This window comes from Somniosus microcephalus, chromosome 1, assembly GCF_052327205.1.
Source record: "Somniosus microcephalus isolate GS21.2 chromosome 1, FLI_Smic_1.0, whole genome shotgun sequence".
Classification (NCBI taxonomy): domain Eukaryota; kingdom Metazoa; phylum Chordata; class Chondrichthyes; order Squaliformes; family Somniosidae; genus Somniosus; species Somniosus microcephalus.
Window position 1 is genome coordinate 144186378 of NC_140987.1, and position 144179 is coordinate 144330556.

General features: G+C 44.0%; 1 protein-coding gene across 1 annotated transcript; it reads left to right on the plus strand.

Annotated features, from left to right (window-relative positions):
- Positions 1-17981: 17981 nt before the first annotated feature.
- Positions 17982-95314, plus strand: aldh7a1 (aldehyde dehydrogenase 7 family, member A1). Its single transcript, XM_085986472.1, has 18 exons — positions 17982-18247; positions 28879-28932; positions 29045-29110; positions 31844-31924; positions 63677-63800; positions 65274-65406; positions 69339-69383; positions 71127-71204; positions 72926-73023; positions 73171-73212; positions 83872-83966; positions 84150-84234; positions 85720-85826; positions 86753-86869; positions 88864-88961; positions 90612-90685; positions 92076-92151; positions 94951-95314. Exons 1-18 carry the CDS (start codon positions 18059-18061, stop codon positions 95003-95005), a joined length of 1617 nt encoding a protein of 538 aa, XP_085842598.1. The 5' UTR covers positions 17982-18058; the 3' UTR covers positions 95006-95314.
- The last annotated feature ends 48865 nt before the right edge of the window (positions 95315-144179 follow it).

Here is a 144179-nt window from a genome sequence, read left to right on the forward strand (position 1 = left end):
CGGGGCCTTCCACGACCGGTGGGCGCCGCGGGGACTGGAGTGCATAATAGGTCCAAATGACCAAATTTTAATTTAATTTCGGATTGAGTTTTTAAAAGTTACTGTTTTTTTTAGTTATATTTGTTTTTTGATTTGATTTGATTTAACACAAGAGGGGAGTGCATCATCACCCCCGGTAACCAAAACTTAATTTAATTTGTTAAGTTTCATTTGATGTATTTTTGTTAACTTACGATTTTTGTTTATTGATCGCACCAAAAGAGCTCAACCCAAAGGGATATTGGCTCAAGGAAATCCCTTCACAAATAGCTGTAGGAAACAGATTGGGCCTTTTTTGATGGACCAATAAGTGTGACACTGGATTGCCCAGGGTCACCAAACAAGAATCATCATGACAAGTGCCCCTTTTAGGGCACCACCAATATAAAATGGTCCCAGCAAACTAAAAGATGCCAAAATAAGCATCAAGTCCCACCAAAAACAAAGGGATACGTTCCCAACTAAATCAAAGTGTTATTATCATAGAGTCATAGAGTTATACAGCACAGAAAGAGACCCTTCGGCCCGTCGTGTCCACGCCGGCCATCAAGCCCTGTCTATTCTAATCCCATTTTCCAGCGCTTGGTCCGTAGCCTTGTATGCTATGGTGTTTCAAGTGCTCATCTAAATGATTCTTGACTGTTCTGAGGGTTCCTGCCTCTACCACCCTTTCAGGCAGTGAGTTCCAGTTTCCAACCACCCTCTGGGTGAAAAAGTTTTCCCTCAAATCCCCTCTAAACCTCCTGCCCCTTATCTTGAAACCATGCCCCCTGGTTATTGACCCCTCTACTAAGGGGAAAAGTTCCTTTCTATCTACCCTATCTATGCCCCTCATAATTTTGTACACCTCAATCAGGTCCCCCCTCAGCCTTCTCTGCTCTAAGGAAAACAACCCCAGCCTGTCCAGTCTCTCTTCATAGCTGAAGCGCTCTAGCCCAGGTAACATCCTGGTGAATCTCCTCTGCACCCTCTCCAATGCAATCACATCCCTCCCATAGGGCGGCAACCAGAACTGCACACAGTATTCCGGCTGTGGCCTAACTAGCGTTTTGTACAGCTCCATCATAACCTCCCTGCTCTTATATTCTATGCCTCGGCTAATGAAGGCAAGTATCCCATATGCCTTTTTAACCACCTTAACTACCTGCCCTGCTGCCTTCAGGGATCTATGAACATGCACACCAAGGTCCCTCTGATCCTCTGTCCTTCCTAGGGTCCTACCAATCATTGTGTATTCCCTTGCTTTGTTAGTCCTCCCAAAATGCATCACCTCACACTTCTCAGGGTTAAATTCCATTTGCCACTGTTCTGCCCATTTAACCAATCCGTCTATATCGTCCTGTAGCCTGAGGCTTCCCTCCTCGCTATTTACTACTCCACCAATTTTCGTGTCATCTGCGAACTTACTGATCATACCTCCTACATTCATATCTAAATCATTAATGTACACTACAAACAGCAAAGGACCCAGCACCAACCCCTGCGGTACACCACTGGACACAGGCTTCCAGTCACAAAAACAACCTTCGACCATCACCCTCTGCCTCCTGCCACTAAGCCAATTTTGGATCCAATGTGCCAAATTGCCCTGGATCCCATGGGCTCTTACCTTCTTGACCAGTCTCCCATGTGGGACTTTGTCAAAAGCCTTACTGAAGTCCATGTAGACTACATCAACTGCACTACCCTCATCCACACACCTGGTCACCCCCTCGAAAAATTGAATCAAATTGGTCAGACATGATCTCCCCCTGACAAAGCCAAGACATGATCTCCCCCTGACAAAGCCATATTGACTATCCCTGATTAATCCCTGCCTCTCCAAGTGGAGACTAATTCTGACCCTCAGAGTTTTTTTCCAATAATTTCCCTACCACTGATATTAGGCTCACCGGCCTGTAATTCCCTGGTTTATCCCTACTACCCTTCTTGAACAATGGTACTACGTTAGCTGTTCTCCAGTCCTCTGGCACCTCCCCTGTGGCCAGAGAGGTTCTGAAAATTTGTGTCAGAGCCCCTACAATCTCCTCCCTTGCCTCACACAGCAGCCTGGGATACATCCCGTCTGGGCCTGGGGATTATCCACTTTTAAGCCCGCTAAAACCGCTAGTACCTCCTCCCTCTCAATGCTAATTTGTTCAAGTATATCACAATTCCCCTGCCTGATTGCGAGGTCAGCAGAGAGTGCTGTGAGTTTGGGTAAGTGTGAGAGTTCTTTAATTGTTATTTCTCTTTAAATCATTCTTGATAAGATTACTTAAGCAGTTTAAGTAAAGGGGAAAAGTTAAGTATTTGGGATTCTGTTGGTTTAAGAAGAGTAAAACAAGGTTACACTGCAGTAGGAGTAAATTGGCACAGCAGGCAGTGAAAACCAGTTTTCTAACCAATCAGCAGGGGTGACTCATTTGGCTGTAAACTGTGGCGGAGCCACCAAGAGACACTGAACAATCTATAATCATTCCTTTAACCACTCTGTAGTGCAGTTGTGGACTGCACCTTTAAGCTGTGTGTAGGTTCTTGTATTTCCACGTGATGACGTCATGACGCCGATCACGTGACCCCCAGTTGGCGCGGAAAACGTGATGACGTCGGTTTCCAGTATTTAAGGGCAGTCTGAGAAAGGCTGGGGACCTGGACAGACCTGCTGACCTCTCCTCTTGTAGTTATCAGTTAAAGTATTTTGTTTATTAAAGTTTAATTATTTCGTTTCCTTGCGTTGGACTTCGTTATTTGGATAGGAACTTCCGTTCCTACATTGGTGACCTCGAGCTCGTTGGACAACTTTCTTCAAGATATTCATAATGAACACGAACGCCGTTGCCCTTAAATTGCCGCAGTTCTGGGAACAGCAACCAGAAGCATGGTTTTTCCAAGCAGAAGCTCAGTTTGCTATCCGGGACATTACAGCGGATTCAACCCGTTATTATTACGTGGTTTCCGCTCTGGACAGCGCCACGGCTTCACGGGTCGTCAGCATCCTGGGGAATCCACCGGCAGAGGGCAAGTATTCAGCTTTAAAAGATCGTTTACTACAAGTGTATGGTCTAACTAAGTCAGAGCATGCACGTAAGCTTATCGCAATGCCGGGTCTTGGGGACTCAAAACCATCAGAATTGATGAGCCAAATGCTCACGCTTTTGGGTTCAGAGCCCCAATGTTTTTTATTTCGAGAGCTTTTCCTCTGTCAGCTACCCGAGCCAGTTCAGGCAGCCTTGGCCAGTTCTACGATTACGGACTGTGCCGAGCTGGCTGCGGAGGCAGATAAGTCTTTTATTATGGTCATACAGCAGAGTTGCGCAGCTACGAGGCGTCTTTCCCCTACACGAGCAAAGTCCAGCCCTCCTCCATCAGGCTTGTGTATGTACCACGCCCGTTTTGGCGCCAAGGCTCGACGCTGCCGTCCACCCTGCAGTTGGGTTGAAAAAAAGTCTCCAGCAGACTCACAAACTTCGAAGAAGACAGGGGCTGACAAAAACACCCAGTTCACCATGGCAGTCGGTTCAGCAGGAAAACTCCTCTATATTACTGATTCCGGAACAGGGCGACGATTCTTGTGTGATACTGGTTCTCAGTGCAGTATTTTGCCAGTCTCAAAGCTGGATCTACAATCCGGTGGTCACGGCCCTTCCCTTGAGGCAGCCAATGGTGCGGCCATTCGCACGTTTGGTAAACGGACAGTTAATTTAACTCTTGGAGGTCAACGTTTTGTATGGGAATTTATAACGGCTAAAGTATCACAGGCCATCCTAGGGGCTGATTTTTTTTGTGCCTATGGTTTTCTGGTCGACGTTCAACATTGTCGACTCATTAATGCGTCTACCTTCCATGCGGTGCCTTGTCACCGCAGTACTGCTGTCTCCTGGTCGGTTGCCTGTGCGGTTCCATCGCAGGAAGGGTTTAGGCGCCTACTTGGCGAATTCCCGGGGCTCACCAGGCCTACATTCTCGGCAGCAGTTGCGAAGCACGGTGTGGTGCATTATATTACCACAACGGGATCGCCTGTTTACGCCCGGGCACGAAGATTGGAACCCGGAAAGCTTATAGCCGCAAAGGCAGAGTTTCGGATTATGGAGCGCCTTGGGATTGTCCGACGCTCCGACAGTCCTTGGTCTTCCCCATTACACATTGTACCCAAACCAGGTGGCGGATGGAGGCCTTGTGGGGATTACAGACGCCTTAATGAAGCCACTATGCTGGATAGGTATCCAATACCGCATATACAGGATTTTTCGGCTCATTTGGCCGGCAAAACAATATTTTCCAAAGTAGATCTCGTCCGTGGATATCATCAAGTTCCTGTGTACCCTCAAGACATCCCCAAAACGGCGGTCATCACACCGTTTGGCCTTTTTGAGTTCCTTCGCATGCCGTTTGGGTTGAAAAATGCAGCTCAGGCTTTTCAGCGACTTATGGACTCTGTTACGGGACCTTCCTTTCATTTTCATTTACTTGGATGATATTCTCATTGCTAGTAAAGATAAGGAAGAGCATATGGCTCATTTACGTACACTCTTTGCCCGTCTCAGCCAACATGGCCTCATTATAAATCTAGCCAAATGCCAGTTTGGGTTAACCAGCATTGACTTTCTAGGGCATAGGATCACCTCAGAAGGCGCCGTCCCACTGGCCACTAGGGTGGAGGCAGTTAAGGCATTCCCGCGGCCGCATATACTTAAATCTCTTCAGGAGTTCCTGGGGATGGTGAATTTTTATCACCGTTTTGTCCCCAAGGCAGCCCAATTAATGCAGCCGCTGTACGAAGCACTCAAAGGGAAGTCGGGTAAAGATGTTATCATTTGGACACCACAGATGGACCAAGCATTCCTGGACACCAAGGCGGCATTGGCAGATGCAACTATGCTTGCACACCCACTCCCGGGCGCGACCATCGCCCTTACTACCGACGCCTCCGATTACGCCATCGGGGCAGTGCAGGAACAATGGGTTGCCGGGACTTGGCAGCCATTGGCCTTTTTTAGCCGCCAACTGCGTATAAATGAGCAAAAATATAGCACTTTTGATAGGGAGTTGCTGGCCTTGTTTTTGGCCATCCGGCATTTTCGTTTTCTTCTAGAAGGGCGCCCGTTTACTGCATTTGTGGACCATAAACCGCTCACTTTTGCAATGGCCAAAACGGCGGAGCCGTGGTCAGCCCAGCAACAGCGCCACCTTACATTTATATCGGAATTTACAACGGATTTGCGACATGTGTCTGGCAAAGATAATCTTGTGGCTGATTGCCTGTCGCGTGCCCCAGTCCAGACAATTCACCTGGGAATCGATTACGTCGGGTTGGCAAAAGAACAGCTGGCGGATCCTGAAGTTCAGGCGTATTGGACCATGCCTTCTAGCTTGCAGGTAGCTGATGTTATGTTCCAATCAGCAGGAACCATGCTTTTGTGTGACATATCCATGGGAGTGCCCCGGCCCATTGTGTCAGTCGAATGGCGTAAGAAGATTTTTCAGATTATACATGGCTTATCACACCTGGGGATGCGAGCTTCACAACGACTTATGTCCCGTAAGTTTGTTTGGAAGGGAATGCATTTAGACGTTCGGGACTGGACAAACAATTGCGTGGACTGTCAAAAATCAAAGGTTCATCGTCACGTGAAGGCTCCAATGGCCATCTTTCCAGTGCCTGAATGCCGGTTCGACCATGTACATGTGGACTTAGTGGGCCCCCTCCCCATTTCGCCGGGTTTTATGCATCTCCTGACAATAGTGGACCGTACTACCAGGTGGCCAGAGGCGATTCCCTTGGTTGCTACTACCACAGCGGACGTATCCAGGGCATTTATTTCGTCATGGGTGGCCCGGTTTGGAGTGCCATCTGATATCTCCTCTGACCGTGGTCCACAATTTACGTCAGCGTTGTGGAATGCAGTTGCACAGGGCTTGGGTACCAAGCTGCATCGTACCACCGCTTACCATCCGCAAGCAAATGGCTTATGTGAAAGATTTCATCGGTCTTTAAAGGCGTCCCTCCGTGCCAGCTTGCGTGGTTCCAACTGGGTGGATAGACTCCCTTGGGTGATGCTAGGCCTCCGTACAGCCCCCAAAGATGACCTCCAGGCTTCATCGGCTGAGTTAGTCTACGGTCAAGCGCTTCGAGTACCAGGGGATTTTCTCCCTCCACATATAGAATCATGGTCGCCTGCTCAGCAGCTTCTTCAGCATCAAGAGGTGGCAAAGAATTTCCTGCCTATTCCAACTTCGCATCACAATCTACAGAAGCCTCATGTTCCGGCAGAACTCATGAGTTCCGATTATGTTTTTATTCGGCAGGATGCTCATAGAGATACACTCAGACCACCTTATGATGGACCGTTTCGTGTTATTGCAGCGGGAGAGAAATATTTTACGGTCGAAATGGGAGGTAAATCGGATACTATCTCCATCGACCGACTTAAACCAGCCCATCTGGATCGGAGTGAACCGGTGGTTGTTGCTCAGCCACCTCGCCGTGGACGACCACCATTGGCTACTAGACCAATTATGCAGCAGTCTACTATTAAATTGCCTGCTTCGGTTTCATCCTCGTCTACACCTTCTGCTACGGTTTCCTCCACCCCAGATGTACCGCTTCAGTTGGCTCATCTTCTAACGATCCAGCGTCTGAAGTTCGTAGTCGTTCGGGCAGAATAATTAAACCTCCTGCACGTTTGATGCTGTCTGTTAAAGAGAATTCTGGGGGGGCGCCTGTGGCGGAGCCACCAAGAGACACTGAACAATCTATAATCATTCCTTTAACCACTCTGTAGTGCAGTTGTGGACTGCACCTTTAAGCTGTGTGTAGGTTCTTGTATTTCCACGTGATGACGTCATGACGCCGATCACGTGACCCCCAGTTGGCGCGGAAAACGTGATGACGTCATGACGTCGGTTTCCAGTATTTAAGGGCAGTCTGAGAAAGGCTGGGGACCTGGACAGACCTGCTGACCTCTGCTCTTGTAGTTATCAGTTAAAGTATTTTGTTTATTAAAGTTTAATTATTTCGTTTCCTTGCGTTGGACTTCGTTATTTGGATAGGAACTTCCGTTCCTACATTTAAACAAACAAACAGTATAAAAAAGACCATTGCTAGTGCGAGCAAGCACTGAGTGCGAGGTCAGCAGAGAGTGCTGTGAGTTTGGGTAAGTGTGTGTTAGGGTAAGTGGGGTGTTAGGTGCTCTTTTCAAACTTTAACTCTGTGGGTTGCAGTTAATAAGGCCTTTCTGGTGCAGAGTGACTGTTGGTGAACCATTTAACTGGTGTAATTAGAGGGATTGATTTAATTTAAATCCAATAAATTAAAGGGGATACTAGCATCTATAATCGGGCAGAGGGTGTCCATAACTAACAATAAAAAATTTAATTAATTACATAGAATGGAGCAGGTGATGTGTTACTGTTGCGAGATGTGGGAGCCGGTGAACCCCATTGAGGCTCACGGTGATTACATCTGTGACAAGTGTCTGCTGCTACAGGAACTCCAGCTCCGTGTTGATGAGCTGGAGTCTGAGCTTCTGACACTGCGACACATCAGGGAGGGGGAGAAGTTCCTGGACTCTGTGTTTCAGGAGATGGTCACACCTATGAAGTTAATTAATTCAGATGTAGCCCATGGCCAGGGACAGGACGGTGTGACTACGAGTGAGGCAGGTACGGGGATCCAGGAGGTAGTGTTGGAGCAGCCACAGCCCTTGCTCTTGTCCAACAGGTTCGAGGTTCTTACGCCCTGTGGGGACAGGAGCAGGGACTGCAGGGAGGATGAGCAACCTGGCCACAGCACCATGGAACAGGGGGCCATTCAAGAGTGGGGAGTAAATAGAAATGTTGTAGTGGTAGGGGATAGTATTATTAGGGGGATAGATAGAGTTCTCTGCAGCCGAGAGCGAGAGTCCCGTAGGCTGTGTTGCCTACCCGGTGCCAGGGTTAAGGACATCTCCTCTGGGCTGGAAAGAAACTTGCAGTGGGAGGGGGTGGATCCAGTTGTCGTGGTCCATGTTGGTACAAACAACATAGATAGGACTAGGAAGACGGTTCTGTTAAAGGAGTATGAGCAGCTAGGGGTCAAATTAAAAGACAGAACCTCAAGGGTAATAATCTCTGGATTATTACCTGAGCCACGAGCGAATTTGGCTGGGACAAATAAAATTAGAGAGTTAAATGCGTGGCTCAAAGACTGGTGTGGGAGAAATGGGTTTTGCTTCCTGGGACACTGGCACCAGTACTGGGGCAGGAGGGAGCTGTTCCATTGGGACGGGCTTCACTTGGCCAGTGCTGGGGCTAGAGTCCTGGCGGATCATATAACTAGGGCTGTAGAGAGGGCTTTAAACTAACTAGTGGGGGGGAGGTTCCTAGAGAGCAAATAATAAAAATGACAACAGAGAAGGTCATAGACTTAGGTAGCAGTGGGGAAATTAAAAACCAGAGCATGTCAGGAAGGGGCAGAAGGTATGGAGTAAAAGGTAAAGTAATAAAAAGAGCAAAAGCAGGAACTAAGTGTCACAAAACATATTTGAAAGTTCTCTATCTGAATGCACGTAGCATTCGTAACAAAATAGACGAGTTAATGGCACAAATAACTACATATGGGTATGATCTTGTGGCCATTACAGAAACATGGCTGCAGGGTGACAATGCCTGGGAATTAAACATACCAGGTTATTTAACCATCAGGAAGGACAGGCAGGAAGGAAGGGGAGGTGGGGTGGCTATGTTAATAAAGGAAGGAATCACTGTAATACAGAGAAATGATATTGGGTCAAAAGATCAGGATAATGAAACAGTTTGGGTGGAGATAAGGAATAATAAGGGGAAAAAAATACTAGTGGGCGTAGTCTATAGGCCTCCGAACAGTTGCAACTCTGTTGGATGGAGTATCAATCAGGAAATAGTTGAGGCTTGTAATAAGGGAACATCTATAATTATGGGGGATTTTAACTATCATATTAATTGGACAAATCAAATTGGGCAGGGCTGCCTTGAGGATGAGTTCATTGAGTGTATTAGGGATGGGTTTCTTGAGCAGTATGTAACTGAACCGACCAGGGGGCAAGCAACCTTAGATCTGGTCCTGTGTAACGAGACAGGATTAATTAAAAATGTCCTAGTAAAGGATCCCCTTGGAATGAGTGACCATAACATGGTTGAATTCCATATTCAATTAGAGGGTGAGAAGGTTGGATCTCAAACAAGCGTGCTAAGCTTGAATAAAGGAGACTATGAAGGTATGAGAGCAGAATTGAGTAGAGTGGATTGGGAAAATAGATTAAAGGGTAAGACGATACATGATCAGTGGTGTACATTTAAGGAGTTATTTTACAACTTCCAAAAAAACTATATTCCATTGAGAAGAAAAGGGTGTAAAAGAAAAGACAGCCATCCGTGGCTAAGTAAAGAAATTAAGGATAATATTCGACTAAAAACAAGGGCATATAAGGTAGCCAAATCTAGTGGGAGGATAGAGGATTGGGAAAACTTTAAAAGACAGCAAAAAATAACAAAAAGATTAATTAAGAAAGGGAAGATAGATTATGAAAGTAAATTAGCAAAAAATATAAAAACAGATAGTAAGAGTTTTTATAGTTATATAAAAAGAAAAAGGGTGGCTAAAGTAAATGTTGGTCCCTTAGAGGATGAGACCGGGAAATTAATGGTGGGAAATATGGAGATGGCAAAAACACTGAATGTTTGTATCAGTCTTTACACTAGAGGACACTAAGAATATCCCAACACTGGACAAACAGGGGGCTATAGGGGGGGGAGGAGCTAAACACGATCAAAATCACTAAGGAAGTGGTACTCGGTAAAATAATGGGACTCAAGGTGGATAAATCACCTGGACCTGATGGCTTACATCCTAGGGTCTTGAGGGAAGTGGCGGTAGGGATTGTGGATGCATTGGTAATAATTTTCCAAAACGCCCTGGACTCGGCAAAGGTCCCGGCAGACTGGAAAACTGCTAATGTAACACCCTTATTTAAAAAGGGCAGTAGACAGAAGGCTATGAAGGGGAAGTCATGTTTGACAAATTTGCTGGAGTTCTTTGAGGAAGTAACATATAGGGTGGATAAAGGGGAACCAGTGGACGTAGTGTATTTAGACTTCCAAAAGGTATTTGACAAGGTGCCACACAAAAGATTATTGCTTAAGATAAAAAATCACGGGATTGGGGGTAATATTCTGGCATGGATAGAGGATTGGCAGAGAGTTGGGATAAATGGTTCATTCTCAGACTGGCAATCAGTAACTAGTGGTGATCCGCAGGGGTCAGTGCTGGGTCCCCAACTCTTTACAATCTATATTAATGATTTGGAGGAGGGGACCGAGTGTAACATATCAAAGTTTGCAGATGATACTAAGATGGGGGGGAAAGTAGTGAGTGAGGAGGACATAAAAAACCTGCAAGGGGACATAGACAGGCTAAGTAAGTGGGCAGAGATTTGGCAGATGGAATACAATACTGGAAAGTGTGAGGTTATGCACTTTGGCAGGAAAAATCGTAGAGCAAGTTATTATCTTAATGGCAAGAAACTGGAAAGTACTGAAGTACAAAGGGATCTGGGGGTCCTGGTGCACGAAACACAAAAGGTTAGTATGCAGGTGCAGCAAGTGGTTAAGAAGGCCAATGGAATGTTGGCTTTCATTGCTAGGGGGATAGAATATAAAAATAGGGAGGTATTGCTTCAGTTGTACAAGGTATTGGTGAGACCGCACCTGGAATACTGCATACAGTTTTGGTGTCCATACTTAAGAAAAGACATACTTGCTCTCGAGTCAGTACAAAGAAGGTTCATTCGGTTAATCCCGGGGATGAGGGGATGGACATATGAGGAGAGGTTGAGTAGATTGGGACTCTACTCATTGGAGTTCAGAAGAATGAGAGGCGACCTTATTGAAACATATAAGATTGTGAAGGGGTTGGATCGGGTGGATGCGGGGAGGATGTTCCCGATGATGGGTGAAACTAGAACTAGGGGGCATAGTCTTAGAATAAGGGGCTGCTCTTTCAAAACTGAGATGAGGAGGAACTACTTCACTCAGAGGGTGGTAGGTCCATGGAATATGCTGCCCCAAAAAGCTGTAGAAGCTGCATCATTACATAAATTTAAAACAGAAATAGACAGTTTCCTAGAAGTAAAGGCAATTAAGGGTTACGGGGAGCGGGCAGGAATTTGGACATGAGTCTAGGTTCAGATCGGACATGGCCCTGTGGGTAGCGGAGCGGGCCCAGGGGCCGTGTAGCCTGATCCTGCTCCTATTTTGTGTGTCTAATTCTGTTAGATTCAGGAGATGGTTCTGTGATAGTAGATTGGCGGTTAGGATCAGATCAGCCATGATCTTATTGAATGGCGCAGCAGGCTCGAGGGGCCGATTGGCGTACTCCTGCTCCTATTTCTTATGTTCTTATGACCTTGGTCGTACTTCTTCAAGAACTGTAGCTTTCCGATCCATGCATCTGGATTCTCAATCCTGACAACATCATCCCTTGTCAATGGTTTTAGAGTTTTGGATGACTTGTCATAGTATGATTTCTGTTTCAGCTTTAACAGTTGAAGTCTCTGTCTTAGTTCCTTACTTTGCTGTTCTTTTGCACAGCAGGGTAGCGTGGTGCGCAACTTGCGACCCATTAGTAGTTCAGCAGGTGAAGAACCACAGTCTAAAGGTGAGGCTCGGTAGCTCAGCAGGGCGAGATAAGGATCAGACTTGCTTTCTGTCGCTTTCTTCAGTAGCTGCTTGAGAACTTGAACACCTATCTCTGCCTTACCATTCGACTGAGTGTACAGAGGACTGGATGTGATGTGCTGAAAGTCATACTGTGCTGCAAACTGTTGCCACTCCTTACAGTTGAAGCACGGACCATTGTCGCTAATGGCAATCCTGGGAATTCCATGTCTAGCGAAGATGGATTTCACATGCATTATGACACTGCTTGCTGTGGTGCTTGAGAGCAGCGCCATCTCAGGATAGTTAGAATAGTAGTCAATCACTATTAGATATTCTTTACCATTCAAATGAAAGAGGTCCATACCAACCTTTTGCCATGGTGCTGTTGGTAAGTCAGCTACTCTCATTGGTTCCTTTGCTTGTTTGTTTTGGTGTTTCTGACATGTCTCACATTTGCCTATCATGTTCTCAATGTCCTTATTTATGCCAGGCCAATAAACAGTGTCTCTTGCTCTCCTTTTGCATTTTTCAATTCCGAGGTGTCCCTCATGAATCCTTTTGAGCATGTCTTGACGTAGAGCCTGTGGAATGACTATTCTGTTCTGTTTTAGTAATAGTCCACTTGCGACACTCAATTCTGACCTTATGTGAAAGTATTTTGGACAGGAACCTTTTGGCCAACCATGATGAATGTTCTCTATTACTGTTTGTAACACTGTATCTTTTACTGTTTCTTCTGCTATTTGCTTTGATTTTGTGTCTGACACGGGCAGCGCAGCAGTGACCATACTCACATGAACATCCACGTCTTCTTCAGTAGAGCTCACATGACTCATTGTGGGTGCTCGGGATAGTGCATCTGCTAACACTGTATTTGCCTGGTGTGTAGATCAGTTCAAAGTCTGCACGGTGGCATAGTGCTTAGCACTGTTGCCTCACAGCGCCAGGGACCCGGGTTCAAATCCAGCCTCGGGTGACTGTGTGGAGTTTGCACATTCTCCCCGTGTTTGCGTGGGTTTCCTCCCACAGTCCAAAGATGTGCGGGTTAGGTTGATTGGCCATGATAAAAATTGGCCCTTAGTGTTAGGGGGGATTAAATACGTGGGGTTACGGGGATAGGGCTTGGGTGGGATGGCTGTCGGTGTAGGGACCGGGTGCTAGGGTTTGGATGATCAGCCATGATCTCGTTGAATGGCGGAGCAGGCTCGAAGGGCCGAATGGCCTACTCCTGCTCCTATCTTCTATGTTTCTATGTCGTTGAATCTTTGGAGACATCTCATTCAGATTTTTTTTTATGATGGCAACCAGTGGGCTGTGGTCTGTCTCAACTGTGAAGGTGGGAAGTCCATATATGTAGCCATGGAACTTTTCTAATCCAACTACCAAGCCTAGACATTCCTTTTCAATCTGGGCGTATCGACACTCAGTATCAGTCATAGACCTGGAGGCATAGGTAACAGGCTTCCAATCTTCACCCTCTGCTTGTAGCAAGACCGCGCCTAGGCCATCCTTTGATGCATCCGTTGACACTTTGATTCTCTTTGTTGGGTCAAAGAAGGTGAGTACAGGTGTGGTTGTCAGCACTGTTTTGAGATTCATCCACTCTTGTTCATGTCTTTCTGTCCATGCAAACTCATTTGTTTTATGTAACAGGTCTCGCAGACAGGTTGTCTTGGCTGACAAGTTAGGAATGAACTTTCCAATGAAGTTTATCATCCCCATGATGCGTAGCACTCCTTTTTTGTCAGTGGGTCGGGGCATTTTGAGTATGGCGTTTACATTTTCCATATCTGGCTCTATTCCTTTACCAGATAGATTATCTCCTAGGAAAGTGACTTCCTGGACGCCAAACTGACACTTGGCTTTGTTGAGCTTCAGTCCATTCTGGCGTATGCTCTGTAGCACTTTAGTCAGTCTCTCATTGTGTTCTTTCAGTGTGGAGCCCCAGATGATGATGTCATCAACATAGACCTGAACTCCTTCCAGACCTTCAATTATGTGTTCCATCGCTCTATGAAAGATTTCAGATGCAGATATTATCCCGAAAGGCATTCTGAGGAAACAATACCTGCCAAATGGTGTGTTGAAGGTACAGTATTTGGTGCTCTTTTCATCCAGTTTTAGTTGCCAAAATCCTTGTGAGGCATCGAGCTTTGTAAAGTATCTGGCACCTGACATTTCACTGGTGATTTCTTCTCGCTTGGGAATCTGGTAGTGTTCACGTTTTATGTTTGCATTTAAATCCTTTGGATCCATGCATATTCTTAGATCATTGTTCTTTTTCTTTACACATACCATGGAGCTAACCCAGTCTGTTGGCTCTTCGACTTTCTTGATGACTCCTAGTGTGGTCATTCTGTCCAGTTCATTCTTGAGCCAGTCACGCAGGGGTGCTGGAACTCTTCGTGGAGCATGTACCACTGGCTGAGCATCCTCCTTTAGCTGGATCTTGTAAGTGAATGGTAGAACTCCAAATCCTTTGAGCACATCCTGGAAATTATTTACTACAGAATCCACTGAGTCATCTGGTCTGTTTATGGCACAGTTTATACGGTATACTCTCTTGACCAGTTCTAAGTCCTCACAAGCTTTGTCACCCAGTAGTGAATCAAGTCCTTCAGCCACAACAGAAAACATGAGATGATGCACTTTGTCTTTGACTGTCACTTTAAGTCTGCATACACCTAAGCTATCTATTTTCTGTCCATTATAGTCCTTCAGTAGTACTGACTTTTTCTGTAGTTTGGGCTTTTCTTTCATGTTTTTAATGTCACTCATACTGATTAAGTTTGCTTTTGCCCCAGTGTCCAGTTTCAACCTAACTAATGCTCCATTTATCTGCAGTGGGATCATCCATTTGTCCTCTTTTACTGCATTAATTTTATGTTCAGCATTGTCCATATCTGAGGGCTGCACATTTTCTGTATCATAGAAACATAGAAGATAGGAGCAGGAGTAGGCCATTCGGCCCTTCGAGCCTGCTCCGCCATTCAATGAGATCATGGCTGATCATCCAAATTCAGTACCCTGTCCCTGCCTTCTCCCCATATCCCTTGATCCCTTTAGCCTTAAGAAATATATCCAACTCCTTTTTGAATATATTTAATGAACTGGCCTCCACTGCCCTCTGTGGCAGAGAGTTCCACAGGTTCACCACTCTCTGGGTGAAGAAATTCCTCCTCATTTCAGTCCTAAATGGCTTACCCCTTATCCTTAGACTATGACCCCTGGTTCTGGACTCCCCGGCCATCATAAACATCCTTCCTGCATCTAGTCTGTCCAGGCCTGACAGAATTTTATAGGTTTCGATGAGATCCCCTCTCAATCTTCTAAACTCCAGTGAGTATAAGCCCAATCGACACAATCTCTCCTCATACGTCATTCCTGCCATCCCAGGTATCAGCCTGGTGAATCTTCGCTGTACTCCTTCCATGGCAAGAACGTCCTTCCTCAGGTAAGGTGACCAAAACTGCACACAATACTCAAGGTGCGGTCTCACCAAGGCCCTGTACAGCTGCAGCAAGACATCCTTGTTCCTGTACTCGAACCCTCTTGCTACGAAGGACAACATACCATTTGCCTTCTTAACCGCCTGCTGCACCTGCATGCTTACCTTCAGCGACTGGTGCACAAGAACACCCAGGTCTCTTTGCACTTCCTCTTCTCCCAATCTATTGCCATTCAAATAATAATCTGCCTTCCTGTTTTTGCCGCCAAAGTGGTTAACCTCACATTTATCCACATTATAGTGCATTTGCCATGTTTCTGCCCAATCACCCAATCTGTCCAAATCGTACTGGAGTTTCTCGACATCCTCCTCACAGCTTACCCTCCCACCCAGCTTTGTGTCGTCTGCAAATTTCGAGATATTACATCCAATTCCCTCGTCCAGATTATTAATATATATTGTGAACAGCTGGGGTCCTAGGACCGATCCTTGCGGTACCCCACTAGTCACTGCCTGCCACTCGGAAAACGACCCGTTTATTTCAACTTTTTGACATTGTCACATGACACCATTCATACAAAAAATGTCTCACTTAAATCAGTGTCCTCAATCATATTGACTTGTTGCCCTTTCTTTGTTGTTACTTTTGAAAAGCATTGTTTGGCAAAGTGATTCTTTCCATGACATTTTGTGCACATTTTTCCAAACGCTGGGCATTGTCTTAACTGGTGTTTGTAAGCACAGCGTTTACAATTAAAATTTCCTTCCTCCGATTGCTTTTCATTTCTGTTCTGCCCACGTTTCTTCCCCTTGTAGGACACAGCACCGACAGCAGCACTTACTACAATCGCATCATTATTGATTTCACTGAAAGTCTTCGCGTGCTGTCGAGCTAGCTCACTGGCTTGGCATATTTTCACAGCATTTTCCAATGTCAGTTCGGTTTCTCTCAACAGACGTTCCCTGACCTTTTTATCATGAATACCAAACACAATTTGGTCACGAATCATGGATGCTTTCAGCTCAGAGAAATTACATGTCTGTGCTTTCAGTTTCAGATCAGTCACAAAGCTATCAAAAGTCTCATTTTGCTGCTGTGTCCTTGTACAGAACACATACCTCTCATAGGTTTCATTCTTTTTGGGAGAACAATGTGTATCAAATTTCTTTAGCACATCGTCTAATTTGTTTCTGTTCTCCTCTGGATTAAATACAAATGTATTAAATACCTCTATCGCCTGTGGGCCTGCAACCGTGAGCAGCAACGCTATTTTCCTTGCGTCTGGCTTCGTACTGAACCCGATGGCAGCAATGTAGAGTTCGAATTGTTGTTTGAAAATCCGGCAATTGTAGTCGACATTTCCCGTGAGATTCAAAAACTCCGGTGGCTTCAAATTCTCCATGTCGCGTTTCACAATTTTGAGCAGATCTTCACCAATCCTGGTACCATGTTATGTTCATTAATAACTAGACATTCTTATTATGAACAGCTAGCTTCTAGCTAGTCATTTATTCAGTACACGTTCTCTAGGTACAGCATCTGTAGAGATTCAGCATGTGTACTTCTGTGTGCAGGCTTCCATCTTGACTACTGCCTTGTGGGTAGCCTAATGCATCGTGGGTAGTGTAGTCTTAAACACATACAACTAAATATACAGCTGTACGGCTCCATCTAGTGTAGCACTCTAGAATGACATGTTATTGATCATTACACAAACTGCTTTAATTTCCACAACAAAGTCAACAATATAATTTCTGTTCAGTTCAATGGATTATATTATTTTGTATGAAGAATACATTCTGCTGTAAAATGTACCAAATGAAGTAATAAAAATAAAAATTTCAATGAGAGATCTTATCCCACTAGCTGTTCTATATTTGGTGAGATAATGTTATAGTGCAGCCTTGTGGAGGAGCAGGCTGACTCGGACAGCAACTTTTGGATTTCTGTGTTTACCTGTGCTTGTGCGGGCTCTGGAAGTTGCCGTCTGATTTACTCCATAATAGCGGTGAGTGCTGATAGTCGCGTCGTTATTCTCAACGCAAAATCTGGTCCAATATATGAAAGGTACTGCAAATTGGAAGATAACATTTCCACCCTACATATTATATCAATGCTTCATAACAAATCAAGAAGCTACTGTAGTTATGAAAGCAAACAAGGTGAGGTTGGAACAGATCTGGCAGGTGCTTTTTTTTTTGCAAAACTCTGAAATTAGCAAGTACTTCGACCTCCGTAATATCGCCCATCTCCTCCCCCGATTTTCTTTGTCCCATCATTGGCAGCCGTGCTTTCAGCTGTCTATGCCCTAAGCTCTGGAATGCCCTCCATAAACCTCTCCGCCTTTCTACCTCTCTCTCCTCCTTTAATACGATGCTTAAAACCTACTTCTTTGTCCAAGCTTTTGGCTACCTGTCCTAATATATACTTAATGTGGCTCTGTGTAAACTTTTGACTGATAACGCTCCTGTGAAGCGCCTTGGAACGTTTTACTACGTTAAAGTAGCTATATACATGCAAGTTGTTGTAGTAGTGTGGCAAAGAACAAAAGTAAACCTGGATAATAAAAATTAGTATAAAACTGTTTGGTCAGAGAGCAACTTAATACGGTGCTTAGTTTTGATCAATAAGACATAAGGGGAACATTTTCAAACAAACTGACTATGAATAAACATTTTTCCAGTACTGAGGGCCGGGGCAGCGCAGTTCGTGTGCTGCTGCTCTATTTTCAGGGCAGAGTAGTCACTCTCTTCCAATAGAAGTTGGCTGTTCTGCAGCGCGCTTCCTGTTCCTTGCATCATGTCTTTCCCTGTGTGTGGGCAGCACCCGCTCCCACCAATCACATTAACAGGCGCAGGCTTTCGGCTCCACGGATTGTGCTCGATTTTTTTTGACTTGTATTTCTCTGCGATATCATGCAGCAAGTGACGTTCTCCCTCGCGAGGCCTTTGCTCAGAGGAAGGCAGGCTTTCTGCATTTGGAGATCATCCGCAGCCATGTCCACCTTCCTCATTCAACAGCCCAATTACGGTTGGCTTAAAGAGCTGGGACTGAAGGAAGACAATAACGGCGTTTTCAACGGGAGCTGGGGTGGGAGAGGAGAGGTAAGGAGAGCAGCGAGACAGCAGTCTGCGGCATATGGCACTAGTCGCGCGCGAGGTGTGGCTATTATTAGTCTGGGACTGGGATTGCCGACACCGACTAATTCTGGCCTAGCCTGTTGCTGGCCAACGCAAGCAGGACTTTAAAAATTCCTTGCTCTCCTGTTACGAAGTAGATTTTGGGAACAACATTCCTTGATAATTGTAATGTGATTGATATTTTAACCTCTCCAAAAGCAGGTATAAATATGTGGCGTCCCAGGTTCAGTTCGGTCAATTATTATATGCGTTTGACGTAACTTTTGTGGCTAAAAAGACTATTAAACTAGAGTCATTGAATGGTGTGTGTGTAATATTGGCGTTGCTGTTAAATTTGAATAAGCTCAAGTATCAGTTTGCGCGAATGATCTGGAGTTTTAGTCATTGGGCACTAGCTATAGGAATTCTAACACCAAGGAGGTTATTTGGCCTGTTATGCCCGGTCAGGTTGCCAACTCTGGTTGGATACAATTCTGGAGGTTTCATCTTGTGACCTCTAACCCTCCAAGCCTTTTTCCCCAATCCATAATATTTTTATAACTAATAAATGAAACTGGAAACAAATTTAATACTCTTATGATTTTTCTCCTGCGATGCTCTCGGCAATGCCCAGGAAATTAATCTTTAATTCCTTGAGACTCCAAAACAATCCTGGAGGTTTGGCAACCCTAATGTGTGCTAGTGCTACCTAATCGAGAACCTTTTCATGTATCCTTTTATATTCCCTTTCAAATATTTATCCAAAATCATTTTAAATGATAGTCTTTGCCCCAATAACAGCTTGTACCAGTTTCCCTTCTGAGTCAGAATGTTGTTGGTTCAAGCCCCACCAGGATTTGGTCATCTAGCATGACATGAGTACTGAGGGAGTACTGCATTGTGGGAGGTGTCTTTTAGATCAGATGTTAAGCAAATGTAAAAAGAGTAGTCCTACTCTATAGGTAGATTCTATACTACTGTTTAGAGAAGAGAAGGCATTTCCCCATTGCCAACATTCCTTCTCTTAAATATCATCAAAAGTAGATCATCTGGTTCAAAAACAAAAATGCTGGAAAAACACAGCAGGTGAGTCAGTATCTGTGCAGAGAACAGTCAAGTTGAGGCTTTCATGCTGATCTTTCTTCAGAACTATTATCTATATCATTGGTTGTTTGTGGGACTTTGATGTGTACAAGTCAGCTGTTCCACACTAAGTTCCACTTGTCCATATTCCCTGTTCATGCTGATCTATATTGGCTCCTGGTCTGTTTTGCTTATGTCTCTGAAGCACTTTGGGATACATAAGAAATAGGAGCAGGAGTAGGCCATTCGGTCCTTCAAGCCTACTCTGCCATTCAATGAGATCATGGCTGATCTTCTGCCTCAACTCCATTCACTGGCCCTATTGTTATATCCCTTGATGCCCTTACTAGTCAGAAATCTATCGACTTCTGTTTTGAATATACCCAATGACTGAGCCTCCACAGCCCTCTGGGGTAGAGAATTCCAAAGATTCACCACCCTCCTGAGAAGAAATTTCTTCTCATCTCAGTCCTGAATGGCCTACCCTTTATCTTGAGGCTGTGGCCCCTGGTTCTAGACTCCTCAGCCAAGGGAAACATTCTCCCAGCATCCATCCTATCAAGCCCTGTAATAATTTTGTATGCTTCAATGAGATCCCCTCTCATTCTTTTGAATTCAAGAGAATACAGACCTAGTTTACTCAATCTCTTCTCATACGACAGTCCCGCCATCCCAGGAATCAATTTCGTGAACCGTCGTTGCACTCCCTCTATGGCAAGTATATCCTTCCTTAGGTAAGGAGACCAAAATTGTACACAGTACTTCAGGTGTGGTCTCACCAAGACCCTATATAATTGGAGTAAGTCTTCTTTACTCCTGTACTCAAATCCTCTTGTAATGAAGGCCAGCATACCATTTGCCTTCCTAATGGCTTGCTGCACCTGCACATTCACTTCCAGTGACTTATGTACAAGGACACCCAGGGCCCTTTGAGCATCTGCCTTTCTGTTTTTTCTACCAAAGTGGATAACTTCACATTTATCCACATCATATTCCATCTGCCATGTTCTCACCCAGTCATTGAGCCTGTTGAGATCCCCCTGAAGCCTCTTCACATCATCTTTGCAACTGACACTGCCACATAGCTTTGTATCAAAAGCAAATTTGGAAATGTTAAATTTAATCCCCTCATCCAAATCATTGATATAGATTGTGAATAGCTGGGGCCCAAGCACCGGCCCTTGTGGTACCCCACTAGTCACAGCCTGCCATCATCAAAAAGACCTGTTTATCCCTACTTTGTTTTCTGTCTGTTAACCAATTCTCAATCCATGCTAGTATATTACCGCCAATTCCATGTGACCTAATTTTGTTCACCAACCTCTTGTGTGGGACCTTATCGAAGGCCTTCTGAAAATCCAGATACACCACATCTATTGGTTCCCCTTTGTCTACTCCACTAGTTACATCCTCAAAGAACTCCAATAGGTTTGTCAAACAGGATTTCCCTTTTATAAATCCATGTTGACTCTGCCCAACCTTACTATTCGTTTCTAAGTGCCCAGTTATTGCATCCTTTATAATAGATTCCATCATTTTCCCAACTACTGATGTGAGGCTAACAGGTCTGTAGTTCCCCGTTTTCTCTCTCCCTCCTTTTCTTAAATAGTGGGGTTACATTTGGTATCCTCCAATCTGCAGGAACCATTCCAGAATCTATAGAATTTTGGAAGATGACAACCAATATAGGTAAAAACCGGGATGAGGTCCTAAAAGCTGAATATAGGGAGATAGGAGGTAAATTTTAAAAATAGGACCTCAAAGGTAGTAATCTCAGGATTGCTACCAGTGCCACGTGCTAGTCAGAGTAGAAATAGAAGGATATTTCAGATGAATACATGGCTAGAGGAATGGTGCAAGGGGAGAGATTCAAATTCCTGGGACATTCGAACCGGTTCTGGAGGACGTGGGACCAGTACAAACTGGACGGTTTGCACCTGCGCAGGACCGGGACCGATGTCCTAGGGGGAGTGTTTGCTAGTGCTGTTGGGGAGGGTTTAAACTAAAATGACGGGGTTGGGAACCTGTGCAGGGAGACAGAGGAAACAGAAGCAAGGATAGAAACAAAAGACAGGAAGGAGAAAAGCAAATGTGGCAGTCAGAGAAATCAAGGGTTTAAATCAAACATGGCCACAGTAAATAATAATTCTAAGAGTGTTAAAAAAACAAGCCTGAAGGCTTTGTGTCTTAAAGTGAGGAGCATTCGTAATAAGGTGGATGAATTAGCTGTGCAAATAAATGTAAATGGATATGATATAATTGGGATTACGGAGACATGGCTCCAGGGTGACCAAGGCTGGGAATTCAACATCCAGGGGTATTCAATATTCAGGAAAGACAGGCAAAAAGGAAAAGGAGGTGGGGTAGCATTGCTGGTTAAAGAGGAGATTAACACAATAGTAAGGAAGGATATTAGCTCTAATGACGTGGAATCTGTATGGGTAGAACTGAGAAATACCACGGGACAGAAAACGTTAGTGGGAGTTGTATACAGACCCCCAAACAGTAATGCTGAGGTTGGGGATGGCATTAAATGGGAAATTAGAGATCCGTGCAATAAGGGCACTGCAGTTATCATGGGTGACTTTAATCTACATATAGATTGGGCTAACCAAATTAGTAGCAATACTGTGGAAGAGTAATTCCTGGAGTGTATACAGAATGGTTTCCTGGACCAATATGTCGAGGAACCAACTAGAGATCAGGCCATCTTAGACCGGGTATTATGTAATGAGAAAGGATTAATTAGCAATCTTGTTGTGTGAGGCTCCTTGGGGCGGAGCCATCATAATATGATAGAAATCTTCATTAAGATGGAGAGTGAAGTAGTTGATTCAGAGACTAGGGTCCTGAATTTAAATAAAGGAAACTACGATGGTATCAGGCGTGAGTTGGCTAAGATGGATTGGGGAACATTACTTAAAGGGTTGACGGTGGATAGGCAATGGCAAACTTTTAAAAATCGCATGGATGAACTACAGCATTTGTTCATCCCTGTTTGGCATAAAAATAAAACAAAAAAGGTGACTCAACCGTGGCTAACAAGGAAAATTAGGGATAGCATAAGATCCAAGGAGAGGACATATAAATTGGGCAGAAAAAGCAGCAAACCTGAGGATTGGGAGCAGTTTAGTATTCAGCAACGGAGGACAAAGGGATTAATTAAGAAGGGGGAAAATAGATTATGAGAGTAAGCTTGCAAGGAACATAAAAACTGACTGTAAAGGCTTCTATAGATATGTGAAGAGAAAAAGATTGGTGAAGTCAAGCGTAGATCCCTTGCAGTCAGAAGCAGGGGAATTTATAATGGGGGACAAAGAAATGGCAGACCAATTAAATACAAACTTTGGTTCTGTCTTCACAAAGGAGGACACAAATAACCTCCCAGAGATGTCGAGGAACATAGGGTCTAATGAGAGGGAGGAATTGAATGAAATCAGTATTTGTAGGGAAATGGTGTTCGGGAAATTGATGGGATTGAAGGCCGATAAATCGCCAGGGCCTGATAATCTACATCCTAGGTTACTTAAGGAAGTGGCCCTAGAAATAGTAGATGCATTGCTGGTCACCGTCCAAAATTCTTTATAGACTCTGGAACAGTTCCCATGGATTGGAGGGTAGCTAATGTAACCCCACTACTCAAAAAAGGTGGTAGAGAGAAAACGGGGAATTATAGACCGGTAAGCCTGACATCGGTAGTGGGGAAAATGCTAGAGTCCATTATAAAAGATATAATAGCAGAGCACTTGGGAAAACAGTGACTGGATCGGACAAAGTCAACGTGGATTTACAAAAGGTAAATCGTGCTTGACTAATCTACTGGAATTTTTTGAGGATGTAACTGGTAGAATAGGTAAGGGAGAACCAGTGGATGTGGTGTATTTGGACTTTCAGAAGGCTTTCGATAAGGTCCTGCATAAGAGATTAGTGTGTAAAGTTAAAGCACATGGGATTGGGGGTAAGGTACTGTCTTGGATAGAGAACTGTTTGGCAGACAGGAAGCAAAGAGTTCGAATAAATGGGTCTTTTTCCAAGTTGCAGGCAGTGACTAGTGGGGTACCGCAGGGATCGGTGCTAGGACCCTAGCTATTCACAATATATATTAATGATCTAGACAAGGGAACTAGATGTAATATCTCCAAGTTTGCAGGCGACACAAAGCTGGGTGGGCGTGTGTGCTGTGAGGAGGATGCCGAGAAACTCCAGTATGATTTGGACAGGTTGGGTGATTGGGCAGATGCAGTATAATGTGGATAAATGCGAGGTTATCCACTTTGGTGTCAAACAGGAAGGCAGATTATTATCTGAACGGCAATAGATTGGGAGAAGCGGAAGTGCAACGAGACCTGGGTGTCCTTGTGCACCAGTCGCTGAACGTAAGCATGCAGGTGCAGCAGGAGGTTAAGAAGACAAATGGTATGTTGGCCTTCATAGCGAGAGGATTCGGGAACAGGAGCAAGGATGTCTTGCTGCAATTGTACAGGGCCTTGGTGAGACCACACCTTGAGTATTGTGTGCAGTTTTGGTCACCTTATCTGAGGAAGGATGTTCTTGCCATGGAGGGAGTGCAGCGAAGATTCACCAGACTGATACCTGGGATGGCAAGAATGACATATGAGAAGAAATTGGGTCAATTGGGCTTATATTCGCTGGAGTTTAGAAGAATGAGAGGGGATCTCATTGAAACTTATAAAATTCTAACAGGACTAGACAGGCTAGATGCAGGAAGGATGTTCCCGATGGCGGGGGAGTTCAGAATCAGGGGTCACAGTCTAAAGATAAGGTGTAAGCCATTTAGGACAGAGATGAGGAGGAATTTCTTCACCCAGAGAGTGGTGAACCTGTGGAATTCTCTACTGCAAAAGGCAGTTGAGGCCAATTCATTAAATATACTCAAGAAGGTGTTGGATATATTTCTTAAGGCTAAAAGCATCAAGGGATATGGGGAGAAAGCAAGGACAAGGTACTGAATTGGGATGACCAGCCATGATCTCATTGAATGGCGGAGCAGGCTCGAGGGGCCAAATGGCCTACTCCTGCTCCTATCTTTTATATGTTTCTATGTTTCAATGTGTCCACTATCCCAATGGCCACCTCTTTCAAAACCCTAGGATGTAGGTCATCCAGTCCTTGGGATTTATCGACTTAATTTTGCTAGTACTATTTTTTTTTACTAATTTCTTTAAGTTCCTCATTCTTGCCACACCCTTGGTTTTCTCCTATTTCTGGGAGGTTTTGTGTGTCTTCCTCTGTGAAGACAGAAACGAAGTATTTATTTAATTTCTCTGCCATTTCCTCATTCCCCATTATAAATTCTCCCATCTCTGACTAAAGGACCTACACTTACCTTCGCCAGTCTTTTCCTTTTTACCTACCTATAGAAGCTTTTACAATCTGTTTTTATATTTTTCGCTAGTTTGTGCTCATATTCCATTTTCCCTTTTGTTATCAATTTCTTGGTCCCCCTTTGCTGATTTCTAAAAAATCCCAATTCTCAGGCTGACTGCTTTTTCTGGCAACTTTATAGGCTTCCTCCTTTGACTTAATACTAGCTTTAATTTCTTTTGTTAGCCATGGTTGGATCACTTTTCCTTTTGGTTTTTTATACACTAGAGGAATATATGTTTGTTACAAATTATGCATTATTTCCTTGAGTGTTAGCCATTGTATGTCCACCCTCCTACCTTTTAGTGTAGTCTCCCAACCATGGCCAACTTGTCCCTCATACCCTTGTAGTTTCCTCTGTTTAGATTGAAGACCTTAGTTTCAGATTGGACTACATCACGCTCAAACTTAATGTAAAATTCAATCATATTATGGTCACTTGTCCCTAAAGGTCCCTTCACCACAAGATTATTGATTAGCCCTTTCTCATTACACAGTACCAGATCCAGAATAGCCTGCTCCCTGGTTGGTTCCTCCACATACAGGAAACTTTGTGTTATCCGGAGGCGAACCGTCCGGCAACTCGAGCCACCGGCAAAAATCAGGAGCCGTTTTTTATTCTTTTCGTTTCTTTTCTTTGCTTCAAGCTCTGCAACGTCTGTAGCTAAGCAACAGCTTCAGCTAGATACGCTACAGCGATGCTTGCTGACTGTTTAGAGGCTGTTGCTAAGCAACAGGGTTTATGAAAATCTCCGTATGTTTCAACATTAGCTCTGGAATGTACGGCAGTTTTGAGGGAACGGCAGCAGCTCAGTCCCGTCGGTGCCGGATAGCACAAAGTTTCCTGTACTGATCCAGGAAACCATCTCGCATGCATTCCAAGAATTTGTCCTCCACACCATTAGTGGTAATTTGATTTGCCCAGTCAATATGTAGATTAAAGTCCCCCATGATTACTGTATTGCCCTTTTTACATGCACTTCTAATCTCTTGATTGATACTGTGCCCTACACACAACTCCCATCAATGTTTTGTGCCCTTTGCTGTTTCCTAGCTCCACCCAAACTGATTCCAGTTTTACATCACGATCTGCCAAGCCAAGATCTTTTATCTCTACCGTACCGATCTCATCCCTTATTAACAGCGCTATGCCACCTCCTTTTCCTTTTTGTCTGTCCTTCCTAAATATTGAGTATATTTCTAGGTTAAAGAGCTAAATAATTGTGTTATTATAAAAGATCAAGAAGACATAGACAGGATAGTGGTTTGGGTAGAAAGATTAATGATGCAATTTAATGTGGATAAATGTGAAGTTTGGGAGGGAAAAACAAGGAATGTGATTATACATTCAGCGGAAAGACACTGAAGGGAGTGGATTAACAGGGGTATGATTACATAATTCCTTGAAAGTGTGAGTGCAGTTAAATAAAGCCATTAAAAAAAGTCAACAGCTTTTTTGGTTTTATGAATAGGAACATAGAATAGACCAGTAAAGAAGTAATAAATTTGTACATAACACTGGCTAGGCCACAGTTAAAAGTACTGTATATAGTTTTTAGTGCTGCTTTCCTAGAAAGCACATTAAAGTAAGTGTACAGTGTAGATTCACCAGATGATGTCAGGACTGGGAAACTATAGTTGAGATTCGAGTGTACTGGGATTATTTCCACTTAGCAGAAAAGGCCAAGTGGAGATATTTTAATTGAGGTTTTTAAAATTATGAAGGGCTTTGATAGTGTTAATAGGAAAAGGGACTCCTCTGGTTGGGGAGTTGGTGTCAAGGGGTCTGATCGATTTTAAATCGATCACGGAGAGTGAGGAGAAATGTCATCGTTTAAGGGAACATTGTATAAATATTTGAAGCAGAGGGAGATACAGGGCTATCGGGAGAGAGCAGGGCAGTGGGATTAGTTTTGGATTGCTCTAACAAATAGCTGGTGCAGATATGATAGTCTGAATAAATTGCTCTACCTTTGGCGGACGTGCCTTCTGCTGCCTAGGCCCTAAGCTCTGGAATTCCCTCTCGCCCTCTCTACCTCTCTTTCCTCCATCAAGACGCTCCTTAAAACCTACCTCTTTGACCAAGCACCTGCCCTAATATCTCCTGATGTGGCTCGGTGTCAAATTTTGTTTGATAACACTTCTGTGAAGCGCCTTGGAATGTTTTACTACGTTAAAGGTACTATAGAAATGCACCTTGTTGTTGAATAGTTTCTTTCTGTAAATGTCTATCTGCACCTCTAGTTTGCTCTCATCCTCCATTCTGTTGAGGATCTTACCACCTAGGATGTACTTTTCACTACTCTCTTTTCCAGTATGTGTTATTTCATATTTCTCAGTATCTGCCACCTCTCTGCACACTGTTGAGCTGTGGCCTTCAGTCTCCTGTATTCATAATTTCATATAAGTAAATTTACATATAATTCCGCTTGTACACATGTCCAAATTAATTATGTATGTAACTGGAAAACAAAGTAGGTTCCAGCCTTAGATGCCTGTGACACTATTAGTCATAGCTCTCCAATCTGAAAAACATATATTTATCCCTACTCTTTATTTTCTGTTGTCTACCCACGTGGCTACATTTCCTACTACAGTATACCATGTACCTTAATGTATGTCACAAGTTTCTTTTGTTGCAATTTATCAAATGCCTTTTGAAATCCATACATATAGCATCCACTGTATTCTCTCTACGCACACATTTGATTTCCTGAAAAAAATCACTTCAATTAGTCTAGCACCACTTACCTTTTTATAAATCCACGTGACTGACTGTCCCTGATCAGCTCTTGCCTCTCCAAGTGTTCACTAATTAAATCCATTATTATGGACTCCAGAAGTCTGCTCACAACTGAGGTAAGATGAACTGGCCTTGCATCATTTCCTGACATCCCTTTCCTCTTTCTTGAACTGGGTTATAACCTTTGTCATCCTCAATTCCTGGAGCCAAAGATTGTTGGAAGATGTTTTATTTATTAGGTAATGGTCACTATTATCCAAAGTGTTGTTCTACCTTCAAGTTGCAAGCTTGCTTCTGCTTTATTACTTGGAAATCAATTGAGCGCTACATCCTTACTTGTTGATCATGCAATAGACTGATGAAGGAAACCATCTTGAATGCAATTTAAGAACCACTCTCGTATTGATCACAAACTTTTGTCCCAGTCTGCCTTTATAATAGTTAAAGTCCCCCATTTTTTACAACACTATTACTGCAAACCTCTCAATATTGCCTACAAATCTCATCTTCAGTTTCTTTCCCACTATTTGGTCATCTGCAGTTCCAGTATGGTAATAGATCCCTGATGATTTCTTAATTAACCCAGATACTGTCTGAGCCCCACTATCGATAAGAATGTTAATTCGAGTTGCAAAACAATAGTTGAATCATGGACTTGTGTAAACTTTTTGAAAGGGCAAAAACTGTGTGCTTCCCTCTCCAACCAAAAATGTAGACTAAAAGCTGCATTGTCATCCCAATGTGTTTACCAAATTCAAAGGCTTGGTAAACTGTGCAGAATAAGGGAAACAGCAAGATGACATAGGTTACAGGAGTGGACAGATGTGTTGCAAATGCAATTCAGTGTAGATAAATGTGAAGTATAACTTTGGCATCCTTTCTCCCCTTCATTCAATTTTGTTCTCCCTTCTTCCGGTATGGTTCTTGGGCACTAAAGACAATTATTCATGTATAAGGCGAGACACATGAGTGTCTGCAGACTATCTAACCATAGGGGGGGGAAATTTAATTCTTTCCCCACACTATCTAATCTATCACCAACATCTTTTCCATCCATCCGTCCATTTAGGCGTGATCCACCACTCTATCCATCTATGCATGTTCCATCCAAGGATTCTACATCTGCTTGTCGATGTACACGCTCTCCCTCCATCTACATATTCTCTATCCTCCACCTGGTCTTGCTGCCTGAAACACTCTCCCTAAATCTTTCTGTCTTCCTACCTCTTTCAGCTCTTTCAAAAGCCTCCTCAAAACCTAGGCCCTAACTTATTGCTTAGCATCGATTTCTCTGAAGTTCCTTGGAATTATTACTACATTAACGGTGCTCTCGAATTACACGTTATTGACTATCAAAGACTGTATTGATAAGTAATCAAACTATTTTGTTCTGCTTTATCTGTAGGTTGTCACTTCCTATTGCCCTACAAACAATGAACCAATAGCCAGAGTAAGACAGGTAAATCATTTTTTTAATATTCAGACTTGATGATGCTATTAAGTTATTGACATTGTGTTGGACATCAGTGACTTGAATTTGTTTTTGGCTTTTTAACTTTGATATATTCTAGGCCAATTTGGAGGACTATGAAGAAACGGTACAAAAAGCGAAGGAAGCATGGGAAATATGGGCTGATGTAAGTGTCCTAAACTTTTACTTCCAAAAATGTTTAATAAATAGAAGTAGAAAGTAGTGCCTGTGACTTCCTATTTCTATTTTTGTCTTCATACGCTTACAACCTTTGGCTGACCTTCATCCGCACCACTATTATCAGAGTCCCCCTCTGCCCCACTGTCAACATCCCAGGAATCATTATTGACCAGAAGCTTAGTTGGGCGACCTCCAGCTTTGACTTCTATAACTTCTTCCTTGATAGAATCCTGAGCTCCATCCTACATACATTCCCAATTTGTCCAAAACTCAGCTGCCTCCACTCTATTAGGCCCTGTTTGAGTATCATCTTGACCTCACCAACTTGCTGTCATCTCTCCATCCTCTACATGTTAAATTTGAAATCCCTGTCTTTGTTTCAAATCCCTCCATGGTCTCATCCCACCCTATCGCTGTAACCTTATCCTGCTCTTTGGTTTTCCAGTTCTGGCCTCCTGTGCAATCCCACTTTTTGCTCCACCATTTTCTGGCAGAGCTGTCAGTCACCTCAGCCCTACTTTCTAGAACTCTCACTTTAAGCCCCTCTACCATTCTATTTCTCTCTTCACCACCTTCTTAAAACCTAAAAAGTTTAGACCATGTTATCAGCTACCCCTCCTGACGTTCCCACCTTGGCTGGTTGTTTATTTTTTTCCCCTCTAAAGCACAGTGGAACTTTCTCTACATGAAAGGTGCTATACAAGTGCAATTTGTTGTTGTAACATTCTAATTTGAAAACTGCCTGAAACTAATGACCTAAAACTTGAGAGATTAGTTCATTGGATGTTGTTTATTTCAAACAACAAACCTGTATTTCTGGATTGTTGGAACATGTCCCTTTTAAATATATACAAAAGTTTGTCAGTTTATAAAATGAGAGCCAGACATGCTCTCAATGTTTGAATACATAATACTATTGCTCATTTTGTGCTAGTTACTTTTTAAAGGCATTTTTAAGGTAGATTACAGGCTGATTTTGGGTTTCCTTCCAGAGATGCCCCAGACACTGAATTGCTTGTATGTTAATCTAGCCTGTTCCCAGGCTGTGCCAATAGTGCATAATTATTTTCCATTTCCCCATCACCAACCATTCTTAAGCCTATTTGTGTGACATTGCCAATTAGTGCAGAATTACAGGTAGTTTTGTGCTTTCAATCCAAAGCCCACTAAGAAGTGGATTGAGACTGCCGAAATTAATTTCATATGAAACTCTTGCAGCCAACTGGCAGAAGTGGCTTTAACCCCAGTTTGCAGAGGTCTAAGGGCAGTATCTAATAGTCAGTACCTGACTTGGACATATATTGTCGTTCTTTCATCATCACTGGGTCAAAATCCTGGAACTCCCTCCCTAACAGCACTGAGAGTGTACCTTCACCACATGGATTGAAGCGGTTCAAGAAGACAGCTCAGCACCACCTTCTCAAGGGCAACTAGGGGTGGGCAATAAATGCTGGCCTTGCCGCCACCGCCCACATCCTGTGAATGAATGGATGAATGAATAAGTAAAAAAATAAGGGGTGGGAGGAATGAATTTGAGTTCTGCAGGATGAAGAAAGGAAAATGGAACAGATTTTTAAATCCAATATCCGCATTAAAACCCTCCTGACAAGATATGGCATGGGCTAGGTGCGAGTTAAAGTTCCCTTAACAGTGTGTCTTAAAGGAGAAGGATATATTATAGGTACTTTTTTGTACAAAGCACTTTACCCCCATCTCTTTCATTTAAAAAAAAAACTTTTGAGTGACATTTTTGGCCACTTGGAGCGCCTCCATTTTAGGAATCTGCTAATGAATTAACTATTTGGGTGAGGCTAGAATGGCTTCATTGATTTTCATGAGAGCCAGCCTGGAGGCTGATCAGAGAAACCCAAACCTGGAAAAATGACTGCCAATTTCTTTGGTGCCTCAAATTGCCCATCAGAATTGAACAGCTCTTTTAACCCTAACTGTATCTACCTCCTATCAGCCAACCTTGTGGCCTTTTAAGTGAGATTGCCAATTTAATGCTGAATCATACTGATGAGGAACTGGATTGAGATGGCCAAGATTATTTCAGAGGCCATTGCAGGGAAGACTTCAATCCTGTCATTCTGGTTGTGATTTAGACTTGGGTTCCAGAATATGTGACCTAACATATTTGTGTTAGATATCTTCTGAAGGTAGCCCCTGGGTACAAGACTCTTTACAAAGGACAGCGTTCTAAATCATTGCATTACCCTGCTAGTCCCAATATTGTTTTTAATAGTTTAGTTCCTGATGAAATCAACTCTATTTTTCCAAATAGAAATTTGATTGTGTCAGGGCTACATTGTTTGATGTCGATACATTTTAAGTACATCAGCAATAAAAATGGCGGGGGTGGGGTGCTGGGGGGGCGGCGGGAAACTGGCCTTAATCTGTTTGGGTTGGTCCAAGCAAGGATTTCACAACCACAATCAAACACTTTGTTTAAATATATTTTTGATTAGCAGTCTGAAGGTCACTGGAAAAATACCAGACACCAAGCTGATATTTGAAGTTATTCTGGCTACAAAATCTGTCCTAATTCCATCTGTTCTATTGCACGTCGTGAATGTTTTAACTACTGTTTTGTTACAAAGTCTTTAAATGATCTTTTAAACCTTCAACTTATTCAGTGAACAATTTCTCTTTTTAATATTTGAAATACAAGCCCAAAAGACAGAAAATGAAATAAAATTCATGTTTTTATCTTGTCCAGATTCCAGCACCAAAACGAGGAGAAATAGTGAGACAAATTGGAGATGCTTTAAGAAAGAAACTTAATGTCCTGGGCAACCTGGTATGTGTCATTTGCTGGAGATTTTCATGTTTGCTGTTGATGGAGACCATAAGTTGTGTGTATTATTTTTCACCACCTCATTTGGTTTTATTTATTAGTAACCTTGATAGCTATGTCATTTATGTAAAAGTCTTGTATCTAGCAAATAGTTTGCTGCCACAATTTGGTGTTACTCTCAGCATCACACTGTGTAACTAATTTCTGCATCATACTTGAATTTGATTCGCTGAAATTCTGTATTCATAAAACAACAAAATCATAACCGAAGAGGTAGGAACCTACCAATCACCATGCAGCAAGCAAAACAGAAAACTATCAATCAAAATTTCACAAACTTCCAATCAAAGTAATCAGTCACCAAACAGTTGGCAATAGAGAGAAGCAGAAGGTGAACCAATAGAGTTGTTCTAAATACTTTGAGAATCTTTTCAGCTGCCATCTTGATTTCTATACTAAACTGAGAAATTACTGCTGGAAAATAAGTTTCACATATTAAAGATACAAAAAAAATTACAAAATGTGAAAGAAAATGATTAAACTTGTATGTACAATAGCATCCTCTATTGTGTCTAATAGCATTTTCAGTCAGAAGTCTCTAGCAAGATAAAGGTTTGAGTTAAAAGATTGGTCCACCACTGTCTATGTCAACTGAGGAGACTCGGAGGTAGCAGGCTGGAACTCTCGGCATGACCTGTGCCTATAGTTTTATTTGATAGCAAAGCAGACCATTCATAAAGGATGCCAGGCCTTCTGTTTAAGGCTTATTCCCTTGTCAGTCCCGTGTGTTGATGAAAAATGACTGCGGATAAAACCCCATTTTTAGGAGCCGTGAAAGTTTTAAAACAAAACAAGTGTAGATCACCATATTCAAGGTAATGTTTATTTGGCTATTCTGGATCTGGTACTGTGTAATGAGAAAGGGCTAATCAATAATCTTGTGGTAAAGGGGCCTTAAGGGACAAGTGACCATAATATGATTGAATTTTACATTAAGTTTGAGAGTGATGTAGTCCAATCTGAAACTAAGGCATTCAATCTAAACAGAGGAAACTACAAGGGTATGAGGGACAAGTTGGCCATGGTCGATTGGGAGACTACACTAAAAGGTATGAAGGTGGACATACAATGGCTAACATTCAAGGAAATAATGCATAATTTGCAACAAACATCGTCTAAGGCATAAAAACCCAAAAGGAAAAGTGATCCAACCATGGCTAACAAAAGCTAGTGTTAAGTCAAAGGAGGAAGCTTATAAAGTTGCCAGAAAAAGCGGTCAGCCTGAGGATTGGGATCTTTTTACAAATCGGCAAAGGGGGACAAAGAAATTGATAAAGAAAGGGAAAATGGAATATGAGCATAAATTAGCAAAAAATATAAAAACAGATTGTAAAGGTTTCTATAGGTATGTGAAAAGGAAAAGACTGGCGAAGGTAAATTTAGGTCCTTTACAGTCGGAGACGGGAGAATTTATAATGGGGAATGAGGAAATGGCAGAGAAATTAAATAAATATTTTGTTTCTGTCTTCACGGAGGAAGATACAAAAACCTCCCTGAAATATGTGAAAACCAAGGGTGTGGCGAGAATGAGGAACTTAGTTTTTTTAACTAAATAGTTTTTTTTAACTAATAATAATTTCTATTATTAGTTTAAAAAAAACAGTACTAGCAAAATTAATGGGACTAAAAGTCGATAAATCCCAAGGACTGGGTGACCTACATCCTAGGGTTTTGAAAGAGTTGGCCATTGGGATAGTGGACGCATTGCATTGGTTGTCATCTTCCAAAATTCTATAGATTCTGGAACGGTTTCTGCAGATTGGAGGATAGCAAATGTAACCCTGCTATTTAAGAAAGGAGGGGGAGAGAGAAAACGGGGAACTACAGACCTGTTAGCCTCACATCAGTAGTTGGGAAAATGCTAGAATCCATTATAAAGGATGCAATAACTGGGCACTTAGAAACTAATAGTAAGATTGGGCAGAGTCGACATGGATTTATGAAAGGGAAATCCTGTTTGACAAACCTATTTGAGTTCTTTGAGGATGTAACGAGTGGCGTAGACAAAGGGGAACTGGTAGATGTGCTGTATTTGGATTTTCAGAAGGCCTTTGATAAGGTCCCACACAAGAGGTTGGTGAACAAAATTAGGGCACATGGAATTGAGGTAATATACTAGCATGGATTGAGAATTGGTTAACAGACAGAAAACAAAGAGTAGGGATAAACGGGCCCTTTTTCAGGATGGCAGGTTGTGACTAGTGGGGTATCGCCAGGATCGGTGCTTGGGCCCCAGCTATTCACAATCTATATAAATGATTTGGATGAGGGGACTAAATGTAACATTTCCAAATTTGCAGATGACAAAGCTAGGTGGCAGTGTCAGTTGCGAAGAGGATGTGAAGAGGCTTCAAGGGGATCACGACAGGCTCAGTGAGTGGGCGAGAACATGGCAGATGGAATATAATGTGGATAAATGTGAAGTTATTCACTTTGGTAGAAAAAACAGAAAGGCAGAGTATTTCCTAAATGGTGAAAGATTGGGGAATGCAGATGCTCAAAGGGCCCTGGGTGTCCTTGTACATGAGTCACTGAAAGTGAATGTGCAGGTCCAGCAAGCCATTAGGAAGGCAGATGGTATGCTGGCCTTTATTACAAGAGGATTTGAGTACAGGAGTAAAGAAGTCTCACTCCAATTATATAGGGCCCTGGTGAGACCACGCCTGGAGAGCTGTGTACAATTTTGGTCTCCTTACCTAAGGAAGGATATACTTGCCATAGAGGGAGTGCAACAAAGGTTCACGAGGTTGATTCCTGGGATGGCAGGAATGTCGTATGAGAAGAGATTGAGTAAACTAGGCCTGTATTCTCTTGAATTCAGAAGAATGAGAGGGGATCTCATTGAAGCATACAAAATTATTACAGGGCTTCATAGGGTGGATGTTGGGAGAATGTTTCCCTTGGCTGGGGAGTCTAGAACCAGGGGCCACGGCCTCAGGATAAATGGTAGGCCATTCAGGACTGAGATGCGAAGAAATTTCTTCACACAGAGGGTGGTGAATCTTTGGAATTCCCTACCCCAGAGGGCTGTGGAGCTCAGTCATTGGGTATATTCAAAACAGAAGTTGATAGATATCTGACTAGTAAGGGCATCAAGAGATATGGCGATGGGGCCGGTGAATGGAGTTGAAGCAGAAGATCAGCCATGATCTCATTGAATGGCGGAGCAGGCTCGAATGGCCTACTCCTGCTCCTATTTCTTATGCTATGTTTAGCAAATACAGCATATTACATGTATGGCAAATAAAATTTTGCATTTTGAATTCAGCATTGTTTAATCTTAATATTTTGCAATGCATTCTAAATGCTTAACCCAGAACTGAAGACATAGAAACATAGAAGATAGGAGCAGGACTAGGCCATTCGGCCCCTCGAGCCTGCTCTGCCATTCAATGCGATCATGGCTGATCATCCAAGTTCAGTACCTGGTCCCTGCTTTCTCCCCATACCCCTTGATCCCTTCAGTCTTAAGAAATATATCCAACTCCTTCTTGAATATATTTAATGAATTGGCCTCTACTGCCTTCTGTGGTAGAGAATTCCACAGGTTCATCACTCTCTGGGTGAAGAAATGCCTCCTAATTTCTGTCCTAAAAGGCCTACCCCTTATCCTTAGACTGTGACCCCTGGTTCTGGATTCCCTGACCATCGGGAGCATCCTGCCTGCATCTAGTCTGTCCAGTCCTGCCAGAATTTTGTAAGTTTCAATGAGATCCCCTCTCATTCTTCTAAACACTAGCGAGTACAAGCCCAATCGTCCCAATCTCTCCTCATATGTAATTCCTGCCATCCCAGGTATCAGCCTGGTGAATCTTCGCTGAATCCCTTCCATGGCAAGAACATCCTTCCTCAGATAAGGCGACCAAAACTGCACACAATACCCAAGATGTGGTCTCACCAAGGCCCTGTACAACTGCAGCAAGACATCCTTGTTCCTGTACTGAAACCCTCTCGCTATGAAGGCCAACATACCATTTGCCTTCTTAACCACCTGCATGCTTACCTTCAGCGACTGGTGCACAAGGACACCCAGGTCTCGTTGCACTTCCCCTTCCCCCAATATATTGCCATTCAGATAATTGCCTTCCTGTTTTTGACACCAAATTGGATAACCTCGCATTTATCCACGTTATATTGCATCTGCCATGCTTCTGCCCAATCACCCAACCTGTCCAAATCATCCTGTAGTTTCTCGGCATCCTCCTCACAGCACACACGCCCACCCAGCTTTGTGTCGTCTGCAAATTTGGAGATATTACATCTAGTTCCCTTGTCTAGATCATTAATATATATTGTGAATAGCTGGGGTCCAAGGACCAATCCCTGCGGTACCCCACTAGTCACTGCCTGCCACTCGGAAAAAGACCTGTTTATTCCAACTCTTTGCTTTCTATCTGCCAACCAGTTCTCTATCCAAGTCAATACCTTGGCCCCAATCCCATGTGCCTTAACTTTACACACTAATCTCTTATGTGGGACCTTATCGAAAGCCTTCTGAAAGTCCAAATACACCACATCCACTGGTTCTCCCTTATCTATTTTATTAGTTACATCCTCAAAAAATTCCAGTAGATTAGTCAAGCACGATTTACCTTTTGTAAATCCATGTTGACTTTGTCCGATCCTGTCACTGTTTTCCAAGTGCTCTGCTATTACATCTTTTATAATGGACTCTAGCATTTTCAATATCCAGAATAGCAAACAAATATAAACATCAGAAGTTCTGGAAGGACTGTACCAATATTCAAATTTAAAGGGGGTGGGGGTACGGGGGGGTGTGGTGGTGGTTCTGAATAAAAGTCTTGAATTGAAACATGCTTGTTAAGTAGAGCCTTTTAGTAACGCGTAGTAGTGTTCGAGCTACTAGGGTAAAATTTCCTTGGGGATCTCCTGCCGTAACAGAGAATCGTGGAAGCCCTGAAAAAACGGCGTAAATGGCTGTTCATACCATTTCTCTGTGGTTTCCACTGAAGTTATGACAGACGATCAGGAGAATCCAGTTGCCTTTATTAAAGGTACAAATTAGTTTAGTTTAAATTTCTTAAGTTTTATGTATACTTTGGCCCTCGGTAGAAAAACCCATCAACTTAAACAGATGAGCTGTAAAGGTAAAGAGCTGCTCCTGCATGTTACACAAAAAGATTTATTTACTTAACTGTGGTATGTGATGGGAACAAATTTATCTATCTGCAGTGGATAAGGAAAACTCTTTAACAGGAACCAATCATTGTTTGTGAGCTCATTTCTTACAATCTTTTTCTAAATCCTTGCAGTGGAGATATGAGCCCCATCCCAACTTTCATCTGCCACCCTGTAACAGCATAACCTCTGATTCCCTGTGAGCGGTGCCATTAGAATATATATGTATGTCTTGCCAGTCCATTGCAACCCAAACATCATACTTTTAAATCATAGACGCAAAATGGCTTTCTTTATAAAAAAAAAAAAAAAAATCAATCATTGAGATGGAGCTTGAAATTTGCAAGCCGTTAAAACTACCGTCTGACTCCAGTAGTTTATAAGTAGGTATACAATTACTAAGATAAGACAGACTATCAACTATATGTAATACCCACTGGAAATGTTATGTACGCTAAGTATGGTTATCAATCTTTAACTTAGACACTATCATTGTTATAAATCCCTGGGTTAAAGTTGCCCATGTGAAGGTACGGCAAGAACTTTTAAGGACACAATGTGACTAAGAGCAGACTTTCCATAATTCTGCACCAGTATCAACTGTTGCAGACGGTGAGGCTGCGCAGTCTCCAGGCAGAAACCCCAGGAGGAAGGGGTGGAGTCGGGTTTTTCGAGCGGGAAACGCGAGCGACTGGAAGAAAAGAGGGCAGGAGCTCTGAAAAGAGGGCTCAGGAGGCAAATGGCTGCCGCATCCCGTCCCGGGCTTCCAAACTCGGCCGCTGCCCTTCGTATTAGTAGCTCTGCATCCAGAACTCAAAGTGGGATTCAGTGATCGTGAAGAGAATTCAACGAAGGGGTTCGGAGTCGTAAGTCTTGCAGACATTATACATACCATGAGCTCCAACTTAAGCGCGCCAACGAAAGAGTGCACTCGAATTTGGACACCGGGACAGATTCTCCTTTGAATCCATGTAAATGGAGAATGTATGTTTATTATGTCTAGATTCATTCTAATGTATGCAAATGTCTAATTTAGTTCATTGACCTGTAATCTTCCTATACTGTCTGACGTGAAAACTATAAAGTAAGATAAATTAGAATTAAGCCATAGTAGTAGTGATCTCCTTACTGGACTATAGAATACTGTCTACAACAGAGACCACATCTCACATATCTAGAGAACCGTGAAGGGGTTACATTTTGGGGGCTCGTCCGGGATCGTGGTCTATTTATGTCAGTAAACTAACAGTATTGAATGCTCATTGCTAAGAGAGTGGTTTGTGGTTTCTACTGGGCTGTTTGAGCATAAAAGATGGATGTTATTGAGGTTGAAGCTTGGTGCAAACAGAAGCAGATAGCTACTACCCATGCCATTGTGCTGAATGGTGTTGCTAACGATGACCCTGATGATGTCTTGCTAAGGGCTCTGAATTGTGTCAAAGCCTTTGGAAAGGTTAGGATAGTTGAGCGCTGCTTGGATACAGCTACCAAGAAGCAGTTTGTGTTGATCCAGACATCAGAGAACCTGAGAGGTCATGGTTTACCTGAGGCAGTTGGGCTTTCTGAAGAGGCTGGTCCCTGGCCAGTTCAGTTTGTCCCTATTACTACTAAGGAAGAAGAAGGGTTTCAGACCAAGTTGTTGTCATTCTTGAGACAAGAAGGAAAGACTGTTGCTGATGTCAAAGGTCTGATAGGTCCTTCGGCCCTGGATATGAACACTCAGTTGGTCAGTGCCATTAGTTCTCTGGTGGATAAATGCACCAATCTGCCCTTCGAGGCTCAGGGATACCGTAAGTTCCGTATGTTCTCAGGAGTGAGACCAACTCCCAGTGGGGAAGAGGAGTACGACGCCTGGGCTGAGCAGACCCTGCCTCTGCTAGAGGAATGGCAGTGCAGTGACAATGTGAATCACAGAATCACAGAAACCCCACAGTGCAGATAAAGGCCATTTCGGCCCATCGAGCCTGCACCGACACATATCCCACCCGATCCCCGTAACCCCTACACCAACACATATCCCACCCTATCCCCGTAACCCCACGTATTTAATCCCCCTAACACTAAGGGTCAATTTTATCATAGCCAATCAACCTAACCCGCACATCTTTGGACTGTGGGAGGAAACCGGAGCACCCGGAGGAAACCCACGCAAACACGGGGAGAATGTGCAAACTCCACACAGACAGTCGCCCGAGGCCGGATTCGAACCCGGGTCCATGGTGCTGTGAGGCAACAGTGCTAACCACTATGCCACCGCAGAGAATAGTAGAAAGCCTTAAGGGTCCTGCTGCTGACATTGTAAGATTCTTAAAGGCGCAGAACACCTCTGCTACTTCCTTTGACTACATGCAGGCTCTAGAAACTGCCTTTGGAACTACTGAAACCATTTCAGATTTGATGGTCAGATTCAGAAGCACATTCCAGTGTGAGGGAGAGAAGCTGTCCAGTTATCTGCTGAGAATAGACAAACTGCTGCATTGTATGTTACGGAAAAGAGGGATTGAGTTGCCTGAAATGAATCGGTTCTGCATTGAACAGGTTGTGCGAGGTGCATTGCTCGAAGACGTGACTGCTCTTCGCATACGCATGACCCATAAGTTGCGAGATCCACCTACCTTCACTGAGCTGCTAAGGGAAGTTAGAGAGGAGGAGGATATGCTTCAGGCCCGGAATGTAGCAAAGAGTGCTGTGATGCCCAAGCTTGTGACTCCTGTTACAGTTCCTACTCCTAAGGGTGATGTCAACCCTGAGATGGAACAGCTGAAGAAGGAAATAAATGTCATGAGAGCCAAGATGGCATATTTTCGGTCTAAGCCCAACACAGAAAGGGATGACGCAGGGTGCAAAAGGTTGAACACCCTGCGAAGTCTAACAGCAAAATGAATGATTCCTCTAAATGATATCCCCATGAAGGAGATAGACCTGGAGTCTTTTGTTATAACTGTGGAAAGGATGGACATTTCAAGCGAGAATGTAGAGGTGAGGAAAATCTAAAAAAAGTAAATGACCGTCTCATAAAACTTACCAAGAAGTCGGGAAACTACAAAGGGGCACAGTAACGGAACGGCCTGCTGTCCCTGTAGTTAAGACACGTTCCGCTAAGTGCAATAATAGACGAGGGGATATGAAAGACATCATACCTGAAGGTTTAGTAGGGCCGAGTTCTGCTGTATCAATACAGATTGAAGGCATTTATACTAAAGCTATCCTCGACACGGGTTCTCAGGTTACCATACTGTACAGATCCTTCTATGACCGATACCTGACGCATTTGCCGTTAACCCCAATCAGTCTTCTGCAGATCTGGGGCCTTAGTCCTGCTGATTACCCATATGATGGCTATTTGTCGCTGAGGTTGGAGTTCTTGGCAGCTGATGTAGGGACCACTGAGACCATTGATGCACTTGTGTTGGTTTGCCCTGACCCCATGGTGAAAGGTGAGGTTTCCATACTGGTTGGCAGTAATACACCCATAGTGAGACGACTCCTGACAAGCTGCAAAGAGCAGGGAGGTGAAAACTTCTTGAGCACCAGACACATTCACCCTGTTTTCAAAAAGGCTTTTGAGAAACTGCCTGAACTTTCTTCCGACGTAGATGATAGCAAAAGAGGAACTGTGTGGTACGTTCGAGCCAAACCTATCACCCTGCGTCCTGGAGGAGTGGCTAGAATCCCTGGGATACCAAAATTCCCTGGAACGCCAGGTACTGAAGCCATTCTGATAGAGTCACCTGATGATCCTGCAGAAGAGTCACTGTTTCCAAATGAGCTTCTGGTGAGACCAGAGTTGCAGACCCCGACAGCTGTGATGTCGAGGAGAGTTACAGTGACCGTGAGGAATATGTCAGGCAAAAGAATCACATTGAGGAAAGGAATGCCGATTGTGCATCTGTTTCCTGTAAATGTACTGTCGTCACATGTGAAGGAAGAGTCCAAAGTTAACTCAACCGGAGATCTGACACCCTCCTCCTTCAACTTTGGAGATTCATTCATTCCTAAAGAATGGAAGGACCGATTAGCCAGGAAGATGATGGAGCGGAGAGGAGTTTTCTCTACTCATGAGTTTGATGTTGGTTGTAGTAAGAGTACTCGCCATTCTATCAGAATTACCGAGGATAAACCCTTTCGGGAGAGGTCTCGACGGCTGGCACCAGCTGACGCAGTTAAAAGAAGCTGAGATCATTACCGAGTCCAGGAGTCCTTATGCATCTCCTCCTATAGTGGTGGTGAGGAAAAAGAACGGAAAGATTCGGATGCGTGTGGACTTTAGGACGCTTAACAGACGTACTATTCCCGACCAATACACCGTTCCAAGAATTGAGGATGCACTGGCTTGTCTTAATGGAAGCAAGTGGTTCAGTGTGTTGGATCTCAGAAGTGGATACTACCAAATACCGATGAGTGAATCGGACAAAGAAAAGACAGCCTTTATATGTCCAGTTGGGTTCTACCAATTTGAAAGGATGCCACAGGGAGTTTCAGGCGCTCCAGCAACTTTTCAAAGAATAATGGAACAAACAGTTGGGGACATGAACTTGCTCGAAGTATTGGTGTACTTGGATGATATCATTGTGTTTGGGGCAACCCTTGAAGAACACGAAGTTCGGTTGCTGAAAGTGCTTGGGCGCCTGGAGGATGAAGGTCTCAAGCTATCATTGGACAAGTGTCAGTTTTGCCAAACATCCGTGTCCTATGTGGGGCATATTGTATCACAGGATGGAGTAGCCACAGATCCATCCAAGATCGAAGCTGTTACCACATGGCCCAAACCGAACACAGTGACTGCCTTGCGGTCATTTCTTGGGTTCTGCGGATATTACAGGCGCTTTGTGCAGGATTACTCCAAAGTGACCCATCCTCTGAATCAGCTGCTGGCTGGTTACCTCCCACCAGCCGAGAGGAAGAAAAAGGTTAAAGGAGAAGAGAACAAGGACTACTTCAAACCCTCAGCCTTTTGGTGTTAGATGGGATGAGAAATGCGAAGAGGCCTTCCACACCTTAAAGCAAAGTCTTACTCAAGCCCCCGTGTTGGCTTTTGCAAACCCACAGCTGCCATATGTGCTACACGTGGATGCCAGTCAAGAAGGGTTGGGTGGTGTGTTGTATCAGGACCAAGGAGCAGGGCTGAGACCCGTAGCGTTCATCAGTCGCAGTCTTACACCATCAGAGCGTAACTACCCAGCTCATAAGCTAGAATTCTTGGCGTTGAAGTGGGGGGTGGTGGATAAGCTGCAGGATAATCTGTATGGAGCGAAGTTTGAAGTGAGGACAGACAATAATCCATTAACCTATGTGTTGACTTCGGCAAAACTTGATGCCACCGGCCACCACTGGCTTGCTGCACTATCTGCTTACGACTTTAGTCTCCGGTACAGACCTGGGAACCAGAACATTGACGCAGATGCTCTGTCTCGTCGCCCACACTACCAGAAACCAGAGTGGGAAGATGTTGCTTCAGCAGATGTGAAAGTAATGTGTCAGATGTCCGTGGTATCTGGACCAAAGAATTCATTTCATGCCCGAGAGATTGACCACTTGGGAGCGTCAATGCATGCTGTTCCCCAGGCATTTTGCAACCTTTCCAGTTTGGATGTTCAAAACTTACCCATGTTGTGTTCATCTGAAATATCCAAAGCACAACAGGAGGATCCCTGTATTCATGAGGTGTTTTCAGCTCTCCGTCTGGGTGATATTACACAGATCGACAAATCAAAACATCCTGACTGTCGTCTGCTCCTAAGAGAATGGGACCACTTGGAAATTAAAGAGGGAGTGTTGTGTAGAATCACTCACCCACCCACTAAACCATGTCATTCACAGTTGGTCCTGCCTGAAAAGTACAGGGAAATAGTGATGAAGTCTTTGCATGATGACGCAGGTCATCTGGGAGTAGATAAGACCTATGGGTTGGTCAAGGACAGATTCTATTGGCCGCGTATGAAGTCTGCGGTTGAGGAGTTCTGCAAGTCCTGTGCACGTTGTGTCCAGAGAAAGACTTTACCTAAAATGAGTTGCTCCTCTGTTTCACATGCAAAGTGATGGACCTCTAGACCTTGTCTGTATGGATTTTCTGTCCATTGAACCCGATTCCAGTAATACCGCAAATGTCTTGGTCATTACAGATCATTATACTCTCTACGCCCAAGCTTTTCCCACAAAGGATCAGAAAGCATCCACCGTTGCCAAAGTGTTGTGGGAGAAATACTTCATCCACTATGGACTGCCAAAGCGAATACACAGTGATCAAGGTAGAGACTTTGAAAGTAGACTTATACATGAGTTGTTGTCCATGCTCGGGATTGAGAAGTCAAGAACAACTCCATACCATCCTCGGGGAGATCCTCAACCTGAGCGGTTTAACCGTACTTTGTTAGACATGCTTGGAACGCTGGATTCAAAGCGAAAGAACAAGTGGAGTCGGCACATTGGACATCTTGTTCATTCTTATAATTGTACCCGAAATGACGCTACTGGTTTTTCACCGTACTACCTCATGTTTGGACGTGAAGCGAGGATGCCGGTGGATTTGTGTTTCGGAGTATCCAGTGATGGCACATCACAGAGAACTTACCTCAAGTATGTATCTGACATGAGAAAGGAATTGCAAGCTGCTTATGAACTTGCCGAGTCTGTTTCTGCCAAACAGAATAAAGGAAATAAGCAGAGGTATGACCAGAAGATCCGGTTTTCCCAACTCCTGTCTGGTGACCGAGTTCTCATACGGAACCTAGGACTTCAAGGGAAACACAAGTTAGCAGACCGCTGGGCTTCTACACCTTACATTGTTGAAAGTCAAATGTCACAACTACCTGTGTTTCGGCTAAAACCTGCAGGTGGGAATGGACCCATAAAAATACTGCACCGGAATCATATCCTGCCATTGGGACAGCAAGTGCGTCTGGATCCGCCAGCGGATAATGAGCCGACACCTAGTAGGAGAACCCTGCAGAGAAGAAGGAGGAAAAAAACAAGAAACCAGGAAAACTTTGTTCCAGAAGACAGAAAACCCATGACACAGTGTGTGGATCATGAGGAACCTGATGAGTCGGAAGATGAAGAATGGGATCTATGGTACGACCTCCCAGAAAGACGCATAAGACAGAATCTGGATGAATTGTCTGAACCATTTAGCTCAGACTTGGACATGGTCTGGGAAGAACCAGATGCTTCCGAGAAGGAGATAAAAGAGACTGAAAGGCATGATAACAAAGGAACCAACGCCTCCAACGTAGTTGAAGGAACTGAAGACCAGGTATCCGAAATAAGGAGCTCACAGCAAGTTAAGAAGGTTCCTGAAAGATTGACATACGGTACACTAGGAGTGCCAAGTGTAATGATGGCCCCTACGGTTCGATATGTTACCTCCCTTTATACATGGTTGGAAAGCATGCAACCACTTTTGTGTAAAGTTCATTAGTCATGGGGACATGCCTATATTTGGTAGGGGGGAGTGTAATACCCACTGGAAATGTTATGTACGCTAAGTATGGTTATCAATCTTTAACTTAGACACTGTATTATCATTGTTATAAATCCCTGGGTTAAAGTTGCCCATGTGAAGGTACGGCAAGAACTTTTAAGGACACAATGTGACTAAGAGCAGACTTTCCATAATTCTGCACCAGAATCAACTGTTGCAGACGGTGAGGCTGCGCAGTCTCCAGGCAGAAACCCCAGGAGGAAGGGGTGGAGTCGGGTTTTTCGAGCGGGAAACTCGAGCGACTGGAAGAAAAGAGGGCAGGAGCTCTGAAAAGAGGGCTCAGGAGGCAAATGGCTGCCGCATCCCGTCCCGGGCTTCCAAACTCGGCCGCCGCCCTTCGTATTAGTAGCTCTGCATCCAGAACTCAAAGTGGGATTCAGTGATCGTGAAGAGAATTCAACGAAGGGGTTCGGAGTCGTAAGTCTTGCAGACATTATACATACCCTGAGCTCCAACTTAAGCGTGCCAACGAAAGAGTGCACTCGAATTTGGACACCGGGACAGATTCTCCTTTGAATCCATGTAAATGGAGAATGTATGTTTATTATGTCTAGATTCATTCTAATGTATGCAAATGTCTAATTTAGGTCATTGACCCGTAATCATCTTATACTGTCTGACGTTAAAACTATTAAGAAAGATAATTAGAATTAAGCCATAGTAGTAGTGATCTCCTTACTGGACTATAGAATACTGTCTACAACAGAGACCACATCTCACATATATCTAGAGAACCATGAAGGGGTTACATATACATCTCAACAGTTCTTCAAATATCTTACTCGCCATGAGCACTATGGTAGAAAAGCTGTTTGGATCTGGTGGAGCTGATTAGACCCACTGATCATGTAACTACTTTGTTGCTATTGTGTGTCAGTATATATAACACTCTCATATACTCTTACTGCCTGAACAGCAGCTGCATGCGTAATGAGGGTTTTCTTATTAGTCACTAATTTCAACTACTTGCAATGGTAACCGAGTTTATTTTTCCTCTCTCCAATTTTCTGTCCATCCCTCCTCTCAAAGTGTTGATTCCTTGCTGTGGCTTTACTCCACAGATGCCTTGCCCACGTGGCCATTATTCATATGTGAGCCTTGAAAGTGCAGTAGATTGTCATTGAAACTGGGCCCCATCCTGTCCATATGTGTACTTCCAGAAAAAGGAACCATAGCCGTTCTATCTGTCCCACCCCAACAAAATAAACTTACTAAGCTGTTGGCAAAAGTTTTGTTTTATTACTGTATCAGTTTTATTTTTGTTTGGGCTGTTGTAAGCCTGGGAGACATACTGATACTTTCTGTGTGTAACACTGTTTCCTCTCTTCAGAAGATTTTGTCTAGCATTTTGAAATTTGATTATTGTGTTTTTGTCACTTGAACCCTTACTAATGAGAAGACACAGCTTACCCCCACAACTATTTGTGGTTCTCCCTTGGTGCTGCTTGCAGTAAGTCAGCGGACGCACTGTTTCATAAGGGCAAGAGCATTTTACTGTGGATATTATTCTGCTGTTACAGTGCATGGTGTGCATCTGGTGTATTCCTTTAAGGCCACAAGTTGTAATTGCTGTGTCTTCTCAACAACTTGTATTGATATCGTGCCTTTAACATCGTAACACTTCCCGAGGTGCTTCACACAATGGTAATCAGACAAAACAATGGAAACTGAGCCAAAGAAGGAGATATTCGCACTGGTGACCAAAAGCTTGGTCAACGAGGTAGGTTTTAAGGAGCATCTTAAAGGAGGAGAGAGAGGTGATGGGAGGGAATTCCAGAGCTTGGGGCCTAGATAGCTGAAGGCACGGCCACCAAAGGTGGGGTGAAGGAAGTCGGGGATGCACAAGAGGCCAGAATTGGAGAAAAGTAGGGCTGGAGGAGGTTAGAGATATGATGGGGTGAGGCCATGGAGTGATTTGATTACAAGGATGAGAATTTTAAATTTGAGATGTTGGTGGATTGGGAGCCGATGTAGGTCGGTGAACAAGGGTGAAAGGAACTTGGTGCAAGTTCAGATATGGCCAGCAAAGTTTTGGATGAGCATTAGTTTAAGGAGGGTGGAAGATGGGAGGCCAGCCAGGAGAATATTGGAGTAGTCTAGTCTGGAGATAACAAAAGCAAGCATGAGGGTTTCAGCATTAGGGTTCGGGTAAAATTTGCTGAGGCAGGGGAGGAGACAGGTGATATTATTGAAGTGGAAGAAGGAGGCCTTAATGAAAGGGGAAGATCTGGGGTTGGGAGCTCAGCTTGGGGTCAAATAGAACGCCGAAGTTGCAAACAATCTGGTTCAGCCTGAGACAGTGGGCAGGAAGGAGGATGAAATCGGTGGCTATGGAACGGAGTTCGTGGCAGAGGCCGGAGACTATTCTTGAGCTGCGTAATTAGAAGCTGATTAGCCAGTTGGATCCTCAGGTCAAACAGATTGGAAACCTTTTTTTTGTTGCTAGAGAACTTTATTGATTGGAAATGTCTTTTTTTTAAGATTGGATTTGTAACAAAATGTGATATCTGGTCAGACATACACTAGATGCAAAACATTTACTTAGAAATACCAAGTCTCATTGCATTGTTCACAGTAAGTTGGAGGATATGTTGCTTTATACAGTCAGGAACATTATTCTGTTTAAACTGTAGACATGTGTCCCTTTTTAAGACTACAAAATCTAATTGCTGTTAAGTAAACACTTAATTCATAGAGGTTAAAGAGGCTGTTGCTGGTGTTCAGTAAATGCTTGCTTGAGTTCATATAGATGTTAGCGAAGAGACTACAGACCCCCTTGCTCTGGTATTTTGTGTTCCTGTAGAGTTTCTTAATATGCTTTTCTTTGAAGTGTGATACAGAAAGTTGAGTATGACACTTGATGTGTAATAGGAAAGGTAGCTGGTTTATGTATATTCTCATGGAACCATTTAGAATTCCTACCTCGACTCACTGTATAATAAACATACTTTAAAACCAGCAGCTCAGGAATTTTGGAGTGAGTGTACAACTGGTTAGCAATAACTGTATTGTGGATGAGGCGTTAAACCGAAGCCCTGTCTGCCCTCAGATGTGTAGAATCATAGAATGGTTACAGCATGGAAGAAGGCCATTCGGCCCGTCAAGCCCATGCCATCTCTCGGCAAGAGCACCTCGGCTAGTCCCACTCATAGAAACATAGAACATAGAAATAAGAAGCAGGAGTAGGCCCTTCGAGCCTGCTCCGCCATTCAATATGATCATGGCTGATTCCCTAGCTCAATACCATATTCCCGCGCTCTCCCCATACCCCTTGACGCATTTTGCGTCTAGATATCTATCTATTTCCTCCTTAAATATATTCAATGACTTGGTCTCCACAGCCTTCTGTGGTAGAGATTTCCACAGGTTCACCACCCTCTGAGTGAAGAAATTTCTCCTCATCACAGTCTTAACTGTCCTACCCTGTATCCTGAGACTGTGACCCCCTCGTTCTAACCCCCCCCAGCCAGGGGAAACACCTCCCTGCATCCAGTCTGTCTAGCCCTGTCAGAATTTTATACTGTGGTGTATGTGCCTTTAAGAGCCCCTGTATACTGTAATGTCGGTAATGGCCACTCGGGCTATATAAGCCTGTATAGTGTCTTGTATCTGTTAGTTCACCTCCAGACTTTGTTCAGTAAACACCTGTGAAACCTACTCCTGCATTCCGTGTCTCCATTAGCACACGGATACAACAGTGGCGACGAATTGGAAACGGACTTGCCTGCAATTCGGCAGCACCTCAAGGAGATCGATTCCTCAGACAAAAGTCGAAGAAAAACAAGAAAGAAAAGGGAAAGGCTGTGGTTTCACCGGCTGGCCGAGCTGGTGGCAGGTACTGCAGTGGTCCTTCCTGGGCGGCGGGCTGGGGCTCCATCGGCTGGCTCTGCAGTGGAGCCGAGCAGCGAAGGCGGAGGTAAACAGAGACAGGGGGGGGGGGGGGAGCACTCTGGAGGCGGCCGGCGCTGCAAAGCAGGTCGGCGTTCGGACCAAGCAAAGGGAGGGAAAAGTCCCAGAGAGTCCGGCGGGAACGAGTCTCCACCTATTGGGGGAAAAAAAAACCTATGTAAATAAAAACCGCGGAGAACAGCATTGTCAGCAGCAGCAGCGGTGGGAAAGCGCGGGAAGCGCCATTTTTTTTTCTGCAGGGAAGAAAGGAAAGCGTGGGAGGCGCCATTTTTTTTTTCGGGATGCCTAAGGCTGGCAATAATGCTTTCAATAGCGATATGGAGGATTGGACCACATGTGGAAAGAGTGGAGGTATATTGCACAGCAAATGAAATAGAAGATGATAAAAAGGCATCAGTACTTCTAAATCTAATGGGCGCAAGGACATACGGGCTGTTACGAAACTTAATCACTCCAGCCAAACCAAAGGACAAGAATTTTAAGGAGATTGTTGATACCCTACAGGAACACTTAAACCCAACACTGCTGCTGATAGCGGAACGATTCAAATTCTTCAAGAGGAATCAGCACAAGAATGAAAGTAACACTGATTACCTCACCGAATTAAGGAAGCTGTCAAAGCACTGCCAATTCGGGGCAGGACTGGCAGATTCTCTTCGAGACAAATTCGTCTGCGGTCTCCTAAGTGAAGGAACACAGAAAAGGCTACTTTCTGAGAAAGATTTGACACTGGACAAGGCTTTCAGTATGGCTGTATCATACGAAGCAGCCGCAAGAGGAGCTGCAGAGATACAGCAAAAGCCACAGGACTTCGGCACCCATGAAATGACACAGGGTTTCGAGAGATGTTATCGCTGCGGCAGATCCACCCATGACCAGAGCGACTGCTGGTTCAAGGACAAAGCATGCAGGCAATGTGGAAAGATTGGACACAAAAAATCCACGAACAGGAAAAAAATCAATAAGGAAAAGTACAGAAAGGTACAAATGATGACGGACAGTAGCTCCGAAGACCAGAAGAGCGATAGCGACTCCGGAAACAAGAGACTAAGCTGTCTCAAATTACATAATGTAATTGCCAAAGAAGATTACCAGACCATTTGGGTTACCCTCACGATAGCGGGGTCCCCAGTTAAAATGGAGCTAGATACAGGATCAGCTCTGACCGTCATAAGTCGACGGGATTACGAGCGGCTATTTCCGCATATACCTTTGAAAGACACATCCATTATCTTGAAAACATATACGGGGCAGAAAGTATACCCCAAAGGGAAAATAAAGGTGCCTATTGTATACAGCGGCAAGGAAATACAGAAGTTGTATTTATACGTTCTGCAAGATGGTGGTCCACCGCTGTTGGGACGTGAATGGATCAGGAAGATACGTTTAGACTGGCACTCCAATCAGGCACGGACGGTGACCAGTAAGAAAAAAAAATGATGACGTCATACCTGAACGATTAAAAGACATCTTGGCTAACGCCAAAGAAGTGTTTCAACAGGAACTAGGAACCTTGAAAGGCGTCACCGTCTCAATAAAAGTGGAAGATGCGGCAGTTCCCAAGTTTTTTAAGGCAAGGCCGGTACCATACGCAATTCGTCCAGCAGTCGAGGCAGAGCTGGAGAATTTGGAAAAGGCAGGCGTATTATCCAAGATAGATTGGAGCGAGTGGGCAACACCCATCGTCCCGGTCATGAAGAAAACGTTGAATAATGATAAATCTGAAGAACAGAGAGAAATTCGCATCTGTGGGGACTTTAAGGTGACTGTAAACCCGGTCCTTCACACGGTACAGTATCCTCTTCCGAGGATAGAAGATATTTTCGCCTCACTATCCGGAGGGAAACGTTTCACCAAAATTGACTTGGCACAGGCATATCTACAGATGGAGGTTGAAGAGGCCTCTAAAACGTATCTCGCGATAAATACACACAAAGGCCTGTACCAGTACAATCGACTGGTTTTCAGAGTAGCATCAGCTCCAGCTATCTGGCAAAGAGCTATGGAGCAAGTCCTCCAAGGGATTCTGGGGACTCAATGCTACCTAGACGACATCCTTGTAACAGGAGAAAACGACAACGAGCACCTTGCCAATTTGGAGCAGGTGCTCACTAGACTGAGAGAACGGGGCCTACGAGCAAATCGCCCCAAGTGCGAATTTTTCCAGAAACAAATATCATATTGTGGCCACATAATTAACGAGGAAGGGTTGCATAAGTCACCTGAAAAAATTGAAAGTCATAAAAGCCCCAGCACCTGAAAATGTCTCACAATTAAGGTCGTTCCTGGGATTGATAAATTACTATCATAAATTTTTACTGAACTTGTCAACTCTTCTGCACCCTCTTAACGAACTGCTACAAACGGGAGTAATTTGGAAATGGAGCGAAGATTGTAAACGTGCCTTCCATAAATGCAAAGGCTTGATCACGTCCAAGGAAGTTTTGGCTCATTACAACCCATCACTGCCAATCAGACTGGCGTGCGATGCATCCCCTTACGGCATAGGAGCGGTATTATCGCATAGATTCCCTGATGGCTCGGGGCGGCCGATAGCTTTTGCGTCACGCTCATTGAACTCAACTGAGCGTAACTATGCTCAGATCGACAGGGAAGCACTTAGCCTGGTATGGGGAGTGAAGAAATTCAACCATTACCTACACGGACAAAAATTTACCTTGTTGACTGACCATCAACCCCTCGTCTTCATATTCAACCTGTAGGATTCGCAAAATCCAGGAAAATACAGCCTACATTTTAAAACCCCTGAAATGGCCACATTTTTAAGAGCACAAGATGGAGTCGGCAGATCACATGACTCATTTCAGAAGGACATACCACTGCAATACCTTAAAGAAACCTGAGTCACCACCGATTGGAAATTCCAGACTGACTGTAATTGATATGGTAATAAAGGTAGCAGCAGTAACGAAGTCAAAAACAAAGGATTTGCACTTGAAAAGGTCATGTTAATCGCCAGATAAACGTAAACCCATCACTGAAATCACAGAGCACAGACAAGACCCATTATCTGCATCAAACTCAGTGGGACATAGAAACATAGAAACATAGAGATAGGAACAGGAGTAGGCCATTCGGCCCTTCGAGCCTGCTCCGCCATTCAATGAGATCATGGCTGATCTTCGTCTGAGATCTTAGCTGATCTTACCAGTTCAGTACCCCGTCCCCGCCTTTTCTCCGTAACCCTTAATCCCCTTAGCCTTCAGAAATATATCCAATTCTCTCTTGAAAATATTTATTGAATTAGCCTTCACAGCCCTCTGTGGCAGGGAATTCCACAGGCTCACCACTCTTTGAGTGAAGAAATTCTTCCTCATCTCTGTTTTAAATGATTTGCCCGCTATTTTTAGACTGTGGCCCCTGGTTCTGTGCTCCCCGGCCATTGGAAACATTCTCTCTGAATTCAGCCTGTCCAGGCCTGCCATAATTTTATATGTTTCGATGAGATCCCCTCTCAATCTTCTAAACTCCAGTGAGTACAAGCCCAAACTATTTACACAGGACATAACCCATCAGTTTGGTTTCGGCCACGATTAAAGTCGTTAAACTAAAGTACCAGCTTTTGTCAAAGTAGCCGGCCCAAAACTTTGACAAAAGAAAACCCCTGATTTGGCGCCAAAGATAAGGGCAAGGAAACGGTATAACTGTTGGGGGGGAAAATCGACGGGCAGAAGGTACGATCGAAGGCAGAGAACAACGAGAGGTTAAGGTTAAGTTGAACGGTTCGAGTGGAGAGGTCCGATTAGGAGGTTCGATTACGGTGTAAGGAGTACGGAGGTTCTCCAAGTTCGAGCAGGAGAGCAGGTTCAGGAGCCCGTCCCAGAAGGAAGATCAATCGGGAATCCCGGAAGCTACAGGAGCACCAAGGTCGAGGACAGTTTTAAAACCCTGGTGAGCATAGAGGCCCAACTCCACCTAGTAGAGGGATACTTTAGAGACGGGAGGGTTTTAATATTAAGGGCTTTGTAATCGGGAGTGTTATTTATCCTTCGTTGTACCGCGCACTTTCCCCACCCCTGTTTTATTATACCGCAGCTAATGAATTGATGTATTTTAAGATAGTCAAAGTAATTCTTGTGTGTTAAATTTTAGTTCCCATTGGGAGGCGTGTTAATGATTTTGTCTGTTGTTTCTTTGTTCCCTGTGTTTTTTATTCTCCTTATAAATAAAGAAACCATTAATTTTAAAACTTATCTTGTCTCACCTGATCCATTTGTCTTCCGAGTCACAAGTTGGGCCAACACATCAAGGTAGTCTGGCAATAAGTCCAGTGTCTAGAATCGGTGAGGGGGGAGCGCTTCGAAACCGCTCACAAGCAGTGTGAAATCAAGAATCGATCTCGCACACCACAAGCTCGTTAAAAAGACCCCTTACAAACCCTAAAAAGGGTGTTCCCATTATGACAGCGCAAAGGCTACAGAGGTGGTCCCTTTTCCTAGGGGCACACCAATATGACATAGAATACAAAGGATCAAAACAGCATGGGAATGCTGACGGTTTATCGCGTCTACCGTTGCCAACGGTAGAAGAGGCACCTACAGTGGACATGTTCCACTCGACCATAGTGGAATGTCTACCAGTAACAAATTCTGCCATTGAAAAGGAAACGAGAAATGACCCGACTCTCTCTCGAGTCTACGATTTAACGGTGAAGGGATGGCCAGCACATGGCGAACCACTGTTGCCAGCATTCTCGCAAAGAAGAGAACAGCTGTCTGTGCCAAGGAACCTTGATGTGTGGATCCAGAGTGGTGATTCCACCCAAACTCCAGGATAAAGTGCTAAAGGAGCTTCACGAGGGGCATCTGGGTGGAGTAAAAATGAAGAACCTAGCCAGAGCTTTTGTGCGGTGGCCAGGTATCGATGGAGACATCGAAGAAATGACCAAGAGCTGCCTAGGATGCCAGAAGGTCCAAAACGCCCCACCACAAGCCCCTCTACATCCATGGGAGTGGCCCTCATCTCCATGGCAAAGGGTACATATCGACTTTGCTGGTCCATTTATGGACTCAATGTTCTTAATTGCGGTGGATGCACACTCCAAGTGGCTGGAGGTAATAAAGATGTCCTCCACCACCACGGAAAAAACCATCACAGTATTAAGGACCATATTCGCCAGGAATGGGCTGCCTGAACAGATCTGTTCTGATAATGGACCGCAATTTGTGTCCGAAGAATTCAGGAAGTTCTTAAAAAAAAAACAATGGGGTTAAGCACTACACGTCCGCCCCATACCATCCCGCCACCAATGGATTGGCTGAAAGGTTTGTCCAGACCTTCAAGAAGGCCATAAAGGCCATGGGTAATGAAGACATAAAACTTCAGCATAAGGTAGATAACTTCTTGTTTGCATACAGGAATGCAACACGTGGTTACAAACCAAACTCCCGCCATGATGTTCTTCAATAGAAGCCTAAGATGCCGGCTGGATTTGATCAAGCCAAACATCAGCAGGGACGTGGAGAACTGGCAATTTCAAGGCATGAATGAAAGGCCAATTAGAACCTTCCAGATAGGTCAACAAGTTTTGGCCCGGGACTACCGTACCGAGAAATGGCAGCCTGGAACTATTTGCACACGACTAGGACCGCTGATGTATACCGTGGACTTTGGAGAAAGCATAATAAGGCGCCATGCTGACCAGATCATAGTCATCCGAAAAGGGACAACCTACACCACAACTCTATACGCCTAATGATGAAGCAGAGATACCCATAGTATCTACCTCCGATCCGGTGATACTGGAACCAGATGAACCTGACACTGGCATTCAAGCCGAATCGACCTTGCCAAAAGAACCTACTGCAGCACCGAAAACTATTACACCACCGAGGCGTTATCCGGACCGAGTCAGGAAGCCTCCAGAGAGACTGACTTATAATTGATTTAACTGCAGCAAATGTGTAGATTATTGTTCTTGTAAACATGTTAATTAATGATTACTTAAAATATTATGTACTGGTTGTCTAAAAGGGGAGGAATTGTGGTGTATGTGCCTTTAAGAGCCCCTGTGTACTGTAATGGCCACTCGGGCTATATAAGCCTGTTATAGTGTCTTGTATCTGTTAGTTCACCTCCAGACTTTGTTCAGTAAACACCTGTGAAACCTACTCCTGCATTCCGTGTCTCCATTAACACACGGATACAACATATACGTTTCAATTAGATCCCCTCTCATTCTGCTAAACTCTAGTGAATACAGGCCTAGTCGACCCAATCTCTCGATCTCTCCTCATACGACAGTTCTGCCATCCCAGTAATCAGTCTGGTGAACCTTCGCTGGCTTCTCTCTATGGCAAGTATATCCTTTCTTGGGTAAGGAGACCAAAACTGCACACACTACTCCAGGTGTGGTCTTGCCAAGGCCCTGTATAACTGTAGTAAGACATCCTTGCTCCTGTACTCAAATCCTCTTGCAATGAAGGCCAACATGCCATTTGCCTTCCTAACTGTTTGCTGCACCTGCATGTTTGCTTTTAGTGACTGGTATACAAGGACACCCAGGTCCCTTTTGTACATCAACATTTCCCAATCTATCACCATTTAAATAATACTCTGCCTTTCTGCTTTTCCTACCGAAGTGGATAACTTCACATTTATCCATGTTATACTGTATCTGCCATGTATTTACCCACTCACTCAACTTGTCTAAATCGCCTTGAAGCCTCTTTGCATCCTCCTCACAACTCAATCCCACCTAGTTTTGTGTCATTCACAAACTTGGAAATATTACATTTGGTTCCCTCATCCAAATCATTGATATATATTGTGAATAGCTGGGGCTCAAGCACTGATCCCTGCGGTACCCCACTAGTCACTGCCTGCCACCCTGAAAAAGACCCATTTATTCCTACTCTCTTTCCTGTCTGTTAACCAATTTTCAATCCATGCCAGTATATTACCCCAATCCCATGTGATTTAATTTTGCACACTAGCCTCTTATGTGGGACTTTATCAAAGGCCTTTTGAAAATCCAAATACACCACATCCACTGTTCTCCCTTATCTAGTCTACCAGTTACATCCTCAAAAAACTCTAGTAGGTTTGTCAAACACAGTTTCTCTTTCATAAATCCATGTTGACTTTGTCTAATCCCATTGATAATTTCTGAGGGTCCAGTTATCACATCCTTTATAATAGACTCTAGCATTTTCCCTATTACTGATGTTAGGCTACCGGTCTGTGGTTCCCTGTTTTTTTTCTCTCCCTTTTTTCAATAGTGGGGTTACATTTGCCACCCTCCAATCTGCAGGAATTGTTCCATAATCTATAGAATTTTGGAAGATGACAACCAATGTATCCACTATTTCCATGGCTATCTCTTTTAGTACTCTGGGATGCAGATTATCACGCCCTGGGGATTTATCAGCTTTCAGTCCCATTAATTTCTCCAACACTTTTTTTTACTAATACTAATTTCTTTTAATTCCTCCTTCCCACTAGACTCTTGGTTCCTTAGTATTTCTGGGAAGTTCTTTGGTTCTGTTTTCACAGTAGAGGACACAAAGTATTTGTTTAATTGCTCTACCATTTTCTTGTTTCCCCATTATAATTTCTCCCATTTCTGACTGTAAGGGACCTATATTTGTCTTCACTAATCTTTTCCTTTTTACATATTTGTAGAAGCTTTTGTAGTCCACTTTTATGTTCCTTGCAAGTTTAGTCTCATACTCTGTGTTTCCCCTCTTAATCAATTTCTTGGTCCTTTTTTGCTGAATTCTAAACTGCTCCCAATCCTCAGGCTTGCTACTTTTTCTAGCAACTTTATATGACTCCTCTTTGGATCTAATACAGTCCTTAATTTCTTTTGTTAGCCATGGTTGGGCTGCTTTTCCTTTTGTGTTTTTGCACCAGAAAGGAATGTATAACTGTTGCAATTTATACATTCGTTCCTTAAATATTGGCCATTGCCTATCCACCACCATGCCTTTTTATGAAGCTCCCCAATTTATCATAGCCAACTCCCTCCTCACAGCTTCCTTTGTTTGATTTAGGACCCTAGTTTCGGATTGGACTTATTCACTTTCCATCTTAATGAAGAATTCTATCATGTTATGGTCACTCTTCCCCAAAGGACCCCGCACAACAAGATTATTAATTAACCCCTTCTCATTACACAATACCCAATATAAGATAGCCTTTTCCCTAGTTGGCTCCTCAACGTACTGGTCTAAAAAACCATCTCGTACACACTTCAGGAATTCATCCTCCACAGTATTATTGCTAATTTGGTTTGGCCCATCTATATGTAGATTAAAGTCACCCATGATTACTGTAGTACCCTTGTTACATGCATCTCTAATTTCCTGTTTGATGCCGTCCCCTACATTACCACTACTGTTTGAAGGCCTATAGACAACTCCCACCAATGTTTTCTGCCCCTTGGTTCTTCTTCGCTCCACCCAGACTGATTCTCCATCTTGATTTTCTAAGCCAATATCCTTTCTCACCAATGCTCTAATTTCATCCTTTATTAACAACGTCACCCCACCTCCTTTTCCTTTTTGCCTGTCCTTCCTAAATATCGAATATCCTTGGATATTCAGCTCCCAGCCTTGGTCACCCTGCAGCAATGTCTCCGTAATCGCAATTATATCGTATCCGTTTTCATCTATTTGCGCTGTTAATTCATCTACCTTATTACGAATGCTTTGTGCATTCAGATACAGTGCCTTTAGATTTGTCGTCTTAACATTTTTAGACATCTTAACATTTTTTTGTACTATGGCCCTATTTGTCTTAGCATTTTTTCTTATCTGGACCCTATTTGTTAGTGCACTCTTTTGTTTGTACGCTCTGTCCCTTCCTGACACAATCTAGTTACCCTGACCCCAATCACTTTCCTGCGCTGCTTCCTTGTCTTTTCTCTTTAGCATTCTAGATGTCTCTCCACTGGGACCTTCCCACCCCCCACCCCCCTTATTTAGTTTAAAGCCCTATCTACCTCCCTAGTTATTCAATTCGCTAGAACTTTAGTCCCAGCATGGTTCAGGTGTACTCCATCCCAACGGAACAGCTCTCTTTCCCCAGTACTGGTGCCGTCTCCCACGAATTGAACCCCACTTCTCCCACACCAATCTTTGAGCCATGCATTCATCTCCCTGATCCTATTGACCCTATGCCAATTTGCTCATGGCTCAGGTAATAATCCCCCGCCCTTTCCCCGTAGCCCTGCAATTTTTTTTCTTTTGGGTACTTATCTAATTCCCTTTTGAAAGCCGTGATTGAGTCTGCCTCCGCCACCCTTTCAGGCAGTGCATTCCAGATCCTAATCACTTGCTGTGTAAAAATGTTTTTTTCTTATGTCGCCATTGGTGCTTTTGCCAATCACCTTAAATCTGTGTCCTCTGGTTCTTGACCCCTCTGCCAGTGGGAACAGTTTTTCTTTATCTGCTCTGTCCAGATCCCTCATGATTTTGAACACCTCTATCAAATCTCCCCTCAATCTTCTCTACTCTAAGGAGAACAATCTCAGCTTCTCCAGTCTATCCAAGTAACTGAAGTCCCTCATCCCTGGAATCATTCTTGTAAATCTCTGATGATGTGGAATCTGTATGGGTAGAATTGAGAAATACTAAGGGGCAGAAAACGTTAGTGGGAGTGGTATATAGACCTCCAAACAGTAAGGCGGAGGTTGGGGATGGCATTAAAAGGGAAATTAAAGAAGCGTGCAATAAGGGCACAGCAGTCATCATGGGTGACTTTAATCTACATATAGATTGGGCTAACCAAATTAGTAACACTACTGTGGAGGAGGAATACCTGGGGTGTTTACGGGATGGTTTCCTGGACCAATATGTCAAGGAACCAATCAGAGATCAGGACATCTTAGACTGGGTATTATGTAACGAGAAAGGATTAATTAGCGATCTTGTTGTACGAGGCCCCTTGGGTCGGAGCGATCATAATATGATCGAATTCTTCATTAAGATGGAGAATGAAGTAGTTGACTCAGAGACTATTGTCCTCAATTTAAATAAAGGAAACTACGATGGCGTGAGGAGCGAGTTGGGTAGGATTGATTGGGGAATGTCACTCGAAGGGTTGACGGTGGATAGGCAATGGCAAACATTCAAAGACCGAATGGATGAACTACAGAATTTGTTCATCCCAGTTTGGCATCAAAATAAAACAAAAAAGGTGACTCAACCGTGGCTAACAAGGGAAATTAGGGATAGCATAAGATCCAAGGAGAGGACATATAAATTGGCCAGAAAAAGCAATAATCCTGAGGATTGGGAGCAGTTTAGGATTCAACAAAGGAGGACAAAGGGATTAATTAAGAAGGGGAAATAGAATATGAGAGTAAGCTTGCAGAGAACATAAAAACTGACTGTAAAAGCTTTTATAGATATGTGAAGAGAAAAAAGATTGATCATTACATAAATTAAAACAGAAATAGACAGTTTCCTAGAAGTAAAGGGAATTAAGGGTTACGGGGAGCGGGCAGGAATTTGGACATGAGTCTAGGTTCGGATCGGTCATGGCCCTGTGGGTAGCGGAGCGGGCCCAGGGGCCGTGTAGCCTGATCCTGCTCCTATTTCGTGTGTCTAATTCTGTTAGATTCAGGAGATGGTTCTGTGATAGTGGATTGGCAGTTGGGATCAGATCAGCCATGATCTTATTGAATGGCGGAGCAGGCTCGAAGGGCCGATTGGCCTACTCCTGCTCCTATTTCTTATGTTCTTATAAGTCAAGCGTAGGTCCCTTGCAGTCAGAATCAGGAGAATTCATAATGAGGAATAAAGAAGTGGCAGACCAACTAAATACATATTTTGGTTCTGCCTTCACAAAGGAGGACACAAATAACCTCCCAGAGATGCTGGGGGACATAGGGTCTGATGAAAGGGTGGAACTGAAAGAAATCAGTATTTGTAGGGAAATGGTGTTAGGAAAATTGATGGGGCTGAAGGCCGATAAGTCCCCAGGGCCTGATAATCTACGTCCTAGGGTACTTAAGGAAGTAGCCCTAGAAATAGTAGATGCATTGCTGGTCATCTTCCAGAACTCGATAGACTCTGGAACAGTACCCATGGATTGGAGGGTAGTTAATGTTACCCCACTATTCAAAAAAGGTGGTAGAGAAAAAGCGGGGAATTATAGACCGGTAAGCCTGACATCGGTAGTGGGGAAAATGCTAGAGTCCATTATAAAAGATGTACTAGCACAGCACTTGGAAAGCAGCGACAGGATCGGACAAAGTCAACATAGATTTACAAAAGGTAAATCATGCTTGACTAATCTACTGGAATTTTTTGAGGATGTAACTGGTAAAATAGATAAAGGAGAACCAGTGGATGTGATGTATTTGGACTTTCAGAAGGCTTTCGATAAGGTCCCGCATAAGAGATTAGCATGCAAAATTAAGGCACATGGGATTGGGGGCAAGGTATTGACTTGGAGAGAGAACTGGTTGGCGGATAGAAAGCAGAGAGTTGGAATAAACTGGTTGTTTTCCGAGTGGCAGGCAGTGACTAGTGGGGTACAGCAAGGATCGGTCCTCGGACCCCAGCTGTTCACAATATACATTAATGATCTGGACGAGGGAATTGGATGTAATATCTCTAAATTTGCAGATGACACAAAGCTGGGTGGGAGGGTATGCTGTGAGGAGGATGTCGTGAAACTCCAGTACGATTTGGACAGGTTGGGTGATTGAGCAGAAACATGGCAAATGCACTATAATGTGGATAAATGTGAGGTTATGCACTTTGGTGGCAAAAACAGGAAGGCAGATTATTATTTGAATGGCAATAGATTGGGAGAAGGGGAAGTGCAAAGAGACCTGGGTGTTCTTGTGCACCAGTCGCTGCAGGTGCAGCAGGTGGTTAAGAAGGCAAATGGTATGTTGGCCTTCGTAGCAAGAGGGCTCGAGTACAGGAACAAGGATGTCTTGCTGCAGTCGTACAGGGCCTTGGTGAGACCGCACCTTGAGTATTGTGTGCAGTTTTGGTCGCCTTATCTGAGGAAGGATGTTCTTGCCATGGAAGGAGTGCAGCGAAGATTCACCAGGCTGATACCTGGGATGGCAGGAATGACGTATGAGGAGAGATTGTGTCGATTGGGCTTATACTCACTGGAGTTTAGAAGATTGAGAGGGGATCTCATCGAAACCTATAAAATTCTGTCAGGCCTGGACAGACTAGATGCAGGAAGGATGTTTCCGATGGCTGGGGAGTCCAGAACCAGGGGTCATAGTCTAAGGATAAGGGGTAAGCCATTTAGGACTGAAATGAGGAGGAATTTCTTCACCCAGAGAGTGGTGAACCTGTGGAATTCTCTGCCACAGAGGGCGGTGGAGGCCAGTTCATTAAATATATTGAAGAAGGAGTCGGATATATTTCTTAAGGCTAAAGGGATCAAGGGATATGGGGAGAAGGCAGGGACAGGGTACTGAATTTGGATGATCAGCCATGATCTCATTGAATAGCGGAGCAGGCTCGAAGGGCCGAATGGCCTGCTCCTATCTTCTATGTTTCTATATAAATCTTTTCTGCACCCTCTCTAAGGCCTTCACATCCTTCCTAAAGTGCGGTGCCCAGAATTGGACACAATACCGAACCAATTGAGGCTGAACCAGTGTTTTATGTAGGCTCATCATAATTTTAATGCTTTTGTACTCTATACCTCTATTCATGAAGCCCAGGATCCCATAAACTTTATTAACTGCTTTCTCAACCTACTTGCCGCCTTCAACGATTTGTGCACATATACCCCTCGGTCTCTCTGTTCACGCACCCCCTTTAGGATTGTACCCTTCAGTTTATATTTCCTCTCCTCACTCTTTCTATTAAAATATATCACTTCACATTTTTCTGCGTTAAATTTCATCTGCCACGTGTCCGCCCATTCCACCAGCCTGTCTTATGTCTTCTTGAAGTCCATCACTATCTTCCTCACTGTTCACTATATACTTCCAAGCAAATTTTGAAATTGTGCCCTGAACACCCACATCCAAGTCATTAATATATATCAAGAAAAGCAGTGGTCCTAGAACTGACCCCTGGGGAACACCACTGTATACCTTCCTCCAGTCCGAAAAGTAACCGTTCACCAATATTCTCTGTTTCCTGTCACTTAGCCAATTTTGTATCCATGCAACCACTGTCCCTTTTATTCCATGGGCTTCAACTTTGCTGGCAAGCCTATTATGTGGCACTTTATCAAATGCCTTTTGGAAGTCCATATACACCACGTCAACCGCATTGCCCTCATCAACCCTTTGTTACCTCAGCAGAAAACGCGATCAAGTTGGTTAAACACAATTTGCCTTTAACGAATCCATGCTGGCTTTCCATAATTAATCCACACTTGTCCAAGTGACAATTTTAACCCTGATTATTGTTTCTAAAACTTCCCCACTACCGAGGTTAAACTGACTGGCCTATAGTTGCTGAGTTTATCTTTGCACTGTTTTTTGAACAAGGTGTAACATTTTCAATTCTCCAGTCTTCTGGTACCACCCCCGTTTCTAAAGAGGATTGGAAGATTATGGCCAGTACCTCTGCGATTTCTTCCTTCACTTCCCTCAGCGTCCTAGGATGCATCCCATCCGGTCCTGGTGACTTATCTACTTGAAGTACAGCCAGCCTTTCTAGTACCTCATCTTTATCAATTTTTACCCCATCCAGTATCTTCTCTACTTCCTCCTTCACTATGTCTATGGCGACACATGCAAAATACTCATTTAGTACCTCAGCCATACCCTCTGCCTCCATGTGTCCCTAATTGGCCCCATCCCTCCTCTTACTACCTGTTTAATATTTATATGCCTATAGAAAACTTTTGGATTACCTTTTTATGTTGGCTGCCATTCTATTCTCATACCCCCTCTTTGCCCCTCTTTTTCACTTCTCCTCTGAACTTTCTAAACTTAGCCTGATTCTCAGATGTATTCTCAACCTGATATCTGTCATACATGCTCTTTTTCTGCTTCATCTTACTCTGTATCTCTTTTGTCATCCAGGGAGCTCTGACTTTCGTTGCCCTACCTTTCCCCCTAATGGGAATGTACCTGAACTATTTCCTCTTTAAAGGCAGCCCATTGTTCCACTACAGTTTTGTCTGCCAATCTTTGATTCCAATTTACCCGGGCCAGATCTGTTCTCATCCTACTGAAATTGGCCTTCCTCCAATTAAGCATTTTACTCTAGATTGCTCCCTGTCCTTTTCCATAGCTAATCTAAACCTTATGATACTATGATCAGTGTTCCCTTGCTCCACTTGACCTACCTCATTCCTCAGAACCAGATACAGCAATGCCTCCTTCCTCGTTGGGCCGGAAACGCACTGATCAAGAATGTTCTCCTGAACACACTTCAGAAATTCTTCCCCCTCCCTGCCCTTTACACTATTACGATGCCAGTCTATATTAGGATGGTTGAAGTCCCCCATTATCACTACTCTATAGTTCTTGCATCTCTCTGTAATTTCTCTGTAAATTTGTTCCTCTTTTTTTCCCACTAGTTGGTGACCTATAAAAATACACCTAGTAGTGTAATGCCACCTCGATTATTTCTTAACTCTAGCCATATAGATTCTGTCCTTGACCCCTCCAGGACATCCTCTTTCTCCAGCACTGTAACATTCTCCTTAAACAATACTGCCACCCCACCTCCTATCTTTCCTTCCCTGTCTTTCCTGTTCACCCTATATCCAGGAATATTTAATACCCAAACCTGCCCTTTTTTTGAGTCAGGTCTCCATCATTGCCACAACATCATATTCCCATGCGCCTGCAGTTCACCAATCTTATTTACTATGCTTTGTGCGTTCACATACATACACTGCAAACCTATCTTAGACCATCCTGTGTTCTCTCTTAGTCTCACCCCACCTAATACCTTACTATTTCTTACTTTAGTGCTATCTGTCTCTCCAAATCCTTTATGCCCATTGTTTTAATTGCTAGTTGCCCTAATATTTTTCTATTAATGTCTAATATAACTTTCAACAAATTTTGGATGCTGGGGAATGAGGCCAGTGTAGAGCCTTATTCTGAAGTAGTCCTTTTGCATGGAGAATACACAGATGGAAACCCAATCAGTTAATATTTAGGCTTATTGCGGAATACGGATGTTGAGGCAGTCTAACTTTGAGATCCTAATAGTTTCTAATTCTGATTTTTTTTTTTGTTTACTTTTAAGCTTTCTTTGGAGATGGGGAAAATTTCTGTTGAAGGTGCAGGAGAGGTTCAGGAATATATAGATATCTGTGACTATGCAGTTGGACTGTCTCGAATGTTTGGAGGGCCTGTGCTACCATCTGAACGTAAGTGCAGTAATATATTCCGGCTCTTGATGCTGCTATGAATGCCTGTTGTATTGTTTTGCTTTTTTGAAGTTGGTAATTACAATTGTATAAAAGCTGCAGTTGAGATTACAGAGTAAGCTATTTACCCAAGAGAAACCAAAATAATCTCAGGCAAACAACAAAGACTTGAGCAATATCTGTTTCACCCCAGTTACATTTTTAAAGTTTCTATTTTATAGTAGACCGATATCCTGTGTGTTTGATGTCGGCAGACAAGAGTTTGATTTATTGCCAAAGGATGTCTTTCACTTTGCAATGATCTTGATTACTGGGTTATTGTGAAAGCTGTTTTCTACAGCCATTCCTGTTTCTGATTACTGTCCGAGGGTGCTAAACCTAAGCATCAGCATGGTTTTCAGCTAACAGTTGCAAAAAAATTTTTTACATGTAACTTCCTGCCTGGAAGGATGGCATGTAAAAAGTGGCAATATCTGCACAAATTGAAACAGCAAAATTATTTTTCAGTAGATTAATTAAGACTGCATTAATTGAAATGTTGGTGACCTATTGTAGCTTTTGTAACCATTCACAATCTGTAAATGTGCATTAATAAACATCCCACTGTTGCTATGATCAGTAATTCCTTCAAACAACAGTGTGAATACATCCACACTCAGACCATGCCAGGCACTAAATTGAACGATTTACTTACGTGTATGACTGTGGCCAACAGAAATGGAATTCCCACGCTGTAAGAAATTGGCTTAGGAGCTCTTGGATGAAACTTCCTTCAACATTAATTTGCTACTGCTAGAAGACACTGGTACGCCAGATACCTAGTAGTAGTAGTATTTCTTTTATATGGGTTTAGCTCTGTATTCTGCAGTCTCTACTTTAGTATTCTGGTTCTCTTAACATAAAAAAAATAGAATAGGAAAATATAGTAGGCTCAAAGCCTTTCCCCTTTTCAGAGATCAGTGCACTCTCTCATCCTATCCCTTATCTGTTCACTCTTCAGAAACACATTGATCCTTTAAAAACAACCTCAATCTTAGTTTAATCCAGCATTAAATTGGCAGTCTTGCGCAGCAGGTGAACAGTATGGAGTTGGTAGGGGAAGAGAAATTCATTGCAGTAGATTTGAACACTTGAAATGGAATGTACTCTATCAGACTGTGCTATATCTAATGTGACACTAGTAGATGCTGAAACTGTGTGTCAGAAACACTGACATCCCACACCTTGTGTACACAAACCTTTTTGTTTAACTCTGAGTAGATAAAGACTATGGGGTAGAATTTCCATGAGGTTTCTCCCGATCTCGCACCATAACTTCAGCGGAAGATCAGCAGAAACCCCAGAGAAATGACTTAAATGATGGGAAATCAGGACAACCTCCATGAAATTCTATACCCATACATTTATCATGTGGGGATTATGTGAAGAAATCAAGAATGTATTGACACTTGACTTCCATAAAATCTTTCCAAGGTCCTGGACATGCTCTAATTGAACAATGGAATCCACTCGGTCTAGTAGGAATCATCACTGCATTTAACTTTCCAGTGGCTGTTTATGGCTGGAATAATGCCCTTGCACTTGTCTGTGGAAACTGTTGCCTTTGGTGAGTTAATTTTGTAGAGAGGTGGTCTGAGCTGCATTCATCTTGCTTTTTACACTAATGCATTTGTCTTAATTATGAAAATGTATGTTTAGTTTGTGTAACTTGATTTAAGGAAGTTTGCTCGGGATAATATAGATCTATTGGTTAGATTCTTGACCTTTCCAGTGTAGCCAAAAGTGATGGGCTCATTGGCTGAAAGTTTTTTTTCCCCTCCACCTCTCCATTTTGCTGGCTTTAAGGGCTTTTGTGCAGTCCAGTTCTTACTGGGATAAAATTGAAGTCCACTGTAATGCCTGGTCTATGGAATGATAATTCACAAGATGGGAGGGGATTGGATGAAGTAATGGAAGCTTAACGCTGCAGCTGACCTGGAAATGCTTGATGCTGCTATTGAGTTCAAAAAGTCTGTATGTGTGTCGAGGGGGGCTGGGGGATTGAAGAGAATACATTCCCCAGTACTAACGTGCCTTTTAAAACATTTATTCTTGGGTTGTTTGCGATGCTGGCAAGGCCCATCCTTAGTTATTGTAGTGATTGCTTTTACAACCGAGTGACTTGCTAGTTCACTTCAGAGGGCACTTAAGATTCAGCCCTGGCGTGTGTGACTGGAGTCATTTGTAGGCGAGATCAGATAGAGATACCAGGCTCCCTTTCCTAAAGAACAACAATCCGGCTGCTTTCATAGTCATTTTTCTGCTACTAGCCTACAAATGACCAGATTTATTGAATTAAATTTTGCAACTGAATATAATAAATTTGGTAATTTGTGGGCTAACACTAGAAAATTGACATTTGCACGAACAGTCACTGGCAATTAGAGCTGAGCAGTAAATGCACTCTTGCCAGTGTTCCCATAGACGAGAGCATATTTTTTGGTCAGGCCACGTCATGTAATTTATGGAGTGAACAATGACTCTTGTATGATTTGCCTTGCACATGAGCATACCCATTCTCATTTCTAGCAAGGCACATTTCCATAGTTATTGTTAGTATGATTTTGCATGTTTATTAATACTGTTATCTTGCACATTTCATGTTTTATCCCCGAGCTATGGACCAAATCTACCACGTTTCCACCTGTTCCTCTTCATACTTGCAATCCAAATGCTCTGCTTTATCTTATTCCTGTCTCTTAGTCCACAAGATTATAAGATGTCTTCCTTACCAGACCTTGATGCCAGTCTCTTAAAACTGTACTTTGGTTTCAGCATTAGCTTTCAATTTCAATTTGGGCTCTTGATGTTGCGTGATTTCTTGTCACAACTGTAGAAATGTTACTCTTCCAACCCCAGTTCTAGTTGTTTACTTCATTCTGCTAATAGTGACACAACAGTTGTAACAAAATAAGAAACCAGAAAATGTTGATCACAAACTACTAAAACTGGGTTTTTAAAAGATTCTTGATTGGTATGTTTCCTGGACATGGATCTGCCATACACCTTTAGTTCCAAAACTGTAGTAAACATAGCTATCCCATAAATTTCTAAATTCTGCAAAGCAGTAATAGAATGGTTTTACAAGAACTAATTTGCAGGGTTATGCTGAAAAAGCTGGGGTGAGGTACTAAGGCCTAGAAATTCAGTTGTTTGCGCCAGCCGCTAGCGCCTTAGGAGGAGGAGATGTGGGGCGCTAGGTGGCTAGCAGCCGGGCGCAGTGCGATCTGCGCCTCTCCCCAACTTCAGTAAAGATTTAGCGGCGGCGCAAAGCCTTTGCGCGCGCTCAGCTGCGCGCGCAGATCCTGACGTCATTTCATCGTGCAACGCCCTTTGTGCGCCCCGAACCAGAAATTCAGTGGCGCCGCCCTTCTTTGCGCCTGGCGCCCCCAGCGACTGGTAGAGGGGAACGGTTCCCAGTCGGCGCGGGGGCGCTATTTAAAGGGGACTCCTCCTGCAGTATAAGTGGCAGCCATTTTGTGCCAATCCCTCTGTGTGAGAGACGGATATTTGGAGAGAGACAAAGGCAGAGAGCTTTCTGCTTTGACTCAGCGCTTGCACAGGTACTTGTGGCTTCAAGCCAGAGCTTTGCACTTGGATTTCACTTTCAGTGCCATAGCCTTGAGTCGCCACATATAATGGGGGCTGCAATGGGTGGAAACGTTGGCTTTCTGCACTGCATTCAAAGGGATCAGAGACGCCGTGAGAGAGTGCCAGTCATGGCCAGACGGAGATTGGCCAACAGGCGTCGGCACAGGAGGCCTTACCCACCCAGGGTATACCGCCAGCAGTTCTCATATCTGAACATGTCTGAGGAGCAGTGTGTTCGGAGGATGCGATTCAGAAGGGAGGTGGTCACTGAGATCTGCCATCTGCTTCGCAGAGATCTGCAGCCACAGCTGAGGAGCAGGACGTCTCTGTCAGTGGCAGTGAAGGTGATGGTGGTTCTCAACTTCGATGCCACTGGCTCCTTCCAATCCGCTACTGGGGACATTGCCAACATCTCCCAGTTCGCGGTACATTGCTGCATCCGCCAGGTGAACAATGCCCTTTTCAGAAGGAGACGTCAGTACATCTCCTTCCCCATGACCCTGGACAAGCAGCAAGAGTGTGCAATCGGCTTTGGAAGAATAGCGGGCTTCCCCATGGTTGAGGGCGTAGAACTGATGAACCAGCAATGGTCAGGCCTTGCTTCAGGGCTGCAGTGTGCAGGGCATGGCAGCCAAACAAGTCGACCCTTCCCCTTTAAGAGCTGACCGGCGCCAGCGTGTCTGCCTTCATTGAGCAACTCGCCGCACCCGTGCTGCGCCCGTCCTCGGTGTTAGCGCCCCGGATCGCCGGCTTAGCGCCTAATGATAGTCGTGCATCGCCTGCTTTAGCGCAGCAGCAACCTCTTGGGGCGATGCCACTGAATATCGGCGAAGGTGGCGCGAAGTTGCGCCGGGCGCAAACTTTAGCGGCCGCCCGGCTGTAGTGCTCCAAACGTGGCTATACTGAATTTCTAGGCCTAAATGTTTCAAAGAGCCAGTACAAACACAATGGGCTAAATGGCCTCCTCCTGTGTTGTAAGAATCTGATTCTAGCTGGATCACAGAATCACAGAAACCTCACAGTACAGATAGAGGCCATTTCGGCCCATCGAGCCTGCACCGACACATATCCCACCCGATCCCCGTAACCCCTACACCAACACATATCCCACCCGATCCCCGTAACCCCACGTATTTAATCCCCCTAACACTAAGGGTCAATTTTTATCATAGCCAATCAACCTAACCCGCACTTCTTTGGACTGTGGGAGGAAACCGGAGCACCCGGAGAAAACCCACGCAAACACGGGGAGAATGTGCAAACTCTCAATCTGCAATAACCACCTTTTCAAAGGTATAATCCTGCCTATAAATGGGGAAAAATGTCTTTGGGCAGGATCAGTGTTTAGTTTTATTTTGGCAATTGAAGTTTGTCATATATAATATATTCTGTAATGAAAAAAGGATGCAATGGGTTCAAAATTTGCAATGTCGACTGCAGTTAACTTTGAAAAGTAAACTCACAGCAGTCAGACTTGGCAACCTTTACCTTTTTTGAGTCAGCCTGTTGCTTAATTTCGGAATCAGCAATGCTGCCTGCAAAAAAAGACACTCAATTGTGTACCCCTGCCTATGCTCATGAAGGTAACCCAATGCTGAAATGATTTAAGCCTGAATGTTATAGGACTGCAATGTCCCTGCAGCAGTCACTGTGAAAATATTACAATGTTGCTGGAATTTCCAATGGTTCTTGAAATGAATAGCAGTCCAAATGTACTCTGATTTATGCTGTTCCTGTTTCCCCTATATCCCCGTAACACGGTGATAAAGCTGAGATTGAGAACTCAGCAGAGAAAGGTATTAAACAATTTTCTCTAGTTAACCATGGTTTGCACCATCCAAATTAGCAGCATTTCTTTGTGGTTATAAGTGCATTAGGAATTGTTATACATGTATTTTATGTTCACAGGAAAGGAGCTCCTACAACTCCTCTAACTAGTGTAGCAGTTACACAGTAAGTATTCTTTTTCTACTGACAATTAATGTTTTACTATTGTCAAATAAGAATAGGTTACTACTACCTGAACTGGTAGAATAGTTTAATATATAATAATGACCTTTATGTGGACTTGGCCCTTTTTATAAATTCTAGCTAAGGTTCTAAAGGTTAACAAAAATGAGAGTGCATGGAATTGGAGGCAACAGATTGACCTGGGTAGTGAATTGGTTAGGGGGTATCCTGCCTGCCAACACCTCTACCTACCTTTAGGTTTAGGCAGAGCCCGTCTGGTCTGTAAAGGTTCCCTCCATTCCAAAAGGTGTCCCACTGGTTGAGGGACTGAAACCCAGATTCCTTACACCAAAGCCTTAGCCACACATTGGCCTGCTTAATTACTGCCTGTCTCTTCACTAGCTTGTGGTACGGGTAGTATTTCAGAAAATACTACACTTTAGGTCCTTCTCTTAAGCCTCCTTCCTAATGCTCCAAATTCAGCATGAAGAATTTCTGGTCTACTTCTACATGTTATTCGTTCCCACATGGGTGACAACAATTGGTTCCTCACCTGCTCCCTTTAGCATTTTGTCAACCTGGGACATGGGATCCCCGACCCATCCACCCAGGAGGCAACATACCATTCGTTTCTCTGGGTCCAGTTTGCACAGAATTCTATCTGTAAACCGAATCATCGAATCAACTAATGCCACAACCTTTCTGCTACTTTCTCTTTTTTTCCTCCTTTCCTGATAGGCTACTGGATTGGGGACCCACCCTCCTCCTCCTCTAGGTACTGGGGTCTCCTCTTCTACTCTGACCACCAGTGTGGCCTTCTGTAACACCTCATCTATAAAAATGTCTCCCTCCCTAATATTTTGATGCGTAACCAATCGCTCACCTAAGGCTGACCACTTCAGCAGCCTTCATCTCTCAACTTCTACAATGTAGAGTATTCCATCCTTGTGCAGCTTTACATTTTTAAGCTTGTTTGAGTTTTAAAAAAAAGTTCAAGGAGAATTGAAAGGACAAAGACAAACCCTCTTCAATTAACTTTCTTGAATTCCCCTCTTCCCTTTTTTTGCTTTTGTCCCTCAGTTAACTTACTTAGCACCTCCTTCCCACTTTCACCCCATTCTTGTTTTAGAAACCTCACTCTGTTCCCAGCTCACTCTGCTGTGCTTTCGCAAGTATCTTTAAACACACATCTGTTTCAACTGGTCAGTCAGCCCCAACCACGCAGTGTCTAACTAACACCTGGCCACTGATCATCTTGTGTGTAAATCATTCAAGTTTAAAAATTAAGCTTAAATTGCAGTTTCAAAATTTAACTTAAATTGCAGTTTCAGTGAGTTTAAAAAAAAATGCACCATTTCTGCTCATCACTGAATTCCCATTCTGACCAAATTCCTGTTTTAGAAGTCCTCATTCTGTTCCCAGATCACTCCATTACTCGCTTTGCTGTGCTCTCTAATCCAGATTTATATAAGTGTGACTTTTTTTTAACTCCATCCTTCTATAAGAAGCATATTTAAGTATTTTGTGGTCAAGCACAACATGCTGTGTGTGTTTTTAAAGGCCTAGTCCTCATTTTTTTAAAATCCCCTAAATTGCAGAATGAAAATTCAATTTTTAGGGGTGCCCTTTATCCTGAAGTTATGGCTATTAAAATGCAGCCTTTTTCTACTGCCTTTAGCACTATCTAATTTTAAAATTGGAAGCATTTACAAACGTCAAGTTATAATTTCTTATTTCTCTATCCAGAATTGTTGCACAGGTTTTAGAAGATAACAAATTACCCGGAGCCATTTGTTCGCTAACATGTGGTGGTGCTGACATTGGGTAAGTGAAGAAAGTAATGACAACAGGCTAATGCTGCAGCTCATGGTCTTGAAATACATTAGGTTGCCATCTGGATGTGTGGGTATCCGTCATTGTTCTATTCACCAATGCAATAATACTTGAGTTAAAAAAAAATCATGTTTTTAAATATGTTTGTTGCAACTAGTCACAAATGTGCAAGTTTTTCAGTAAAAATAATGATGGAAGTTCTTACTAAAAATTGAGTTTTGCATGATGAACTCTTGCAGTAAAATGCCTTCTGTCCTTATAACCCTGAATGTCTGACTTAACATTAACTAATCTCATAAATTGACAGAAATGTGTGATTTTCCTCACAAAAGTCTGTCATCTATGAAGTAAAAGAATGATAAAATTAACCAGAAGATACCATTTTGAATGTAAAATTCGAACATATTCTGGGAGTGCATGCTCCTGGACCCCTAGCAATACCTATGCTGATATGTGCCACAGAGGAATTGCCATTTGGAAGGAGTGTGCACAATGTTAAATTTGCTGCCTACTACCCTGGTTACTTTGATCCACTTTGCATAGGTTTACTGCAGTACAATTTTGGTCAAATAGGGTTCACATAGTCTGCCTTCACTTTTTTTTTAATACTTGGAGTTAAGGAAGCTTTAGCACAACAACTCCCTCTTCTCCCCCAGCCCCCTCTCCCAAAAGCAGGAATGAAAATCTGAGCTAGTTTGCCTAACATTGCTTCCCCCCCCCCCCCCATCCTCCTTCCCCATCACTCCCTCCTCCTCTCTCTATCTATCCCTTTCGCTTCCCTGCCAACTTGTATATCCACCAGATATTGCTTTTGTATATCCTCCTCCTTTTTCTCCTTCCCACATCCCCTGTCCTCTAACCTGCTTGAGCTGAATTGGTCTTGACTTCCTGTGTGCACTGCCACAGGAGATTGATTACTTTTGAAAACTATCTACCTTACTGAAATGGGATAATGAAAGTTAATACCTTACTGAAATGGTAAGTTAATATTAATACAGTAACTCCTGTTAACAAATGTTCCTTTCTAAGAAAAGTAACCAGATCAAAAATATCTTTGTTTCATCAGTATTTACTCAGTGTAATTTTCCACTACTTGCCTTGCCTTTTTGCAGAAAACCCATCCCTGTACTAACTCCTATGTCACAATTCCTAATGCATTTCCTCACAATTCCACAACACAGTGGTGATGGGAAGATCTTTGCTGACTGTTTTCTATATTTCATACCATCCTTCACATTCCAATTTCATTGCATATGGTGCACCAAACTATAACATTCTACCAGTGGGATTCATGACATTGTGACATCTCATCCTTTTTGAGGATTGATATGAATTAACATTTTCTTAAAAATGGGTGTATAAAATAGACACTTGATTGTAACCAATTCATTATTGGAGTTCTACTGAGGATTATAACGAAATCTTTGCTCTTATTATTGTACTATCCAAAATACTCAATTGAATTGCAGTGTAATAACTTTCCTCTCCACCAGCCATTATTGATTTAAATTAATCTGAAGTTTATAACAAAAACAGGATTATTGCAAAATCCTGTGGGTATTGCAGTTACTGTGATTTGAAAAAAAAACTGGCTTTCCTCATTTGATTAATTAAAATTGCCTGGAGCCAGCTAGGCAGCCTTTTCTGTGAGTTTAACTTGAGTATGCTAGAAGGTCATTGACATTCTAAAGCTGTTTTTGATTTGCTTTCAGTGCTGCAATGAGCAAAGATGAACGAATAAACCTCCTGTCTTTTACTGGTAGCACGAATGTGGGAAAACAAGTATCGTTGGTGGTTCAAGAGCGATTTGGTAAGTGGTTGTAAGGATAGAGGCAAACAGTGAGGCTTGTATGGTTTTTCTAACAAAGTTGGTAATGTTAAAAAGAAATTGGTTGGTTGTTCATGACTAATACTTCTGTGAAAATTGATTAAAATGAGTTTTTTTCTCTACTTTTAGGGCGACAGCTTCTGGAGCTTGGTGGCAACAATGCTATCATTGGTAATGTATTGTTTTGATGAAGTGTAATCTTCCTACACAAAGCGCTATTTTCAGATTGGAGGAATATCTTCTGTTTTTGTATTTTGTTTGCCTGTACAAGGCAAAGAAATTATACACACAGATCTAGGATTCCTTTTCCACCTCCAAGATACTTGGTGGTATTTTCTTCCTCACTAGAAGTAAAATTAGGAACTTGGACAAAATACACCAATAACTGTATAGGCTGGGGACTGGAGCTTGGTGCACAATAGTGACATTTCATAAAACTACAAGTTTATGCATAAAGGGGTTTTAAAACCCTAGGGTGACATTATCTTAACCCTGAGCGGATATAAATAATGGCATAGTCCCATCTTGAATGTCAAGCAATCTACTCTTGTGGCAGTCTAGAGTGAAGCGTTGCTAACACAGTACTGTTTCTAAACCAGTTATATTGGATGCAATTATAACATGTCATTCTCCTTTTATTGAGATTTATGTTGCTACAGTATCAGTGATGTGATAGACCAGCAGTACTTCATTGCAAGCCTGCAATTTCAAAAATGTATAGTTTGTGTTCCTGACGTCAGAATTGAGACATGACCTTTTTCAATTTAAACTGGTCAGCCATTCACCATATTACTTTCGTAAAAACTAAATATTGCAGTTGTTACCAGTTGCATCTGTGCTGTCCCACAGATGGAATTAATCCTGCTCTTTTTTGAAGGCCTGTAGCGAATTCATAATCACTCATGTACCAGGAATTTATTCTGGACAGTTAATGACTGAAAAGAAGTACTTCCTGGCTTCTAACTCAAGCATATGCTTTAATATTGTTTACTGATGCCTCCAATCCTCTCCTCCCTATCTAGTTCAAATAACCTATCCACCTGAACAGAATCTATTCCCTTCATCATTAAAAAATCTCAAACATAAATCAAACTCTACTCTTTGCCAGTGGACAAAAAGTCCTAGTTCCCTGAGCTTATTTTGTTAACTGATAGCCCCAGAATTAGGTATCATTCTGATAGCCCTCCTCTGGGCCTTCTCCAGAGCCTCAATGTCCCCCACCATGTGAAGGGACCAAAACTGGGCAGAGTATTCTAGATGTGGCTGTATTAAGGCCTTTTAATAGAGTAAGTATTTTCTAGTTTTGTATTTAATTATCCTAGCTATATATTTGCTTACCACACTGCCTTGTAACACTGGGCCATGAGTGCTTCATGAACTACAATCGCCAGATCCCTATCCTGGGGGATGGGACGTAACTTAAGTCAGACGGCACTTTATCAAAGGCTTTTTGTACATCAAGATGCACAGTATCTACTGGGATACCATAGTGCACCAGTTTTGTGATATCTTCAAACAAAAAATTGACAAAATTGGTGAGGGGGGAACTCGGTTTTACAAAGCCATTTTGGGATTACCTAATAGCCAATGTTCATATAGCACATCTCTAATAATTGCTTCCAGCAACTTGCCTATACTGAAAAACTAACTGGCATGTAATTCCTGACTTGCTCCCATTCTTAAATACAGGCACCACGTGGGCCTCCCTCTAGTCCATGGAACAGACACAGTACTCAACAAACTTTTAAAATATGTGAGGTAGCTATTTTCCTTGCATCCGGTAAAATATTTCTGTTTTAGTTTAACTTGTCTTCAGACATTGCCATTAAGCCATTTTGGTTTCATTTTACTATGCATCCTCCTTTTAATCCGACAGACATGCATGGTTTCCTTGTCCATAAATATGGTTTTAAAAGCCTTCCATTTGTCATCTGAACTGCAATTATCCATACCTAGCTCCTCCCTTAACCCAACTTACTCGCATCCTCTCTCATTCTTCTAAAATTATCTCTCAAAGTTTGGCACTAGCATTAAATTACCTGCAGCAGTAACTTGGCTACTCAATTTAAATCTGTTAATGTTATGATTAATGCTGCCCAGATGTTCCCCCAATACGGAGATCCAATACCATCTTGGGATAACTGTTGAGTAAATGATTTTACCCAATATTCTCTAATATGCTGCAAAAGAAAACCATCACATATTTCAACTCTGCCCCATCAATATTTGGCAGACCATCAAATAACTGTGAATTAAATGTAAATTCTTATAGCTTCCATTGAAAGAGATGGAATCAGGGATGAACCAACCCATTAAAAAGAACAGATTTTCTTCTACTAGACTTTGCTCTTTAAAATAAATGTACAGGTATTGGTATTAGTTTGTGTGTCATCAAATTATGTGAAAATAAATCCTGATACCTACAAGTTGATGAATTGAGTTAATGTTGTACAAGTGGAGTTGTGTTGGGAGTTACGAGTTTCACCGTTTAATTCACCTCTTCACCATTGCTGTTCACGTGAACAGAACAATAAAAACAAACTTTTGGCTTTTGTTTTTTTATAAAATGGCACATCTTGACCTCCAAATATTAATTTTGGCTTAGCTTAACATTCAGCATCAACCTTTTTTTTAATAAATAACATATTAAAGCATACATAAAGGTTAGTGATGCATAACTAGAAGAACTGAAATATGCAAGTCATGATGAATCATTTACTGACTAGCTACTCTAAAGCATCAATCACTGGTTCAAGCAATTCTAGTTATCTTAAACATTATGACCATGAACTTCCATGGGTCTGCCAATACTGACTCCTGCCAGTGTTTGAAGGTTCAGTGCACCTCATTTACATGAGGCTGGCAGAAGCAGTACTTTTTTGCAATCGCCTGCCCCATGTGGAGGCGGTGGCTCCCAAGAACACACTTGACTTCAGCCATGGCTCCAATCAGCCTGATCAAGGAAGCTCAGTAGTGGCAAATACCAGCTTAGAAAGTCTCCACCCCCAGCTTGTCATTTGCTTTGACAGAAGATTTTCCCCTTGCAAAGCAATGCGGAAACTGGCCGAAACAACATCCGAGTGGACAACCAAGGGTCTAGCGAGAATGAGGAACTGAAAGATATCGGTATTGGTTAAAAAAAAAAGTAGTACTGAAGAAATTAATGGGACTGAAAGCTGATAAATCCCCTGGGCCTGATGGCCTGCATCTTAGGGTGGCTAAAGTAAATGTTGGTCCCTTAGAGGATGAGACCGGGAAATTAATGGTGGGAAATATGGAGATAGCAAAAACACTGAATATTTTATATCAGTCTTTACAGTAGAAGACACTAAGAATATCCCAACACTGGACAAACAGGGGGCTAAAGGGGGGGAGGAGCTAAACACGATCAAAATCACTAAGGAAGTGGTACTCGGTAAAATAATGGGACTCGAGGCAGATAAATCACCTGGACCTGATGGCTTACATCCTAGGGTCTTGAGGGAAGTGGCGGTAGGGATTGTGGATGCATTGGTAATAATTTTCCAAAACTCCCTGGACTCGGCAAAGGTCCCGGCAGACTGGAAAACAGCTAATGTAACACCCTTATTTAAAAAGGGCAGTAGACAGAAGGCTGGAAACTATAGACCGGTTAGCCTAACATCTGTGGTAGGTAAAATTTTGGAGTCCATTATTAAGGAGCCAGTAACAGGACATTTGGATAATCATAATTTAATAGGACAAAGTCAGCATGGTTTTATGAAGGGGAAGTCATGTTTGACAAATTTGCTGGAGTTCTTTGAGGAAGTAACATATAGGGTGGATAAAGGGGAACCAGTGGACGTAGTGTATTTAGACTTCCAAAAGGCATTTGACAAGGTGCCAGACAAAAGATTATTGCTTAAGATAAAAAATCACGGGATTGGGGGTAATAATCTGGCATGGATAGAGGATTGGCTATCTAACAGAAGGCAGAGAGTTGGGATAAATGGTTCATTCTCAGACTGGCAATCAGTAACTAGTGGTGTTCCGCAGGGGTCAGTGCTGGGTCCCCAACTCTTTACAATCTATATTAACGATTTGGAGGAGGGGACCGAGTGTAACATATCAAAGTTTGCAGATGATACTAAGATGGGAGGGAAAGTAGTGAGTGAGGAGGACATAAAAAACCTGCAAGGGGACATAGACAGGCTAAGTAAGTGGGCAGAGATTTGGCAGATGGAATACAATACTGGAAAGTGTGAGGTTATGCACTTTGGCAGGAAAAATTGTAGAGCAAGTTATCTTCATGGCAAGAAACTGGAAAGTACTGAAGTACAAAGGGATCTGGGGGTACTGCTGCACAAAACTCAAAAGGTTAGTATGCAGGTGCAGCAAGTGATTAAGAAGGCCAATGGAATGCTGGCTTTCATTGCTAGGGGGATAGAATATAAAAATAGGGAGGTATTGCTTCAGTTGTACAAGGTATTGGTGAGACCGCACCTGGAATACTGCGTACAGTTTTGGTGTCCATACTTAAGAAAGGACATACTTGCTCTCGAGTCAGTACAAAGAAGGTTCACTTGGTTCATTCAATAAGATCATGGCTGATCTGATCCTAACTGCCAATCTACTATCACAGAACCATCTCCTGAATCTAACAGAATTAGACACACAAAATAGGAGCAGGATCAGGCTACATGGCCCCTGGGCCCGCTCCGCTACCCACAGGGCCATGTCCAATCCGAACCTAGACTCGTGTCCAAATTCCTGCCCGCTCCCCGTAACCCTTAAGTCCCTTTACTTCTAGGAAACTGTCTATTTCTGTTTTAAATTTATTTAATGATGTAGCTTCTACAGCTTTTTGGGGCAGCATATTCCATGGACCTACCACCCTCTGAGTGAAGTAGTTGCTCCTCATCTCAGTTTTGAAAGAGCAGCCCCTTATTCTAAGACTATGCCCCCTAGTTCTAGTTTCACCCATCATCGGGAACATCCTCCCCGCATCCACCCGATCCAACCCCTTCACAATCTTATATGTTTCAATAAGATCGCCTCTCATTCTTCTGAACTCCAATGAGTAGAGTCCCAATCTACTCAACCTCTCCTCATATGTCCATCCCCAGGATTAACCGAGTGAACCTTCTTTGTACTGACTCGAGAGCAAGTATGTCTTTTCTTAAGTATGGACACCTAAACTGTATGCAGTATTCCAGGTGCGGTCTCACCAATACCTTGTACAACTGAAGCAATACCTCCCTATTTTTATATTCTATCCCCCTAGCAATGAAAGCCAGCATTCCATTGGCCTTCTTAATCACTTGCTGCACCTGCATACTAACCTTTTGAGTTTTGTGCAGCAGTACCCCCAGATCCCTTTGTACTTCAGTACTTTCCAGTTTCTTGCCATGAAGATAACTTGCTCTACAATTTTTCCTGCCAAAGTGCATAACCTCACACTTTCCAGTATTGTATTCCATCTGCCAAATCTCTGCCCACTTACTTAGCCTGTCTATGTCCCCTTGCAGGTTTTTTATGTCCTCCTCACTCACTACTTTCCCTCCCATCTTAGTATCATCTGCAAACTTTGATATGTTACACTCGGTCCCCTCCTCCAAATCGTTAATATAGATTGTAAAGAGTTGGGGACCCAGCACTGACCCCTGCGGAACACCACTAGTTACTGATTGCCAGTCTGAGAATGAACCATTTATCCCAACTCTCTGCCTTCTGTTAGATAGCCAATCCTCTATCCATGCCAGAATATTACCCCCAATCCCGTGATTTTTTATCTTAAGCAATAGTCTTTTCTGTGGCACCTTGTCAAATGTCTTTTGGAAGTCTAAATACACTACGTCCATTGGTTCCCCTTTATCCACCCTATATGTTACTTCCTCAAAGAACTCCAGCAAATTTGTCAAACATGACGTCCCCTTATAAAACCATGCTGACTTTGTCCTATTAAATTATGATTATCCAAATGTCCTGTTACTGTCTCCTTAATAATGGACTCCAAAATTTTACCTACCACAGATGTTAGGCTAACCGGTCTATAGTTTCCAGCCTTCTGTCTACTGCCCTTTTTAAATAAGGGTGTTACATTAGCAGTTTTCCAGTCTGCCGGGACCTTTGCTGAGTCCAGGGAGTTTTGGAAAATTATTACTAATGCATCCACAATCCCTACCGCCACTTCCCTCAAGACCCTAGGATGTAAGCCATCAGGTCCAGGTGATTTATCCGCCTTGAATCCCATTATTTTACCGAGTACCACTTCCTTCGTGATTTTGATCGTGTTTAGCTCCTTCCCCCCCCCATAGCCCCCTGTTTGTCCAGTGTTGGGATATTCTTAGTGTCCTCTACTGTAAAGACTGATACAAAATATTCATTGTGTTTTTGCCATCTCCATATTTCCCACCATTAATTTCCCGGTCTCATCCTCTAAGGGACCAACATTTACTTTAGCCACCCTTTTTCTTTTTATATAACTATAAAAACTCTAACTATCTGTTTTTATATTTTTTGCTAATTTACTTTCATAATCTATCTTCCCTTTCTTAATCAATCTTTTTGTTATTTTTTGCTGTCTTTTAAAGTTTTCCCAATCCTCTATCCCCCCACTAGATTTGGCTACCTTATATGCCCTTGTTTTTAGTCGAATACTGATGTGCCAAATAACTGCCCGAATCCGAAGTTAAAGCTTAAGACTGAAGCCTTTTATTAAATAAGAATCATGGCAGAGTTAAGAGTCCATCATCGACCGAGACCTTGGTAGAACATACCAGAAGAGGGGCGGGGCCAGGGAGGAGTATTAGCGGTTCCCCCTAGTGGAACATTCCAGACATTACAAATGCACGTACAAATGTCAGAACACAGTTATTTCATCACAAATACTATCCTTAATTTCTTTACTTAGCCACGGATGGCTGTCTTTTTACACCCTTTTCTTGTCAGTGGAATATATATTTTTTGGAAGTTGTAAAATAACTCCTTAAATGTACACCACTGATCATGTATCGTCTTACCCTTTAATCTATTTTCCCAATCCACTCTACTCAATTCCGCTCTCATACCCTCATAGTCTCCTTTATTCAAGCTTCGCACGCTTGTTTGAGATCCAGCCTTCTCACCCTCTAATTGAATATGGAATTCAACCATGTTATGGTCACTCATTCCAAGGGGATCCTTTACTAGGACATTTTTAATTAATCCTGTCTCGTTACACAGGACCAGATCTAAGGTTGCTTGCCCCCTGGTCGGTTCAGTTACATACTGCTCAAGAAACCCATCCCTAATACACTCAATGAACTCATCCTCAAGGCAGCCCTGCCCAATTTGATTTGCCCAATTAATATGATAGTTAAAATCCCCCATAATTATAGATGTTCCCTTATTACAAGCCTCAACTATTTCCTGATTGATACTCCGTCCAACAGAGTTGCAACTGTTCGGAGGCCTATAGACTACGCCCACTAGTGTTTTTTTCCCCCTTATCTCCACCCAAACTGTTTCATTATCCTGATCTTTTGACCCAATATCATTTCTCTGTATTACAGTGATTCCTTCCTTTATTAATATAGCCACCCCACCTCCCCTTCCTTCCTGTCTGTCCTTCCTGATCGTTAAATAACCTGGTATGTTTAATTCCCAGGCATTGTCACCCTGCAGCCATGTTTCTGTAATGGCCACAAGATCATACCCATATGTAGTTATTTGTGCCATTAACTCGTCTATTTTGTTACGAATGCTACGTGCATTCAGATAGAGAACTTTCAAATATGTTTTGTGACACTTAGTTCCTGCTTTTGCCCTTTTTATTACTTTACCTTTTACTCCATACCTTCTGCCTCTTCCTGACACACTCTGGTTTTTAATTTCCCCACTGCTACCTAAGTCTATGACCTTCTCCGTTGTCATTTTTATTATTTGCTCTCTAGGAACCTCCCCCCCCCCCACTAGTTAGTTTAAAGCCCTCTCTACAGCCCTAGTTATATGATCCGCCAGGACTCTAGCCCCAGCACTGGCCAAGTGAAGCCCGTCCCAACGGAACAGCTCCCTCCTGCCCCAGTACTGGTGCCAGTGTCCCAGGAAGCAAAACCCATTTCTCCCACACCAGTCTTTGAGCCACGCATTTAACTCTCTAATTTTATTTGTCCTAGCCAAATTCGCTCGTGGCTCAGGTAATAATCCAGAGATTATTACCCATGAGGTTCTGTTTTTTAATTTGACCCCTAGCTGCTCATACTCCTTTAACAGAACCAGCTTCCTAGTCCTATCTACGTCGTTTGTACCAACATGGACCATGACAACTGGATCCACCCCTTCCCACTGCAAGTTTCTTTCCAGCCCAGAGACTAGATGCTGGAAGGATGTCCCCGATGGTCAGGGAGTCCAGAACCAGGGGTCACAGTCTAAGGATAAGGGGTAGGCCATTTAGGACAGAAATGAGGAGGAATTTCTTCACCCAGAGAGTGGTGAACCTGTGGAATTCTCTACCACAGAAGGCAGTAGAGGCCAATTCATTAAATATATTCAAGAAGGAGTTGGATATATTTCTCAAGGCTAAAGGGACCAAGGGGCATGGGGAGAAAGCAGGGACCGGGTATTGAATTTGGATGATCAGCCATGATTGCATTGAATGGCGGAGCAGGCTCGAGGGGCTGAATGGCCTACTCCTGCTCCTATCTTCTATGTTGTGAGGAAGATGCAAGGAGGCTTCAAGGGGATATAGACAGTCTAAGTGAGTGGGCAAGAACATGGCAAATGGAATATAATGTGGAGAAATGTGAAGTAATCCACTTTGATAGGAAAAACAGAAAAGCAGAGTACTTTTTAAATGTTGGTGTTCAGAGGGACCTGGTTGTCCTTGTACACGAATCACTGAAAGTTAACATGCAGGTACAGCAAGCAATTAGGAATGCAAATGTTATGTTGGCCTTTATTACAAGAGGATTTGAGTACAGGAGTAAAGACGTCTTACTGCAATTATATAGGGCCTTGGTGAGACCACACCTGGAGTATTGTGTACAGTTTTGGTCTCCTTACCTAAGGAAGGATATACTTGCCATAGAGGGAGTGCAACGAAGGTTCACCAGACTGGTTCCTGGGATGGGGGATTGTCCTATGAGGACAAATTGAGTAGACTAGGCCTATATTCCCTGGAGTTTAGAAGAATGAGAGGTGATCTCAGTGAATCATACAAAATTCTTACTGGGCTTGACAGAGTAGATGCAGGGAGGATGTTTTCCCTGGCTGGGGAGTCTAGAACCAGGGGTCACAGTCTCAGAATAAGGGGTCGGCCATTTAGGACTGAGATGAGGAGAAATTTCTTCACTCAGAGGGTGGTGAATCTTTGGAATTCTCTACCCCAGAGCCTATGGAGGCTCAGTCATTGAGTATATTCAAGACAGAGATCGATAGATTCTTGAATATTAAGGGAATCAAGGGATATGGTGATAGTGCAGGAAAGTGGAGATAAAGTAGAAGATCAGCCATGATCTTATTGAATGGCAGAGCAGGCTCGAAGGGCCAAATGGCCTACTCCTGCTCCTAGTTCTTATGTTCTCCGTAGTGGCAAATACCAGCTTATAAAGTCTCCACCCCCCAGCCTGTCATTTGCCTTGATGGAAGATTTTCCCTTGCAACGCAACGCGGAAACTGGCCGAAGCAACATCTGAGATCTGACTTAACTGGGCTTACACAGTTTCCTTGGAGAATCCACCAGTTCCCTGCTGAAGTTATGATGAGAGACCAGCGGAATCCTCCATCGAATTTCAGGGCCTGTATTGCTTTCTTGCAATGACTGATGTTTGAGTAAGGGATTCAAATGCCATATTTTATAGAATTTCCAAAGAGTACAAATGCCATCCTCTGGTAAAAATCAAGTACTGCAAGACTATGGAACTAAAGTTACTGGGATTGAATCTCTTTTTTGTTTGTTTTGTGGTAGCTAGAGTTGAATTCCCAGTCCAGTCACATAAATGCTAATATGGATATTTCTTGTTTGTTTATTTATTCACTGTATTTGTTGGCACATAATCCGTGCAATTTATATGTCCGTAATGGTGCTTTCAAATTTTTATTTTTCCCATAATCTGAATAGAGTACACTATGTGGAGCTGTTGGACATAGTTTATTTCATTTGTTAGAGCTTTGTACTATCACTTGTAGGTTGTAAAGTCTTTCTCCGTTGTGGAATCCGTGATATCTAACTTTCCCATCCTCTTGTGTACAGTTTTTATATAACCTGCATTTTTAAACTAAGTACACTAAGTTAATTGGTTTTTGGAAAGCATTTCACTTCATTTCTAGAAGAAAAACATGTGTTTCTGAAGTCCAATCATGATATTGACTGAGAAACACTGATAATCCAGGGAATGTGTATGTAATTGACCAATAATTTTTATAAACTCACGGTATCTGTAGGAAACCAAATGTGATGTCAATCTTTAAAACATAAATATGTACACTGAAAAAATTAAATTAAAAATTACTGTATAACCACCTTGGTGTAATTCCCTGGAAGTGCTGAAATGAAAATGGCATTGTGTAATTTTTTTAAGTGTCATGTCACCTTTTATTTTTCAAATTGCCAATTCCCATAAGAATAGAAGTGTTATAGCTGAAGATGCAATTTAAAACATTTAATTAGGTTTCTTTAAATTTGAGGCAATGAAGAACATGACAGCAAACATATTCAGTGGTCATCCTTTAGGAAATCACCAGCAGTCTTCTATCGTAATGACTAGCAACTAAATATTAGATGGAAAACTTTGTATATCAAAAATCTGCAATTGTGAGCAGCTCTTGCAACATGTTTGCACTCTGACTGAATCTCTTCATGGAATTTGACTGGTACTGTCTTATTCCCGGCAGTGTTTGATGATGCTGATCTAAACATGGTAATTCCATCTGTTCTGTTCGCTGCTGTGGGGACCGCAGGGCAGCGGTGCACGACAACCAGGCGTCTGGTGAGTTATTACACTAGTCTGTACAATGCTTTTCCTAGTAAATATTTGCTAGACTAAACTATCAGCATTCCTTTTAAGCAAGCTTACTTGTTTAAACAAAAAAAACCTGTAACAGTGTGGCATTTTAAAATATCAAACCATTTCTAAATGTGAAACAGTACCTTCTCTCTTTCTGTTTTTTAGTTTTTACATGAAAGTATTCATGATAAGGTGGTGGAAAGACTCGGCAAAGCTTACAAACAGGTCCGAATTGGAGATCCATTAGACTGTAAGTTTTGTGCCTTTTTTTTATAGAAATGTCATTTATTGATCAGATTGAAAGCTACTGCCATTCCTGTGTGACTATTATTTCATACGACTGTGGACATAATCACCTTGATTTGTCTCTTTTTTTAGCTGTTCAGAAAGGCCACTGAACATATAGGCTTGAGGTAGTCTGGTTAAAACTTCAAGGCCATTAAGAAATTTAGAGCTGGAACATAGCTGGACCAAGCAGGACCAACGGCAGCCCAATTGTCAATTTAAAACTTAAAATGGAGTGCTGGACTTAGACCTACAGTGCCAAGAAACTTAAAACCAGGACCAGAGCTGAAGCAAGCAGGGCCAGCAATAACAACGTTAATGCCATCATTAAAAATTTAACACTGAGCTCGAGTGAGGCTGGAGGAAGGGTTTAACTTGTCCACCTTGTACAACAGTTAAAAGACATGCCATTTCCTCCAGCCAACTGTGATCAAGGCCATGGGAGATTCACGAGTATTATTTTTATTTTTCAGTTTTCCTTTATCGTGCCCATTTCTGGTTGTCATAATGTAGTAACGCATTAGATAATATCTAAAGTGTTAACCGGTCACCCTGTAATGCCTGCTACCAGAGGTCATGTGAATCGCCCAACTCTAGTCTCCACCACTTCACTAGCCTTACCTCTGCCTCTCCGTTTCTCCTCCTTGCCCTTGCTCTTCCTCTTCCTCTTCATGTTCTAGGCCAGGCACCCACTTCTCTTGGCTACCTCTCCCAGCCTCAAGTTGCTGTTCTCTTCGCCACCTCTTGAGGCCCAATCAAAAGCAGCTTAACAATGGTAATGATAGAAGCTGGGGATTTTGCATGCCAGCCACCATTTCTTTTGTAGCCTCTAACTACACCACTCCGCTCCCCCTCTCCCCCTCCCCTGATCCTTTTGTCATGTCTTGTGGCACTAGAGGGAACCTGCTGACTGCAACACCGCACAAACTGGTCCCAGACGTAGGCAGCCCATAATTACACATAGCCCCAGAGAGCGCCTACTGACTGCAAACTAGAGCATATTGATAGTGTCACTGCAAACATCAGCTAGCAGAACCACAGGTACAGACCGGTCCAGCATCAAAATTAATGGGGATAATGGAATGTTGTGGGGATACTAAAGCATCAGGAGAGAAGGGTGAGGGGTAAAAAGGGCCCATGAGCAATGATCTGTTAGTATTCTTTTTAAAGTCAGTCTATACTTTTCATTAGAAGTTTGGAATATAAAAATTGTTACCAAAATGTTTTCTGTGCTTCACCCTGCATAGATATTGAAACGTTACAGCACCAGGTGTAAGAACTGGTTGAATCCCAACCACAAAACAATTAATGGCTTTTCATCTGCAGCAGACTTGTAGATTGATTGTTGCTGATTTGGTATTCAACTCTTGATTGTTTGTTTAAAAACCATATTCCATACTTTAGACTACTCTCTGTGCAGGTACAGTAAATATTCTGCTTTTTCTTTCAGCTAATACTTTATACGGCCCCCTCCACACTAAGCAGGCAGTGGATATGTACAAGAATGCAGTGGAACAGGCCAAACAGCAAGGTGGCAATGTGGTTTGTGGTGGAAAGGTAAGAACTCTGCCACACCTGATTTTGGGGGGGGGGGGGGGGGGCAGTAATCGAGGGCAGAGTCAAAAGGATTTAAGTCTGTATGATGTTGCAGAGCTAGGGTGGAATGAGGCAATGGAGGGATTTGAAGATGAGGATTTAAAATTTAATGCATTGGGAACCTGTGTAAGTCTGAGAATGGGGATGATGGACAAGTGCGTGACAAAATATGGGCAGCTGTAGTTTGGACAAGTAGTTTGTGGAGTGTGGACTGAAGAAGAAGAGTATTGGCATAATGAGTCTGAATGTGGATCAGGGATTTCAGCAGCCAAAGGGCTGAGGTAGGGGTGGACATGGGCAATATTGCAGAGGTGGAAATGAGCAGTCTTGTAAAGGATGAGGAATTTGCGTCAGGTGCCGAGAATGATTGCTTCAGGTCTTCCACATATTCAGCTGAAGGAAGGTGTAACTGATGCCAGATAGGTAGTCTGACAGCACAGAGGTGTCACAAATAAAAACAGAAAATGCTGGAAATACTCAGCAGGTCAGGCAGCATCTGTGGAGATTTCCAGCATCTGCAGTATTTAGCTTTTGCAGAAGTGTCACAATGTGCGTTTCAATCATGAGCACACTTCTTTGGTTTGGTGGTGCTATTATCCTTCAGTAAATGGGCCATCTCCTGGTTAGGGTGGGACAATCCAGTCCAGCTTGAAGAAATCTCTAGATTCTGTAAGTACTGCTCCACTAAGATAGTATGTTAGATCAATGCTGGTAGGGACCTAGGTATGGTTATTCAACTCTATTATCAAACTCCTCCTGCAGGAGAAGCCATTGAAGAATATCTAAGCTTGAATTTGAGTTTGAACCTTGGTTTTTTTTGTGCTTGCATAGTTATTGGGACAAAGGAAAGTGACGTAGTAATATTGACTGCTTTTGTCTTGTTTTAGGTGATTGATCGTCCAGGAAACTACGTGGAACCAACTATTGTTACTGGACTTCCTCACAATGCAGCCATTGTTCATACTGAGACATTTGCTCCCATTCTGTATGTGCTTAAATTTAAGGTAAAGCAAGTTTACCATTAAGAAAATGCAGTATAACAGAGCACCAGACACTTGAACCTTTTGAACTATCTCCATTTAATCTTGTATGGCTCTGTAAAATACTGACTGTTTGCAATTGAGGAAATGTATCATAGTTGCTTTTTGTGACGAGAATGAGGAACTTGAAGAAATTATTAGTAAAAAAACAGTACTAGCAAAATTAATGGGACTAAAAGTCGATAAATCCCAAGGACTGGATGACTTACATCCTAGGGTTTTGAAAGAGGTGGCCATTGGGATAGTGAACACATTGGTTGTCATCTTCCAAAATTCTATAGATTCTGGAACGGTTCCTGCAGATTGGAGGATACCAAATGTAACCCCGCTATTTAAGAAAGGAGGGAGAGAGAAAATGGGGAACTACAGACCTGTTGGCCTCACATCAGTAGTTGGGAAAATGCTGGAATCTATTATAAAGGATGCAATAACTGGGCAATTAGAAACTAATAGTAAGATTGGGCAGAGTCAGCATGGATTTATGAAAGGGAAATCCTGTTTGACAAACCTATTGGGAGTTCTTTGAGGATGTAACTAGTGGAGTAGACAAAGGGAAATCGGTAGATGTGGTGTATCTGGATTTTCAGAAGGCCTTCGATAAGGTACCACACAGAGGTTGGTGAACAAAATTAGGGCACATGGAATTGGGGGTAATATACTAGCATGGATTGAGAATTAGTTAACGGACAGAAAACAAAGAGTAGGGATAAACGGGTCTTTTTCAGGATTGCAGGCTGTGACTAGTGGGATACCGCAAGGATCGGTGCTTGGGGCCCAGCTATTCAGTCTATATCAATGATTTGGATGAGGGGATTAAATGTAACATTTCCAAATTTGCTGATAATACAAAGCTAGGTGGCAGTGTCCGTCGTGAAGAGGATATGAAGAGGCTTCAAGGAGATCTTGACAGGCTCAGTGAATGGGCGAGAACATGGCAGATGGAATATAATGTGGATACATGTGAAGTATCCACTTTGGTAGAAAAAACAGAAAGGCAGAGTATTTCCTAAATGGTGAAAGATTGGGGAATGCAGATGCTCAAAGGGATCTGGGTGTCCTTGTACATGAGTCACTGAAAGTGAATGTGCAAGTGCAGCAAGCCATTAGGAAGGCAAATAATATGCTGGCCTTCATTACAAGAGGATTTGAGTACAGGAGTAAAGAAGTCTTACTCCAATTATATAGGGCCTTGGTGAGACCACACCTGGAGAGCTGTGTACAATTTTGGTTTCCTTACCTAAGGAAGGATATACTTGCCATAGAGGGAGTGCAACGAAGGTTCACGAGATTGATTCCTGGGATGGCGGGACTGTCGTATGAGAAGAGATTGAGTAAACTAGGCCCGTATTCTCTTGAATTCAGAAGAATGAGAGGGGATCTCATTGAAGCATACAAAATTATTACAGGACTTGATAGGGTGGATGCTCGGAGAATGTTTCCCTTAGCTGGGGAGTCTAGAACCAGGGGCCACAGCCTCAAGATAAAGGGGAGGCCATTCAGGACTGAGATCAGAAGAAATTTCTTCACACAGAGTGTGGTGAATCTTAGAAATCTGAGGAATTCTGTGAATTCAGAGGGCTGTGAAGGCTCAATCATTGGGTATATTCAAAACAGAAGTCGATAGATTTCTGACTAGTAAGGGCATCGAGGGATATGGCGATAGGGCCGGTGAATGGAGTTGAGGCAGAAGATCGGTCATGATCTCATTGAATGGCGGAGCAGGCTTGAAGGGCCAAATGGCCTACTCCTCCTATTTCTTATGTTCTTATGTTACTGTTTTTGTAATTGCACAGGAACTTGTGCAACACTTTCGTTATGGTGCAGTGGTTCATGTAAAAGCCTTGCAATCCATTCAGGATTAATGTGTAGTACATGACTGTTTGGCATAAATGTTCTGTTTGCCATGTTATTAATTCCTTTTGCTGCTTTACATCTCCTAACACTGAATTATCTTACAGTCTGAGGAAGAAGCATTTGCATGGAACAATGAGGTCAAACAGGGTCTCTCTAGTAGCATCTTCACCAAGGATGTAGGCAGAATGTTCCGCTGGATGGGGTAACCTCTTTATTTATTTCCTGAGAAAATAGTTTTAAATGACTTGTATGCAGAAGTACTGTAGCTGTTCTGTAAGAATTGAATAAGAAGCACAGGTTCTCACCCCTCCACCCAATAGTGATGCCTTCATTTGTTCTCTTTCTTCTCTCTCCTGCCCGCCCCCTCCCCTGAACCTATGTAAATAGAATCATAGTTATACAGCACAGAAAGAGGTCCTTCGGCCCATCGTGTCTGCGCCGGCCATCAAGCCCTATCCTAATCCCATTTTCCAGCACTTGGTCCATAGCCTTGTATGCTAGGCGTTTCAAGTGCTCATCTAAATGCTTCTTGAATGTTGTGAGGGTTCCTGCCTCTACCACCCTTTCAGGCAGTGAGTTCCAGATTTCAACCACCCTCTGGGTGAAAAAGGTTTTCCTCAAATCCCCTCTAAACCTCCTGCCCCTTACCTTGAAACTATGCCCCCTGGTTATTGACCCCTCCTACTAAGGGGAAAAGTTCCTTTCTATCTACGCCCCTCATAATTTTGTACACCTCAATCAGGTCCCCCCTCAGCCTTCTCTGCTCTAAGGAAAACAACCCCAGCCTGTCCAGTCTCTCTTCATAGCTGAAATACTCCAGCCCAGGTAACATCCTGGTGAATCTCCTCTGCACCCTCTCTAATGCAATCACATCCTATAGTGTGGCGACCAGAACGGCACACAGTATTCCAGCTGTGACCTAACTCGCATTTTGTACAGCTCCATCATAATCTCCCTGCTCTTATATTCTATGCCTCGGCTAATGAAGGCAAGTATCCCATATGCCGCCTTAACCACCTTATCTACCTGTCCTGCTGCCTTCAGGGATCTATGTACATGCACACCAAGGTCCCTCTAATTCTCTGTCCTTCCTAGGGTCCTACCATTCATTGTGTACTCCCTTGCCTTGTTAGTCCTCCCAAAATGCATCACCTCACACTTTTCAGGGTTAAATTCCATTTGCCACTGTTCTGCCCATCTGACCAACCCATCTATATCGTCTTGTAGCCTGAGGCTTCCCTCCTCGCTATTTACCACTCCACCAATTTTTGTGTGTCCTCTGCGAACTTACTGATCATACCTCCTACTTTCATATCTAAATCATTAATATACACTACAAACAGCAAAGGACCCAGCACCGATCCCTGCGGTACACCACTGGACACAGGCTTCCAGTCACAAAACAACCTTCGACCATCACCCTCTGCCTCTTTTTTGACTGCAGTTTGGTTTTGGACACAAGGATCAGTTTGTTGGTTTGGAGCTGTTGCTGCAAAATTGTGAAATAGAAACATAAAAAGATGGAAATGCATAATAGGCCAGTCAGTATCTTTTTTTTAGGTTGATCTTTCATTAGGCTCAGTAACTTCTCTTTACAGATGACGAATGACCAGCTGTGAATGTGCACCTTTTTAGATTTCAAATGTTGTTTGTTCTATTTGCTCTGAAATTATATTTAGTACCACATTGTGCAAAATACAGTAAAATGAAGTTGAAAGTGTTTTGAATCTTGCACTGTGCAAAATAAGGATTTTGGAAAAAAAAATTCCTCTGGTGTAACCTTTTGTTTGTCATTTGTTTCTCATGAGTTACTTCCTATTAATTTACAAACTTTTTTAACATTTCTGTTCAGACCCAAAGGTTCAGATTGCGGAGTTGTAAATATAAACATTCCAACCAGTGGTGCTGAAATTGGAGGAGCTTTTGGTAATGATTTTGTAGATTTTACTTACTTTTTGCTTTTAATTATACTTGATGTCATGGGGTCTTAAATAACAGTGATTTTGAAATTGTTTTTTATGTAACTAACTTTTGTTAAACACTATTATGTGTTGTGTAATTAATAACCTGCAGGTCGGGTAAATATTAGCTTAGTTCCACTTGAATGCTAGTAAGTCATTGGAATATGTGCAATAAACCTGTGCAACAGCTCAGTAAGTAACTGGGCAGTGTATGAACAATGACTGACAAAAAAAGACTCTCTGGTCCATCCAGCCTGTCCCATGCAATTGTGATACCATGTGTATCACAATATATACACTCTCCATCCCCACTAAATCACGTGATCTGTGTACTTAATCATTACCACACCACCTGGCTTTACACAGTTCAACAGTTTATTTTGCCTTCCTTCATTTCTCTTTCCTGACTGAAAATATCAAACATTCCTATCATTTGATGAGATTTTTACAGCAGAGTGTGCAAATGAAATAAATTTAGTTTCCTTGATTTGGAAGGTCCACTGTACAGTTTCTAATTGTAAACAAAGGAAATCTATTTTTGGACTCGTCTGTTAGTATGTCATTTTGACATTTTTCATAGTTGCAAAATGTAATTCAAAGCTTTTGAGAGGATCCCTTCTGTTCTCATTCTCTGCACCCTCTTCCCCCAGTTTAGCCCAGTGTTGTTATTCTTCATGCCACACATGGAGACCCAGCTGGGGACTCTGGTAAATCAGTTGTGTGAGAGTAGTGATGGTTCTCGTTTTACACACTGCTCCTGGGGACGATAGCTATTGCTCATTGAATACATTGAGGCCTTACTTAAACATGTAGGTTGCGAAATTGGGACCTTTAGCACCGGCAACTGGCCATTAAGGCTGGTTTTGGAGAAAAAATGGCTGCCGCCTTGCTTCCACCCGCTTCTGGTGCGGGCAGGTCGGCAGTGCTGCCGTTGCCTGTGCTCGTCGCACATATTTACATGATGTAGATCGTGAAGGGCTTTGGAAAATCAGACCAACGCGAGTTTAAAAATAGAAATCCTGTGAAGGCACGCAGCCTCTTTTTAAAAGGTTTCAATGACCAACCCGCCTCCTGAGGGCGGATTGATCACCCGCCCCTCATCCTGCCTCCGTTAAAACCGGAAGTGGGTGGGTTGGGTTCCTGTTCTGATTTTTAACATATTTAACTCTCGTGAACCAACCCACCCATTTTTGGGGTTAAAATTCCCCCTTGTGTCTCGATGGATCAGTTATTTTGAAGTTGACACCTGCAAAAATTACTGATACAAGACACTGCTGCTACTGAAGCTAGAATTTTTCTTTCATTTACTGTAGTAAGTTAAGGAATTTGAAAGAATGTTTCTGTAATGTTTTTAGGTGGAGAAAAACACACTGGTGGAGGTAGAGAATCTGGCAGTGATGCTTGGAAACACTACATGAGGAGGTCTACCTGGTATGTAAATAGGCTGTTGGCTGACATTACTCGGAATGAATATTATCTGAATAAAGGAATAGGTTTAAAAAAATTTTTTTTTAATGCTTAGAAGAACTTTCAGCCTCAGATTTTAGGCATATTTAAAAATTGATATCCTGAAAATTGATGCATATTAGTTGAACCTAGAAATATGAACCATATTCTCTTCTAAATCAGGAACTTAAAAAAAAAAACCTAGCAGATGTCCTGTGGCACTTGCAGCAGGCTGAATAATTCACTTTATAAGAACAGGACCATTATACCATGTAAAGCTCAATATATTATTCTGCTCCATGCTGAAAATCTCCTGTGCGTAACTTAGTGTATTGCTGTAAACCACAAGATGTATCGCTGTGCCTTCATAGGTCAGTTAGAGGCTAATGGTTCTTGGGCAGATCCTCAGTTCCGTTATAGATCAGGCTAGCTTTCATTTTAAAAAGTGAGTTCTGAAGTCATTAAGAAGGCATTTTACTTTGGTGCGGAACTTTTTCTCTACTTCTTTTCTCCATTTTCTTAGTCATACTTTAAAATAAAATATACTATGAAATTTGCATGTGTTGCACTTGGTGTGCCAAATGTTAAAAACATGTATGTATATAGATAGGTATATGGATGCAAAAAGATTTTTCAAAACTAGGTGGGAAAGTAAGCTGTTAGGCGGACACAAGGAGCCTGCAAAGACACAAGGAGCCTGCAAAAAGAGATAGATAGGTTAAGTGAATGGGCAAGAAGGTGGCAGATGGAGTATAATATGGGGAAATGTGAGATTATTTACTTTGTTAGGAAAATAGAAAAACAGAATATTTTTTAAATGGTGAGAAACTATTAAATGTTGGTGTTCAGATGGATTTGGGTGTTCTTGTACACAAACACAAAATTAGCCTGCAGGTACAGCAAGCAATTAAGAAGGCAGATGGTATGTTGGCCTTTATTGCAAGGGATTGGAGTATAAGAGTAAGGAAGTTTTGTTGCAATTGTACAGGGCTTTGGTGAGACCACACCTGGAGTACTGTGCACAGTTTTGGTCTCCTTACCTAAGGAAGGATATACTTGCCTTTAGAAGGGCTGCAACGAAGGTTCACTAGATTGATTCCTGGGATGTGAGGGTAGAATGGGCCTATACTCTTGTAGTTTAGAAGAATGAGAGGTAATCTCATTTGAAACGTATAAAATCCTGAGGAGGGCTGACAGGGTAGATGCTAAAAGGCTGCTTCCCCTGGCTGGAGCGTCTAGAACTAGGGAGCATAGTCTCAGGACAAGGGGTCGGCCATTTAGAACTGAGATGAGGAAACATTTCTTCACTCGGAGAATTGTGAATCTTTGGCATTCTCTACCCCAGCGGGCTGTGGATGCTCAGTCGTCGAGTATTTTCAAGACTGAGATCGATAGATTTTTATATACTAAGGGAATCAAGGGTTATGGGGATGGGGCGGGGAAGTGGAGTTGAGGTTGAAGATCAGCCATGATCTTATTGAATGCGCTCCTGTCCTTGATGAACTGCATTGGCTCATGCTCCCCGTGCCTCCAATTTAAAATTCTCATTCTCGCATTTAAATTGCTTAATGGCCTTGCATCTCCCTATCTCTGTAACCTCCTCCAGCCTTGCACTCCCCCCACCCCACACACGCTCTCTGTTCCTCAGACTTTTGTGCAACCCCACTCCACTTTTACCTACCATCGGTGGCCATGCCTTCTGCTGACTAGGCTTTATGCTTTGGAATTTCATTCCTAAACCCCTCTGCTTCACCACTTCCCTCCTTTTAAAACCGACAGCTTTGACCAAGCTTTGGGTCACTCCTCCTGATAACTACTTCATTGGCTCAGCATCCATTTTGTCTCATTATACCCAAGTGAAGTGCCTTGGGACGTTTTTGTACGTTAAAGGCACTATATCACTACAGGCTGTTGTTGAATATGCAGATACAAACCTGGCCTGTAGGTGTCAGCGAAACAACAAGACATTTCACTGCGTGATTAGGATTTTGATACAAAATTTCATAGTTATTAAAACATTTTTAAAAGGTCGTTGGCCAGGTTTCAATAAGAAACTAGTTATATGTGTGGCAATTAAAAGCCTGATGTCAGTGAACACCACCCTGTCATAACCTTCCTTTGGAATCTTGTAAAATTATTAATTCAGAATTATTTTAAATCTACAAAACCTATTTATGTTTCAGTTTAAGCATGAAGAATCTTTTATTGAAAGGAGCTCTATTTTCAGTTAAAATCACTTAAAATGTTCTTTGATACTCAGACCTTCCGAGCACTTTTGTGCATTTTATTGATGATTATTGCCATGTCTCCGATTTTTTTTGAATCAATTCTCCAAATACCCATGCTGTTGTATCATGTATTAGTGTAGCAATAATGCTTTATTGTCACAATAAATCAAGTTATCAGAAGGGCCCCATTGCTAGGAGATGCTACAAATTTCAATGATGTCATTAATCTAAAAAGCCTTGTGCCAAAATTGACACAGTTCCTTCCTTCAAAGTTGTTACTTTATCAGTTACTGTTTTTACTAATGGTGATTTTGAGAAGGTGTTAGCACAATTATTTCAGCTCCAGTAATACTAAGGTTTCATCCAATGTCTTGATGTTGATAAGCAGTCAAAGATTAATTCCTATCCTAGCTGATCAACTATCTGTGGTCGTACTGTTAAATTATAATATCTGGTATGACTTTAGCTTTATGAGGCTCCTTGTGATTTTTCTGAGGTGTTCCCAGCCCCAGGTAATTATTGCAAGTAACCCTTTGTTTATCTCCCCTTGCTTTAGCACCATCAATTACAGCAAGGGGCTTCCTCTTGCTCAAGGAATCAAGTTTGAGTAAGGAGAACTGGTGTCTTTCCAGCAGCTATCAAGACTTTCACTGAGACAATAAAAGAAAAGTAGATAATTTTACAGAAGAGGAACAAAATCATGCGATACGAGCTGTAGAATGAAGTGAAATAGTTTTACCTATGAACTATCAGGTTCGGACTTTTGTATACTCTGCTTTTCTTTTACCCTTCAGATGTGTGAAACTCTGAAACACATCTGTTCTTTATTAATGACGCGAAAATCCATGTTTCTAACATTGTACTTAATTTCCTCACAATGGCACATAAGATCGAAATAAAACCTGAAGCTTTTGAAATGATTTGGTGCAGTTCTCTTCTTTGATTTAACGGATTATTTTAATTTTCACCTTCAAGGCCTAATCCTCCCCACCTGAGCTCTTGGCAGCAAAAATTGCTAATCTAACCTCTACAGCTGATGACAAAAAGTACCATCGGGTTCATCTACACTTTTCTTGGAAAAGACATGATACTGTTCAGGCCTGCCATTTTTGGATGTATACTCGAGGACTAGAACTATGTATTTCTTTTTGCCTCTAACTTGGCAGAGTTTTGTGTGGCTGTTGGCAGTGGTGATACTGATCCTGATCCAGAATGGCTCTCTGAGACCTGGGGAAATAAGAGAGCTGTATATACTTATAAACTAGAACACAGCATAAAATTGCATCCACATATTTACGGTAAAACTAAAATAAGTAGAAATGTTTACATTAAAAAGACCAAATAGCCTAATGTGAAACAGCAGTGTTTAAACGAAGGAGAAATTATGCATACTTCCAATTTGTCATTTAATACCATCTGGTGTAGAACCTGACTGGGCAACCTGCAATAAAATCCTAGAAAATCTCATTTTATTTGAGTCACTCTTTCTCTCTTTCCCCCCCCCCCCCACTACAATTTTTACGCAAGTTAAAAATACGATCATTAGTTACATGTAAGTGACCAGATAGAAGAGGGCAGTGGAGTGCAACAGATATTGCCAACATTGAGCAACACAGCTTAATGAAGTAGTCTCATGAGATTTTCACTTGCACTCTAGGTGAAGGCAATTTTGATTATATAAATATATAGCAGCAAGTGGTAGAACTTGCCAAAGAAATATGTTACAGTATCAATTGTGTGTCTATCCTCCTTTATTATCCTTTTGTCAAAAGTGCCTTATAATTACCATTAAAGCTTAAGCCAATAATTTGATCTATGACTTGAGGTGCTATTTGTAAGCTCTCAATTGCAAATCATGTATCAGATCTGCTTGATTGAATATCTGCCCAGTGCCAGTCACCATCAGCTTTCCATAAATTTATCAAGTTATTTTTTGGGTTGGGGGAAAGAGGGGAAGCACATTAGATTTCCATATATCCACAACTCCACGGACTAACCTCAAAATTGCACTGTTTCAGATTCTTATCAATGTGACAAGTCATAATGGTTTTAGAATTTCATTTTTTCTTTATTATTATATCCATAAAGTTGAAGGGACAGACTTCCTTGTAAGGGATGAGCCATGTGATTTATTGAATCCAAAATAGAATATACTTCAATCAATTCTTGTTGAACTCATTAAAGCAATATTATTAGAAACTTCAACTTAATTTGTGAGTAAATAAAATTACATCTGAAAAACTCTTGCGTAAGTTTTAAATCCTTGCATCAGAAGTTTAAAATGAAGTCCAATTTCCAGTCTCTCTCTCTTGCTGTATTCATTTAATGTTTTGATTGCAGGTTCACTGGAGTCTTGAGTAAATTCCTAACCAAGGGGATGGTTTGTTTATTTAAAAATAAATATTGGGTGGAACTTTAAACTTTGGAGTGTAAAACTAGGGGCATTGAAGTCAATTGGAAGGAAAATCAGGTGGGGTGTATAACTGGTGATTGATCAGATACCACCAGTCTTACTCATAAAATCATAGAATGGTTACAGCATGGAAGAAGGCCATTCGGCCTGTCGAGCCTGTGCCGGCTCTCTGCAAGAGCACCACAGCTAGTCCCACTCCCCCGCCCTTTCCCCATAGCGCTGCAAATTTTTTTCCTTCAGGTACTTAACTAACTCCCTTTTTGAAAGCCACGATTGAATCTGCCTCCACCCCCTTTCAGGCAGTGCATTCCAGATCATAACCACTCGTTGAGTAAAAAAGTTTTTTCCTACGTTGCCTTTGGTTCTTCTGCCAATCACCTTGAATCTGTATCCTCTGGTTCTCGACCCATCTGCCAATGGGAACAGTTTCTGTCTATCTACTCTGTCCAGACCCCTCATGATTTTGAACACCTCTAACAAATCTCCTCTCAATCTTCTCTGCTTTAAGGAGAACAACCCCAGCTTCTCCAGTCTATCCATGTAACTGAAGTCTCTTATTCCAGGAATCATTCTCGTAAATCTTTTCTGCACCCTCTCCAAGACCTTCACATCCTTCCTAAAGTGCAGTGCCCAGAATTGGACACAATACTCCAGTTGAGGCTGAACCAGTGTTTTATACAGGTTCCTCATAATTTCCATGCTTTTGTACTCTATACCTCTATTCATGAAGGCCAGGATCCCGTAAGCTTCTTTAACTGCTTTCTCAACCTGTCCTGCCACCTTCAACAATTTGTGCACATATACCCCTAGGTCTCTTTGTTCATGCACCCCCTTTAGGGTTGTACTCTTTAGTTTATATTTCCTCTCTTCATTCTTCCTACAAAAATGTATCACTTCGCACTCTTCTGCGTTAAATTTCATCTGCCACGTGACTGCCCATTCCACCAGCCAGCCTATGTCCTCTTGAAGTCTATCACTATCCACCTCACTGTTCATTATGCTTCCAAGTTATGTGTCATCTGCAAAACTCCCCCCGCCAAATTCAACTGCTCGTTGATCCTTCGATCAACACCAGTACAAACACATTAGCTGCTCAGTTATCTCATTGCTGTGTACAAATTAGCTGTGTTGTTTCCCTACATAACATGAAAAAGAAAAAAGAAAGACTTGCATTTATATAGTGCCTTTCACGACCACCGGATGTCTCAAAGCGCTTTACAGCCAATGAAGTACTTTGAAGCAGAGTCACTGTTGTAATGATTACACTTCAAAATCTGCATTGCGACTCTGGGAGGAGCTCTTCGGCCACTGGGAGAAGGCAATTGAGGAGGATTCTTGTGATGACTTTCCCTGTGGCAGACAGCAGGGAAACTCCTCTAATTACCGCAATCGGACTTGTCACCTTTCTTGAAGATGGTCACAATTACGGTGTCTCTGAGATCCCCTGGCATGCTCTCCTCCTTCCAGATAAGAGAAATGAGTTCATGAATTCGCGCCAGTAGTGCTTCTCCACCATGCTTTAGTGCCTCGGCGGGGATTCCATCTGCTGCTGAGGCCTTGCTGTTCTTCAGTTGTCGGATGGCCTTTTCAACCTCATGTCAGGCTGGGGTTGTGCTGAGATGGTGGCGGGTATCATGCTGTGGGATAGAGTTGAGGACACTCACGTCGAAGACAGAGTCGTGGTTAAGGAGATCTTCGAAGTGCTTCTTCCAGCGGGCACTGACTGCCTCTCTGTCCTTGATGAGTACCTCTCCGTTCTTGGCCCGCAGTGGGGTAGGGCCTTGGGTGCTTGGGCCGTAGATGGTCTTGATTGTGCTAAAGAATCCACGCACGTCGTGGTTGTCGGCTAGCTGCTGGATCTCCTGCGCTTTCTCCACCCACCATCTGTTCTTTAGGTCGCGAGTTTTTTGTTGGACCTCGGCCTTCAGGCTTCTGTAGAGCTGCTTTCTTGCTCTTGAGTTCTGTTGCTGTTTCCAGCTCAGGAATGCCTTGCACTTGCGGCGTATTAGCTCCTGGATCTCCTGGTCATTCTTGTCGAACCAGTCTTGGTGTTTCCTGGTCGAGTGACCGAGCGTCTCTTAACAGGTGCTGATTATGGAGGCCTTGAGTGCAGACCAGGCACTGTGGGCACTCTGTGTCTCTGCATCACTGGGAGTCGTCAGGTTGTTTGTGAGGCACAGGCTGAATAGGGCTTGGGGTCTTTGAGTGCTCCAGCGTTAATTTTCCTGCGGCATTGTTTCTGTTGCCGCCGCTCTTTTGGGGCTACATTGATGGAGAGGACAGAGCGGATTAGGCGGTGGTCTGTCCAGCAGTCGTCCGCTCCTGTCATAGCGCGGGTGATGTGGACGTCCTTGCGGTCCCTCGCTCGGACGATGACGTAGTCCATGATCTTCACCACACGTCAATTACAAGAGAAATGCAAGGAACAGCACCAACCGCTCTACATGGCCTTCGACACTGTCAACCATGAGGGATTATGGAGTGTCCTCAAATTCGGCTGCCCTCAAAAGTTTGTCACCATCCTCCACCTGCTTCATGACGACATGCAAGCCGTGATCCTGCCCAAAGGTTCCACCACAGACCCAATTCACCTACGAATCGGGGTCAAACAAGGCTGTGTCATCGCACCAATGCTCTTCTTGATCTTTCTTGCTGCAATGTTCCATCTCACCCTCAGTAAGCTCCCCACTGGAGTGGAGCTAATTTACAGAACAAACGGGAAACTGTTCAACCTCCATCACCTCCAGTCCAGATCCAAGGTCGTCCCATCCTCTGTCGTTGAATTACAGTATGCTGACGACGCTTGCATTTGCGCTCACGCGGAGGTCGAACTCCAAACCTTCATCAACACCTTCACCGAAGCGTACTAGCGCATAGGCCTTACACTAAACATCTGTAAGACAAAGGTCCTCTACCAACCTGCCCCCACCACACAGTACTGCTCCCCGATTATCAAAATCCACGACAAGGCCTTGGACAACGTGGACCACTTTCCATACCTCGGGAGCCTACTGTCAACAAGGGCAGACGTCGACGACAAAGTCCAACACCGCCTTCAGTGTGCCAGTGCAGCCTTCGGTCGCCTGAGGAAGAGAGTGTTTGAAGACCAGGACCTCAAACCCGGCACTAAGCTCATGGTCTACAGAGCAGCAGTGATACCCACCCTGCTGTATGTCTCAGAAACATGGACCATGTACAGCAGGCACCTTAAAGCACTGGAGAGGTACCACCAACACTGCCTCCGCAAGATCCTGCAATTCCATTGGCAGGATAGGCGCACCAACGTCTGTGTTCTTGCTCAGGCCAACATCCCTGGCATCGAAGCTTTGACCACGCTCAATAAGAACATAAGAAATAGGAGCAGGAGTAGGCCAATCGGCCCCTCGAGCCTGCTCCACCATTCAATAAGATCATGGCTGATCTGATCCTAACCTCAAATCTTCTATCACTCTCCATCCCACCCGAACCCATGTGATCTCCCGGGAGAGGTGAAAAACCAGATAAAAAACCCAATGGCCAATTTGGGAGAAAAAATCTGGGAAATTCCTCTCCGACCCATCTAGGCGATCGAAACTCTGCCAGGAGATCACTCTCTCCCTATATTTTCTACAGTACTTACCTTCTGTAAAGGCGATCTCCACCCCAGCCAGGAACAGGAATAAAACCATCTCCTGAAATCTAACACAGAATTAGAACACAAGAAGTAGGAGCAGAACCAGGCTACACGGCCCCTGGGCCCGCTCCACTACCCACAGGGCCATGACCATTCCGAACCTAGACTCGTGTCCAATTTCCTGCCCGCTCCCTGTAACCCTTAATTCCCTTTACTTCTAGGAAACTATCTATTTCTGTTTTAAATTAATTTAATGATGTAGCTTCCACAGCTTTCTGGGGCAGCATATTCCACAAACCTACCACCCTCTGAGTGAAGACGTTTCTCCTCATCGTAAGTTTTGAAAGAGCAGCCCCTTATTTTAAGATTATGCCCCCTAGTTCTAGTTTCACCCATCATTGGGAACATCCTCACCGCATCCACCCGATCAAGCCCCTTCACAATCTTATATGTTTCAATAAGATCGCCTCTCATTCTTCTGCACTCCAATGAGTAGAGTCCCAATCTACTCAACCTCTCTTCATATGACCACCCCCTCATCCCCGGGATTAACCGAGTGAACCTTCTTTGTACTGACTCGAGAGCAAGTATGTCTTTTCTTAAGTATGGACACCAAAACTGTATGCAGTATTTCCAGGTGCGGTCTCACCAATACCTTGTATAACTGCAGCAATACCTCCCTGTTTTTATATTCTATCCCTCTAGCAATAAAAGCCAACATTCCATTGGCCTTCTTAATCACTTGCTGCACCTGCATACTAACATTTTGAGTTTCGTGCACCAGGACCCCCAGATCCTTTTGTACTACAGTACTTTCCAGTTTCTTGCCATTAAGATAATAACTTGCTCTATGATTTTTCCTGCCAAAGTGCATAACCTCACACTTTCCAGTATTGTATTCCATCTGCCAAATCTCTGCCCACTTATTTAGCCTGTCTATGTCACTTTGCAGGTTTTTTATGTCCTCCTCACTCACTACTTTCCCTCCCATCTTTGTATCATCTGCAAACTTTGATATGTTACACTCGGTCCCCTCCTCCAAATCATTAATACAGATTGTAAAGAGTTGGGGACCCAGCACTGATCCCTGCGGAACACCACTAGTTACTGATTGCCAGTCTGAGAATGAACCATCTATCCCAACTCTCTGCTTTCTGTTAGAGAGCCAATCCTCCACCCACACCAGAATATTACCCCCAATCCCGTGATTTTTTATCTTGAGCAATAATCTTTTGTGTGGCACCTTGTCAAATGCCTTTTGGAAGTCTAAATACACTACGTCCACTGGTTCTCCTTTATCCACCCTGTATGTTACTTCTTCAAAGAACTCAAGCAAATTTGTCAAACATGACTTCCCCTTCATGAAACCATGCTGAGTTTGTCCTATTCAATTATGTTTATCCAAATGTCCTGTTACTGCCTCCTTAATAATGGACTCTAACATTTTACCAACCACAGATGTTAGGCTAACAGGTCTATAGTTTCCAGCCTTCTGCCTACTACCCTTTTTAAATAAGGGTGTTATATTAGCAGTTTTCCAATCTGCCGGGACCTTTGCTGAGTCCAGGGAGTTTTGGAAAATTATTACCAATGCATCCACAATCCCTACCATCACTTCCCTCAAGACCCTAGGATGTAAGCCATCAGGTCCAGGGGATTTATCCGGCTTGAGTCCCATTATTTTACCAAGTACCACTTCCTTAGTGATTTTAATCGTATTTAGCTCCTCTCCCCCTAGAGCCCCCTGTTTGTCCAGTGTTGGGATATTCTTAGTGTCCTCTACCGTAAAGACTGATACAAAATATTTGTTCAGCGTTTTTGCCATCTCCATGTTTCCCACCATTAATTTCCCGGTCTCATCCTCTAAGGGACCAACATTTACTTTAGCCACCCTTTTTCTTTTTATATAACTATAGAAACTTTTGCTATCTGTTTTTATATTTTTTGCTAATTTACTTTCATAATCTTCCCTTTCTTAATCAATCTTTTAGTTATTTTTTGCTGTCTTTTAAAGACTTCCCAATCTTCTATCCTCCCACTAGATTTGGCTACCTTATATGCCCTTGTTTTTAGTCGGATACTATTCTTAATTACTTTACTTAGCCATGGATGGCTATCTTTTCTTTTGCACCCTTTTTTCCTCAGTGGAATATATATTTTTTGGAAGTTGTAAAATGTACACCACTGATCATGTACCGTCTTACCCTTTAATCTATTTTCCCAGTCCACTCTAATCAATTCCGCTCTCATACCTTCATAGTCTCCTTTATTCAAGCTCAGCACGCTTGTTTGAAATCCAACCTTCTCACCCTCTACTTGAATATGGAATTCAACCATGTTGTGGTCACTGTAGTGTATGTACCTTTAAGAGGAACTATGTTTTTGAAGCCCCTGTATACTGTAGTACCAGTAGTGACCACTCGGGTATATAAGCCTGTGTAGCGTCTTGTGTTGTTAGTTCACCTCCAGACTTTGTTCAGTAAACACTTGTTAAATCAACTCCTGCATTCCGTGTCTCCGTTAACACACGGATCTAACAGTGGCAACGAGTTAGAAACGAACTTACCTGCAATTCGGCAGCACCTCAAGGGGATAGATTCCTCAGACGAAGGTCGAAGCCAGAAGCAAGAAAAAAAAACTCGAAAAAACTCGAAAACGTGGGCCAGGCTTGGTCTCCAGTCTGTGGTTTCCCCAGCTAAATGGGCTGGTGGCAGGTAGTGCACTGATCCTTCCTGGGCTGCGGCGGGCTAGAGCTCGATCGGGTGGCTCTGCAACGGGGCCGGGCAGCGAGTCGGGAAGCAGAAGCAAAGAGAGAGAGAGGGTGGAGCACTCAGGGCGCGGCCGGTGCTGCAAAGCAGGTCGGCGGTCAGACCGAGCAGAGGGTCCGCTGCACGACGGGAACGGTTCTCCAAGTAACGGAGAAACTATTGAAGCGATATATAAAAAAAATAGAAATACCGCGAAAAGCTGCAGGTCGCAACGGGAACCGTGGAGAACAGCGTTGGCAGCAGCAATTGGGGAGGCGCAAAGACCATAGTGCGTCGCCATTAAAAAAAAAAAAAAAATTAATTAATCACCAGCGGCGGGAAAGCGCGGGAGGCACCATCTTAACTCGGCGGGGAAGAAAGAAAAGTGCGGGAAGCGCCATTTTAGATTTTCAAGATGCCGAAGACTGGCAATATTACTGCTTTCGATAGTGATATAGAAGATTGGACCACATATGTGGAAAGAGTGGAGGTATATTGCAAGGCGAATGAAGTAGCGGATGATAAAAAGGCATCGGTACTTCTAAATCTGATGGGCGCAAGGACATACGGGCTGTTACGAAACTTGATCACTCCAGCCAAACCGATGGACAAGAATTTTAAGGAGATTGTTGATACCCTACAGGAGCACTTAAACCCAACACCGCTGCTGATAGCGGAACGATTCAAATTCTTCAGGAGGAATCAGCACAAGAATGAAAGTAACGCTGATTACCTCACCGAATTACGAAAGCTATCAAAGCACTGCCAATTCAGGGCAGGACTGGCAGATTCTCTACGAGACAAATTCGTCTGCGGTCTCCTAAGCGAAGGAACACAGAAAAGACTACTTTCTGAGAAAGATTTGACACTGGACAAGGCTTTCAGTGTGGCTGTATCATACGAAGCAGCAGCAAGAGGAGCTGCAGAGATACAGCAAAAGCCACAGGACTTCGGCACCCATGAAATGACACGGGGTTTCGAGAGATGTTATCGCTGCGGCAGATCCACTCATGACCAGAAGGACTGCTGGTTCAAGGACAAAGCATGCAGGCAATGCGGAAAGATGGGACACATTGCACGTGTATGCAGATCTGGAAAGAAATCCGCTGACAGTAAAAAGGTCAATAAGGAAAAGTACAGAAAGGTACAAATGATGACGGACAGTAGCTCCGAAGACCAGAAGAGCGATAGCGACTCCGGAAACAAGAGACTAAGCTGTCTCAAATTACATAATGTAATTGCCAAAGAAGATTACCAGACCATTTGGGTTACCCTCACGATAGCGGGGTCCCCAGTCAAAATGGAGCTAGATACAGGATCAGCTCTGACCGTCATGAGTCGACGGGATTACGAGCGGCTATTTCCGCATATACCTTTGAAAGACACATCCATTGTCTTGAAGACATATACGGGGCAGAAAGTATACCCCAGAGGGAAAATAAGGGTGCCTGTTGTATACAACGGCAAGGAAATACAGAAGTTGTATTTATATGTTCTGCAAGATGGTGGTCCACCGTTGTTGGGACGTGAATGGATCAGAAAGATACGTTTAGACTGGCACTCCATTCAGGCACTGACGGTGACCAGTAAGAAAAAAAACGATGATGATGTCATTCGTGGGCGATTAAAAGAAATCTTGGCTAACATCAACGAAGTGTTTCAACAGGAACTAGGAACCCTGAAAGGCGCCACCGCCTCAATAAAAGTGGAAGATGCGGCAATTCCCAAGTTTTTTAAGGCAAGGCCGGTGCCATACGCAATTCGTCCAGCCGTCGAGGCAGAGCTGGAGAATTTGGAAAAAGCAGGCGTGTTATCCAAGGTAGATTGGAGTGAGTGGGCAACACCCATCGTCCCGGTCATGAAGAAAACGTTGAATAATGATAAATCTGAAGAACAGAGAAAAGTTTGCATCTGTGGGGACTTCAAGGTGACTGTAAACCCGGTTCTTCACACGGTACAGTATCCTCTTCCGAGGATAGAAGATATTTTCGCCTCACTATCCGGAGGGAAACGAATTGAAGCGGTCGTAAAGGCCCCAGCGCCTGAAAATGTCTCACAATTAAGGTCGTTCCTGGGATTAGTAAATTACTATCATAAATTTTTACCAAACTTGTCGACGGTTCTGCACCCGCTTAACGTACTGCTACAAACGGGAGTAGTTTGGAAATGGAGCGAAGACTGTAAAGGTGCCTTCCATAAATGCAAAGGCTTGATCACTTACAGGGAAGTGTTGGCTCATTACAACCCATCACTGCCAATCAGACTGGCGTGCAATGCATCCCCTTACGGCGTGGGAGCGGTATTATCGCATAGATTCCCTGATGGCTCGGAGCGGCCGATAGCTTTTGCGTCACGCTCATTGAAATCAGCTGAGTGTAACTATGCCCAGATCGACAGGGAGGCACTCAGCCTGGTGTGGGGGGTGAAGAAATTCAACCATTACCTACACGGACAAAAGTTTACCTTGTTGACTGACCATCAACCCCTCGTCTCCATATTCAACCCCAAAAAGGGCGTTCCCATTATGACAGCGCAAAGGCTACAGAGGTGGTCCCTTTTCCTAGGGGCACACCAATATGACATAGAGTACAAAGGAACAAAACAGCATGGGAATGCTGACGGGTTATCGTGCCTACCGTTGCCAACGGTGGAAGAGGCGCCTACAGTGGACCCAGTGGAGATATTCCACTCGACCATAGTGGAATGTCTACCGGTGACAAATTCTACCATTGAAAAGGAAACGCAAAATGACCCGACTCTCTCACCAGTCTACGATTTAACGGTGAAGGGATGGCCAGCACATGGCGAACCACTGTTGCCAGCATTCTCGCAAAGAAGAGAACAGCTGTCAGTGTGCCGAAGAACCTTGATGTGTGGATCCAGTGTGGTGATTCCACCCAAACTCAAGGATAGAGTGCTAAAGGAGCTTCACGAGGGGCATCTGGGTGGAGTGAAAATGAAGAACTTAGCCAGAGCGTTTGTGTGGTGGCCAGGTATCGATGGAGACATCGAAGAAATGACCAAGAGCTGTCTAGGATGCCAGAAGGTCCAAAACGCCCCACCACAAGCCCCTCTACATCCATGGGAGTGGCCCTCATCTCCATGGCAAAGGGTACATATCGACTTTGCTGGTCCATTTATGGACTCAATGTTCTTAATCGCGGTGGATGCACTCTCCAAGTGGCCGGAGGTAATAAAGATGTCCTCCACCACCACGGAAAAAACCATCACAGTATTAAGGACCATATTCGCCAGGAATGGGCTGCCTGAACAGATCTGTTCTGATAATGGACCGCAATTTGTATCCGAAGAATTCAGGAAGTTCTTAAACAACAATGGGGTTAAGCACTACACGTCCGCCGCATACCATCCCGCCACCAATGGATTGGCTGAAAAGTTTGTCCAGACCTTCAAGAAGGCCATAAAGGCCATGGGTAATGAAGACATAAATCTACAACATAAGGTAGATAACTTCTTCTTTGTGTACAGGAATGCAACACGTGGTTACAAACCAAACCCCCGCCATGATGTTTTTCAATAGAAGACTAAGATGCCAGCTGGATTTGGTCAAGCCAAACATCAGAAGGGACGTCGAGAACCGGCAATTTCAAAGCATGAATGAAAGGCCAACTAGAACCTTCCAGATAGGTCAGCCAGTTTTGGCCCGGGACTACCGTACCGAGAAATGGCAGCCTGGAACTATTTGTACATGACTAGGACCGCTGATGTATACCGTGGACATTGGAGAAAGCATAATAAGGCGCCATGCTGACCAGATCATAGAGTCATCCGAAAAAGGACAACCTACACCACAACTCTATACGCCTAGTGATGAAGCAGAGATACCCATAGTATCTACCTCCGATCCGGTGATACTGGAACCAGATAAACCCGACACTAGCATTGAAGCCGAATCGACCTTGCCAAAAGAACCTACTACACCACCGAGGCGTTATCCGGACCGAGTCAGGAAGCCTCCAGAGAGACTGAATTTGTAATTGATTAACTTCAGCAAATGTGTATATTATTGTTCTTGTAAAAATGTTATTAAATGATTACTTAAAATGTTATGTACCATTTATCTAAAAGGGGAGGAATTGTAGTGTATGTACCTTTAAGAGGAACTATGTTTTTGAAGCCCCTGTATACTGTAGTACCAGTAGTGACCACTCGGGTATATAAGCCTGTGTAGCGTCTTGTGTTGTTCGTTCACCTCCAGACTTTGTTCAGTAAACACTTGTTAAATCAACTCCTGCATTCCGTGTCTCCATTAACACATGGATCTAACAGTCACTCATTCCAAGGGGATCCTTTACTAGGACATTTTTAATTAATCCTGTCTCATTACACAGGACCAAATCTAAGGTTGCTTGCCCCCTGGTTGGTTCAGTTACATACTGCTCAAGAAACCCATCCCTAATACACTCAATGAACTCATCCTCAAGTCTGCTCTGCCCAATTTGATTTGTCCAGTTAATATGATAGTTAAAATCCCCCATAATTATAGCTGTTCCCTTATTACAAGCCTGAACTATTTCCTGATTAATACTCCATCCAACAGAGTTGCAACTGTTCGGAGGCCTATAGACTACGCCCACTAGTGTTTTTTTCCCCTTATTATTCCTTATCTCTACCCAAACTGTTTCACTATCCTGCTCCTTTGACCCAATATCATTTCTCTGTATTATAGTGATTCCTTCCTTTATTAACATAGCCACCCCACCTCCCCTCCCTTCCTGCCTGTCCTTCCTGATTGTTAAATAACCTGGTATGTTTAATTCCCAGTCATGGTCACCCTGCAGCCATGTTTCTATAATGGCCACAAGATCATACCTGTTGAATCCGTGAATCTTTAGGTAGTGTGTCCTTCAAATAATCGACAGAGTCTGCAGAGGAACAATCAACAGGTGTTTACTGGATGAGGGTTTCTCTAAAACTAAACAGTACAGATCCCTACTCAGGGTTATATACAGGTGTGATCACTGCCGGTACTACAGTATACAGGAGCTGTAAAAAGTAGTTCTCCCCTTAAAGGCCCATACACAACAATTCCTCCCCTTTTAGATTAACAGTACCATAACATTCATTTAACAATTAACACTTTTAACATGCAACATTAACTGAAAATAGTCCATTTATAAATTCAGTCTTGGGGCGGCTTCCTGATCCTTCTGGATAGCGCCTTTCCTGAGTGTCTTGCTCTTGGTGCGGAGGCGATTCTGGCCCCCTGTCGTCGGTTGGTTCATCAGCTTCCGATACTACTGTTTCTGGGGTAGATGCTACCTGTATGCTGGGTTCATTACCAGGTACGCAAGACATGGGGTTGACTCGTTCCTGTGACACTAGGATCTGGTCGACATGGCGTCTCACAATGTTCTCCCCAACATTCACTGTGTATATTAGTGGCCCCTGCCGTGTGCATATCGTTCCTGGTTGCCATTTCTCTGTTCAGTAGTCACGGGCCAAGACTGGTTGCCCTACATTGAAGCTCCTTGTCGGCTTCTTATTGATGTGCTGGAATTGTTTATTCTCAACATTTCTTCGTAGATTTGGTCTGAGCAAATCCAGATGAGATCTCAACCTTCGGTTAAAGAACATCTGGTTGGTAACTGCATGTGTCACATTTCTGTAGGCTAACAGGAAATTGTCCACCTTATGCTGCAGTGGAATGTCGTCATCGCACATGGCCCTTACTGCCTTTTTTAATGTTTGTACGAACCTCTCAGCCAATCCATTTGTGGCTGGATGATACGGGGCGGATGTGTAATGCCTTACCACATTCCTTTTCATAAATTTCCGAAACTCTTCGGACACAAACTGTGGTCCGTTATCAGAGCAAATCTGCTCTGGCAAGCCGTTCCTGGCAAATATGGTCCGTAGGACTGCAATCGTTTTCTCCATGGTGGTGGAGGACATTTTGATCACCTCAGGCCATTTCGAGTGCGCATCCACGGCTATTAAGAACATTGAGTCCATGAATGGACCAGCAAAATCAATATGCACCCGTTGCAATGGAGAGGAGGGCCACTCCCATGGGTGTAGAGGGGCATGTGGTGGTGCATTTTGGACCTTCTGGCATCCTGAGCAGCTCTTTGTCAGGTCCTCGATTTGCTGATCGATCCCCGGCCACCACACATAAGCCCTAGCAAGGCTTTTCATTTTCACCCCTCCCAGATGGCCTTCGTGAAGCTCATTGAGCACTCTATCCCTTAACTTGGGTGGAATTACCACTCGGGATCCACACATCAAGGTCCCCTGGCATACTGACAGCTGTTCTCTTCTGGATGAGAATGCTGGCAACAGTGAGTCGCCACGTGTTGGCCATCCCTTCACCGTCAAATCATATACCTGAGACAGTGTTGGGTCATTTCGGGTCTCCTTCTCTATATCCGCGTTAGTTACTGGCAAGCGCTCAATTATAGTCGAATAAAATATTTCGACAGGGTCCACTGCTGGTTCTTCCTCCGCAGTAGGCAGTGGAAGGCGTGATAGCCCATCAGCGTTTCCATGCTGTTTCGTGCCCTTATACTCGATTTCATATTGGTTCGCCCCTAGAAAAAGGGACCATCTTTGTAGCCGTTGCGCAGTCATCACCGGAACGTCCTTCTTTGGATTAAAGATGGAGACAAGTGGTTGGTGGTCAGTCAGCAAGGTGAACTTCTGCCCGTGCAGATAGTGGTTGAACTTTTTCACTCCCCACACTAGGCTGAGGGCCTCCCTGTCAATCTGGGTGTAGTTACGCTCGGCTGAATTAGTGACCGAGATGCAAAGGCTACTGGCCTCTCCAAGCCGTCCGGGAATTTGTGCGACAGCACCGCTCCAATACCATAGGGAGATGCATCACACGCCAACCGAATTGGTAGTGCTGGGTTGAAATGAGCCAACACCTCTTTTGATGTGATCAATTCTTTGCACTTCTGGAAAGCTCGTTTACATTCGACATTCCACTTCCAAGGTACCCCCGTTTGCAGTCGGGTGTTCAGTGGGTGTAGTAACGTAGACAAATTCGGCAAGAACTTATGGTAGTAGTTCACCAGCCCGAGGAACGACCTCAGTTGTGACACATTTTCCGGTGCTGGAGCCTTGACTACTGCCTCAATCTTTTCAGGGGACTTATGTAACCCCTCTTCATCAATAACGTGGCCACAATACGAGATCTGCTTCTGGAAAAACTCGCATTTGTGGCGATTAGCTCGGAGCCCATATTCCTTCAATCTAGTGAGCACCTGCTCCAGGTTGGCGAGGTGATCACTGTCATTTTCGCCCGTGACCAGGATGTCGTCCAAATAACACTGGGTCCCTGGAATCCCTTGCAGGACTTGATCCATTGCCCTTTGCCAAATAGCCGGAGCTGATGCTACCCCGAACACCAGCCGGTTGTATTGGTATAGACCTTTGTGAGTGTTGATCGTGATGTACTGTTTCGAGGCTTCTTCTACCTCCATTTGCAGGTATGCCTGGGCCAGATCAATCTTAGTGAAGCATTTTCCTCCAGATAGTGAGGCGAAAATATCTTCAATCCTCGGAAGCGGATATTGTACCGTGTGAAGGACTGGGTTCACTGTCACCTTAAAGTCCCCACAGATGCGAATCTTCTTTGGTTCCCCAGGCATATTACTCAACGACCTCTTCATTACAGGAACGATGGGTGTAGCCCACTCGCTCCAGTCCACTTTGGACAGTACTCCAGAATGTTCCAAACCTTCCAGCTCTGCTTCGACGGCTGGGCGGATCGCATAAGGCACCGGTCTGGCCTTAAAAAACTTTGGGCTTGCATTTTCCTCTATTTTGGTTACATTATGTAGTTTCAGACAACCCAGCTCCTTGCTTCTGCAGTCTGTATCACTTTTCTGTTCGTCCACACTACTCTCCGTCACCTTATGTACCTTTTTGTACTTCTCCTGTGGAGGTTTCTGGCTGCTGGTTTTCTTTCCCGACCTGCAGACTCTTATTATGTGTCCTACTTTTCCACACTGTCTGCACACTTGGTCCTTGAACCAACAATCCTTATGGTCGTGTGTTGTTCTGCCGCAGCGATAACACTTCACTGCTCCATATTACATTTCATTTGTGCCATATTCTTGCGGTCTCCGTTGTATCTCTGCAGCGCCCCGTGCGGCTGCTTCGTGTGATACTGCCATGTTGAAAGCCTTGTCCAGTGTAAGATCCTTTTCTGATAGAAGCCGTTCTGGGTTCCTTCACTTTGAAGCCCACACACAAACTTGTCCCTTAAAGTATCTGCTAGTCCCGTTCCAAACTGGCAGTGTTTTGATAGCTTGCGCAGTTTCGTTAAATACTCAGCATTACTTTCGTCTTTATGCTGGTTCCTTTTGTGAAACTTAAATCTTTCTGCTATCAGCAGCAGTGTGGGGTTTAAGTGGTCCTGTAGGATTGCCACTATGCTTTCAAAATCCTTTTCCACTGGCTTCTCTGGGGTGACTAGGTTGCACAGTAAGCCGTACGTTTTTGCACCCATGGAATTCAACAATACCAGTGCTTTCCTGGCATCTGGCACTTCATTCGCTTTGCAGTACACCTCTATGCGTTCTACATATGTCGCCCAATCTTCGACTTCATTGTCGAACGCTGTGACCCTGCCACTCTTCTGCATCCCTGGGTGTGGTTAGACTGGCTAAAAATGGCATCTCCCGCGCTCTCCCTTCTTCTCCGCTGGCTCAAAATGGCGTCTCCCGCGCTCTCCCTTCTTCTCCGCTGGCTCAAAATGGCATCTCCCGCGCTTCCCTTTCTTCTCCGCTGCGGCCCAAATGGCGTCTCCCGCACTTTCTTTTCTTCCCCCGCGGACGCTGCTCAGATCTTGAACACCGGCCGCGCTCTGCGCGTTTTCCTGCGTGCTTCTCTCGTTGACGCCGCTCGGTCTTCAACCCCGGCTGCGCCCTGCGCGCTTCACCCTCTCTCATTGACGCCGCTCGGTCTTCAACCCCAGCTGCGCCCTGTGCGCTTTACCCTCTCTCTTACCCGTCGACGCTGCTCGGCCTTTTTCTGTGCCGTTGGTCGGCTACCGCCGCCGCTGTCCGGGAAGGGTCTGCGGCGTACCTGCTGCCAGCCCGCTGCGCTGGATCGTCGTGGCTGGAGAACCAAGCCCAGCTCTCCACAGCCTCCTCTGCCTGCTCAAGTCCACTCAGGATGGTCGATGCCCGCACTGATGGAATCGGCCTTCTTCTGCAGAGTTGCAGGTAGGTTCGAATCACCTCGTCGCCAATGTTGAATCCGTGAATCTTTAGGTAGTGTGTCCTTCAAATAATCGACAGAGACTGCAGAGGAACAATCAACAGGTGTTTACTGGATGAGGGTTGCTCTAAAACTAAACAGTACAGATCCCTACTCAGGGTTATATACAGGTGTGGTCACTGCTGGTACTACAGTATACAGGAGCTGTAAAAAGTAGTTCTCCCCTTAAAGGCACATACACTACAATACCCATATGTAGTTATTTGTGCCGTTAACTCATTCATTTTGTTACGAATGCTACGTGCATTCAGATAAAGAACTTTCAAATATGTTTTGTGACACTTAGTTCCTGCTTTTTCCCTTTTTACTACTTTACCTTTTACTCCATACCTTCTGTCCCTTCCTGACACGTTCTGTTTTTTAATTTCCGCACTGCTACCTAAGTCTATGACCTTCTCCGTTGTCATTTCTGTTATTTGCTCTCTAGAAACCTCCCCCCCACTAATTAGTTTAAAGCCCTCTCTACAGCCCTAGTTACATGATTCGCCAGGACTCTAGTCCCAGCACTGGCCAGGTGGAGTCCGTCCCAACGGAACAGCTCCCTCCTGTCCCAGTACTGGTGCCAGTGTCCCAAGAAGCAAAACCCATTTCTCCCACACCAGTCTTTGAGCCACGCATTTAACTCTTTAATTTTATTTATCCTAGCCAAATTCGCTCGTGGCTCAGGTAATAATCCAGAGGTTATTACCCTTGAGGTTTTGTTTTTTAATTTGAACCCTAGCTGCTCATACTCCTTTAACAGAACCTTCTTCCTTGTCCTATCTACGTCATTTGTACCAACATGGACCACGACAACTGGATCCTCCCCCTCCCACTCCAAGTTTCTTTCCAGCCCAGAAGAGATGTCCTTAACCCTGGCACCGGGCAGGCAACACAGCCTTCGGGACTCCCGCTCTTGACTGCAGTGAACCCTATCTATCCCCCTAATGATACTATCCCCTACCACTACAACATTTCTTTTTACTCCCTCCACTTGAATGGCCCCCTGTACCACGGTGCTGTGGCCAGGTTGCTCATCCTCCCTGCAGTCCCCGCTCCTGCCCTCACAGGGAGTAAGAACCTCGATCCTGCTTGACAAGAGCAAGGGCTGCGGCTCCTTCAACACTACATCCTGGATCCCTGTACCTTTCTCACTCGTAGTCACACCGTCCTGTCCCTGACCATGGACTACATCTGCAGTCATTAATTTCATAGGTGTGACCACCTCCTGAAACATAGAGTCCAGGAACTTCTCCCCCTCCCTGATGTGTCGCAGTGTCTGAAGCTCGGTCTCAAGCTCTTTAACATGGAGCTTGAGTTCCTCTAGCAGCAAACACTTATCGCAAATGTAATCACCGTGTTAGAATAAAATTTTGCTGGACAAGATTGCTGGACAAGATTTTGCTGGAAAAGACACCAACAACAAATTCGCTGACTGGGACTAATTGAATCACTGCACAGTGAGACATGCCACGCTTACGCATGGCTGGAACAAAGTTCATCTCGTGTCCTGACTGGGACTAATTGAATCACTGAGGACTAACAAGGTTCACTGGTATCCTATTATCGAACTAATCACTTGTATCCTATTATCAAACTAATCACATTCCATCGGTGACACGGACGGAACAAGACGGAATGAAGACCTGAAGAGGCAGAATTGGCAACACAAGTGTGTAAACTCCTGACTGGAGGAAAATAACGATATGCGCTAATAAACGAATTGATTGGATGAATGTAAATGATCTAAAACCAACTTCTTGGAATTGTATATAAGCTCGGCACGTACTACAATCGGGGAGAAGGTGCTCTCGCAGACCGCGTGGTTGCAGACGCTTCTCCTAGAGCTCTGTCATTTAATAAAGTTGTCTCTCTTACTCAAAGTCTAGTTTCCGAGGAATCATTTTTCCTACAACAAATTGGCGCTGCGAGCAAGGTGCCACGGAGCTGAACAGTCGTTCGAATCAGTGACCAGGGTGAGTAGTCAGATTTTTGACCGCCCATAAATCAGAGACACTCAACAAGGCGACTGAACGGCGAAGCGGCACCAAAACGAATCTGGGACACAGACTGAGTGGGTAAGAGACACTACTTGATTTGTATGTGTGTATTTGTATTTGTGTAATAGTAACTAAGTAACTAAGAAAAACCTCGGATCAGGAGGACACTTGTCTCAGACACCTAGCCTCAGGCCGGTTGTTAAGAGGGCAAATGCCCCACGCGAAGGCCAGGACCATGAAGTAGGTGCCGAGACTTGAGACTCCAAGGTGTTCTAAAGTCGTGATACTAGTCGAGTATGGTTAACATTTTTCTGCATTATATCATGTTGCTAAGTGAACTAGGAGATTATTAGTGTCGGTGTTGTAGGACCCTGATCAGGTAAACAGACACCGGGGAGGGGTAGAAACCCCGTCCAACAAGCAAGCGTTACACGTCCGGGCAGTTTTGAGAGAAAGACAAACCCGGACCTCTGAGAACGCTGGCATAGAGTTCGACAAGAAGCTCGGGTATTCTCGGAAGGAAAGAATAGGGGGGCTCTCTAAGGAACAGATCTCCAGACACGAAGGAACGATCGGTGAAGCAGTGGCAATGTCAGGTGAGGAAGTTAAGAGGGGACCTTCGGGCTCCCTCACATATTCTTATATGACAAACCGACAGTCGTTAATTAAGAAGATGCAGAAAGACGGGTGGGATGTGTCACAGAGTTTAGAACTCCAGAGAAGCTGGTTGACTAAACAGACAAAGGATAAAACCAAGAAGGCAGGAGTGTTATTAGTACACCAACTAGCAGGACTCATTGAACAAGTAAACGTAATAAAGAAAGTTGCACAAGACAAAGTACAGATGGTTACGGAACTAGAGACAAAGGCGAAATGTCAAGCAAAGATTATAAAGGAATTAGAGTGTAAGGTATACGAGGGGGGGCGAATGGGGACTTGTCCAGACACCACCTCCCTTCCCCCATATTACAGTGCAGAACCAACAGCCCCTGCAGGCGAGGGGGACGTTGAAATAGTCGAGATGGCTCCTGTGAGTCGGGGCGGGACATTGGCTAATCCCACCGCCAGTACCCAATAAAGGCGGAGGCCAGGAAGGCAGTCGTGGACATAGTGAAGGGGCTAGTAGAAAGGGTTATCCTGAGGGAAACCACGAGCACTACTAATTCCCCCACATGGCCAGTAGAGAATCCTGATGGGAGCTATAGGTTGACTATAGTCTATACGGCCCTCAACAGGGTCACTCCTAAATTACACCCCATCGTTGCCAGCCCCTCAACAATTTTGAATGGGCTATCCCCTGAACAGAAGATATTCACCGTTTTAGACATAGCTAACGGATTCTGGGCACTCCCATTAGATCCGGAATCACAAGAGAAATTTGCATTCACAGTAGGGGATAAACAATATATGTGGACCCGATTGCCACAGGGATTCCATAATAGCCCAGCTATTTTTCACCGCGTCATGAGTGATATCCTAAAACAGATAGAAGTACCTAAAGGAAGCACTATTTTGCAGTACGTCGACGACATACTAATAGCCTCGGAAACAAAGGCAGACCAACTGGCAACCCTATATTTAGTACTAAGGGCCCTAGAGACGGCTGGCCTCAAGGTAAGCCCTAAAAAAGCACAGATAGGAAAAACTCAGGTCCTATACCTGGGACATCTAATCTCCCAAGGACTTAAAGAAATGCCACAGGACAGGAAACACGCTGTCCAGGGCATGCCGAGACCCATAACAGTACGCGGAGTCAGGAAGGTACTGGGGCTCTTTAATTACAGTCGAAATTTTATCCCGGGGTTCGCTAAATTAGCAGAACCTATACAAAAATTAGTGAAAGGGGGTAAACCCGCGTTGGAACCGATAGATTGGGGACCGGAACAAGAGGAAGCTTATACTCAACTAAAGTCTGAGCTAGTATCAGCCCCAGGGCTAGGACTGCCAGATATGAGTAAGGACTTCCACATACATTGCAACAATGAAGAAGGGTTTTACACAGCAGTAGTTACACAGGATCATGGGGATAAAAGAAGGCCCATCGCGGAGGGACCGGTAGTCACAGGGCTCTCCCGGTGCATAGCTGCATTGGATTGTGCGGCTTGGGCAGTAAAGGTTAGTGAGCCGATAGTAATGACAGGAAACATTATATTGCACACTAAACACACTCTGGTAGAGATGCTGAATACCGGGAAATTAAGATCCGTCTCGAACATGAGACGTGCCAAGTGGGAGGCCGTCCTCCTCCCACCGAGTAAAGCAGTAACCATTGTTAGAGACACAGGGGAGAACCCGGCAGAAGGAATACTGGGAACTGGGGAGCCCCACAACTGTGGGGACGTAGATATGAACCTGGAAGAAGATAGGATAAAAGACACCCCTTTAGCGACAGCGGAAGAGACGTTGTACGTAGATGGTTCACGCAAGTATATAGATGGGCTGCCCCGAACGGGGTGGGCGGTGGTTAATGGCGAATTAAAAACCGTAGAGTCAGGACGGATTGATGGAGGCCTATCGGCCCAAGTAGCAGAGCTAGTGGCTCTCACCAGGGCACTAGAGTTGTCAGGGAATAAAATTGTGAATATTTACACAGATAGTAGGTATGCCTTTGGGGTGGTCCACGATTATATGACTGCATGGGGTAGGAGGGGTTTCATTACTACGGGAGGCAATCCCATAAAACACCAGCTGAGGATAGAAGCCCTCCTAGAAGCTAGCGACAAACCCCAACAGGTAGCAGTAATTAAGATTAAGGCACATCAGAGGGAACCGGACCGGACTAGCCCGGATTGGTTAAATCACCAGGGGAACCAGGCTGCGGACCAAGCAGCACAAAAGGCGCTAGAGCAAGAAAGGATCGAAGAAGTACCAATAGCCGCTGTGAGCAGCTCCGAGGACGAGATAAGCATTGACGAACTCCACGAGGACACCCCCGATGTCGAAAAAGGTACGTGGGAAGAACAAGGCGCAAAGCGGGGAAGCGATAATGTCTGACGAAAAGATAACAGGGTAATGGCCCCCAAGTGCATACAAAATACTCTATTAGAACTCCACCATGGGCTTGTACACTCAGGGAGAGAAGCGATGATGGGAAGCCTCAGCAAAGAATGGTGGTGGAAGGGGATGGGAAGAGATATCACGAGATACTGCCATCGATGTATCACCTGTGCGCAGTATAACCCCGGGCTACCCATAAAAGTCAAAATGGGACATCAACCAAGGCCATGAGGGCCCTGGGAGCATATACAGATAGACTTCACAGGTCCCGTTCCACCGTCACACGGCAAAACCTACTGCCTCGTGGTCATAGACCAATTCACCCGCTGGGTAGAAGCTTTCCCCACGTGAAATTGCACCGCTTTAACGGTTGCCAGAGTCTTAGCTGAAGAAGTAATCCTCAGGTGGGGAATACCAATTCAAATGGACTCTGATCAAGGTACCCACTTTACCGGGAGTGTCATAAAAACGGTATGCCAATTAATGGGAATTAAACAAAAATTCCACATACCATACCACCCTCAAAGTTCGGGCATGGTGGAACGAATGAACCGAACCCTTAAAAATGCATTGGCAAAGGCAATGCAGACGTCGGGGAAAACCTGGACTGAAGTATTGCCCATTATCCTAATGAAGCTGCGAGCCACTGAAAACCGAACGACAGGCCTGACCCCTTATGAATTGATGACAGGAAGGGCGATGCAATTGCCAGAAGGCATCATAACAGGTGGGGCCGATGTAGGCCCTTTAAAAGATAGACTAAAACGATACGTTCTGGAACTTAGCACTCAATTAAAGGAGATGCGAAAGAATGTCCGCGATAATCAGGAGGACAAGGATCGGGCACAAGAGCTCACAATGACGGCTTATGTTCCCTCAGCGGGTAGTAAAGTCATGGTGAAAACTCTGCCCAGCAAACCAGGGTTCGCCCCAAAATGGAGTGGGCCATATGAGATCATAATCAGTGGGGATACCTGTGCCTGTCTAGACATAAAGGGTAAAGGAGTATGGAAGCATTGGACACAATTGAAAGTATATAAAGACAACTGACTGGCTACTTTCTGAATCTGTTTTACAGGTGATCTGCATACCCTTTGTCATAAAATTCCTGTAAAGACTGGACTGTAGTGATATATTAATCATGTTTAGAGTATTATGGGTAATGGCGTTATTTCATATTGTCACGGGAAGCGCGGTACCCCATTTACGTAAAGAGAGAGGATTGCATGTAAATACCTTTCTGTATATGTCATATGTCTATGCGAAAAAAATGGGCCAAAGCTCCTGCTGGGTGTGCGCCCATGTGCCCACCCATACGGGGGGAGGAATCCCATTAAGACCTATCCCCTTTAAGGTAGAGGAGATGGTAGGGTGGTTATTATACTCTAATACCACCTGGAATAAGGAGGATACCATACAAACCCAAAATAGCTTGAATCCAGGTCAGCTGGAACATGAGTGGAAACAGGCAGGGTATAACCCCACGAACTTTAAAGGATGGTTTCATCCCCAGTACGATAATCGAAGGTATCCAGAAGAGCTATTAGTCAGCACAGGGGGAAAACTAAACAATGCAGAGGGGGAAGTCTGCTTGGTAAACTATGACGAGGCAGGGTTAGTTGTTGGATGGAGTAAGTGCAAGTATAATTACACTTTAACCAAAACCAGTACTAAACCACCAGGTGCCCTAGAATGGCCCTACGTGGGAACGTTTAATTTATCCGAAGTGCTAAACTGGACTAGCAATCTACCCTGGAGGGGAATACCTGGGATCATGTACCAACTTTGGAACAAATTTGAGGCCTATAATAATACCTATTTCATTTGCGGATATAAGGCGTATCCATGGCTTCCACGAACCTGGACTGGGTCATGCTATATAGGATACGTAGTACCATACATCCATCATTTATCCTCCCTAACCCACCACTCTGGGTACCAGTCGTTATGGCAACCAGCCAAGCGTGTTAAGAGAGCTATTACGGAAACCGAAAGATTCTGGGCTATAGCATTCCCCTGGTACGGAACAGGAAAAATAGCAAGGGAATCCATAAACATGGCAGCAGTGCTCGAACAAATAGCCAACGATACGGCTGAGTCCCTGAGAGAAATGAGTGCCGAAATGATGGCGATCCGGACCACCGCCTTACAGAATAGGATAGCCCTAGATTATCTGTTGGCGGCGCAAGGAGGCACCTGTGCCCTGATCGGGACAGACTGCTGTACATATGTCCCAGATAGCTCCGAGAATATCACGAGCCTAGCAAATCATATCCAAGAAGAAATAAAGAAGCTCCATCAACCCACAAGCACAGGGTGGCTTGATTGGTTGCTAGGGAAAACTGGGTGGGGAGCGTGGATGATGCAAGGGATAATAATAATAGTTGTAATTTGTATGTTGATGTGTTGTGCGCTGAGCCTTATAAAGTTGTGTTGCCAAACTGCTATGAAAACCGTGATGCCGATCGTAATGTCGAGGAGGAACACACCAACCTGCTACCAAGGGACGAAGAACACCAATACGACACTGTCGAAGGAGCAACCGAACCCCCGGACATAAGTCAGTGGCTGTAAGCACCGACGAAAGGGGGACCGAGGATGGTCATCTGGGAGCAAATGAATCGTGCTCCAGGACCAAGAGGAGGGACTGTTAGAATAAAATTTTGCTGGACAAGATTGCTGGACAAGATTTTGCTGGAAAAGACACCAACAACAAATTCGCTGACTGGGACTAATTGAATTACTGCACAGTGAGACATGCCACGCTTACGCATGGCTGGAACAAAGTTCATCTCGTGTCCTGACTGGGACTAATTGAATCACTGAGGACTAACAAGGTTCACTGGTATCCTATTATCGAACTAATCACTTGTATCCTATTATCGAACTAATCACATTCCGCCGGTGACACGGACGGAACAAGACGGAACGAAGACCTGAAGAGGCAGAATTGGCAACACAAGTGTGTAAACTCCTGACTGGAGGAAAATAACGATATGCGCTAATAAACGAATTGATTGGATGAATGTAAATGATCTAAAACCAACTTCTTGGAATTGTATATAAGCTCGGCACGTACTACAATCGGGGAGAAGGTGCTCTCGCAGACCGCGTGGTTGCAGACGCTTCTCCCAGAGCTCTGTCATTTAATAAAGTTGTCTCTCTTACTCAAAGTCTAGTTTCCGAGGAATCATTTTTCCTACAACAACTGTGAGCCTCAATGGGGTCCACCAGCTCCCACATTTCGCAACAGTGACACATCACCTGTTCACCCATATCTGTGTATTTAATTAAATTTCTTATTATTAGTTATGAAGACACTCTGCCCTGCTATAGATGATAATATTACACAACTATTTAATAGGACTTACCAACTTAAAGGTATAGAAGAGAAGGAAGAGAACCTACCAACCAGCTGATCACCAACCTCCCTCGTGGAAGCTGTCTGGGGGACCTGTCCGGTTGAATTGTCTCGCTGCTCCGTGTCCACAGTGTTGGATTAGCCTGAGGGAGGGAAGCAAAACAGAGCAACAAGCACCCCCTCACCTCCCACTTGTCTGAACTCTCCCACTTACCAAACTCTACTTACACTCAATGAGACCGCACTCAGCGCTACCGCACTAAGCCCGCCCCTTTTTATACCCGGATTCTACTTCCGGTTTAAACTCCCCAACAGCTTAATTTACTCTAAAAAATTAAACTTACTTCAAATAATTCACTTTTTTACTCTCTAAAATTCAGTAAATGCACTTAAAAGACTTTTTCTGCCACTTACCAAAGTCTGCTTAAACTCAATACGATTGCACTCAGCCTGCAGCACTAAGCCCGCCCCTTTTTATACCCGGATTCTACTTCTGGTTTAAACTCCCCAACAGCTTAAGTTACTCTAAAAAATTAAACTTACTTCAAATAATTCACTTTTTTACTCACTAAAATTCAGTAAATGCACTTAAAAGACTTTTTCTGCCACTTACCAAAGTCTGCTTAAACTCAATGCAATTGCACTCTGATGGACGGGTCACATTGTCCGCATGGCCGATACGAGACTCCCAAAACAAGCACTCTACTCGGAGCTCCGGCACGGCAAGAGAGCCCCAGGTGGGCAGAGGAAACACTTCAAGGACACCCTCAAAGCCTCCTTGAAAAAGTGTAACATCCCCATCGACACCTGGGAATCCCTGGCCCAAGACCACACAAAGTGGAGGAGAAGCATCCGGGAAGGCGCCGAACACCTCGAGTCTTTTTGTCGGGAGCAAGCGGAAGCCAAGCACAGGCAGCGCAAGGAGCTCACGTCAACCCAAGCACCCCACCCACCCGCCCCTTTAACCACCGTCTGCCCCACCTGTGACAGAGACTGTAGGTCCCGCATTGGACTCATCAGTCACCTGCGAACTCATTTTTACTATGGAAGCAAGTCATCCTCGGTTCCGAGGGACTGCCTAAGAAGACACTTCAAAAGTAATTCAATGGCTGTGAAGCTCCATAGGATGTCCCACACTTCTGCAATGCTGCCCTTTGAATCATTTTCTGCCCTTTCCTTCAGTTGTATTGAAGAAGATCTGGTTTAGATCAGTAGACTTGTGCAAGAGAATAATTTATTTTTCCCTGCAACCAATTAACTCGAGTTCAAGAGTCATTTAGTGTGATATGCACAAAATCACTATTTTAGTATCTATATTAAAATATAAACAAACATATCTTTGGCACAGCATGTAATTTGTGCATATGTGAAACCACCATATTAAACTTGAGCTCCTTGTGCTTGAGCCTGTCTCCCAACCTCTAGTACAAAAGCAAGATACTGCAGATGCTGGAAATCTGAAACAATAATGGCATTTGATAAGGTGCCGCATAAAAGGTTATTACACAAGATGGGTTGGGGGTAATATAGCAACATAGATAGAGGATTGGTTAACGGACAGAAAACAGAGAGCAGGGACAAACAGATTTTTTTCAGGTTGACAAGCTGTACCTCGTGGGCTGCCACAAGGATCAGTGTTGGGGCCTCAGCTATTTACAATCTATATTAATGACCTAGATGAAGGACCGTGTGTAATATATCCAAGTTTGCCGATGTTACAAAGCTAGGTGGGACAGTAAGCTGTGAGGAGAACACACAGTCTGCAAAGAGATATAGATAGACTAAGTGAGTGGGCAGTAAGGTGGCAGATGGAGTATAATGTGGGGAAATGTGAGGTTATTCACTGGTAGGAAGAATAGAAAAACAGAATATTTTTTCTATGGTGAGAAACTTTCAAATGTTGGCATTCAGAGAGATTTGAGTGTCCTCGTGCAAGAAACACAAAAAGCTAGCATGCAGGTACAGCAAGCAATAAGGAAGGCAAATGGCATGTTAGCCTTTATTGCAAGGGGGTTGGAGTATAAGAGTAAGGAAGTCTTGCTACAATTGTGCAGGGCCTTGGTGAGACCACACCTGGAGTACTGTGCACAGTTTTGGTCTCCTTATCTAAGGAAGGATATACTTGCCTTGGAGGCGGTGCAACGAAGGTTCACTCGATTGATTCCTGGGATGAGAGGGCTGTCCTATGGTGAGAGATTGTGTAGAATGGGCCTATACTCTCTGGAGTTTAGAAGAATGAGAGGTGATCTCATTGAAACATACAAGATTCTGAAGGGGTTTGACAGGGTAGATGCTGAGAGGTTGTTTCCCCTGGCTGGAGCATCTAGAACTAGGGGGCATAGTCTCAGGATAAGGGGTAGGCCATTTAAGACTGAGATGAGGAGGAATTTCTTCACTCAGAGGGTTGTGAATCTTTGGAATTCTCTGCCCCAGAGGGTTGTGAATGCTGAGTCTTTGAGTATATTCAAGGCTGAGATCGATAGATTTTTGGACTCTAGGGGAATCAAGGGGTATGGAGATCAGGCGGGAAAGTGGAGTTGAGGTCGATGATCAGCCATGATCTTATTGAATGGTGGAGCAGGCTCGAGGGGCCACATGGCCTACTCCTGCTCTTATTTCTTATGTTCTTATGTAGAAAATGCTGGAAACACTCAGCAGGTCATGCAGCATCGTGGAGAGAGAAACAGAGTTAATGTTTCAGGTCGATGACCCTTTGTCAGAACTGGTAATTCCCATTACCTTCTTTTGTCTTGCACCATCATCCCTTTTATCTTTTAATCTCTCCTGCCTTCCAGCCTATCACAGACCTTCCCTTTGTTCTTCCTCCCCTCCTCCCTTTTCCTGCTCCACACTTGCTTAAATATCTGTTACTTCTCCAAATTGTTCCAGTCATGACGAAGGGTCATCGACCTGAAATGTTAACTCTCTTTCTCTCTCCACGATGCTGCCTGACCTGCTGAGTGTTTCCAGCATTTTCTGTGTTGTCCCAACCTCTAGTGTTGTCTCTATAGTGTTACTCCTCCTAAGTAGCCCTACTTTTTTTTATACAGCAGTTTATTCCAGTTTTTGAATTTAAAATAGAACTATCTCCTCATTGAAGCATTTTATTGAAGCATGTTATAACCGTAAGTGCATCAGAAATATATTCAGTACTTTTTCCAATTAGAAAATACTCTCAGGGTATTGTGCAAAAGGACATGATGCACATCAGATTGTCAGTTTATACATACTGTGTGGTTCATGAACATGAACCCCAAGCTGCCCTTTTATGTGGGGCCAAAGATCAGTCGGTACATATGAAATATTTTTTAACATATACATCAGTTTCCCCAGTAAAGAATATTTATGATCATTGTTCAATCCTGCTGAATTTCTTGATTCTTTGCCATTTGTTCGAATTGTCAAATTACCATATCAAAAGGATATATTTAAAGCTGATGCCTTTATTATATTTGAATATTTTTATATCTGTAGACATGTACACCTCCATCGGAATGGTAACCATCTTGCCTCTGAGTCAGGAGGTTATGGGGGAGAAATTCGGTTGATAGCGCCACCGATTAATGCCTAAAGAGGCCGAGAAGTGGGGCACTAGCCAATTTCCGGGCGGGCGCAAGGCGCCTAGCACCTCGCCCCATATTGAGCATGCTTTTAGCGCCGGCGCTAAATTTTAGCGCCCGCTCATGGGTGCAGGCTGATTATGACGTCATTTGAGTGTGCAACGCCTTTTGGGTGCCCCGGACCGGAAATTCAGTGGCACCCCCTCCGTAGCGCCTGGCGCTAATAGTGACAGCTTACCTGGGCCTTACCAAGTCGCTCTCGGGCTGGAGGAGCGTTATTTAAAGGGGACTGGTGTGGTTTAAAAGCGGCAGCCATTTTTGGATCACAACTTCCTCGAGAGTTACAAAGAGTTGCTGAGCTGCACACTGAGAGCCATTTGACCACTGAGCCAGCACAGGCAGACGATCTTCAGCCTTCTGACCATCACCTTGCTGTTGGTGAGCCTTGACAATGGGGAACCTTCCTGTGGGCACTTATTATGGGGGCTGCATTGGAGGGGAACGTCCTGCTGCTGAATCATCTGGAAAGGGCACTGAGACACAGGGAGAGGGGGGCGGGCATGGCCAGACGGAGGAGGGCCAACAGACGTCGCCACAGCAGACCTTACGCTGGCAGGATTATCTGACAGCAGTTTTCCTACATGAACATGCATGAGGAGCAGCGTGTCAGAAGGCTGCGATTTAGAAAGGAGGTGGTGACTGAGCTGTGCCAGCTGCTTCAGCCAGATCTGCAGCCTCAGATAAGGTGCAGGACATCTCTGTCGGCGGCTGAGAAGATGGCTGCTGGCCTGAACTTCTACGCGAGCGGCTCTTCTCAGGCTGCGCGTCAGAGGCTGATCAGAAGTAGCTTCTAGGCCCCTCTCACGGAATGCTTGCTGCCATTCCAAGAACAGGAATGGAACCGGTCTGATACCCCCAAGCCTGTGAAGGGCAAGATGCATGTAAATAGCAGGCACGGCCATTGTAAATGAAGAAAGTGTTTCATTACACAAAATGTGGTTCCTTCAAACATGAGAAAGCGATGGAAACAGAAAGCAAAACTAATACACTGACACATAACTGCCTCTCACACCCGGGAGACTGTCCAAAACATAAATCACATTCCGACCTCTTCCTTGGCCTTGATTCCACTGCGCCAACCAAAGCATCCAATGCCCCATCAGTGAGGCGTTCCGCGCTCTGCCTCACCCTTTCCATGTCTTGCTAGGCTGGTGCGCCACAGGTAGGTTCCCACCGCTTTGAAGACCTACAAGGTAGTGAGTGTGTCTGGTGATGCCAATTGACCTGCCCCTTTAAGAGCTGGCCGGCGACACTGTGTCTCAGGGAAAGTGAGAGCACCCTCGCTGTGCCCCGCCGCTGCGAAATTGGGTTGCGCCGCCGGGTTAGCGCCTTAAGAGTAGCGTGCAGCGCCTGGTTTAGCGCCGCAATCACCTTTAGGGGCGCTGCAACCCAATATCGCGCTAGGTGGCGCTAAATTGCACCTGGCGCTAAACTTTGCGCATCGCCAGGACTAGCGCCCCAAACGCGGCTATACCGAATTTCTAGGCCTATGGATTTAAACCCCACTCCAGAGACTTGAGCACATAATCTAGGTTGCCTTTTCAGTGCACTGCTGAGGGAGTGCTGCACTGTTGGAGCTGCCGCCTTTCAAATGAAACTTTAAACCGAAACCCCGTCTGCCCTGTCAGGTGGAAGTAAAATATCCCCAGGCACTATTTGAAGAAGAGTAGGAGAGTACTGTTAAGTCTGTGTGTTATATTGAGAAATACTACACAGACCACAAGAGTAAACTTTAACAGGTCTTTACTAATTGAAGGTCAGGGCGGAACTGCCCAATAAATCCTTACACAGCACTTATATACCGGTGTGGTCACCACCGGTATTACAGTAAACAGCAGCCAAGATAAAGTAGTGCAACTCTTAAAATAGTTCTCTTAAAGGTGGAACGGTTCTCTTAAAGGTGGAACGGTTACATACACTACAATCCTCCCTTTTTAGCTTAACAGTATATATTTCCCATTAAACATAACTTCATAACATATATACACAACTTCATGTAAAAACAGTTCACAGATTCAGTCTCTGAGGCGGCGCCTCCTGCGCCTCCTGACTCGGTCCGGATAACGCCTCGGTGGTGCAGTAGTTTTTGGTGGTGTAGTAGGTTTTCGTTGCTGGGGTGACTCATCTAATAGTCCTTCACTGGACTTAACAGCTTGAATTTTCGTAACTTCAGAACCAGCATTGTTGACTTCTAAAGGCTCGAGTACCTTGGGAAGTTTTTCTGCGTCCAGACTGATTTGGCTCAGTTCGGAGGGACCACGTGCGTGACCTGGTAGGGGTGATAATGGTTCAGATGCGTCATCATCTTCATCATCCTGGGACAACTCACATGAATATACTAGATTGCTGTCCTCCTCAGTATCTACGTCCTCCAAATGTTTTATTATTCTATTTTTGGAGCTTCAACTGTGAGTGTGGCTGTGGTCTGTGCATTACTTGATTTGCAGCTATATTCACCAGAGTCTTTGGGTGTGAGGTTTGTAATGGTAAGTTCTATCACATTCTTATTTTGTTTAAATTTGTATCGGTCAGAAGATTCGATTAAGCTCTGGTCTTTGTACCATCTGACCATCTTGGGAGTAGGTGTAAACTCACAGCTCAAAGTAGCAGAATGCTTCTCTTCCACTGTAATGTTCTGTAGTTCTTTGACTACCTTTGACGGAGGCTCTTTAATAGTCAGCCTCGCCTTAGATTTTGATTTCCCTGCAATAAACTGCAGCAAGCCGGTCATCTTACAAGTTGTTTTTTTCAGAGTGAGACGATGAATAGTGCCACAATGCTCAATGTCCACATCTTCAGAAGCATGAAGAATTTCACCATTTAGTATCCATTTTGGAGGCTTCACGTCAGCAACTGAAAGCTCACACTCAAGAATGGCGTCACTTGGCTCTGTCACTTCCACATCACATATGGGTTTAATGATGGCAATTGATTGCTCTTCTACATATAACTTTGCTGTGCTTTGGTCATCTATGGCATCGCACATGTAGTTGCCTTCATCTTCAAAAGCGACATTATTAATAACGAGCTTCCTGTACACATCTTCACTCACAATCTCATATTTATTACTGGGATGAATCTCTTTGTCTTTGTAATACCACTTGACAGCAGCATTTGGCCTGGAAACCTTGCATTCGAAAATGACACGATGTTTCTCCATGCCAATCTTCTCTCTTAAGGGTTTCACAATTTTAACTGGCAATTCTTTAATTCGAAGCAAAGCTCTGGAAGTAGCGCTTTCAGCAACAAACTTGATCTCTGCAGCATCTTCAGGTTTTGCCTCTGCCACCAATTCCCTGAGTGGCTTATTACCGCTGACGCTGCTCACAAAAGGGTGCTCTTTCTTCTTAGCTTTCAACTGATCGATGAATTTGACATATTCCCTTTCTTGCTCAGCTTTGATTCGTTTGGCCTCATCGCGCAGACGGTTTGTGTGTTCCTGTTCCATTTTCTCAATCAGCTGCTTCTGCTGTCTTTCCAGATTCTCCCACTCTGTGTCAAAGAACTTTTTCTTTGCATTCATCTCTTGCTCAAAACGGCGAATCATTTGTTCTAATTGCTGTTGTAGTTTGAAATTGAGTTGAGTTCGAGCCCGGTGTTCCTCAGAAATGTGCATGTCTGTAGACTGGACAGACTCAGAATTCTCTGTCAAACTATGTTGTTGTTGTTCAGTGGAATTCTGTTCTGATACTTTGTTCTCTCCTGAAGAATTTATACACTCCTTCGTTTTTCCATCATTGTCTGCAAGTCCATTTTAGACTTGTCTTTTGCACATGGGCTGGTCTTACCATCATCAGTTCCAGGGTCTGAGCTGATTGTCTTCACCGAGTTCTCACTCTCTGCTTTGTCACTGTCACTGCTGCAGATGCCCTCATCCAATATTCTGGACAATCGTGCAGGTTTGACATCTTTTCTTTTTCCGGAATCTCCCGTTATTGCTTTTAGGGGGTGCCAGTCCATATTTATTTTCCTGATCCACTCCCGTCCCAGAAGTGGTGGACCTCCCTCAGGTAGTACATATATGTCCATTCCTTGGTGTTCTTTGCCCTTGTGTACCACCTTGGCTTTTATCCTTCCGATGGGGTATACTCTTTGCCCCGTGTATGTCTTTAATACTATCTCCGTATCCCGTAGGGGAATATGTGTGAATAACCTTTTGTAATCTTGCTTATTCATGACCGTCAACACCGATCCGGTGTCCAATTCCATCTTCACTTGGACTCCTGCTATCTGCAGGGTGACCCAGATAGTTTGTTGGTCAGCTTCTTTACTCACATTGTGAATTCTCAGACTACCCAGTTCCTTGCTGTTGGAGTCTGAATCCGAATTCTGTTCATCCGAACTCTTCTCAGCCACCTTGTGTACCTTGCTGCACTTTTCCTGCGGTGACTTTTTGTTGCTGGTCTTCTTTCCTGACCGGCATACTTTAGCTATGTGACCAAGCTTGCCACATTTTCTACATTCCTGGTTTTTAAACCAGCATTGGTTCTGATCGTGTGTTGTCTTCCCACAACGATAACATTTTGTTGTATCCAAAGCCATTTGATCTACGCTGAGTACCGCTGCCTTCAGCTGCATTTCCACAGTGCCTCTCGCTGCGGCTTCGTGCGATGCTGCAATAGAGACAGCCTTATCAAGTGTAAGATCATTCTCTTCAAGTAGCCGCTTTTGTGTTCCTTCTTTTGACAATCCGCACACGAATTTGTCTCTCAGTGCCTCTGTCAGTCCTTCCCCAAACTGACAGTATTTCGTTAGCTTACGCAGTTCAATTAAGTACTCCGCGTTGCTTTCCTCTTTCAGTTGCGTTCTCGCATAAAATTTAAATCATTCCGCTAACATCAGCGGTGTGGGGTTCAAATGATCCTTCAGGACAGCAACAATATTAGCGAAAGTCTGATCCGTCGGTTTAGCTGGTGATAGAAGATGCTTCAATAGCCCGTATGTCTTCGCACCCATTGAGTTTAGTAAGGTTAATGCTTTATCTTCATTTGATATTTTATTTGCCTTACAATATATCTCTATGCGTTCTACATACGTGGCCCAATCTTCAACATCGGGATCGAAATCGTTGATGTTACCACGCTTAGGCATCCTCGCGATCTTCTTGAGAAACAACAAGAAATTTTTCCTTAACTTTTTTTTTCTTTTCAAAATGGCGGTTTCCCGCGCTTGTCTTCTTCCCCGCCTACTAAAATGGCAGCTTCCCACGTTTGCTCCCGCGCTTGTCTTCTTCCCCGCCTACTAAAATGGCGGCTTCCCGCGTTTGCTCCCGCGCTTGTCTTCTTCCCCGCCTACTAAAATGGCGGCTTCCCGCGTTTGCCTTTCTCCCCCGCTGGCTGTAATGGCGATTGCCGTATTGCTGCGTTCGCCCTCCCCAGCGGTTTTCAAATCGTGCCTCCCAGCCCCTCTTGTAGTCCGGTCCTTTCCCCCCGGCTGCGGCTGAGTTCTCCGTGGTTTTTTTATTTTCTCCCGCGCCTTACGCTGACCCGGTCGCTGCGCCTCGCGGCCTCGGTAGCTGCCCGGCCTTTTTCACCAGTCGCAGTCGAGCTCTCTCTCGACGCTGTTGCGTCTCCCAGCCCACTTGCAGCCCGGTCTCTCTCACACCGGCTGCGTTTGTATTCACCGCGGCTTCCGTGCCTTACGCTGCCCCAGTCTCAGCGCCTCTGGCCCCGACTTCTGTCTGGCTCTTTTCCCCCCGGCCGTGGTCGAGTTCTCCGCCCTTATCTCCTCCGTTCTTCCCTCCCCTATTTCACAGCCAACGTGGCCGACTTGCTGCTCGTCGCTGATCGGCTTACCCACCACCGTGATAGAAGGGATGATCATTGCCTGTTGCTGATGGAAGGCTTCGTGTCAGAATTCTTCCTTCGCTCTGCAGACTCGAGTCTTCTCTCAGCAGAATGATGAGGGCGGATGCCTCTTCTCGACGCCCGTTAAACTGCCTTGGATGTTTCTCTGCCGCAGGGTAAGATCGTACTCGTCGCCACTGTTAAGTCTGTGTGTTATATTGAGAAATACTACACAGACCACAAGAGTAAACTTTAACAGGTCTTTACTAATTGAAGGTCAGGGCGGAACTGCCCAATAAATCCTTACACAGCACTTATATACCGGTGTGGTCACCACCGGTATTACAGTATACAGCAGCCAAGATAAAGTAGTGCAACTCTTAAAATAGTTCTCTTAAAGGTGGAACGGTTCTCTTAAAGGTGGAACGGTTACATACACTACAAGTACTGCTGGTGTCCTGGCCAATATTTATCCCTCAACCAACAGCTCTAAATAAAACCAATTATTTGGTCATATATCTCATTGCTGTTTGTGGGACCTTGCAGTGCAGACATTGGCTGCACTGTTTTTCTATATTACAACAGTGATTACACTTCAAGCGTACTTCATTGGCTGTACAGCACTTTGGGACACCCTGAGGGGGTGAAAGGCACTATATAAATGCACGTCTTTCCTTTCTAAATGTGAATGACTTAAAAAATAGCAGAAAGTGTCAGTGAAGCACAAGCAACCAGTAGAAAATTGACAAATGAAACATTGATTTTTTTTCCAATCTACCAATCATGAGCAAGCAAGTACCACAAAATTGACAAATCAAATGAATCATTTTTTTCTGAATTGTTTTGGCAACCAAACTGCTGAACTATCTGACCATATAAGGCTCAAAAATACAATATATGATGTAAATATTTAAAATTAAATAATTGTCCAAAAAACATTCAACTTACTCAACATGCATTTGTCTCCACTCTATCAAGTCCCTGCAACAGCATTTCATTCGAGAGGCCTATCACTGTGTCAAAGGCCTGGGACTTGGGTTTCAGTGCTTCACTGATGTTCAGTTCCCTGGCTGGGCTGGGCTTTTCTGTCCATTTCCACTTATTTAATTTGATTTTTCCTGCTTTCAATTATTTGTAGCTATTTTTGTTCCCCCAGTCATTGATGTGCCTTTTTTGTTTCCCCAGTCATTGATGTGCCTTTTTTGTTTCCCCAGTCATTGATGTGCCTTTTTTGTTTCCCCAGTCATTGATGTGCCTTTTTTGTTTCTATGTGGTTTGAACATTTTTGAAAATGATTTGAAAATCAGTCTGTGCTGTGTGTGTGTCAAGTGACCTTTCACCTGACCTGATGCTGAGGTCTCCTCCTGAGGGGTATTTATATGTAGGTCAAACAAAGTTCTTTTCCTGTGTGATTTTGCCTAGTGTGATAAAACTATTGTAAGATTTTCAGCAGTACCAGTTTTGAGATTTCATAATTAATTTTCACTATAGTTTATTGGAAATTTTTATGTTATACATTATCTTTTCCTGGAATGCCATAACATGCCAGAGCAGCTTTACTAGCCATCTGTGTTGTATAGGTTTTTGTAGGAAAGGCCAAGAAATATATAAAACTTAAGAAAACAAACTAATTTGCATATTTCCTTATTTACCAAATATCTCTACATCAGTATTTAGTGTTACTAAGACTTGCTCCTTAAATAGGTGTGTTTAAATTCAGGACTTTCAATCAGAACCTCCCTCCAAACCTAAATAATCCAGAGTCCTTTCAGACATTCTGCTGTATATAGTATTTTCTGTTGTTTATTTTTGAGTTTTGAGAGACACATGAATAAAAACTGTAGTTGGTGTAACTGGGGTGGGGAGTGGCACAGGAAGGAGGTTTGCTCATAGGCAAGGAATATGGCAGAACTAAAAGCATGGGGTAGAAACCAGGTGCAACCTGGTTCAATCCCATTTCCAGCCACCAATCTGGAGTTCTGTCAGCTTGCCCTGATTAGAATTTTGGGGCCTAGATATTTGTACCATTCTTTTTTCAGTAGGTCTCATTTGTGCTTGGTCCTAATGTTCACATTGGACCCAGCATATTTGTCTTATTTAAATAAACCTCCTCCTTTCATATTTAATCATTTTTGTGGTATTACTGTTGTCTTGGATACCAAGAGCAACCCAGGAAAGTTAGCCAAAAAATATCTATATATTTTTTTATTCGTTCATGGGATCTGGGCATTGCTGGCAAGACCAGCATTTATTGCCCATCCCTAGTTGCCCTTGAGAAGGTGGTGGTGAGCCGCCTTCTTGAACCACTGCAGTCCGTGTGGTGAAGGTACTCCCACAGTGCAGTTAGGGAGGGAGTTCCAGGATTTTGACCCAGTGACGATGAAGGATTGGCGATATACTTCTAAGTCAGGATGGTGTGTGACTTGGAGGGGAACTTGGAGGTGGTAGTGTTCCCATGCGCCTGCTGCCCTTGTCCTTCTAGGTGGAAGAGGTCGCGGGTTTGGGAGGTGCTGCAGAAGAAGCCTTGGCAAGTTGCTGCAGTGCATCTTGTAGATGGTACACACTGCAGCCACGGTACACCAGCGGTGGAGGGAGTGAATGTTTAAGGTGGTGGATGGGGTGCCAATCAAGCGGGCTGCTTTGTCCTGGATGGTGATACACTTTTTGAGTATTGTTGGAGCTGCACTCATCCAGGCAAGTGGAGAATATTCAATCACACTCCTTACTTGTGCCTTTTAGATGGTGGAAAGGCTTTGGGGAGTCAGGAGGTGAGACACTCGCCGCAGAATACCTAACCTCTGACCTGCTCTTGTTGCCACAGTATTTATGTAGCTGGTCCAGTTAAGTTTCTGGTCAATGGTGACGCCCAAGATGTTGATGGTGTGGGATGCCTAAATGGGTTCAGTATTGGTTGTTTACAAATTCTTTTGTAGTCACTGAGATAAATAAACTGATTATTGAACAAACCTCTGCTGCTCATGTCCTAACTCACACCAAGTCCATTCACCCATCACCCCTGTGCTTGCTGATCTACATTGGTTCCTGATTAAGCAATGCCTCAATTTTAATATTCACATCCTTGTTTTCAATCCATCGCCTCGCCCCTCCCTATCTCTGTAATCTCCTCCAGCCCCACAACCCTCTGAGATAGCTGCGATCCTCTAATTCTGGCCTCTTGAGCATCCTTGATTTTAATCGCTCCACCATTGGTGGCCGTACATTCAGCTACCTAGGCCCTAAGCTCTGGAATTCCCTCCTTAAACCTCTCCGCCTCTCTACCTCTCTTTTCGCCTTTAAGACGCTCCTTAAAACCTACCCCTTTGACCAAGCTTTTGGTTATCTGCCCTAATTTCTCCTTATGTGGCTCGGTTTCAAGTTTTGTTTTATAACACTCCTGTGAAGCGCCTTGAGGCATTTTACTACGTTAAAGGTGCTTTTGTTGTTAAGTATTGTACTGATGTGTGTGTGTTTGTGTATAGTTTGCAGCTATGTACCCAGGGTTGGTGAGGGAATGTATCCAGGTTCTCATGCACTCGCGCTGAAGTATGTATTCCTGGTCCCTAATAGACTGTAGACACAACTAGAGATGCTTTCTGCTAACAAGTGGTGGGAGCCTATTTTCTGACTGGGAATTCAGAGTAGGATGACCTAAACTCCAAAGTCATCAAATTGTCCACCCCTATACCCTAAAGTTAGTGATACTAAGGGTGACAGTAGAATTTGATGCAAGAAAGCTAAATTAGAACAAACCCACTGGTTCAGAGGTAATATCGCCTCGCTGAGTCCTTTGTACAAGAAGGGTAACAGGCTTGATATCCAATCTGCACAGAGATATCTGATCTCAGCCAGGTAGGGTGCATAATTGGCCACAGTGTCTGTGGACTAGTGAACGAATGTCAGCCAGTAGTCATAATAGAAACATAGAAGATAGGAGCAGGAGTAGGCCATTCGGCCCTTCGAGCCTGCTCCGCCATTCAATGAGATCATGGCTGATCATCCAAATTCAGTACCCTGTCCCTGCCTTCTCCCCATATCCCTTGATCCCTTTAGCCTCAAGAAATATATCCAACTCTTTCTTGAATATATTTAATGAACTGGCCTCCACCGCCCTCTGTGGCAAAGAATTCCACAGGTTCACCACTCTCTGGGTGAAGAAATTCCTCCTCATTTCATTCCTAAATGGCTTACCCCTTATCCTTAGACTATGACCCTTGGTTCTGGACTCCCTGGCCATCAGAAACATCCTTTCTGAATCTAGTCTGTCCAGACCTGACAGAATTTTATAGGTTTCGATGAGATCCCCTCTCAATCTTCTAAACTCCAGTGAGTATAAGCCCAATTGACACAATCTCTCCTCGTACGTCATTCCTGCCATCCCAGGTATCAGCCTGGTGAATCTTCGCTGCACTCCCTCCATGGCAAGAACGTCCTTCCACAGGTAAGGTGACCAAAACTGCACACAATACTCAAGGTGCGGTCTCACCAAGGCCCTGTACAACTGCAGCAAGACATCCTTGTTCTTGTACTCAAACCCTCTTGCTACAAAGGCCAACATACCATTTGCCTTCTTAGCCGTCTGCTGCACCTGCATGCTTACCTTCAGCGACTGGTGCACAAGAACACCCAGGTCTCTTTGCACTTCCCCTTCTCCCAATCTATTGCCATTCAAATAATAATCTGCCTTCCTGTTTTTGCCACCAAAGTGGATAACCTCACATTTATCCACATTATAGTGCATTTGCCATGCTTCTGTCTAATCACCCAACCTGTCCAAATCGTACTGGAGTTTCATGACATCCTCCTCACAGCATACCCTCCCACCCAGCTTTGTGTCGTCTGCAAATTTGGAGATATTACATTCAATTCCCTCGTCCAGATCATTAATATATATTGTGAACAGCTGGTACCGATCCTTGTGGTACCCCACTAGTCACTGCCTGCCACTCAGAAAATGACCCGTTTATTCCAACTCTTTGTTTTCTGTCCGCCAACCAGTTCTTTATCCAAGTCAATACCTTGCCCCCAATCCCATATGCCTTAATTTTGCACGCTAACCTCTTATGCAGGACCTTATCGAAAGTCTTCTGAAAGTCCAAATACACCACATCCACTGGTTCTCCCTTTTCTATTTTACCAGTTACATCCTCAAAAAATTCCAGTAGATTAGTCAAACATGATTTACCTTTTGTAAATCCATGTTGACTTTGTCCGATCCTGTCACTGCTTTCCAAGTGCTCTGCTATTACATCTTTTATAATGGACTCTAGCATTTTCCCCACTACCAATGTCAGGCTTACCGGTCTATAATTCCCTGCTTTTTCTCTGCCACCTTTTTTGAATAATTGGGTAACATTAGCTACCCTCCAATCCATGGGTACTGTTCCAGAGTCTATTGAGTTCTGGAAGAAGACCAGCAATGCATCTACTATTTCTAGGGCCACTTCCTTAAGTACCCTGGGATGTAGATTATCAGGCCCTGGGGATTTATCAGCCTTCAGTCCCATCAATTTTCCTAACACCATTTCCCTACAAATACTGATTTCTTTCAGTTCCACCCTTTCATCAGACCCTATGTTCCGCGGTATTTCTGGGAGGTTATTTGTGTCCTCCTTTGTGAAGACAGAACCAAAATATGTATTTAGTTGGTCTGCCATTTCTTTGCTCCCCATTATAAATTCCCCCGATTCTGACTGCAAGGGACCTACGCTTGACTTCACCAATCTTTTTCTCTTTACATATCTATAAAAGCTTTTACAGTCAGTTTTTATGTTCCCTGAAAGCTTACTCTCATATTCTATTTTCCCTTTCTTAATTAATCCCTTTGTCCTCCTTTGTTGAATCCTAAACTGCTCCCAATCCTCAGGATTATTGCTTTTTCTGGCCAATTTGTATGTCCTCTCCTTGGATCTTATGCTATCCCTAATTTCCCTTGTTAGCCACGGTTGAGTCACATTTTTTGTTTTATTTTTATGCCAAACTGGGATGAACAACTTCTGTAGGTCATCCATTCGGTTTTTGAATGTTTACCATTGCCTATCCACCGTCAACCCTTTGAGTGCCATTCCCCAGTCAATCCTACCCAACTCGCTCCTCAGACCATCGTAGTTTCCTTTATTTAAATTGAGGACGCTAGTTTCTGAGTCAACTACTTCATTCTCCATCTTAATGAAGAATTCGATCGTATTATGATCGCTCTGACCCAAGGGGCCTCGTACAACAAGATTGCTAATTAATCCTTTCTCGTTACATAATACCCAGTCTAAGATGGCCTGATCTCTGGTTGGTTCCTCGACATCTTGGTCCAGGGAACCATCCCATAAACACTCCAGGAATTCCTCCTCCACAGTACTGTTACTAATTTGGTTAGCCCAATCTATATGTAGATTAAAGTCACCCATGATGACTGCTGTGCCCTTATTGCACGCTTCTTTAATTTCCCTTTTAATGCCATCCCCAACCTCCGCCTTACTGTTTGGAAGTCTATATACCACTCCCACTAATGTTTTTTTCCCCTTAGTATTTCTCAATTCTACCCATACAGATTCCACACCATCAGAGCTAATATCCTTCATTACAATTGTGTTAATCCCTTCTTTAACCAGTAATGCTACCCCTCCTCCCTTTCCTTTTTGCCTATCTTTCCTGAATATCGAATACCCCTGGATTTTGAGTTCCCAGTCTTGGCCATCCTTGAGCCACGCTTCGGTAATCCCAACCAAATCATATTCGTTTACCTCTGTTTGCGCAGCCAATTCATCCACCTTATTACAAATGCTCCTCACATTAAGACACAAAGCCTTCAGGCTTGTTTTTTTAACGCTCTTAGACCTATTAGAATGATTATTTACTGTGGCCACGTTTGATTTAAACCGTTGATTTCTCTGACAGCCACTTTTGTTTTTCTCCTTCCTATCTTTTGCTTTTATCCTTGTTTCCCTTTCCTCTGTCTCCCTGCTCAGGTTCCCAACCCCCTTCCATTTTAGTTTAAACCCTCCCCCACAGCACTAGCAAACACTCCCCCTAGGGCAGCACGGTGGCATAGTGGTTAGCACTGTTGCCTCACAGCGCCAGGGACCCGGGTTCAAATCTGGCCTCGGGCGACTGTCTGTGTGGAGTTTGCACATTCTCCCCGTGTTTGCGTGGGTTTCCTCCGGGTGCTCCGGTTTCCTCCCACAGTCCAAAGATGTGCTGGTTAGGTTGATTGGCTATGATAAATTGACCCTTAGTGTTAGGGGGATTAAATACGTGGGGTTACGGGGATAGGGTGGGATATGTGTTGGTGTAGGGGTTACAGGGATCGGGTGGTATATGTGTCGGTGCAGGCTCGATGGGCTGAAATGGCCTCTATCTGCACTGTGGGGTTTCTGTGTGATTCTGTGTGTGTGACATCAGTTCCAGCCCTGCCCAGGTGCAGACCGTCCGGTTTGAACTGGTCCCACCTCCCCCAGAACCGGTTCCAATGTCCCAGGAACTTGAATCCCTCCCCCTGGCACCATTCCTCTAGCCACGTATTCATCTGAAGTATCCTTCTATTTCTACTCTGACTAGCACGTGGCACTGGTAGCAATCCTGAGATTACTGCCTTTGAGGTCCTGTTTTTTAATTTACCTCCTAACTCCCTATATTCCGCTTTTAGGACCTCATCCCGCTTTTTACCTATATCGTTGGTGCCTATATGCACCATGACAACTGGCTGTTCACCCTTCCCTTCCAAGATGTTCTGCAGCCGCTCGGAGACATCCTTGACCCTTGCACCAGGGAGGCAACACACCATCCTGGAGTCTCATTTGCGGCCGCAGAAACGCCTATCTATTCCCCTTACAATTGAATCCCCTATTACTATAGCTCTACCACTCTTTTTCCTCCCATTCTGTGTAGCAGAGCCACCCCTGGTGCCAGGAAGTTGGCTGCTGCTGCCTTCCTCCGATAAGCCATCCCCCCCAACAGTACTCAAAGTGGTATATCTGTTGGAGAGGGGGAGGGCCACAGGGAACCCCTGCACTACCTGCCTGTGCCTAGTACGCTGCCTGTTGGTCACCCGTTCCCTTTCTTCCTGTCCAACCTCTACCTGCGGTGTGTCCAACTCCCTAAACATGCTATTCACGATGTCCCGAGCATCGTGAACGCTCCAGTATGCATCCAATCGCAGCTCCAGTGCCACAATGCGGTCTGTCAGTAGCTGCAGCTGGGTGCACTTCCTGCACACGTAGTTGTCAGGGACACAGGAAGTGTCCCTGAGTTCCCACATTTCGCAGGAGGAGCAGATCACAGGGCCGGGCTGTCCTGCCATGACTTACCCTTTAATTAATTGAGTTTAAATTAAATCAATCAATCCCACTAATTACACTACAGTTAAATAGTTTACCAACAGTCCCTGCTACACCAGAGAGATCTTAGAAGCTATAAAACAGAGTTAAAATTTAAAAAAGAGAGAAATACTCACCAACCAATCACTTACCTGCTTCCTGCTGACATCACACTTGGATTGCTTTTTACCTCTCTCCCGGAACCTGGATTGGTCAGGCCTCTGGTGCTCCCTCGCAGGTCCGCTGCCTCTCCGGTCTCGGGGCTCTGGGCCTCGCTGCCTCGGGCTGCTCTTTAAGTAGCTCCGCCGCCTCTGGTGCTCCCTCGCAGGTCTGCTGCCTCTCCGGTCTCGGGGCTCTGTTAAGAATACAGCAACCCCTATTGAAAGAGAGTGTGTATGGAGCTGAGTAAGGACAGGATTGGGCTCATCCCATTTTTTATGTCCTGCACAGTTTAATAGACTGCTGACAAAGGCATTCGATAAGGTATCACACGAAAGGTTGTTGCACAAGATAAAGGCTCATGGGGTTGGAAGTAATATATTAGCATGTTTAGAGAATTGGTTAAAGAACAGAAAACAGAGTAGGAATAAACAGGTCATTTTAAGTTTGGCAGGCTGTTACAGTGCTGGGCAATGTTCCCTTTCAGTTTTTTTGGCAGCGCATTCAAAATACTGCGTATGCAGCTTTCTAAACTTGGTTCAAGTTTCTGAGGTGACAGGGTGTGTTGGTGCAAGTGGAGAACACCTTCATTCTCATTTAAAGGCTTCTGCTCACAACACTTACTCACAGTCATGAGGGCTATACTTGCAGTCCTCCTTGCATTCTAGTACCTTCGGGAGAGGGAGTGGAGGCAGTGAAGAAGAGGAGAAGATAGGCACAGAGGGAGGAGGAGGAAGGCCAGGAGAGCTCTCAATAGGAGGCCTTACCCACCTAGGGTCTTCCAACAGCACTTCACTTAAGCGAGGAGCAGTGTATTAGGAGGCTCTGCTTCACCAAGGATGTGGTCACAGAAATCTGCCACCTCCTGCAACCAGACCTGCAGCCTCAGAGCAGGGCAACGATGGTTCTCCCAGTAGCCCTCAAGGTCACTGTGGCCCTCAATTTCTTCACCAGCGGATCCTTCCAGTCTGCAGCAGGAGACATAGCTAACATCTCTCAGTTCGCCGTCCATTGCTGCATCTGGGAGGTCACAGAGGCTCTCTACACCAGGAGAAGGGATTACGTTGTCTTCTCTCTCAATAGAGAGAAGCAGGATGAGCGCGTATGTGGCTTTGCCAGGATAGCGGGCTTCCCCATGGTGCAAGGGCACCATTGACTGAACACACATGGCTTCGTGGGCGCTGTTTACCAATCCTGAGATGTTCCGTAACCACAAAGGCTATCACTCACTTAATGTGCATTGACCACACCCAGCGCATCATGATGGTCAATGCCCGCTATCCTGGCAGCAGTAATGATGCCTTCATCCTGCATCAGTCCGGTGTGCCAGCAATCTTCCAGCCACCACGTCAAACCCGAGGGTGGCGGCTCGGAGTCAAGGGCTATCCGCTTTATTCCTGGCTGATGATTCCCCTCCACAATCCCACCACTCCAGCCCAGCACTCATATAATGACAGCCATACTGCCACCAGAAGCATCATCGAGCAAACCATTGGGCTGCTGAAGCAATGGTTCCACTGTCTTGACAGCTCAGGAGGTGCCCTCACCGGAGCAGGTGTCCCATTTTGTGGTGGTCTGCTGCATGCTTCACAACTTGGCCATCATGAGTGTAGTGTATGTACCTTTAAGAGCCCCTGTGTACTGTAATACCGGTAGTGACCACTCGGGTATATAAGCCTGTATAGTGTCTTGTATCTTTTAGTTCACCTCCAGACTTTGTTCAGTAAACACCTGTTAAACCAACTCCTGCATTCTGTGTCTCCATTAATACACGGATACAACAGTGGCGACGAATTGGAAACGGACTTACCTGCAATTCGGCAGCACCTCAAGGAGATCGATTCCTCAGACGAAGGTCAAAGAAAAAAAACGAAAAAAACTGTGGTTTCACCAGCTAGCCGGGCTGGTGGCAGGCACTGCACTAATCCTTCCTGGGTGGCAGGCTGGGGCTCGATCAGGTGGCTCTGCAGCGGGGCCGAGCAGCGAGTCGGAAGGCGGAGGCAAACAGAGACGGAGAGTGGAGCACTCGGGAGACGGCCAGCGCTGCAAAGCAGGTCAGCGTTCGGACCAAGCAGAGGGAGGGAGAAATCCCAGAGAGTCTGGCGGGAACGAGTCTCCACCTATTAAAAATATCTGTGCAAATAAAAACCGCGGAGAACAGCGTTGTCAGCGGCGGGAAAGCACGGGAGGCGCCATTTTTTTCTCGGCAGGGAAGAAAGTAAAGCGCGGGAGGCGCCATTTTTGATTTTCAGGATGCCTAAGACTGGCAATATTACTGCTTTCGATAGTAATATAGAGGATTGGACCGCATATGTGGAAAGAGTGGAGGTATATTGCACAGCGAATGAAGTAGAGGATGATAAAAAGGCATCGGTACTTCTAAATCTGATGGGCGCAAGGACATACGGGCTGTTACGAAACTTAATCACTCCAGCCAAACCGATGGACAAGAATTTTAAGGAGATTGTTGATACCCTACAGGAGCACTTAAACCCAACACCGCTGCTGATAGCGGAACAATTCAAATTCTTCAGGAGGAATCAGCACAAGAATGAAAGTAATGCTGATTACCTCACCGAATTAAGAAAGCTGTCAAAGCACTGCCAATTCGGGGCAGGACTGGCAGATTCTCTACGAGACAAATTCGTCTGCGGTCTCCTAAGTGAAGGAACACAGAAAAGGCTACTTTCTGAGAAAGATTTGACACTGGACAAGGCTTTCAGTGTGGCTGTATCATATGAAGCAGCAGCAAGAGGAGCTGCAGAGATACAGCAAAAGCCACAGGACTTCGGCACCCATGAAATGACACAGGGTTTTGAGAGATGTTATCGCTGCGGCAGATCCACCCATGACCAGAGGGACTGCTGGTTCAAGGACAAAGCATGCAGGCAATGCGGAAAGATGGGACACATTGCACGTGTATGCCGATCTGGAAACAAAAAATCCACTGACAGAAAAAAAATCAATAAGGAAAAGTACAGAAAGGTACAAATGATGACGGACAGTAGCTCCGAAGACCAGAAGAGCAATAGCGACTCCGGAAACAAGAGGCTAAGCTGTCTCAAATTACATAATGTAATTGCCAAAGAAGATTACCAGACCATTTGGGTTACCCTCACAATAGCGGGGTCCCCAGTTAAAATGGAGCTAGATACAGGATCAGCTCTGACCGTCATAAGTCGACGGGATTACGAGCGGCTATTTCCGCATATACCTTTGAAAGACACATCCATTATCTTGAAGACATATACGGGGCAGAAAGTATACCCCAGAGGGAAAATAAGGGTGCCTGTTGTATACAATGGCAAGGAAATACAGAAGTTGTATTTATACGTTCTGCAAGATGGTGGTCCACCGCTGTTGGGACGTGAATGGATCAGGAAGATACGTTTAGACTGGCACTCCATTCAGGCACTGACGGTGACCAATAAGAAAAAAAATGATGATGACGTCATACCTGAACGATTAAAAGACATCTTGGCCAACGCCAAAGAAGTGTTTCAACAGGAACTAGGAACCTTGAAAGGCGTCACCGCCTCAATAAAAGTGGAAGATACGGCAATTCCCAAGTTTTTTAAGGCAAGGCCGGTGCCATACACAATTCGTCCAGCAGTCGAGGCAGAGCTGGAGAATTTTGAAAAGGCAGGCATGTTATCCAAGGTAGATTGAAGTGAGTGGGCAACACCCATTGTCCCGGTCATGAAGAAAACGTTGAATAATGATAAATCTGAAGAACAGAGAAAAATTTGCATCTGTGGGGACTTCAAGGTGACTGTAAACCCGGTCCTTCACATGGTACAGTATCCTCTTCCGAGGATAGAAGATATTTTCGCCTCACTATCTGGAGGGAAACGTTTCACCAAAATTGACTTGGCACAGGCATATCTACAGATGGAGGTTGAGGAGTCCTCTAAAAAGTATCTCACGATAAACACACACAAAGGCCTGTACCAGTACAATCGACTGGTTTTCGGAGTAGCATCAGCTCCAGCTATCTGGCAAAGAGCTATGGAGCAAGTCCTACCTAGACGACATCCTTGTAACAGGAGAAAACGACAACGAGCACCTTGCCAATTTGCAGCAGGTGCTCACTAGACTGAGAGAACGGGGCCTATGAGCAAATCGCCCCAAGTGCGAATTTTTCCAGAAACAAATATCATATTGTGGCCATATAATTAACGAAGAAGGGTTGCATAAGTCACCTGAAAAAATTGAAGCGGTCATAAAAGCCCCAGCACCTGAAAATGTCTCACAATTAAGGTCGTTCCTGGGATTGATAAATTACTATCATAAATTTTTACCGAACTTGTCAACTGTTCTGCACCCTCTTAACGCACTGCTACAAACGGGAGTAATTTGGAAATGGAGCGAAGACTGTAAACGTGCCTTCCATAAATGCAAAGGCTTGATCACGTCCAAGGAAGTGTTGGCTCATTACAACCCATCACTGCCAATCAGACTGGCGTGCAATGCATCCCCTTACGGCGTAGGATCGGTATTATCGCATAGATTCCCTGATGGCTCGGAGCGGCCGATAGCTTTTGCGTCACGCTCATTGAACTCAGCTGAGCGTAACTACGCCCAGATCGACAGGGAAGCACTCAGCCTGGTGTGGGGAGTGAAGAAATTCAACCATTACCTACACGGACAAAAATTTACCTTGTTGACTGACCATCAACCCCTCATCTCCATATTCAACCCTAAAAAGGGCATTCCCATTATGACAGTGCAAAGGCTACAGAGGTGGTCCCTTTTCCTAGGGGCACACCAATATGACATAGAATACAAAGGATCAAAGCAGCATGGGAATGCTGACGGTTTATCGCGCCTACCGTTGCCAACGGTAGAAGAGGCACCTACAGTGGACCCAGTGGAGATGTTCCACTCAACCATAGTGGAATGTCTACCAGTAACAAATTCTACCATTGAAAAGGAAACGAGAAATGACCCGACTCTCTCACGAGTCTATGATTTAACAGTGAAGGGATGGCCAGCACATGGCGAACCACTGTTGCCAGCATTCTCGCAAAGAAGAGAACAGCTGTCAGTGTGCCGAGGAACCTTGATGTGTGGATCCAGAGTGGTGATTCCACCCAAACTCCAGGATAAAGTGCTAAAGGAGCTTCACGAGGGGCATCTGGGTGGAGTGAAAATGAAGAACCTAGCCAGAGCGTTTGTGTGGTGGCCAGGTATCGATGGAGACATCGAAGAAATGACCAAGAGCTGTCTAGGATGCCAGAAGGTCCAAAACGCCCCACCACAAGCCCCTCTACATCCATGGGAGTGGCCCTCATCTCCATGGCAAAGGGTACATATCGACTTTGCTGGTCCATTTATGGACTCAATGTTCTTAATCGCGGTTGATGCACACTCCAAGTGGCCGGAGGTAATAAAGGTGTCCTCCACCACCACGGAAAAAACCATCACAGTATTAAGGACCATATTTGCCAGGAATGGGCTGCCTGAAGAGATCTGTTCTGATAATGGACCACAATTTGCGTCCGAAGAATTCAGGAAGTTCTTAAAAAACAATGGGGTTAAGCACTACACGTCTG

Bases quoted from the DNA above. Each gene is read 5' to 3' on its own strand.
- aldh7a1 (XM_085986472.1), top strand. From the start codon at position 18,059: ATGCAGCAAGTGACGTTCTCCCTCGCGAGGCCTTTGCTCAGAGGAAGG. The intron at 85,827-86,752 runs GTAAGAACTCTG...GTCTTGTTTTAG, and splicing joins ATGTGGTTTGTGGTGGAAAG to GTGATTGATCGTCCAGGAAA. The intron at 88,962-90,611 runs GTAACCTCTTTA...ATTTCTGTTCAG, and splicing joins AGAATGTTCCGCTGGATGGG to ACCCAAAGGTTCAGATTGCG.